General features: G+C 39.6%; 2 protein-coding genes and 1 non-coding gene across 7 annotated transcripts in view; 1 reads left to right on the top strand and 2 right to left on the bottom strand.

Annotated features, from left to right (window-relative positions):
• The first annotated feature begins 35,383 nt into the window (after positions 1 to 35,383).
• LOC124722008 (GDP-fucose protein O-fucosyltransferase 2-like) lies at positions 35,384 to 133,069 on the top strand. Of its 4 annotated transcripts, none has more exons than XM_047247183.1 (10): positions 35,384 to 35,648; positions 35,732 to 35,843; positions 46,425 to 46,566; positions 55,336 to 55,383; positions 81,363 to 81,483; positions 87,169 to 87,303; positions 112,550 to 112,742; positions 121,735 to 121,912; positions 128,724 to 128,853; positions 132,741 to 133,069. In XM_047247183.1, the coding sequence occupies exons 1-10, from the start codon at positions 35,488 to 35,490 to the stop codon at positions 132,892 to 132,894; spliced, it is 1,374 nt and encodes a 457-aa protein (XP_047103139.1). In that variant the 5' UTR covers positions 35,384 to 35,487; the 3' UTR covers positions 132,895 to 133,069. The 4 variants fall into 4 exon arrangements, with proteins under 4 accessions (XP_047103139.1, XP_047103137.1, XP_047103140.1 ...); XM_047247181.1 differs by having other exon boundaries at positions 121,735 to 122,011; XM_047247184.1 differs by lacking the exon at positions 55,336 to 55,383.
• Trnas-cga lies at positions 105,371 to 105,445 on the bottom strand. Its single transcript has one exon. It is a non-coding gene; the product is annotated as a tRNA-Ser (tRNA).
• A 7,618-nt stretch (positions 133,070 to 140,687) lies between the features above and the next one.
• LOC124721688 (biogenesis of lysosome-related organelles complex 1 subunit 6-like) overlaps positions 140,688 to 144,179 on the bottom strand; it is a 12,681-nt gene continuing 9,189 nt past the window's right edge. For both annotated transcript variants that reach the window (XM_047246765.1, XM_047246766.1), the window contains exon 5: positions 140,688 to 141,537. In XM_047246765.1, coding sequence (XP_047102721.1) covers positions 141,409 to 141,537 — 129 coding nt within the window. In that variant the 3' untranslated portion in view covers positions 140,688 to 141,408. The remainder of the gene's footprint in view (positions 141,538 to 144,179) is intronic.

The following is a 144,179-nucleotide window of genomic DNA, read 5'->3' as shown; positions in this document are numbered from 1 at the left end:
AATAACGTCGAATGCATTCTTCCTTGCAGTCCTAACATGGCAGCCTGTCCATCACATGTTACCCTTCCTGCTTTCAACATACACAAACGTTCTCACAGCTGTGTAGAGATTCTTGTATCCCAGCACAAAGGATGTCTTTTGAATGAATTGGGCATTATGATTGGCTCTTTTCGAATTTACTCGCCGAAGTACTGATGCCACTGGTGTGGAAGCACCATCCGCCTTTTTTTTCTTTATGCAGACGAGGTTTTCAGGGGAAAAAACATATTTTACAAAGATCACCATATTGCACCAACAATTAAACCTAGAAAAATGCCCCTACATATCGTCAAATACTGAAAAACGCTTATTCAATTACACTGTTCACGCACTGAGGACAAGAGCTTGAATATTAGAGCATGAAGCCGATATCCAACCCAACAATATATCACTGAATACCATGTTGATGGAGTAAACATACAATATCCTGCGCCATACAAAAATCGCCCCTTTTACATCATTCGTACACATACCGCGAAGACAGACAGCACCATAGATATACTCGCGCCACTAGATATTTCCCTGCAAGGTCAGCGGTAATCCACTCCCGACGGGTGACCAGAGCGCCCTCAGCAGGCCGAAGTCACTCTCAGAACTGTTCTACAAATTTGGGCTTGTTCCCCTCGACACAAGCGCTTTACTGTTTCTGGCCCAGACCTGCTTGCCTACTCGCTCTTCTGCATCCATCTCCAGACTCTGGGATTACAAGAACATATGTATTTTTGCATAGTTCGCCATAATATTATACCATTTTTCATGGTACTTCTCGTTATCAAGCACACAGCAGTAACCTACCGATGGCTTGTGCAACATAATTCCGAAGATATAGACTGGAAATTATTTCTCTACAAACCAGAAACTTTAGCTAGGTGCGGCATGCTGTAAACCACTGAATAACTAGAAACTTGGCACATCTCGAAAGACATTTACGTGGAAACTCGAGAAAAATAAAGAAAACTAATATTTCCACTTGTGAATACCGATGCCGGTGATGCAGCAGATTCCAAATCATCCTTATAATTTGCAAGGTCAACTAAGGTGTTTCTCATGTCTAGAGAACTGGTAAACGTGTCTTCCACATGCTAGATGTACACACCACAATCGATTTTCCCTCAACTAAATAAATGCGCGAAATGTGCAGAAACATTCAAACAAACAATTTACATGGGAGGGAATAACGATCCAGTGCAAACACAAATCCATATTCAATCTTTTCAAATTTCCATTCGATCGCGAAAGCTATGCAACACATACTAAGTATTAGTTCACTATTCGGCCATCTAGAGGGCAACAGTTAAGTCAGTTACATTCCTACCCTCCAACAGGCCTCTGCATTCGGACAGCTCCAACAGTTAACGGGAAACATAAATAATTCCTGCCACAAGTCACTGTCGCTGCACACCAAGCAAGCATAGACAGAATCATCATAGGAAAACAACCGTCCTCATATATATATTTTATCCCTGTACCTACAACTAAATGTTACGATGGCGGTCTCAGTTGAACAACATTCGGCAATGAGCGAAGTAATGGAAATACACCCTGCTGACGGCTGTGGCTCTGGAAACAGAAATATCGCTACCATTCTCATGGCTTGACATATTCTTCCCTTTCCTATCACAGTGCTACACGTCAAATCCATAGCGTCCTTACAACTGGATATAGTCATTTCCTTTGCACATGTTGGAATACAAACACATATTTTATAACCCTGATGCTCAAGGTGAAGCAATCACACCCCCCCTACTGCTAAGTATAATACTTCGTTAATAACAGATTGCTGGTGATACTAAATAATACTGACCTAAAACCAACGATGGATGGACATGTCTCATAAGTTTTTGTTGCGAGTGCTACCACCATGTCTTAGAAAGAGAGGTGTAATAGTCTTACAAACTGCCAGATGTTAAAAAACCTGATTCCCACAAGTATTGTATGTTGCTGTCACAAGCAGTCTTGGTTCTACATGTGGACACAAGTATCCATGTTAAAAGCTATACCAGGTTTATAAATTGAGGTATGGCATTACCTACAAATGAATTAGTTTTCCAGACAAATCCCGTGACACTGAATATAGACGGTGCACCCTCGCAATGTCCGCCCCCGGTACCTGTGTGGTCAGCGCGACAGACTGTCAATCCAAAGGGCCCGGGTTCGATTCCCGGCTGGGTCGGAGATTTTCTCCGCTCAGGGACTGGGTGTTGTGTTGTCCTAATCATCATCATTTCATCCCCATCGACGCGCAAGTCGCCGAAGTGGCGTCAAATCGAAAGACTTGCACCAGGCGTACGGTCTACCCGACAGGAGGCCCTCGTCACACGACATTTCATTTCATACCCTCGCAAATTTGCCGAATTTTAAAAGTGGTGCAGCTAACGAGCAGGGTATGTAACAGGTATTTGCAACCTCCGCACGCCACCGCCATTAGATATTTCTCCAGTATTTGTATGCATTCTGTGTCGATGCCATATCATATTTGTGGCACTCTCATATCGCGAAACAAGTCATCTTTCTCGAACCTATCTGCTACAGTAAAATTCCAACATGGTTTTAGTCAGTCCCTATGCATCTTGTGACTGCTGCCATTTCTGCAGCTTTGCGCATGTGATCGTTCCAATTTAAGTCAGAACTGAGCAGAAGTTGGAGTAAGCCATATCAACCACCATCTACAACCCAAGTAGAAATGCAGCGACATGAGTTAGTGTGACAGGACCGTGTTTTGACCACTCTGTGGAAATGGGCACATTGTGGTGTGTCCCCAAACTACATACAGATACTACAGTCCAAAGCAGATCTATGATCCTCAGGTCCAATTCCCGTCTATCACACCCAACATGCTATCATCGTTATTTTGTACCATCCAACAGAGAAAAAATTATAAACTATAATAGCTCCACTAACTTCATCGGATGGAGAACTTGATAAGATTTTTACCGCATCTCTCTCCTCCCACACATCAGAAACAAATACTGCAGGCATGCTTGCAACGAGCACATGTGATGATCCTATTAAATATACAGGTGTTGATCCAGTGCACCAACCAGTTTACAGTTTCATCACCTGTACTGTAGGAGGATGACCGAATCCCACAGACCATACTGCAAGTAGCAAGGGACGCTCCTTGTGACTCTGTGTCGTTGTTTGAAACGTTGTTTTTTTCTGCTGCAACACACTTTGAGCACTGCCTTACATTTTGTTTTTCCACCACGACTTCGAGGTCTATGTCAGGTTCTAAACTGACATTAACACGTTCTGATCCACTGCCTCTCGCAGAAAACTAGATGTCACATGGTATAATTATCTTGTTACTCCGCCTACCATAACACACCAAACACACTGGATGATTTTAAATAAAAGACAGTTACAACATAAGGAAACTGGAAGAGTTTGACAGTGTTGTGAAGATTTTCCAAGCTGCTGTCAGAAAGTGATTGACGACCTCTATATTTAAACTCGTCTGTCACAATGATGGAATAGCTGATGGCTCTGCAATCTGTTTTGGCTGATTACTCAGATTGCACTCATGTGTGCGATCACTGTTTTGGTGCAATCCATCGCCAGAAAGTGTTGTCCACTCACCAAACCATTTCTCCAACTCAAACCACGATGTCAGTCAATCATTATGTGGTAACCAACAGTGTACCAGTGGATGGATGGGGTGGAAAAGACACCACAAATGTATCCTAATAATAAGCAATGCAGTTGACAGTGCGAACAATTTTAGCAATTTTACAGTAATTGCAATACCGAGTATTGCTGCGACAGCATGTATCCCAATTTCAATATCATATCTAAACCACACCCCTCTCTAGTTCGTATCATTGCGAATGTAGATAGATGGCTGTGCAGTATGTTCATTTATTGTTAATTGTCAAATACATACATCATCAAAGTATACCACCACGAGTACAGTGCTTAATTTACGATCTAATTCTATGTTGATGGGGGCCACAGAGCATTCTCATAGTCTTAGTGTAAAATTAGAAACTGAAAGGCCCCTCACACTGACACTGACCAACCCACCCTGCAGCACCGTTACCGATTTAATATGCAACCAACCAGAAGTAGAGTGTCACAATCCATGTCTCGTGAATGAATGGAGCTAGCCAAGTCCTCGCCCACCCAAGTACACAAGATTACTCCAGATGCATCCATATCGATGCGGTTAGCACCCCTTATCGATGTATAGTAACAGATTTGAAAGTGTTATAATAGCAGACAGTTAAGAAGAACAAGGAACGTGTGATTTTTATGCATGATGAAGCTTCAGACGGATGGAGTTCGAGACATTTTACGTAAATCAACTACACTATCAAGTCTAAAGTATTATTCTAGAGTTTAGGTTCAGTACCTGGAAGGTATTGGTAAGAGAGAACATAAACACATCCACTCCTAAGGCTACAACATTCTGCACTTAAAACAGTCTGTAATGTTAGATCGCTTGAGTTTCCGACATATCAGTCATGTGGATTGCAGCGCTGTTAATATCCCAGTGTAAGAAATATGTTTCCAATGCATGACATACATCCTTCTTGCAGGTTTCTCTAAAATAAACTGTGGTATCGAACCGTAAAAAGAGAAAACTACTGCCTTAAAACAATGTGTCTATGTGATACATGCACAATATAGCTTTCGTGAGATGTATAGCGTCCACTGTCCACACTCGATCACCATTCAGAAATTATACTATGCCCACATCGATCCTACATAAAATGATCGTTAGTAACAGAGAATACCTCTTACAAGAAAACAGATAAACGCATAGAAGTGGCGTCCGACAAGAGAAATTACAAGTCAAGTCGCCACTAACTTTGTAAACAGCACATCTGTCAAGCAGATGTATACACAGGGGATTGCAGTGTCTTACAAACACCTATCGCTAACTTAGTTATGAAACTGAAGTATCGATTTTACACTTAAGATGCGACAGGGGAATGGAGTACGTAGCATAAATCTTCGTTCGTTTAGAGGAATGTGCCATGTTTCATCACACGTGAGATGTAAGTCCTCTGATGACCGAGAGGTTTACTGTTAACGATCGCAAGTAGAAACCGCTCTAATACCCACACAGAGCAAGCGGTTGTATACGAGTCGAATGCATGCTGTGTCACACATCTGATGCATCGTGATGGAACATCAAGAAAAAAAAATGATCAAATGACCTGCAGCAAATTCTCCCTCCCACCCTCTCTCTCTCTCACTCTCTCTCTCTAGAATACATCAGCAGTCTACCATTAAATCGCACCTCGTTACAACCCCATCTCAACCGACCAATCCATCCACTCTATGTTGTCCTTTAACGCAGATTTTCCGTTACTAACGATCATTTTATGTAGGACTGATGTGGGCATAGTATAATTTCTGAATGGTGATCGAATGTGGACAGTGGACGCTATACACCTCACGAAAGCTATATTGTGCATGTATCACATAAGACATTGTTTTAAGAAAGTAGTTTTCTCGTTTTACGGTTCGATACCACAGTTTATTTTAGAGAAACCTGCAAGAAAGATGTATATCATGCACTGGAAACATATTTCTTACACTAGGATATTAACAGCGCTGCAATCCACATGACTGATATGTCGGAAACTCAAGCGATCTAACATTATAGACTGTTTTAAGTGCAGAATGTTGTAGCCTTAGGAGTGGATGTGTTTATGGTCTCTCTTACCAATACCTTCCAGGTACTGTCCTACACTCTAGAATAATACTTTAGACTTGATAGTGTATTTGATTTACGTAAAATGCTTCGAACTCCATCCGTCTGGAGCTTCATCATGCATAAAAATCACACGTTCCTTGTTCTTCTTAACCAACTGCTATTACAACACTTTCACATCTGTTACTATAAGGGGTGCTAACCTCATCGATATGGGTGCATCTGGAGAAATCTTGTGTACTTGGATGGGTGAGGACTTGGCTAGCTCCATTTATTCACGAGATGTGCAATGCAACGGTCTACTTCTGGTTGGTTGCATATTAAATCAGTAATGGTGCTGCAGGGCGGGTTGGTCAATGACAGTGTGAGGGGTCTTTCAGTTTCTAATTTTACCCTAAGACTGTGAGACTGTTCTGTGGCCCCCATCAACATAGAGATAGATCATATATTAAGCACAATGCTCGAGGTGTTAGAAATATGTAGAGCACTGTCTGGTACACTTCGATGATGTATGTATTTGACGATTAACAATAAATGAACATACTGCACAGTCATCTATCTACATTCACAATGATACTCGCAAAGTAGAGAAGGGGGGGGCAGTTTAGCTACGATACTGAAATTGGGAAACATGCTGTCGCAGCATTGCTCGGTGTCGAAATTACTGTAAAATTGCTAAAATTGTTTGCACTGTCAACTGTAATGCTTATTATTAGAGTACATTGATGGTGTCTTTTCCACCCCATCCATCCACAGGTACGCTGTTGGTTATCACATAATTATTGACTGAGATCGCTTGTTTGTGTTGGAGAAAGAGTTTTTGTGAATAGACAACACTTTCTGGGGATGGATTGCACTGAAACAGCGATCGCGTAATGGCTGCAATGTGAGTAATCAGTAAAAATGGAGCACAGAGCCATCAGTTATTCCGTCACTGTGACAGATGAGTTTAAATATAGAGGTCGTCAATCACTTTCTGACAGCAGCTTGGAAAATCTTCACAACACCGCCAAACTCTTCCAGTTTCCTTATGTTGTAACTGTCTTTTATTTACAAGCATCCAGTGTGTTTGGTGTATTATGATAGGCGGAGTAACAAGATAATTATACCATGTGACATCTAGTTTTCTGCAGGAGGCAGTGGATCAGAACGTGTTAATGTCAGTTTAGAACCTGACATAGACCTCAAAGTCGTGGTGGAAAAACAAAATGTACGGCAGTGCACAAAGCGTGTTGCAGCAGAAAAAAGAAACAACGTTTCAAACGACGACACAGAGTCACAGGGAGCATCCCTTGCGACTTACAGTATGGTCTGTGGGATTCGGTCATCCTCCTACAGTACAGGTGATGAAACTTTAAACTGGTCGGTTCATTGGATCAACACCTGTATATTTAATAGGATCGTCACATGTGCTCGATGACAGCTCGCATGCGGCATTTGTATTCGATATATGTGAGGAGAGAGATGCAGTAAAAATCTTATCGAGTTCTCTATCGGATGAAGTTAGTGGATCTTTCATAGTTCGTAACTTTTTCTGTATTGGGTGGTACAAAATAACGATGATAGCATGTTGGGCTGACAAACGGGAGTGGGACCTGAGGGTCGCAGATTTGCTTTGGACTGTATCTGTATGTAGTTTGGGGACACACCACAATGTGCCCGTTTCCACCGAGTTTTCACATAAATGTCTTTGGAGACGTGCCAAGTTTCTAGTTAGTCAGTGGTTTACAGCACGCCCCACCTAGCTAAAGCTTTGGGTTTGTAGAGAAATAATTTCCAGTCTATATCTGCGGAATTATGTTGCATGACCCATTGGTAGGATACTGATGTGTGCTTCATATCGAGAAGCACTGTGAAAATGATATAATATTATGGCAAACCATGCAAAACTACATATGTTCTTGTAATTCCAGAGTCTGGAGATGGATGTAGAAGAGCGAGTAGGCAAGCAGGTCTGGACCAGAAACAATCAAGCGTTTGAGTCAAGGGGAAAAGCCTGAATTTGTAAAACAGTTCTGAGAGTGACTTCAGCCCACTGTGGGTGCTCTGGTCACCCGTCAGGAGTGGATGATCGACGACCTCGCAGGGAAATATCTAGTGGCGCGAGTATATCTATGGTACTGTCTGTCTTCGCGGTATGTGTACAAATGATGTAAAAGGGGCGATTTTTGTATGGCGTAGGATAGGAATTGTATGTTAACTATATCAACATGGTACTCAGTGATATATTGCTGGGTTGGAGATCGGTTTCACGCTCTGATATTCAAGGTCCTGTCCTCAGTGGGAGAACAGTGTAATTGAGTAAGCGTTTTTCAGTATTTGACGATATGTAGGGGCACTTTTCAAAGTTTAATTTTTGGTGCAACATAGTGATCTATGTAAAATAGTTTTGTTTTGCCACTGAAGGCCTTGTCTGCCGAAAGAAAAAGAAAGGCGATTGGTACTTCCACCCCACTGGCATCAGTACATCGGTGGGTAAGTTCGAAAAGAGCCAATGATGATGCGGAATTCAATCATATGACATCCTTTGTGGTGGGATATAGGAGTCTCTACATAGTGGTGAGAACATTTTCCTATGTTGAAAGCAGGAAGGGTAACACATGATGGACAGGCTGCCACGCTAGGGCTGCAAGGAAAAATGCATTCAACGTTATTTTGTGCTATTTTTGTAAACTGGTTCTTTTAGGGCAATAATTTCCATTCATACAAGCCGAAACATCACGATAACTCCTACAAAAGGGCACGTTAAGTATTTCTGGGATACTATGCTACTTCCAAGAGTTCGCTATAGATACTGAGATTCGTTCCACAACCACAGCTGTCAAGAGGAGACATTACCTGTACATCGATCGGTGTCAGACTGTAGCAGCAATTGTAATATTTAATTGTAGTTACACTGGTAAATGTGTTCCTGGCTTCCAATATTCTTGTGAGTCTTGTATGTATTTGATGATCTGTAGACAACTTTTGTGGGGTTTAACTATCAGTGCAATGTAGCCATCTGTGCAATATAATTTTGCCACTGTAAGTCTCACCTGCAGAAAACAATTTAGAGTATTCAAGACAGTGTATGGAATATATGGAAAGGGTATATTGTTTATTTATAAAAAAAACTCAGTTTGTGGGCGGTTGGATTACTCTTGCTCATCATTCTCTGCTGTTTGGAAACATCTAGGTCTTGCAAGAAGCAATTACATGTGGCAAACATGGTGCATGTTTGGCGGATGATGCTCACACACCGGCAGCATTAGCAGTTTGATGGGTAATTTCAGTGATGGACGGGTTGTTCCATTAGGAATGACCCTGTGCTATTCTGGGAAGCATTGCATCATCTCTCATGGCACTGGACCTAGACAGCTGCTATGAATCATCGCACCAGCAACGGTGTCTAAGTGAACACATATTTCGACACAAATTTCTCAGGTGTCAAATATGAAAGGGATGTCGCCGTCTCATCCTTGCACAACCTGAACGGTCACGTCAGAGGTTTGCAGGGAGCGCTGGTGCACCTCGACGTTGGCCTCGGGTGTCGGGTGGCAGGATGTGTGTTTTATTAGCGATCTTTTGTTTAATGTATGTTCCATCTACATCTACATCTGCATATATACTCTGATAGCCACAAAGTGGTGTGTGGTGGAGGGCATTATTCGCACCAAAGTAATATTTCCCCCCTTCTGTTCCACTTGTCGATTGCGCGAGAGAGAAACGACTGTCTGAACACCTCAGTATGAGCTCTAATTTCCCTTATCTTTAAATGGAGATCCTTGCGAGATATGGAAGTTGGTGGTAATAATATATGCTCTACATCCCAAACAAAGATAGGATTTAGGAATTTAATGAGCAGCCCCTTCCGCTTAGCGCTTTATCTATCTGCAAGTGTGTCCCACTTCAAACTTTCAATGAGATTTTTAATGATCTTGCGATGGCTAAATGTACCAGTCACGAATCTTGTCATTCTTCTTTGAACCTTTTCAGTCTCTTGAATCAGACCCAACTGGTAAGGGCCCTATACAGACGAACAATACTCTAAGACAAATAGGATGCCGTGAATTAAAAAAACTAGCCCATACATGTGAAGAATATCGAATTAATTAATTTGCATAAATTTTTTATATCAACATGGTGCTAGTAGTACAATAGTTAAGGGGAGGGTGTGTGTGTGAGCAGGTGACATTGAGGAGAACAGCGGGTTAAGTGCAGAACACTAAGTTAATTTCAATAATTTTTTATGTAAAATACAGTTCAGTAGTTTAAGGGGTGGGTGACAGAGAAGGATGCGCCAGAAATGGCGTTCAAAAGCATGTGAAATCCGAAAAGTGTACCAGAAAATGGTGGGAGGCATAACTGATTACTTAATTTGCCATCAAATGTGGTACAATAGTTTAAGGAAATGGGGGTAACATGGAAAACCACCTAACAGAACAATTGGTTAAGTGCTGACAAAGGTCCAAGCATTAGGTTAAGATATCCAGAGTACAGTGCCAAACATTATTTTATGCAACATGTTTGACACATGTAATTGCTTCTTGCAAGACCCAGATGTTTCCAAACAGCAGAGAATGATGAGCAAGAGTAATCCAACCCCCACAAACTGAGGTTTTTTTATAAGTAAACAGTACATACTTATCATATATTCCATACATTGTCTTGAATCCTCTAAATTGTTGAAATAAAGAATATTCCATGCACAGCAATCGATTTCCCTCCAAATGAAGGATCATCTGAGTCTTTTTTCCGCCATTTTCTGGGAGGGAGGGAGAGTGGGTGGAGGGTGTACCAGAGGGGGAGAGGTTAATTAAGTAATCAATCAAATTGATAGTAGTGACAGGGTCTATTCCCATAACTCAGACCTGAAAGTGTACCTCTAGCAGCGAGGGGGAGGTTTCCTAAGGGGGGAGGGGAGTCAGAGGGGGTGAGAAAACAATAGGTTAAGTGTGGTGAAATGGAAAACCACTTAACAAAACAATATGTTAAGTAAGACTTATGTCTGTCCTATCTAGCAGAGGCTGAGTCCTTTTCCAACCAATCCCTAGGAAGAGGTGGCGGTCAGATGACTTAGGTTAGTGGAGGTAGCCCAAGTGCCTTTTCTTCCTGCCGGTTTCTTAGGTTAGCAGAGGTAGCCATGGTATGTTGCGTTGTCCTGATGGGACTTGAACTTCTCACCATTTTCTGGGGGTGGAGGGGGGAAGGCAGAGGATTTACCAGTGGTTGAGAGGTTAGTTAATTGATCAATTTAATTAAGTAGTCAATCAAATTGATAAGAGTGAGAGGGGTGCCAATTCCAGTAACTCAGACCTGGAAGTGTACCTGTAGCAGGGAGGGGGGGGGGGGGGTTGAGGGAGAGGGAGGGGGTGGGGGGAACGATAGATTAAGCGCCTGTCAATCCAAAGGAAATGGGGGTGGCATGGAAAAACACTTAATAGAACAATAGGTTAAGTACCTGTCAATCAAAGCAGAACAATAGGTTAAGTACCTGTCAATCAAAGGAGAACAATAGGCTTGTCCCTGAGTGCATGCCTGTCTTTGATATAGGTAACCCGCACTAACAAAATGCGCTTGTTCTCTCCTAGCCCTACTACTCACGTACACCCCTTCATGGCTATCATGTTTCCTGACGGCAGTGGCATTTTTAACGAGATAATGCGCAATGTCGCAAGGCCATAACTGTGTCTGAGTAGTTTGAGAAACATAGTGGCGAGTTTCAGTTGATTTGCTGGCCAGACAACTCGCCAGATCTGAACTCAATCGAGCACATCTGGGATGTGATTGAACGTGGCATCAAAGTTCATCACCCCCATCCCCGGAATTTATGGGAATTAGGTCACTTGTGTGTGCTTATGTGGTGCCAACTCGCTCAAGCGACCTACCAAAACTTCATTGCTTCCAAGCCGCAATGCGTCGCCACTGTTTCCTGCGCCAAAGGTGGACATACTGACTATTAGGTAGGTGGTCAGAATTTTTTTAACTGATCATTCTGTATGTCAGTTAATTTTATCCACGTTTATGAGCTACAGTGTAGTAACTAATAATACTCAAATCCTCCGACTGCAGATTAAACATAAAAAATCCTCAACTCTCACAATTATTTCTGTTTTTCTGTCGTAAGCACATTGGAAAACTGAAAATTTAATTAACAAAACGCGGTGCAGATTCTCTGGAGCGCCTCGAGTGGTTATACTGCATACTTTATGAGAAAGTAAAACGTCTTTTGATCGTTATGCGCTTTGAAAATGTTTCTTTTAAGAACACTGTCATTGGTACTGTCACAGAAACAGAGGAACACAAATGAGAGGACAGTCACCTTTCTTTGCAAAATGAGAACTTCAAGGAGAGGCTTCATAAGCTACGAATAACGTCACATTCTGAACCAAGAATTAGCTGGAAATCCGGTGCAAAAAACTGTGTAAAAGGGTGGCACCAGCGCATATGCACAGTGTTAGTTCGATTCAAACTACTGCTAACGGGAAAGGGGAAGCAGTTGTCATCAGAACAAGGAATAAGTCATCATTAAGCAAACTGTCATTAAGTCTATAAATATTGAAAGAATAACAAGTATCTACTCATAATGATTACAGTATAACCACTGCTGATGTATTGAAAGTAAATGCGGAGAGCATCCATGTTAAAGAGCTTTTTAACCTGCATTATGCTTAACACAGAGAGATAGCGAGATAACAGTACGTTCACCATGATGAGCGTTGTCCTTATTTTCACAATCGCTGCACGGTGTTAGTAACTGAGTCCCTGGTGTTATCAATTAGGAATGATGCCTCTATCCTGCCACAATACTCAGATGAGAATTATCAGAGTGTAATACGATGGCACAGAAGGGCAGATAGTTCCAGTACTTGCAGAGACGATTTGTACGGTGCAGATTCATGACGCTAAACTACTATTGCGTCCGATTGTAGCTCAGACTTTTTTTCTGCTAGCGGGAGAGTTATTCAGCAGTGGGTGAAAAGCATACACACCCTAGCACCCCACACAAAACACAGACTCATAATATGCCAGTTAATAGCAGTGAAATCCCATATGCTCGCGTCTTCCTGGCAGCGCCGTTTTTTCCTTTTTCTCCTTTTGCAGTAGACTGTCACGTCGTTTTGGAAGCGAAACATCAATTGTTACTGTCTACCACACCATAATTTATACCCACTAGCTCCCCATCCACCTACGACAACAACCGTGGAAGGTTCTTAAAATATGACACTGGATGCAATTTCTTACCTACATTATAAGCTTCTTGTTGTCAACTTTTTCGAGTGGTTGTTCTTCTGTTACTTTGAAGATGAATACATAAGGTAGATACTAGTATTTTATTGTGGTGAACATCCAGTGTCTTAATTCTTCCAGCTCCACCATTCAAAATGCAGTGAAAATGAGCAGAAAAAAGGCGCTTATGACTGATAAACAGTATTATAGTAGTAACTTATAGTAGTAACTAATGAAGTGTGGCGACGATGATAACGAACTCAAGTATTTCATAGGATTTTTTAGTTGATTTCGTTGTGGTCATTTTCAATTAAAATAGAAGAAGAGGATAAACATAGGCGACTGGAATGGCTATTGGAGTATTTTAGGGGTAGTGCTGCCAGTAAGAGGCCAGAAATCCATTGCTAGCGTTGCCTTCTGCTGGCCTGGAGCCTTGCCTAGCTTGTCGTGATCGAAATCACGGCCTCTGAGGGTTGCAGATAATGTTTCTTCAGTTGTTGTGGTGCAACACCATGTGATTCACTTTTTATCATTCAGTTGTTCACTTATATTTTTGGCATCCTACGCTTCATCTGCATCCATGGCACACTGAATGAGTGTTAGTGGTTTATGAGATTACACTACTGCACTGCTTAATCTAACACTGATTGGGACATAATTATTCCACACAGTAGCGGTCTTTAAGCATAGCCAGCATGGCAATAATGAATTACAGCAAATTTTCTTCAAATGTGTTGCCCATTTGTTGTGGAATGGTTTGCAGAATCTTGTTACTCACTATCGCTTGCTGCACTAGAGAAGACATATTGATGGTATTTGTTGTAGAGGCAACTGAAACATAAATTCGTTGAGTACCAAGCACATTTAATGAAAGCTACTGCCTTCCAGGAAAACAGATTTTTCAAAAGTGATACCAGGAATTTATTAAATTCCAAAAATTGTTATTACTGCAATCAACTTCAATGTGAGCCACACATGTTTGATCATTGCTGTGAAAGCAGGTGCACTAAACTCATGCAGAATTGAAGGATGTATTTTTATGGAATCATCCCTCAAAACCATTTCTCTATTAGTCTTTAGCAAGTTAATTGCATTTTGAATTTTTTCGTGAATCATTTCACCTGCCAGCAAAAATAAATATCACAGGTTTGGCAAAGTGAATTACATGATTGAGGGGTAATTTTGACAGTACAAGTGCCTGCTTTTCTTTCATTTACAAAGGTTTGATTAGAAAGTGCCTGATTAGGCTACACTCCCCATGAATCAAGGAAATGTTACCCAAATATTTCGAACTGTAAATACATGACACAAATAGAAAACATGTTTGAAGAATGTTTCTGGTACAATTTTTTTTATTAATGAAATTACTAGTGCAAAAACCAGTATTTTGGAGTAATTTTGCAGGACGTGTACCATTTAATGATAGCCTGTACAATGAAGCTGAAAAGAGAAGTACACAGACAGGATTGGAACCTGTATGGTCTGCATGATAGCTGTGAACTATGGCGACTGAGCTACTCTCACTACCATGGAACAAAAGTCACGTTATTGGTTAGGAGGTACACAAAAACTTCAAAATCGATTTCCTCGGAAACTAGGAGCCACTGGATGAGAAGCCAGTAGCCACGTACCTAGAACAGGTCACTCTATGACATACCTAAGACTTATCAAAATTTCTGATTTACAGGTCTAATGGTCTCCTTGTGAGAAATAGAAACCACTGGACATTTTGAACTTCTGCATTTGGAACAATGCTGCCCAAATAAATCCCATCGATGGTGTAACAGGCAACAATCATAGAAGGGAAGCTGATGTATATGACTAGTCCTGGTTTGCTTCTTCCAAAAGCGATATTAAGTACATCGACTGCAGCGTCATTAAAAGTAATGCACTGCAAAAACTCTCATACACTATGTTTATGTGATGCTAATACTAGAATGAACATTAAATACCTGTTTTAGTGGTGCAAATATAGACCATATCAGATTTGCGGACGACATAGTAACAATAATAATAATAATAATAATAATCGTAATACTAACAGAGGAATTATTAGAAAAAGGTGGGTTCAATAAAAACTACAGACAGTTGGAAAATGAGTAGTAATGAGGAGATCTAAAAAATACAGAGAAAATATTTGACATGATAGCTAATTGAGGATTAACCTTTGTTGAACTGAATGAATGCGAACAGGCTAAAGAAACAAATAGTCTTTTACTTCGGGAAGAATAAATCAACAACAGCATGGGTTAAAAAGTAAGCAAAGAACCAGAAAAAACATCAAAGTATTGGAACTAACGTAAATAAACCTTTTAGGGATAAAATATTGAATTTAGAAGGCTTTGCAAGCAGAAGAAATAAGAAAATGGAAACGACATAGACAGTAGAAGGAAAAGACAACATGGGAGAAAATAATGAGACATTTGAAAAAGTAGGGAACAATAACAGAGAAAGCAGAGGAATTGACATTCTTACATGATCCTAGTTGATAAATATGATAATAATAATAATAATAATAATAATAATAATAATAATAAGTGAATACCTGAAAACTATGAAAACATTTTTACGTTATTTGCTGTCCATACCTCCAGGAAATAGATGTCGCCTTGACAACGCTTGGCTTCATTGCATTCTCGAGAATATTAATGTAGGTCTGAATTTGCCACTGGGACCCTGCTCCCTGAGCTGAGATATAGCCCCATACGGCAACAGAATAGCGTCCACTTCTTTCTCTTTCGGCCCCTTTTACACGATCGACTTTGTTATTTCAATTGGCTACTCGAGACAACTGCGTTTACTGCAGCGCCCCAAGCGTTTGATTCACATATTGAGTCTCATCTGTTTTGAATTGTCATTTTCGTTGACAAGTCAGGTCATAATTGCCGGTGTTGTGAGAGCTGTCTGCTGTGCAGTTTCGTATATGAATTGTGAAAGTGAGGTTATGAGGGACTATAATTTTTGTGAAAAAGTCGAAATGTAGTAACAAAATGTAGGAATGAACAACAATGATAGAGTTTATTAATGCCCAAAGCAGAATTCATAGTGAAAGTTCTTGGCAAAGGTTATGTGGTAAATTCTCTACACTCCTGAGAACTGAAAGAATAGAAGAAGTGTCAGCCAAACATTTCAGAAAATATGCATTTATTTGTTCCAGAAAATATATACTTGCACACATTAGAAAATGCGTAGACCGCAGTAAATAGCACCAGTTTGCTTTATCCTTTGTATCTTGCTTTCGTGTGAAGTGTCAAATAACAAAGGAAATTATTTTTCTCGATCTATAACTCTAACTGTTTCGCTGTTGAAATAGTTTTCAGGAAAACACCGTTATCTATTTACCTTCTTATTTATGCATACTGTTTTTTTCCCTCTGTAAAACGCACTGGCGGCTCGTGAGTATACATTCTGGGTGTTCACAAATTTTTACATTCAGATAACTCTGAGAGTGTGAAATTAATAGCATCTGCTATGTAACAGTCACGCTTATCAACAGTTTTATACAACCACAGCCACTACCAATAATAATAACAACAGTAATAATAATAATAATAATAATAACAAACCCCGTGGAGGCCCAGGAAAAGAATAGGCCTCTGGTATGTTCTGCCAGTCGTAAAAGGCGACGAAAAGAACAAACCACTAATAGGGCTAACCCCCCTTTTAGTGTGATTAGTTGGTTCAGGACAGAACTAAAGAAGCCTCGGACAAGTGCCATCATGATCGGGGTCGACGTTTGAACCCTATGCCCGCCCACAATGGTAACAACACTGCTAACCAGCTGGAAAATAGAGGTGTTTTGCAGGATATGCTTCCTGCAACCACCCTAGAAGGAAAACAAAGACAGAGGATGAGATGGTCAGATGAAGTTAATTGACACCTCATTCTCTGTTATTACCAAGCAACAAACCTAGGAACCAACACAACTGGATACAGATCACAAGTATACATAACATTTATTACCAGATACCCAGAATTAAAATTTTTAACAGAACAACGACTAGCTGATCAGATCCGTGTAATAATAAAAAATAACAGCATACCCCTATCAGACTTAGAAAACATCAAACAACAAGTACAAATAATACTGGAACAAAATAATGTGCAATCAGAAGAAGAAGAAAATACAGTAATGGACTCAAACATCCCAGAGCAAACAGCGCCGGCCGCGGTGGTCTCGCGGTTCTAGGCGCGCAGTCCGGAACCGTGCGACTGCTATGGTCGCAGGTTCGAATCCTGCCTCGGGCATGGATGTGTCTGATGTCCTTAGGTTAGTTAGGTTTAAGTAGTTCTAAGTTCTAGGGGACTGATGACCACAGCCGTTGAGTTCCATAGTGCTCAGAGCCATTTGAACCAGAGCAAACAAACAAAGAATGGCATGCATCAATTAAACAATCAGAGGAAAACGAAACTTAAGACAGCCACCAGAACAAGCACAAATAGAACTCGAAGTAACACACATGTTAGATATAGAAGAAAAATTTCAGCTGACATATATAGAATACAAAGACACAAATACAGACATTAGACCATTCTTGCATAGACCGCCAAATAACCCACAAGACGAAACAACAATAAAAACTGTCAACACTATCATACACAACAAAATAAATGAAAACACAACTATGGAAGAGTTACAACTACTGGTTTATATAGGAGCACTCACTACACTTAATATACACACTAGGCAGAGATCAGAACCAACCAACACACAGAAGAAACCCGCAAAACCAGCATGGCAACACAGGCTACAGATCAGAATAGAAAAAATTGAGAAAAGACATCGGACAGCTAACACAACTTATAAGAAATGAAATGTCAGAAAAAAAACGAAAAAGGTTAGGTAAAATCTCACAACAAGAAGCGATAGAGCAATTACATGAAAAGAAGTAGAAATTACAAGCATTGGCCAAACGACTTAGAAGATACAAAAAAAGTGAAAATAGAAGGAAACAAAACCAAACATTCAACACAAACCAAAAGAAATTCTACCAGACAATAGATAACACACACATTAAAATAGACAATCCACCAAACATAACAGACATGGAACACTTCTGGAGCAACACATGGTCAGACCCGGTACAACATAACAGGCATGCACGGTGGATACAAGCAGAAACAGATACATACAAGATGATACCACAAATGCCTGAAGTGATAATTTTGCAACATGAAGTCACCCAAGCAATTAATTCTACTCACAATCGGAAAGCCCCTGGAAAAGATAAAATAGCAAATTTCTGTCTAAAGAAATTCACCTCAACACATTCACATCTAACTAAATTATTTAACAGTTACATTGCAGACCCATACACATTCCCTGATACACTTACACATGGAATAACTTATCTGAAACCTAAAGATCAAGCAGACACAGCAAACCCAGCTAAATATCGCCCCATAACATGCCTACCAACAATATACAAAATATTAACTTCAGTCATTACACAGAAATTAATGACACATACAACACAGAACAAAATTATAAATGAAGAACAAAAAGGCTGTTGCAAAGGAGCACGAGGATGTAAAGAGCAACTGATAATAGATGCAGAGGTGACATATGAAGCTAAAACCAAACAAAGGTAGCTACACTATGCATACATTGATTACCAAAAGCTTTTGATACTGTACCCCACTCATGGTTACTACAGATATTGGAAATATACAAAGTAGATCCTAAATTGATACAGTTCCTAAACATAGTAATGAAAAATTGGGAAACCACACTTAATATCCAAACAAATTCAAATAATATCACATCACAGCCAATACAGATTAAGCGTGGAATATACCAAGGAGACTCATTAAGTCCTTTATGGTTCTGCCTTGCTCTGAACCCACTATCCAACATGCTAAATAATACAAATTATGGATACAATATTACTGGAACATACCCAAACAAAATCACACATTTGCTATACATGGATGATCTAAAACTACTAGCAGCAACAAATCAACAACTCAACGAATTACTAAAGATAACAGAAGTATTCAGCAATGATATAAATATAGCTTTTGGAACAGACAAATGTAAGAAAAATAGCATAGTCAAGGGAAAACACACTAAACAGGAAGATTACATATTGGATAACCACAGCGACTGCAGAGAAGCGATGGAAAAAACAGATGCCTATAAATATCTAGGATACAGGCCAAAAATAGGGATAGATAATACAAATATTAAAGAAGAACTAAAAGAAAAATATAGATAAAGACTAACAAAAATACTGAAAACAGAATTGACAGCAAGAAACAAGACAAAAGCTATAAATAATTATGCTATACCAATATTGACCTACTCATTTGGAGTAGTGAAATGGAGTAACACAGACCTAGACGCACTCAATACGATCACAATGCCACAAATATAGAATACATCACATACATTCAGCAACTGAAAGATTCACATTAAGCAGAAAAGAAGGAGGAAGGGGATTTATCGACATAAAAAACCTACATTATGGACAGGTAGACAATTTAAGAAAATTCTTTCTGGAACAAGCAGAAACTAGCAAAATACACAAAGCAATCACTCATATAAGTACATCGGCTACACCACTGCAATTTCATAACCACTTCTACAACCCTTTAGATCACATAACATCAACAGATATGAAGAAAGTAAATTGGAAAAAGAAAACACTACATGGCAAGCACCCGTATCATCTAACACAGCCACACATCGATCAAGACACATCCAACACATGGCTAAGAAAAGGCAATATATACAGTGAGACAGAAGGATTCATGATTGCAATACAGGATCAAACAATAAACACCAGATATTACAGCAAGCATATTATTAAAGATCCCAATACCACAACAGATAAATGCAGACTTTGCAAACAATAAATAGAAACAGTAGATCACATCACAAGTGGGTGTACAATACTAGCAAATATAGAATACCCCAGAAGACATGACACTGTAGCAAAAATAATACATCAACAGCTTGCCTTACAACATAAACTTATAAAACAACACGTTCCCACATAGAAGTATGCACCACAAAATGTACTGGAGAATGATGAATACAAATTATACTGGAACAGAACCATTATAACAGATAAAACAACACCACATAACAAACCTGACATCATACTCACCAATAAAAAGAAGAAATTAACACAACTAATCGAAATATCCATACCCAATACACCAAATATACAAAAGAAAGCAGGAGAAAAAATTGAAAAATACACCCAACTGGCTGAGGAAGTCAAGGACATGTGGCATCAGGATAAAGTTGACATTATACCAATTATACTATCAATTACAGGAGTCATACCACACAATATCCACCAGTAGATCAATGCATTACAGCTACACCCAAACTTATATATACAACTACAGAAATCCATAACTACTGATACATGTTCAATTACCCGAAAGTTCCTAAATGCAATATAACATATACTGTACAGTTAAAAGGAAGTCACACTTGATCAAGGTCCATGTGACTTTCCGTTTTTGACCAGACATAACGTCTGAGAAAAGAAAGAAAGAATAACAATAATAATAATAATATTCATAACTTATCTGACAAAAGAAAGAATTGTTTCTATGGAATTTTGTTGTTTTGTACATAATTAAGTACCATTTAAGACAAGAACGAAACAGCTTTAGCAGCTCTCCATTTCGCATTTTTGAGTAAGTGGAAGTTTTCGTTCTTTTCCATATTTTCGGACAAATGTACAAGATCCCTGACAGACGTATTAGTTCACGTATTTATTTCCAGGCTGAAAATCAGATATTCTTGCGTTGTAGTCACGCTTATATGATTTTGTCACTCTTTGTTGTGTACATAGTTCCACATAGTCAGCGAATACACAACTTTCCCAATAGAGCGCACCCCGCTAAGCACAACAGCGCATGCGCAGCGCTCGTCCGTCTCCGCACTACGAGATGGCGCTGTCTTAGAGACGGACCAAATTCTGCTTCTGCTGATCCGCGTATTAATATGTAACGCAGCCAATGAGATTGCTGCTAATGTAGAACCTTTTCTTCTCGCAGATCACACTCGCGCAGTGATACATGGACGCTCGAGGTATTATAACGAGTGTACAGATCTCCGACTAGTCAGTCTGCTCCAGTCCGTACCAGTCTGCATTAGTCTGTAGTCAAGTTTCAGTCTGCGCCTAATAAGATTATCATATTCCTGTACATAGCCATGAAGATAAATGACTAGACACTTTGTCAAGTATCAGAGATATGTGAGAATAAGATTAACGTACCAAGAACAAAGAAACTTCAGATTGTCAATTGTAAACAGCATCCAGAATCCAGTTACATAATGTCTATGTTTTTTATTATTTTAATAAATGTGTGTGAAAATTAATCAAGTTCTATTTAAAGTTGGTCACTGTCAATCTGCTACTCTAAGTGTGCAAGTGGCATTTCTATAGTCTGACCTAAAGGCAGAAGATAAACACGCCACGATAAGACCACGAGACATATTGCTGACCTCGCCTACTTCATTAGAGCGACAAGCCAAATAATCTGATGGTGTGAGTACCGATGGTCTTACAGTATGCACACAACATTCTTCAGTCAAATTATCTGTTCTTGGAGGCCCTAGCTCCTTTGCCGCTAATTTTTTCTGGTAATTTACTTTTCTGTTCCCAGAATGAGATTTTTGCTTTGTGTGCTGATACGAAACTTCCTGGCAGACTGAAGTTGTGTGATGAGCCAAGACTCAAGCTCAGGACCTTTGCCTTTTCTAGGCTCTACCAACTGAATCACCCAAATTCAACTCATCCATTACCTGTCCTCACAGCATAACTTTCTTGTTACCATTTAAAACAGATTCCACATAGCTTATGTTTACACTGGATACAAAATCCGATTCCTGCACAGTAAACAAACAACTCAAAACACAAACGCCGTTTGTGAAAATGATTAAACTCAAGTAGTAATGTCTACCAACATGGTCACTTGACTAGAATAGGAATGAGGCGCAGAGATCTATAAGCGCCTAAAGCATACTGCTGTCAATCCCACATTTAAGTGAATATCAGAGAAACCAGTGGTACAGCTTGTAGCGAATTTTCTTAAATATAATGTTGCCTAAAGCACAGATAAACCTGATTCACAATAATATCAACAGATATCAGAAGCATGAATAAATGCTACAATGTCACAATCGATAGTGATGTGCTTTATGCCTTTATGACTTTCAGGGCCTCAAATAGATTACTGTGTGACAAAATTCGCACCTTGATATACTACACTATGTGATCAAAAGTATCTGGACACCTGTATGAAAATGACTTACAAGTTCGTGGTGCCCTCCATCGGTAATGCTGAATTCAATATTATGTTTGTCCACCCTTAGCCTTGATGACGGCTTCCACTCGTGCAGGCATGCATTCAATCAGGTAAATAAATGTCGTGTGACTAGGGCCTCCTGTCGGGTAGACCGTTCGCCGCGTGCAAGTCTTTCCGCCACAGGCCGTGCATTATGAACAGGTGTTCGATCGTGTTGGCAGATGCAGTCGCCATCCCCCAATTGCTCTTCAACAGTGGGAAGCAAGAAAGTGCTTAAAACATCAAGGCAGGCGTGTGCTGTGATAGTGCCACACAAAACAACAAGGGGTGCAAGCCCCCTAAATGTAAAACACGACCACACCATAACACCACCACCTCCGAATTTTACTGTTGGCACTACACACGCTGGCAGATGACGTTCATAGGCATTCGCCATACCCACACCCTGCCATCGGATCGTCACATTCTGTACCATGATCGTCACTCAACACAAGGTTTCTCCACTGTTCAATCGTCCAATGTTTACCCTCCTTACATCAACCGAGACGTCGTTTGGCATTTACCAGCGTGATGTGTGGCTTATGAGCAGCCGCTCGACCATGGAATCCAAGTTTTTCACCTCCTGCCTAACTGTCATAGTATTTGCAGTGGATCCTGATGCAGTTTGGAATTACTGTGTGAAGGTCTTACACATTACGACCCTCTTCAACTGTCGGAGGTCTCTGTCAGTCAACAGACGAGGTCGGCCTGTACGCTTTTGTGCTGTACGTGTCCCTTCACGTTTCCACTTCACTATAATATCGTAAACAGTGGACCTAGGGATGTTTATGCGTGTGGAAGTCTCGCGTACAGAGGTATTACACAAGTGATACCCAACCACCTGACCACGTTCGAAGTCCGTGAGTTCTGCAAAGCGCCCCATCCTGATCTCTAACGATGTCTAATGACTACTGAGGTCGATGATACGGAATACCTGGCAGTAGGTGGCTGCACAATGCACCTAATACGAAAAACGTATGTTTTAGGGGTATCCAGATACTTTTGAACAAAATGGTTCAAATGGCTCTAAGCACTATGGGGCTTAACATCTGAGGTCATCATTCCACTAGACTTAGAACTAGTTAAACCTAACTAACCTAAGGACATCACACACATCCATACCCGAGGCTGGATTCGAACCTGCAACCGTAGCAGCAGCGCGGTTCTGGACGGAAGCGTCTAGAACCGCTCAGTCACACGGCCCGGCAATACTTTTGATTGCATAGTATATAACTCATCTAGAAACCCACAAAACAGGTTCATTGTCAGTACAAATTTAACATATACTGACGTCCGATCTAATTTTACTGCAGTATATAGTTCGTGAATTAGCATACCTAAGGAGTGGCTATATCTAGCAGGATTTATACCAAGCGATCAGGGATAAAATTCTGCTACATTGTGCTACCACCTGCTGGCACTGATGTAAACTACTAGTTGAATGGTAAGGCTAGCTAGCTAGCTGAACACATTGTGAAGCATGGACGTTGTTTATCAGATGAGTATATATTTGGCCCATAAGAGAATTATGTCATGCAAGTTGCGCATGCGTAAAAGCTCCTTAAAACGTGAACAACTGGAGGTGTGCTAGCGACCCTGATGGCAAGTTTCATGGAGTCTATAGGAGAAGTAGCTCGTTAGATTTAAGTGCCCTATATTTCAGATTGCAACATCTATGTTACGTTTAACAGCATTCAAACAAAAATAACCAAAAATCCGCAAGGTGTCGAAACTTAGGGTGCCCACACACTGTTGTGCTCTTACACAGCAGCCGCCACTGGTAAAACGTAAATGCTTTATGCTTTCACATATTTCGTCTCTTTTTGTAGGAGAACACTAGCAGGTAGGAAAAAATACAAGGTCCTTGTGTAATAGTTCAGTGTGCCACACTAACAAAATAAACAACATAAGAAACATTAAGAAGACACGAAAACACAAAATACATTTCTACAATAAGAGTTAGCTAGACCAGAATAGATTATAACTTCCGATGTTAGCAGACACTGCCATAGTCCCCTGTCTATGCTATGCACAGCATGCCGCATACCCGGAAATTTAGAAATCCACGGTTAACACACTCTACAGATCGTTGACATCATAGACACACTCGCATCGTGGAAAGTTGCTGGTTCACATGAGGGCACGAATGGCGCACAAACTTCAAGTGGTCGATTTTGATCAGAAAGTCGCTTATGTAAAACGGGCTTCAACAAGAAACGTCGGACTGAACCGCTCTCCTCGCGGACGGTACACATAGTAATATCAAAACCGTTAGATGTTAATAAAACCGCTCACAAATTCAACGAAAACATTTATTGAACAAGTGCAACGTCATAAAAGTGTAACTATAATAGAAGGCAAACCGATTTTATGAATGGTGTTCTGCACTGCAATTACGCAAGGCCAGTTTTACATAAGACGCTTGCATATATGATAGTACACACAGCCAGTTTACTGATATCACACTTGAACTGGGACATTACTCACTGAAGAAAAGATTTTCACGTCAGAAAATATGACTCTGCTCCATTCAAAGGCAATGTATTCTCTCGCAAAAGCAATGCGCTCGATCTTCTGATACATAGTCAAGCGTTGCTTTAAAGCAGCTTTTGGCACTAAAGTTCTTTATCTTTCAAGCTCCTGCTCGCGGTTCTTGTTCTGCCAGGACACTCAGAAATCTCTCCTAGGTGACGGCAACTGAGGAACGGATTGGTGCGTATGTTGTCGAGCAGACGTCGGTCGTCTCTCTCACTGCACACACTGGGTCGCTCACTCCCACATCCGTGGATTTCCGGAAATTTATGCAGAAGTGTTAAGCTGGTCAACTTATTTAAACACTCACACAGACAGATATTGTTTCAATAATAAACGATTGTGAATAGTGAGAAGTGACACCTTGTTTTTCGCAGTAAACTCATTTTGTTACTAATTAAAACGCTGCGAGAAGTGAACATTATTTCACCACAAATTACCTGCCTGCATATATTTAGGGTTACTACAACAGTGGTTGGTCCTTGGACGAAAACACAGCAACACAGCCAACATTTTAGAAATCCAACTTTGTTAAGGAGGCCCTATAAACAGTGTTTTTCCTGTATTTCAAATTTTTTTCTTACTAACGCATGTGTGGCTCACTAGTCATTATTTGGTGAAAACAACAGTTTTTAGCTTCGCCATTTCTCATTTATTTATCCATACAGAATTAACAAAGTTAGCAAGAAAAACACATCTCATTTACTTTCACCATACATCAGTCGTGTCTGAATCCTAAATGTTGCAAAGAGTGATGAAACGTATATCATTCACAGTGCCCTGCTTGAAAAAGCCAGCCAAAACATCGCTAGCTAGACTGTCACCTATAATAGCTTTAGCAACGTCTCCTAGGCTTTTAAAATAGGGTAGAACAACAGTCTCCTTTCTGGGTGCTTGAAGTTCCACTTCACAGTCACTTTCCTTTTCCCTAGGTTATCTCGGCATACTAGTCTGGTCGAAACTGATAGTTTCCTGGCTGACAATCTCTTATGGAACTAGCCAGTTCACAAAAATATTGATCTATAGTCTGTGGTGTAACTGCTGCCGTGGCATGTTCTTTAACTCGATAAATATCTCTTTGCCCCTTTTGTTCCGAGAAAATTGTTTTTGAATCAAGATTCTACCACTCCCTTTACATCAAGGATCCCCTGTACGACTCATTTAACATAAAAGATTGTTAGTGGACGTCTTCACTCTGCTGTTAAAGCTGATATGAAAAATAACTTTTCCTTCATTCAGACTGAAAACAGTGGGCCAACCATAAGGATTCTGCTGTATATTTTTTACCCTCCTCTGAATCAAAGACTCTGGAACTCCAAACTGTTCTCCACTTTCTGTTTTTTACAATTCCAGCTGCCTTCTGTGTGGGACTGTCACTAAAGGTATCTTAGGCTTTTGAAGCCATGTCTCGTTAAACAATGCTTTCCCTCACTAAAACCTGAAAACAAAACAATGTAAGCATAACTTATCAATTACTTTGAATCAGTTTTGTGTCCTAACTTGGAACATTTACTGTAAACACACATACAAGTCAAATGCAAAAAGATTTAAACAAAATATCGTGGCTAAGCCTTTATTACAGCACTTTAGGGATACCAATTATTTACCTGACTGGATTCGAATATTAGCAAAGCGAGGTTTGTGATGGTAAAGATAAATAACTTTTACGTTTTTTATAATACTTGTATTCACATAAAACGTGTTACGTGGTACACACACAAAAAGGAACTACTACACAAAGATGGTCCGTATCTCATGGACATCAATGACAGAGATGGAATAAGGAGCCAGATGAGCAACACAACAACACTACCACTGAATCTGGCCAACTTTCAACATATGAACAAGATACAAGTACTGCTCTCTAGCAAGTGGTTTAGTTAAAGATTTATTCTGAACAGCTCACCTTAGTTGCAATAACAACTCACAAACTGAAGGTCTGTTCACTGGAACAGCAACTGTAATTTGTTTGCATTGAATCAACAGCCAGATCGAATCTCCCATACAGTGATGCAGGTGTACCAACTGTCAACATGAAAGATAACAAAATATCTCGATTTAGGATGCTCTCCCAGGTATGGGCATTTGACTGTATCTTGTTTGCAAAATTAATGTGTTCAAAAAGCACTGGGAAACTGCATCAAAATTAATACATCCAGAGATGCACACTAATAAACATATGACTCAGTCGCTAATGGTAGTCCACATTTCACGGTTAAATTATTCAACAGCTTGTCCAGCCCTGCAGCCAAGCGACTAGCGCGAGGTTTGGTGTTCTCGTAAAGATAAGTTATTTTAGATTATAAAACACATAGATTAGTACTGATTACGTGGTAAATAAGTGTGTTAGTGTGCCGTTTAAGTGTACCATTAAAGGTTTCATTTCTCATTACGTAATATAGCAGAAAACGCGAAAAGACCGTACAGTCGTATTTTCTGTTTACGTTCTGCTGCAGCAAATCTATAGAATTTCGTTTAGTTGTTCCTTGCTCTCTCCAGCAATTTAACTTAGCGTACCTCTTCATTATTTAACTAGCATTTCCGGAAAGTAGCGTAAAGTTTAACTTGTTGTTTCAGAAACTTTGCACTTTTGTTTTTGTTTACACACAGTTGCGTATAGGCCAAATTTGTGTAACCATATTTTCGTGTTTATCTGTAATTTAACTGACTTATTCTTAATAAATTATTACGTTTATCATGAGTGAAAAGTGCTTGACTTGCCGTAGAATTGTTAGGTCGGGGCTTTGGTGTGATGGGTGCTGTAGTTTTTTCCATGTGGGTGACTGTAGTGGCGTGGGAATAGGGGAAGTAAATGAGACTCATCAGTGGTTTTGTAGGATTTGTAGTAGAGATAGGAAGATACTGGAACAGGAGGGGAAAATTGCTGCCCTTCAGGCTGAGTTAGACAAGGCCAGGGGAGATCTTGACAGGTTAAGGAGGGAGAAGGGTAAAGAGAGGTGGGAAGTGGCAACAGGCAACAGGAGGAACAGGCCTAGAACTTTGTCTGACAGCTTTATGGTGAATGTGGAAAATAGATTTGACCTGTTGCTTCAGTTAGAAGCTGGTGAGCCTCAAGCAGTTACAGGTGTAGACAGGGCACAACAAACTTTCAGCAGCAAATTGAAAAGTAAGAATGTAGGGAAATCAGTAAAGAGAAAGAAAGTGTTGTTGTTAGGTAGTTCCCATGGAAGAGGTGTTGGCCAACTCTTGCAGGATGAACTAGGATCAGAATACCAGGTCACCAATTTTTTTAAACCTAGTGCTGGTCTGGAGCAGGTGACAGAGGATTTAGGATCACTTTGCAAAGATTTCACTAAGGAAGACACCGTGGTTATAGTGGGTGGGGCAGGTAACAGTATTGACAGAGATCCTGGGTACAGCATAGAGTGTGACCTGGCGAAGATTGCATCAGCATCGAGGCATACCAGTGTTGAGTTTGTATCTGTTCTTGGGCGCCATGACCGACCTCATTTGAACTCTTCTGTCAAGAGAGTTAATTTGGAGCTGGAACGGCTGCTCATGTCGGGTGCGGGGTCACACATTGGTGTGGTTCATGTTGATTCTGTCAGTAGGTGGGATTATACTAGGCATGGCCTTCACCTCAACAGGAAGGGGAAGGGTAAATTGGCTGGGGAAATAGCAGGAAAGTTAAAGGGGGGAGGCACTGTCATGAGTGGTAAAATACCAGTGGTTATAGGATTCAGAAAAGACCCTTTTTTAGGGTAGGGAGGACAGAAAGAAAACAAATTTTAAGAGAGGTTAGAACTGAGACAAACCTTCAGTTTGAGAAAGAAATCAAAAAACATAATTCCAGCTTATTACATCAACATAAACAGCCATTGGTTAAGAATTTTCAACTGTCAGCAGATATTTTAACTCCATCCAATTTTAAGTCAGTCAATGTGAAATGTCAGCTATCTTTATTGCATCAAAATATTCGAGGACTGAGAAATAAAATTAATGAATTAACTATCTGCATAGATGAATTAGAGTCTTCAAACCCAGCTGACATAATCTGCCTCTCTGAACATCATGTGACCACTGGTATAGAACTTTTAAGTGTTACAGGGTTTAGGTTAGCATCTCACTATTGTAGATCAGAAATGGAGAAAGGAGGAGTTGCCACATTCATCAGGAACTGTCATAAATTTAAGAACATAGAGATTCATAAATTTTGCCTAGAACAGCATATGGAAGCATGTGCAACAGAATTAGATTTTCACAAAAAATCTTTCATAATATTAAGTGTATATCGAGCACCTGCAGGTAACTTTAATCTGTTTGTAAACCACCTTGAAGCTGTACTGGCCCATTTAACAACCAAAAACAAAGAAATAGTGGTTGCTGGTGATTTCAATGTAGATTTCCTTAAAGACTCTCCCAATAAGAACCTATTTGAGTTAGTAACACTATCATTCAACTTAATTCCCACAGTAAAGTTCCCCTCTAGGATAACCACTTGCTCACAAACAGCCATTGATAATATCTTTATAGAAAAGTCAAATGAACAAAATTATATTACAAAACCAATAGTCAATGGCCTCTCAGACCATGACATGCAGTTCCTTCTGTTAAATGTTAATACTGAACAGGATATAAAATCTGTTAAATCTGAGCTCAAGAGGGTAATCAGTAAGCCAAAAATTGATTATTTTAGGACACTCCTCAGAGACATTCACTGGACTGATGTTTACAGTGCTCATGGCATGAATGAAAAATATAACATTTTTGCTAATAAAGTGCTTACCTTATTTGAACACTGCTTTCCCCCAAAACTTACCAAGGTTAGAGCAAAGTCTACAAAGAAGCCATGGATTACTCGAGGAATAGGGGTATCTTGTAAAACAAAAAGAAAACTGTATCTGTCAATCCGAAACATTTCCAATGTTGATGCTATAGCACATTATAAGAAATACTGCAAAATATTAAAGACTGTAATACGGATGTCAAAGCAAATATATTACAAGGAAAAGATAGTCATATCAGATAACAAAATAAAGACAATATGGGATATAGTGAAGGAGGAGACCGGTAGAACCAGACATGAAGAGGAACAAATAGCATTAAGAATAAATGATGCATTGGTGACAGATGTGTATAGTGTTGCAGAACTTTTTAACAAACATTTTATAACTGTTACTGAAAAGATGGGGTTGTCAGGTTCGGTAGATGCTGCTATGGATTACCTTAGACCAGACATTTCAAGTAACTTCCATAATATGAATTTGACCCTCACTACCCCAACAGAAATAATGTCCATCATAAAATCTTTAAAATCAAAAACATCTAGTGGGTATGATGAAATATCAACAAAGTTAATTAAAGAATGTGACTCTGAGCTAAGTAACATATTAAGCTATCTGTGTAACCAGTCGTTTATCAGTGGAATATTTCCCGAATGGCTGAAATATGCTGAAGTTAAGCCACTGTTTAAGAAGGGAGATAAAGAAATAGCATCAAATTTCCGTCCAATTTCACTGTTGCCAGCATTCTCAAAAATTTTCGAAAAAGTAATGTACAGTCGTCTTTATAACCATCTTATCTCAAATAACATACTGTCAAAGTCACAGTTTGGATTTCTAAAAGGTTCTGATATTGAGAAGGCTATCTACACTTACAGTGAAAATGTACTTAATTCATTAGACAAAAAATTGCAGGCAACTGGTATATTTTGTGATCTGTCAAAGGCATTTGACTGTGTAAATCACAATATCCTTTTAAGTAAACTAGAATATTATAGTGTAACAGGAAATGCTGCAAAATGGTTCAAATCTTATATCTCTGGCAGGAAACAAAGGGTGTTATTAGGAAAGAGACATGTATCAAGCTATCAGGCATCATCCAACTGGGAACTAATTACATGTGGGGTCCCACAAGGTTCCATTTTGGGGCCCTTACTTTTTCTTGTGTATATCAATGACCTTTCATCAGTAACATTACCAGATGCCAAGTTTGTTTTGTTTGCTGATGATACAAACATTGCAATAAATAGCAAATCAAGTGTAGTCTTAGAAAGATCAGCCAATAAAATATTTGTAGACATTAATCACTGGTTCCTAGCCAATTCTTTGTCACTAAACTTTGAAAAAACACACTACATGCAGTTCAGAACTTGTAAGGGGTGTCCCAAGAGTATATGTCTAACATATGATGACAAGAAGATAGAAGAAGTGGACGGTGTTAAATTTTTGGGATTACAGCTTGATAATAAATTCAACTGGGAGGAGCACACCACAGAACTGCTGAAGCGTCTTAACAAATCTCTGTTTGCAATGCGAATTTTGTCAGACATAGGGGATATAAAAATGAAAAAGCTGGCATACTATGCTTACTTTCATTCCATAATGTCATATGGGATTATTTTCTGGGGTAATTCATCAAGCCAAGCTAAAGTTTTCCGGGCACAAAAACGTGCAGTAAGAATTATATGTGGTGTGAACTCAAGAACATCCTGCAGAAGCCTGTTTAGGGAACTAGGGATACTAACTACAGCTTCCCAATATATTTATTCCTTAATGAAATTTGTCATTAAAAACATATCACTTTTTCAAACCAACAGCTCAATTCATGGAATCAATACTAGAAATAAGAATAATCTTCACAAGGATTTAAAGTCACTTAGTATTGTACAAAAAGGTGTGCATTATTCAGGAACACACATTTTCAATAACTTGCCAGCAGCCATAAAAAGCTTAACAACCAATGAAATTCAGTTTAAGAGAAGCCTAAAGGATTTATTGGTGGCCAACTCCTTCTACTCCATTGATGAATTTCTGAGGAAAACCAACTGATTTGTATATAAGTACAACATAACTTCTGCAGAATTTGAGTGCAGTAATGTGTTCACTGAAAATTTGTGTGTGTGTGTGTGTGTGTGTGTGTGTGTGTGTGTGTGTGTGTGTGTGTGTGTGTGTAAGTATAATCTAACTTCTGCACCATTTCAGTGCAGTAATGTGTTCATTGTAAATAAGTATTACAGTAGTTGTATTACATGTTTCTTACCTTATAAATAAATATAAAACTTTTTTATTTTAATTTCAGTGCAATAGTATTTGTAAAATGACTCTTAGTGTTCATTAAAAAATGACGATCATTCCACTTGGGACCTGTGGAATGGTACATTAGCTTATTTGTTTTAGTTTAAATATTTGTCATGTATTGTTGTTTTTCTGACATGTTCCACATCCTGGAGGACCTCCTCACTACGGATCAATTGGAATGAAAGTAAATCTAATCTAATCTAATCTAAAAACAGCAACAATATAAATACCCCTTTGAAAATACTCAAGTCGTTTCTGATAGATCATTCCTTTTACCCAGTGAAAGGAATCTTGAAGCAAAAACATAATCCTTGTAAATTATTCTTCTAAGCTAAACTCTGAATTATTGGAAAATTGAGCTACTGAAACTGTGTTATTTATATTTTTTAATGCAAGAGCACTGGGAAACTGCATCAAAATTAATACATCCAGAGATAAAGTACAAGATGCACACATTGTATTAAAACAAGCGTTCAGTGCACAGTGCTGTGGAATGTGGAAAAAACCGCAAATTGGCGTTCATAAGAAGAAGAAGAACACCAAAAATGCAACAGGAGCGTAATATGTAAGAAATTGTCCACGCAACCTGCCACTGATGATGCCTTGCAGAAAATAAAGGCGCAACGCGTATGGCACTAAAATTGTGTTTTATTCAGTTGCTATGAGACGGTCCATAAGTAAAAATTATCAATATACCGTAATATTTCTTAGTAGACTTTTCCAGAACAGTTTCTATGTGTCTTCAAGAATTTACCAGTTCAGTTCTTTCAACATCTCAGTAATACTCTCCCGTGTGCCATGTAAACCTGTGATCATTCATGCTGCCCTTCTCTGCAAATGTAAAATATCACCTGCTAGTCTAATTTCGTATGGGTCCCACACACATAGGCAATATTCTAGGATGGGTTGCACAAGTGGTTTGTAAGCCAGTTCCTTTGTGGACTGGTTGCATTTCCCTATAGTCTACCAATAAACTAAAGTCTGCTACCTGCCTTACCCACTGCTGTGCCTGCGTGATCATTCCACTTGCTATCTCTACTAAGTTTTACACCCAAATATTTATATGAGACAACAGATTCCAACTGTGACTCACTAATATATTCATAGGATATTATGTTTTTTTTTCAAGTACACAGTTTTACATTTTTGAATATTTAAAGCAAGCTGCCAATCATTGCACCACTTTGAAATGTTATCTTGAGCTGACTGAATATTTGAACAGTTTCGTTCAGACGGTATTTCGTTGTAGATAACTGCATCATCTGCGAAAAGGCTGAAGTTACTACTAATATTGTCCACGAGATCGTTAACATACAACATAAACAGTAAGAGATGCAACATGCTTCCCTGAGATCCATGCGAAGTTAGTTCTACATCTGTCGATGACTTTCCATCTAAGATAACATGCTTTGTCTACCTACAAAGAAATCCTCAATCCAGTCATATATTTCGTCTGATGCCACACGTGATCCTGCTTCTGATAATAAATGTATGTATGGTACTGAGTCAAATACTCTTCGTAAATCTAAAAATACTGCAGCTACCTGTCTTGATCCATGGCTTTCAGGATGTCATCTGAGGAGAGTGTAAATTGGGTTTCACATGAGCTGTGTTTTCGAAATCCGTGCAAACTGGTTTGGAGGAGGTCGTTCTGTTCGAGATACTTCATTATGTTTAAGCTCAAAATATGTTCTAAGATTCTACAACAAACGGTTGTAGAAAACATTGGACATTAGTTTTGTGTATCACTTCTGCTACCCTTCTTGTAGGCAGGTGTGACCTGTGCTTTCTTCCAATTACTGGGCACAGTGTTTTGTTTGAAGGATTATAGGTAACAGAGGGGCTATCTCGGCTGCGAATTGGCTATAGAATCTGATAGGGATTCCATCAGGCCCTTTAGCTTTCTTCAGCTTTAACTATTTCAACTACATCTCAACCCCACTGACACTAATATCTATTTCACTCGACTTTTCACTAGTATGAGAATTAACTTTGGGCAGTACTCCTAGGGTTTCCTTTCCTGAGGAACGTTTGAAAACAGAGTTGAGCATTTCTGCTTTTGCTTAGCTACTCTCAACTCCAGTTTCAGTTTCGTCCAAGAGGGGTTGGACACTAACTTCAGTGCCTGGTGCCTCTAACAGCCTTTACACATGAGCAGAATTTCATTGGGTTTCATGAAAGATCATCTGATAAAATTCCACTGCAGTAGCCACTGAAAGCTTCATGCATTGCTTACTTGACCAAACGTCTTTCATTCAGTATCTCTGCTTACAACCCTATGCTTCGTTTTACATATTATGCAGTAGCCTCTGTTTCTTTAGAAGTTTCTTTACAGTGACTATATACCATGGAGGAACTGTTCCATTATGAACTGTCCTGCTGGGCACATATCTATCCAGTGCACGATCACCTATTCTTTTAAACTTCAGCCAAAGTTCCTCTACGTGTTCCTGTACCGAACTAAAAGTTTTAGCTTTCTGATTGAGGTATGACACTACTGTTTCTCTGTCATGTTTGCTGACCATATAAATTTTTCTGGTCGTTTTAGTGGCCCTTTGTGGTTTGGCATTCACTGTTGCTGTAGTGCTTAGTGAAGAGAGCAGTTATGAACTATTTGTTCTATGTAGTTTTCAAAGGAGGCATTTAGTAACGTTTTACACACTAACTTGATATGCCTATCACTAAGAAAACAATAATTATCCCAATTAGTTGTTGGACGATAAAAATCTCCTCCGCTGATTACAGTATCATTAGGGAACTTATGTACAAGCAAACTGATGTTTTGTCTATAGTTATCGGTTATATCAGTAGGAGAATATGGTGGTTGATAGAAGGAGCCTATTATAATTTTTTCCCACCCTTGATACTGAATCTTGAATCTCACATACAGCTTCGACTTCTGTCTCAAAGGATTTGAGTTTCTTGTCTACTGCAACAAATACACTACCTTCATATCCTGTTTCCCTATACTCTCACCTACAGGAAGCATTTCCTTCGATCTTACTGTGATGCAACTATCGTTATCTGGATTGGATGGAGGGTCGTCATATATATAAAACCTTGTGTGCACCCCACACACAGTCAGCTACTTGGGTAGCTGCATCTGGTGTGTAGTGGTCACGTGATCGATTTAGTGAGACCATACAACTTCCAGACCTATGGTGCAAATTTAGGAAGTCACAGTCTAGTTTCGTCACAGGATCGTCGTAGCCTCTGGTTCAAGTCACTGTTTGTTCTGGGGACAATGCTGCAGATTGTGACCTTCGTTAAAACTAAGTCAAAATGAGGAGGATACTGCTGGTGATAGGCAAGGTCAAAGACAAAATTTTCTATTTCGATAGCTGGTCACTCAAGATTTATTTGGTATAGTGTATATATCTGTGGTAACTGAAAAACATTAAACTACGTAAATATTTTCTACAACACCATGTGAACAGTACTCAAGGAGGGAGCGTAAAAATAATTTCGATATTTACACTCGCTGCACGTTTTTGTGGCTTGTGGAACCTCTTATATACACATTTCTGGCCATTAAGGATACTGTAGTACAATCGATTATGAGGGCGATAGTCGACATGCTTGCCCAGATTCCACCGGTATGTGTTGTGTTTGTGTTGATTCTGACGGGTCGCGGTGTACGGAACGCTGTTGCAAGTGTCAAACAATGGAGCGTCATTAGCTTGTCTGTCGGCAATGGAAGTTTCAATACGTGGACGAGTATTGTTAACGATTTATTTCGAAGTTTTAATTGTTACGACATCATTTAGTGTCTTGAGCGAAACGCCACAGTTCTGTGTTTCGGAGGAGGATGGTAGTAATTCCTGTCACCCAAGGAACGTTTGGAACACTGACAGGTAGAGTAAAAATTTTTGTGTTAAGTGTTATGAAACTGTATCTGCGATATTTAAAAAAATTCTATCGCGTATCATGTTTTTAGGTACATTTTGTATGACGTGAATCCACCGGAAGGATTCAATTTGCGCCGAGATGTTTACATGCGAATGGCAGTTCTTATGAAGACGTTGCAGTCTCATGGGAACTGGAAACTGGTAAGAACTTTTTTATTTTTTTTTTACAGCACGTAGCATTTGCGTGTACATTATTTTTTACGTATTGTGTATCGTACCGTACTCTGTTGCAATTTATATAGTTACATGATTATTTTCACCCAGAAATATAATTTTATTTTCCTTTTCATGTTAGCATGAATAATCCACAGCAATTAATATCAGATGTCATGAAAGATTGCTCATTATTTACCAACGTGCAACTGTTTTGTCTTATACTTGCCAGCCTGCTCCTAGTATTTGATTGACGTGTTAATAACGAACAGTACAATTTGTTGGTGGCCATAGTTGTAATTGCATTCAAGAAAGAGAGGAACTGATAATCAAGAAAAATTATTGGTTGTTCAAATTACATAACGAATTATTGGGTTCATAACCAACGTGATGGGGTCTGGATACCCCAATACATGCAAACACTGGTATAAATGTCGTAAATATTTTTGAAATATTGAATTTATAATTGCTGTATACTATTATGGACAGTGCTGGACCTATAGAGAGAATGACATAATCAAGATTTCATACTTATAATCTTCAAAAGTGTCTTCAAATTCTCTGCAGTGTGGTTCTAGGCCTACACATTTGATGTTACAATGAGATGTTCCCTGCAGCAGAATGTTTTGTATTACAGTGGAGAAGCAAAGTAAACTTGGTCCTGAGAGCCAGCCAACCTTACCAGCAAAGAACAGAACTTTCTAACTACTGCTCTACTGTAACTTACTATGTGAGACGAATATGACATTTAAAGAATTTTCAGGTGTTACCAAACTAAACAAACAAAAAATCTGACAGTTTTTGTCATTGGCACAAACAATAGATTTGCCTTTCTACCTCAGTTAACTAAGGAAGAGGCTCAGATAGATGCAAATGTAGTCAGCACTCAGCAGACTTTGACCAGAAAACCAACTGTTTCAAAAAAAGTAGAAAGTCGGAGGAAAGTTTTGTTATTAACATGGAAGAAATGTGTGCCAGATCCTTTAGAAAAAATTTGGTGACAGAAATCAGATCACAAGGTTTTTCAAGCCCAATGCATGTCTTAGCCAAGTGATAGAGGATAAAGGATCATTGTGCAAAGGTTTTACAATGCAGGATCATGTTGTGGTGGGTGGAGTGGTAAACAGTATTGATAGGGATTAGGGCTACAACATTGGGAGTGTTCTGGTAAAAGTAGCATCTGCAACAAACAATACAAATGTTGCCTTGGTTTCTCCTTTCAAACAGTAGGATCGGCCCCAATTGAACAACTGTCAGGAGGGTCAGTATGTAGCTAGATCAGCTGCTTCAAGCGGCTACTTTGTCAGGCATGGGTTTGGTTCCTGTTGATGGTGTGGGTAGGTGGGACTTCGCAAGACAGGGCCTGCATCTCAATAGGAAAGAGAAGGGTAGATTGGCTGGGATGATAGCAAAATTTTGAAAGAGGGGGGGCTGCACTGACACTCATGAGAGTACCTCTTTTTTGGGCTAAGATCAGTGTACAATGATTTAACATTGAATGAAATTAAGCTTAATGAGGATCTCAGACAGGTAGGTACTAGAGATTTTAAAACGTCACAAGGTTCTCATAAAAGAACAGTGAAAGATAATGTTAGTATGTCACAAGATTCTCATGAAAGCCCAATGAAAAATAATGTCAGTACATTGCATCAGGATATCAGTGGACTAAAAAATAAAGTTTATTTAGAAGATTTAGAAACTGCGGTTGGAATAGATGTACTATGCCTGTCTGAACATCATATAGTCTCAGATATGGAAAAGGTAAATTTAGGTGGATATAAGCTTTCAGTACACGTAAGTAGAGATACTATGGAGAGCGGAGGAGTTGCCATATATGTTAAAATCTGTCATAATGTGAAAAATTTACAAACTAAACAAAATTTTGTGTAGAGCAACATATAAAAGCACGTGTGTGTGTGTGTGTGTGTGTGTGTGAGAGCTTAAACTAAATTGTGGTACACGTCACCCATTGGGATTTTTTGTCATTTCTCAAAGGCGTTTTACTGTTTGAATTGTGAAATTCTTCTAGATAAGCTTAAGTAGTAGCATGGAGAGCTGCATCAAACCAGTCTCAGGACTGAAGACCACAACAACAAGCTTAAGTGTTGTGGTATGAGTGGGACAATGCGCAAATGTTTTCATTCATATTTAACTGGAAGAATGCAGAAGGTTGAAATTAACAGTACAGGTAGTCTGCAAAAGCAAGCAGAGTCCTGTAACTGGGGAGGTATCAAGAATGGTGTCCCACAGGGTTCAGTCTTGGATCCCTTATTGTTCTTAATATATATTAATGACTTGCCACTCTGTATTCATAAGGTGCAGTGCTAGTTCTTTTTGCTGATGATATAAGCATAGTAGTCACACCCAACAAACAAGAATCAGCTGAGGAAATTGTAAGTAATATCTTCCAGAAAATTATTAAGTGGTTCTCTGCAAATGGACTCTCACTAAGTTTTGAGAAAACACGCTATGTACAATTCTGTACAGTAAATGGCATATACCATTGATTTGAACAGAAGTTTGTTGCGAAGGCAGGCTATTCAAAATTTCTGGGTGCATGCATTGATGAGAAATTGATTGGAAGAAACACATCGGTGCTCTACTGAAGCGGTTAGGTTCAGCTACTTATGCTATTAGGGGTATTGCAAATTTTGATGATAAACATACTAGTAAATTAGCCTATTATGCCTATTTTCATTCACTGCTTTCATATGACATCATGTTTTGGGGTAATTCGTCATTAAGAGAAAAAATATTCATTGCACAAAAGCTTGTAATCAGAATAATAGTTGGAGCCCACCCAAGATCACCTTGCAGACATTTATTTAAGGAACTCGGGATTTCACAGTACCATCGCAATACGTATTTTCGCTTATGAAATTCGTTATTAATAACCCATCCCAATTCAAAAATAATAGTGAAGTGCATAGCAACAGCACTAGAAGAAACGATGATCTTCACTATTCTGGGTTAAATCTGACCTTGGCAAAGAAAGAGGTGAATTAAGCTGCCACAGAAATCTAGGGTCACACACACACAGGGTGGAGAAAAATTGTGTCACAAAATTTTAACCCTGGATAGCTGATGCCAATAGGAACCAAAATTACTAATGTTGTGTAGATCAACAACCCACCATTTTTAATCTACAGAAACTTGCCGCTATGCTCTCTGATTGGCCGCAGTACAAACAGCAAGACCTATTTGACGTGTGTGTATTACATTTGGGCAGTGGTTGGGTGAGGGACATTTGTATGTGTGAACCGACAACCATAGCGCTGCCTGTCAACTGATGAATGGCAATCTCATAGCCATTCAGAGCGCTTGGCGCCAAGTTTCCGTAGTTTAAAAATGGTGCGTTGTCAATCTACAGAACATTAGTAATATTGGTTCCTACTAGCATCAGCTATCCAGGGTTAAAATGTGTAAAGAAAACTTATAATAAACTGACACGCCCCGCATCATTACGAAATGTCGTATCCATGATGTATGGAGCAAGTAGTAATGTAATGTAATGTAACAGAAACACACAAGATGTGAATATAACTGTGAACAGGATATTGTCTAAATGAGGATCCAGCAGTGAGACTGAAATTATACCAGCTTAAATGGTACAGTTAAAAATAGAAGCTTCACAATGAGAGGCTATACAATAATAAAGTGCATACTACAGTCGGTCTGAAAAATAAGACAACTTGTTTTATCATACGTAGGAGTACAGTATCTGTATTAAGATATTACGCAGACAGTATATCGTGGCAGTTGACCGTTGCTGTAAACAAATGAGAACTTGGACTGTCTCAGGGGAGAGGAGCTGTGCAAAGGAATAAAGCACTGCTTCTATCTGCGTTGTGTGCTTCCCCAGTCACAGAGATTGTGGATTCCCTTTGTTGTGATGAGAGTTGCATTCGTACCAGCGTTAGTCTATTCATGTATTTCAAAATAAGAAAAAGAAAACAAGCAATCCATAACACACTGCATGTTGTAATGGCTACAGCACAACTATTTGCTGCGGTTGGCAGTGGTAATTCAGGCCCATCCTCTACCTGTATCTTATGCAGCCATAGTTCAAAACACTTCCCATCTAAAACTGCCACGATGTAGTGTCCGCATAATAACAAGAGTTTATTGTTTTGATTTAAAGTTTCTCAAATTTTTGCATGCAAAAGAGATTTCCTTAGAAGAAGTTGTAAGATGAAAGTTGATTGGAATTTTGTAATGTTCTTGAATTACAAAAGTGTCCTGTACCCTGACAAACTTCTCAGTTTCCCTTCATAGTATTGTGTGCATCATTGTGAATTAGGGAGGGTTCAGCACTCTCGAGCATCTGATCCTTGTGCTTAGATGATTAAACTATTGACCCCTCATGTGTGTCAGCATGGACCGTAGTTTTTTTACTAGAATATTTGCATTGTATATTTTGGAAACCTGATAAGACAGTGTTCACATAGTTCTAGATTAGAATGAAAGATTAAACAGTTATAACATTAAGTTAATTGGGAAACACTGTCATTAATTAACTTTATCATTGGCTTCTCACTTAGTGGGCATAAAACTTGTATTAGTTTCTGCTCCAGCTTGCATTATGAAAGTACTAGGTTTGTTTTTTCTGTTTGCTACACTTAGATCACGTTCTGCACTAGTGTCTTGCAGTGCCACATATGATAGTCATTTATTGTTGTAGGCTGTTAAGTTAACTTGGCATTTGCTGCCATATGACTTGTCACATTCATGGCCAAAACTAACTTTTGTTGCCCAATAAGTTTAAATCTTGAGAAAGTGTTTCATCCAGATACACTAGACTCTCACTAATCCGGCCGTTCCTGGCACACATGGCTCCTGGATTAGTAGTAGTGCCAGACTATTGGGTGTCTGAAATTTATTCATTTATATTGGAAACATAGGGGATATAGTATACTGTACTTTATAAACCGAAGGATACAATTTTAAAACAGAGGATAGACTTTATTAAATCCAAAAACACACACATCAAAAAAAGTTTCCGAGAGTTCTGGAACCTGTACAGAAAATTGGTGGAGATCAATGTAAACATCATTTGCACCCTTTTTATTGCTGATGAAAACCACACATTAGATGTTGTACCACCATACAGCGAGACCTTCAGAGGTGGTGGTCCAGATTGCTGTACACACCTTACCTCTTATACCCAGTAGCACATCTACTTGCATTGATGCAGGCCTTTATTTGTCATGGCATACTATCCACAAGTTCATCAAGGCACTGTTGGTCCAGATCGTCCACTCCTCAATGGTGATTCGGCATAGGCCCTCAGAGTGGTTGGTGGGTCACGTCGTCCATAAACAGCCCTTTTCAATCTATCCCAGGCATGATCGATAGGGTTCGTGTTTGGAGAACATGCTGGCCACTCTAGCAAACAATGTTGTCATCCTGAAGGAAGTCATTCACAAGATGTGCACGATTGGGGTGTGAATTGTCGTCCATGAAGACGAATGTCTCGCCAATATGCAGTCGATATGGTTGCACTATCGGTCAGAAGATGGTATTCACGTATCATACAGACATTACGGCGCCTTCCATGATCATCAGCGGCGTACATTGGCCCCACATAATGTCACCCCAAAACAGCAGAGAATCTCCACCTTGCTGCACTCGCTGGATTGTGTGTCTGACCGGGTTGCCTCCAAACATGTCTCCAATGATTGTCTAGTTGAAGGCATATGCGACACTCTTTGGTGAAAAGAACATGATGCCAATCCTGAACGGTCAATTCGGCATGTTGTTGGGCCCATCTGTACCTCGCTGCATGGTGTCGTCGTTGCAAAGATGGACCTCACCATGGACGTCGGGAATGAAGGTGCGCATCATGCATCCTATTGCACCCAGTTTGAGTCATAACATGACGTCCTGTGGCTGCACGAAAACCATTATTCAACATGGTGGTGTTGCTGTTAGGGTTCTTCCAAGCCACAATCCATAGGTAGCAGTCATACACTGCAGCAGTAGCCCTTGGGCAGCCTGAACGAGGCATGTCATCAACAGTTTTAGTATCTCTGTATCTCCTCCAAGTCCGAACAACATCGCTTTGGTTCACTCCCAGACGCCTGGACACTCCCCTTGTTGAAAGCCCTTCCTGGCACAAAGTAACAATGCGGACGTGATTGAACCATGGTATTGACCATCTAGGCATGGTTGAACTACAGACAACACGAGCCATGTAGCTCCTTCCTGATGGAATCACTGGAACTGATCGGCTGTTGGACCCACTCCGTCTCACAGGTGCTGCTCATGCATGGTTGTTTACATCTTTGGGCTGGTTTAGTGACATCTCTGAACAGTCAAAGGGACTGTGTCTGCGATACAGTATCCATAGTCAACATCTATCTTCAGGAGTTCTGGGAACCGGAATAATGCAAAACTTTTTTTTTTATGTGTGTACATTAATTTTCAAAGAAAACTTAGTTGGTTGGTTGTTTCGGGGAAGGAGACCAGACGGCGAGGTCATCGGTCTCATCGGATTAGGGAAGGACGGGGAAGGAAGTCGGCCGTGCCCTTTGAAAGGAACCGTCCCGGCATTTGCCTGGAGCGATTTAGGGAAATCACGGAAAACCTAAATCAGGATGGCCGGACACGGGATTGAACCGTCGTCTTCCCGAATGAGAGTCCAGTGTCTAACCACTGCGCCACCTCGCTCGGTCAGAAAACTTAGTCCTTGAGTGTATACTGCACATAATTATACAGTCGTATCACTCAGTATGAAATATGTCCCTAATTTTTAACTGTCACAATGTTGATATGCAACAGTGGCATGCTTTATAACGCTACTGCTTTACAAGCATTACATCGGTACTGCATGTCTCTTGTTGCTGCGTAATGTACTCCAGGAAGACCTCGACAGCTTCAGCACCAGCAGTGTGAGAAATCTTCATGTTCTCTCCTCCTATGTCCTCTTCTTCATCAGTTTCATCATTACTTTCGTGCACGCTTTTGATTATTTCTTCATCTGTTAAAGTTTGATCCATGTCACAGTTTTCCTCATTCTGCCACTTAAGAACATCTTCATCATCAATTTCTCCTCCTCCTGGAAGGTTGTGGAACATGTCAGTGTACAAAGTAATTGATAATTCTGAATTGACTGGCTCATCGCTGTCACTCACTACTGGATTCAACTCTGCAACAATTGGTGGCCACAATTTTCTCCAACTCTTTATTATGGTAGCGCTCTCCACTTTATCCCATGCTTTGGCTGCTTGGAAAACATCACCACATATGTTAATTGCTTTCCATGCCTTCAGCATAGTCTTGATAGAATCATTTTCACTTTCGTTCAGCAAGGAGATGAGAAGTGAATGTCGATAATGACATTTAACTGGTTCCAAACTTCCCTGGTCTATGGGCGGAATTAGGGCTGTCACATTGGGTGCGAGAAAGAGTGCTTGTACATGTATACCACCGGACTTTAGAGAAACATCTGAAGGATGACTGGGAGCATTGTCAATTGTAAGGATAGCTTTCAGTGGAGGCTTTTTCTTCTTTAGCTCTTTTCTCACTGCTGGTACATACATTTCATGGAACCACTGACAGAATATTTGTCCATCCACGCTTTCTTCAAAGGGCAATACTGCACTGGTAGAGTATTTATGTCAGTGTGTTGAAAACAATGTGGATGTTGGGATTTTCCAATCACCATAAGCGGTTGTTTATGACTTCCATTTGCATTGTAACATGCCATTAATGTTATGCACTGTTTCCGTTGCTTGTAACCACGAGCTTCCTTCTCGTTCTTGGCAGCTAATGGTTTTGAAGGAAGCATCGTGTAAAAGAGTCCTGTTTCATCAGCATTATACAATCCATCAGCAGTTAAATCTTCTTCCTCTATTATCTTCCTTATCTTGCGTACAAACTCATCAGCATCTTTATCATTAGCTGAGCAACTGTCCCTGGTGACTGTCAGCTGCCGAATGCCATGTCGTTTTTTTTCAGTTTGATTGAAAACTTTCACTTGCTGCAAACAAGTTACTACCACCAAGTTGTTTGTTAAATGCAGCTGCTTTTTCTTTTATAATCGGGCCACTGATGAATTCCTTTACTGCGTTGTTGTATGAACCATCTATAAACAGCTACGTCCAGTTCTTCATTCTCACTCTTTCGCATAACCTTCCATTTTCCCAACTCACTATCCATTAGTGTTGAGTACTGTTGAATAACATCTACTTTCTTTTTGATGTCATAAATAGTTACTCGTCCAACAGTGAACTCAGCAACAATGGCTTTCTGCGAAGAGCGTTGGTTTAACTTATCTAAAATTTTGAGTTTCTGCTTGAGATCTAGCATAATGTGTTTCCTTTTAGAGGACATGTTTCTGAACTGTAAAGAAAGCTACAATTTCAAATACGGTATATAAAGCGTTGTTTAAGTAAGCATTGTTGCACACAATAATTCAGTGTGCACATGTTTTTGGATATGTGCCGGATTTCTGAGGGCCAGATTAGCAAGAGTCTAGTGTTTACATTTGCGACCACTCATTGGAAATACCAATACAGATACCAGCCATCAGCTTTGACCCGTTGTGTCATCAAAGTGATGGACACGACAGTTTCACCCATATGCTATATGATGATCACGATGTCACAGTCAAGACTTGAACAGATGAAAATGATCTCGTTATATGAAATGTAACCAAAATAATTAAAAGACGAAGAAGAAATTAACAAGGCAACCTCAGCAGTTAGGGAGTTTTGGGGGAGGACCAACAAGATAGATGACATTCCTCATGTGAAATACATACCAAAACTGAAACTTACCCAAAAATTTAGAAAGCTTACATTACATGAAATACACAAATCCATTAGTACTGCCAACTTCAGTGGACCTGAATAGATAAACTGAATTCAATGATACCGACATGCAAATAAATCTGTAACAAACTGGTATTGGAATTTTAATTTGACCTATATAGCTCAAATGAAATACAAGATTCCCCAAAACCACAGCTTGCTCCAAAAACTGGTATAGATAACTGCACTTGATTTATATATCTAGAACAAAGTTCATGATACCAAGAAAATCCAACTATAAACTTCCTGGCAGGTTAACACTGTGTGTCAGACCAGGACTCAGACATAGGACCCTTACCGTTCACGGGCAAGTGCTGTACCAACTGAGATATTCAAGCATGGATAGCTTAGTTGGTAGTGCACTTACCCACAAAAGGCAAAGGTCCTAGGTTCGACTCCTGGTTCAGCACAGTTTTAATCTGCCAGGAAGTACAGACAATTGCACACTCTATTGAAGGGTGAACATTCATAGTGGAACGCACAGATCATTCCAGAAACATGTATTGAAAACTTAATATTTAGCTATAACAAAGTGCACGACACCATAAAACCAAAACTCTCTGATTTAACTGTAATGAAAAACTTTACTTGACCAAAACAGAAGAAACTCTACAATACCGACAAAGCTCCAAACATGCAGTTGCAATACAAAGCAAATGAGTAATATACAGTGCCCGACAAACAACACTACACTAGTCCAATCACTCACTAACAACATTGAATAGCAACTTGGTAATAACAGCATTCAATACTAGAAGGCACCACCACATACTACAAAATGCCCTCTTGAAACAAAAGCAATTTTGTAATGTCGACATTCAACACTAGACATTGCCACCACATACTACAAAACACTTTCTTTAGACAAACACAACTTCAGAACATTAATGTTCAACACTAGAGAGCATTACTACACACTGCAAAAGGCCCTCTTTAAATATTCCATGCAACCATAAAATCACATAACGCAACATAGTTGCATCACAAGTCAGAGCTGACGAATGGTATCACATCGTTCGCATGCTGGGATCTGTAGAATCCATACATCTTTGTACATTCACACTTACCATAATAATTACTGTCTGTTTCATGTCATCGTTAATCATCATTAGTCACTATGCTTTCTGACATAATCCTTTTCAGTCCAAAACATGACTAACGTCTCTAATGATCTCATCATTCACAGGATGTTAAACCTTCATCTTCCTTTCTTCCTAAACCACAGCAACTTTAGTTCCACATGCTTTCTATACTTATTTGTGTCTAAACAATTTATACTTAAGTGATACGGTCACAAAACCCGTGGAAATGACTTGGCTTTGTCTGTTGTTAACTGCTGTAGAGATAGTAATAACTGATGTAGAGACCTGAGATATCTACACTTTTCGTTATCTATTGTTAGATCACTGTTTGTCCCGTCTTATGTCTTAAATAATTAGTAACTTATTTTCTCTCTTCCTGACTGAATCAGCAATCCAAACCCTTCTTACAATTTCTTGCGTCAGGATGTGGACCTGACTGTACAACAAAACTCTTAACAACTATAATGTGTTATGCTTGGAATCAACATATCTCTTTAGATCTTTTCTGTGATTCGCAACATTCTCGAGGAAAATGACATGTCTTTTTGGACAATTTTTCTGGTTGTTTCAGCATTTTTCCTGTGTGTGAAATATGTGTATATGGTATGTATTTCATGTACCTGTTTTTTTACTACACACATTTTGTTAATATGTTGTCATTCCTATCCTGGAAGGTGTTACCTCCATGGCCAAAGCTTTATCACTGGCAATCAACAGATGTTGGAAGACAGGACATGCTGCCTTGGAGCTTATTTTTTGACATAGAGAGCCTCAAAAAATTTACCCCAGTTGTGGAAATGACAGATTTTTTTTCCGGTATGCATTATGTAATTTCTTAATTGTTTTTTCTTCCTTTGTGTATGTGTGTGAACCTCTGAATGAAATATCACACAGATTAAAAGTGTTTTTATGACATTGCATGCTGATTTATGAAAAAAGTCTTTAAAATAAAATTTAAGAGTAGCCTTTTGTTGTGTGTAAACCACTGTCAAGGGGGAAGTTAAGCTGGCATGAATTCATGTATTGTTGGATGAAAATATAAAACTGACCAGTTTTTCTTTCTCAGACCTTAAAGATCTTGATGATTTCGTTATTGCTATGTAATGTACTTACTTGGCTGGTAGTCCATCATTCAGCTGATCTGTCGCATGTCCCTGACATGTTGTCTTGTGCTGCACCAGGTGTGCTATTCTTTCTGTTATTTCTTTCTCATTGTTTTTCGCCATTTTGTCAAGCTCCAACTATCACTTCAGGTATTTCTCATGTTTGCTTGGCATATTTCTCCTCATTTTCAGTTGTCATATTACCTGTGTTGAGTACAATAGAGTCATTAACAGTAGACATAATTTTCTGTAACTATTTAGTTTTTATTCTGTGTAAGCAGAATTACTTCTCAAGTTTTCACCCTAAGAATATTCTGAAGCAGTTATTTGTCTTGTCCTTTGAAGCATGTTGGGTGGCCTCTTCACAACTTATCCATTAGATGTCACTCGTTATTCTTGATTTCTGATTCTGTGAACTAATTTGTAGTCATCAAAATGATTTATTTTGCTTGCGTATCATTATGCATGTATGCAGTTATTACATGTGATGATTTCAGCACTCACTAATTGAAGAAATGATAACTGTCATTAGGCATTAGTAAACCATTACTATAGATCTAAATATGTAACATCTATTTTTGGTGAAATTAGAATTTATGTTAGCAAAATTAGCACCAATTATTTGGAAATGATTAGATGTGCAGATTTGAATGAATCTGGTGACTCCCTGTTACTAGTATATGTTATATCTTGTAGTTGGCAACAGCTTCATTAACTACTAATGTGTCATTAATCTCTTTGAGGAAAGAAAGAAAACTGGTATTTTATGACTGATTCTTAGATTATATATTTTTATTTGTCAAAAGAAAGTAGTGTATATATCTCAGTATTACATTTTTTTAATATTACATCTGCTGTCTGTAACAACACTGTTGTAGTGAGCAACATTGTTGGTATCCACAGTAAATCTAAACAATGTTTAGCAAATATTGTTATGTTTATGCTCAGTCTGAGTGGCATGGAAAACATCCATTACATCAAATTTGCCATTTTCGTTTAACTGCTTTTCAACAAGTTACTTAAAATGACCAAACCCACTACACACTGCATGTCATGTCACACCTTAAAAACATAAAATTGCCTCAATTTGATCTTCTTTTCACTATTATTTAACATGACATTCCTGGGAGAAAATGTCAGAGCTAAGACTCAAACCTCTTATGATTGGGATCCTTGCTTTCCAATACAGCTAGATTTGGTCATTCCATGCCAAATGAACACAGAAAAGTGCAATTTTGAACCCAACCAACTGATTTTTACCACATTTGATTTGTTCATTGCAAATGCTGAGAACAAAAAGTGCACCGAATTTCAGAATTGTAGCATGATCACGACAAAAATAGTTACTTTTAAAAATGCTCAGAAAATTCAACAAAAACCGCTGACAAAAACGTAACTGCTGTTCTAGTAGAGACAGACCCGTGAATGAGGTAATTTTGGAAAGGGCCAAGAACAAGCTTTATATCCAACATGACCACATTCAAACAATGTGGATAAGGGCCTTGATCTTTGACCTTGAATATCTCAAAATGTGTCTCCTTGAAAATTTCTGAAAAAATGTATTTGCTTCTTTATGATGCTGCACAGCACAGTAAAAGATCAAGTTGGGATGACATTTAGATTAGAAGATATGAATTAATATCTACATCTGTGTGATACAGTAAAGCAATACACATTGTCTGCAAATGCAACAAAATGACATCAAGTACTGAAAAACATGTTAACTGTTGAAATGGTGGTGTGATAGCAATGCACAGTAAGGGAGCAGTATGAACAGGCCAATAGCAAGCATTTGTAATAGGCAAAGTGCAAATGTGGATGGTTGATAAGATCAGTGACATAATGACAGACCACTAAATATGTGATAGGTCTAGCAAAAATCGACACAGAAGAAAGGGCCTGTGGCTGAACCAACTACATTGAAACTGATAGGTATCGCAAACCTGCATATATCCTCAGATGAGTCAGACACATATTTAGCCACAGATAATGATTTAGTTGCATTAAATGACAGTCTGTATCCCTTGGTGAGTCACCAGTGATAAAGAAGACAGAGAGAAAGAAAACATACGCACAGAAAAGGTTTCAGAAGATGTCGAGGTATTCCAAAGTTAATACGAGAAAATGTAGAGGGTGAAAAAAATGTGGAATCTGAAACTATAATGTAGTTTAAAGAGAAATTCGGTACTAGCACCACAAATAGGAAGAAGATACAGATATTAACATTTCTTGCAAAGATTAGGAGCTTTTGGAGGATTGAAAATGAGTTAGGAGCCTCAAACTATTTAGTGAGAAAAACAAAACAATTATTCAAAGAATTTGGTATCTTAGTAACTCTTAATCCAAGAGCTAGACGTGTCCTAAGTGAACATGTGAAACATGCCATAGAATTCTACAACTCAGAGGATATAAGCCACTGTTTACCTAGGGAGAAGGATTTTGTTTCTGTCAAGGAGAATGGTTCCAAGGTTCATAAACAAAAAAAGCTGCCGTTGGGAAACATGAATGAGCTGTGTCAAGCATTCGAAGATAAAAGTAGCTTTATCCAAATTTTTCCAGTTATGACCCAGTAACCACAGTATGTGTGTTTGCAGTATTTACAAAAATGCAGTATTCACGAAAATTTGGAGGTGTCATGTTGAAAGGTTTGAGACTGAAAGAGTTGACACATTTTGCTGATTGTCAACATGTACAAACGCTGTCTTGCTCAGATCATTTGTAATCCCATGGAGCCAAAGTGTTATATGTCAACATATAGAGAACTACCCAAGTTAATATTCTTTAATGACATACAAGGAGAATTGCTTGACAAAAATTGAACTGATGAAATAATGTACAAATTGTTGACATCTACAGATAAAATAACTCTCCAGATATGTCTGACTTCTATGGAAAGCTTCTAGGAAAACCTCATCGAAAAATTAAGAAAAGCTCCTTCTGCACTCCTCTGTAGCCACCTAACAGTTTGAATTTCTGCAACATCTGAAGAGAAACTTTGTGACAGTGAATACTTCATTATACATGATGTTGCAGAGAATTTTGCATTTGTCTACAGGATGAGGTCCAGGGGTTTCACTGGAACAATGCACGGGCCACCATTCATCCATTTGTTGTTTATTATAGACATCCAGAAACCCTTACAGTTGCTCAAATTTCATTTATCATCATATCAGAATGCCTTACACATGATACTATTTGGTTTCATCTTTTCCTCCATAATTTCGTTAACTTCACGATGTCCCATTGTCATAGACACCCAAGTACATTTCTCAGATGGTGCTGCAGCCCACTAGAGATACCAAAAGTATTTTGAAAACATATCTTTTCATGAGTGCGATTCCAGTGTCTGTGTAGAGTGGCATTTCTTTGCCACATCATATGGCAAAGGACCATTTGATGATATCACTGGTATCATCAAGAGACTTGCTCCCAAAGCCAGTCTGCAGTGCATATACAGCTCTCAGATGATGACATGCAGTCCTGTAACATTAAAGTGTATCACATACATTATAAAACTAATAGTATGGTGAAGAACCATCTATCCTTCAAGAGCGGCTAGCTGAGATTTGCACATTTGCAGATGCAAGTTACACTGTGTTATTTCCACCAGCCACAAGAAAATCCAAACAAAGGTTTTCTCCAATTCACAAAACTTCAGAAATGAATATCTAACAGTGATCAAACAAGGCTCATGCCTTGGTGACATCACTGTTTTTTTTTTTTTTTTTTTTTTTTTACAGTTAGCTTCTTACAGGCACATGGTCCTTCACCTTTATTAATAAATCCCAAGAAAACTGGCATCTTTACTGTGGATAAGAAATGTTTTCCTACAAAGGTTGCTGTAAGAACAGCAACAAGCTGGAAGTGTGTCCTTTCACCAAACAATGCACAGTGTTATATCTTGCTACCCAGTAATGAGGTATATGTGTTCTGATGATACATTTGTCTTTGCACTTATTTGTGTAAATATGAACCTTTTTGCCATTCATTCCTCCTATGTCTGTCTGTGATGGTTATATCATGTTTTGCATAATTGAAGGTCAGAGGTCATAGTTCGTTACCTCGCATCTTACAGATACTTGCTATTGACCTGTTCATATTGCTATCGTACTGTGTGTTACTATTACACCATGTTTCTAACAGTTAACATATTTTTCAGTATTTTTTCATTTTTCTGCAGTTTGCATTCAAAGTGTATTGATTTTTGGAAAACACAGCTGTAGATATGATTTATACCTCTGAATCCAAATGTCATTCCAACTACACTTTTTTACTGTGTTCTGTAGTGTTACTTGAAGAAGCAAATATATTTTTTTTCAGAAATTTTGAAGCTGATATGTTTTGAGATATTCAAGATCAAAGGTCAGAGTCACTTACCTTAATTATGAAAAGTTTGAATATGGCCATGTTGGATATCATTTGAACATTTGTTCATAGTTCTTTTCAAAACTACCTGAGCCACGGTTCTATCTCTGTTAGAACAGAAGTTACAACCATTTTCATCGCCAAGCAAGGTGACACAGTGGTTAGCACAGTGGACTAGCATTCGGGAGGATGATGGTTCATATCCGCATCTGGCCATCCTGATTTAGGTTTTCTGTGATTTCCCTAAATCGCTTCAGGCAGATGCCGGGGTGGTTCATTTGAAAGGGCATGGCTGACTTCCTTCCCCATCCTTCTTTAATGCGATGGGACCGATGACCTCGCTGTTTGGTCCCCTCCCCAGATGAACCAACCATTTTTGTCAGCAGCATTTATTGAATTGTCTGCAGATTTTTAGAACTTTGCATGGCCATTACTGTCATCATGCTCATGCTACAATTTTGAAATGGTGACATCTTTCAGTCTCTCCTTTTGTGCAATTTTCAGTCTCTCCTTTTGTGCAGTCTTTCATTCTCTCCTTTTGTGCAATGAACGCACCAAATTTGATTAAAATCAGAGCTGGTTGTGTTGGCAGTTATGTTGATTTGACATGGAGTGACTCAATTTCTCTTTTTTTTTCCAGAATTAGCTGGCTTGCCAAAGACATCTTTGCATGCAGCTTGTTCTGATGTCATTAGAGCACACAGTGCTTGTTATGTATCTTCTAAGTGCTGTTCTTCACATATTATTCCAAAATTTAATTTGAGATTAAGTATACAGTTTTAGGTAAAGTACAGGTGATGCTGGATACTTTGAGTCCTCAAGTATAGTTACATGTTCCACAAGCTGCCTGACATTTGATAAAAACCATATGGGAGTAAATCCTATTCATGTCTGGCCTTAAGATTTTGTGTAAAATTTACACCACATTTGCTTGTCTCTCTCATTTCTGGCAATTTAAAGAAACCTACAGTGTGATAGAAGTTACTTACCAAATAGAATACTGCTTCAAACCAGCTGTTCCACCTACGAACTACAGGTAATATATGGGGTTTAGATTCCTTTAAATTTCCATTCTTCAACTTGAGAAATTGACTGTAGTTGTATTTACATTTCATTTAAATTGGACATAGCTGTTGCCCAACATTTACTAACTAAATTGCGCTGATGTGTCCAACACTGCACTGGGATTATCTAACTGCCAATAGTGGCCTTTGAAGTTAGAGGCACTGCCACTAACAATGTCATACGGCATGTTGTGCTCATGTAGTGTATCTCATATTATACAAGAACAGTTTTTTGCATTTACTGGTTGTTGAAATTTCACAGCACTAAGGAATAACTTGTTCTCCTGGATCGGATACTTGAAACAGGACATCTAAAATGCAGCTTTCCATTCTATGGTTTCATCACATGGGGTGTTTGTCTTCCTTCCATACAACAGTCACAAAACAATCATCAAAGTTTCAATTCACCTGGAAGCTATCCTGGCAGCAAAGTTGGTTTCGAACTGATTTTTCTGATATTGTTTCAGGCATTATTAAATTAGCTTCAATGATAAAAAGAAATGGTTTCATTATAGCTAACGGTCAAGATTTTTATTTATTTTGTGCAAGACACGTTATGGCAAATAATGTCCATCATCGAGCAAGTTTTCTTACTGTGCCGTGGTATCTTAAGTGTAATGCTTGCTGTGTGTGACCTGCTACATAATTGTGTTGACTATACTGTCATGCAAGGACACAAAAATTTCTCCATGACTGATGTATCTCATCTTACAACTCATACCAAATGTGAAAGTAACTGTAATTATGAAAGTTTGAAGTGAACTGTGGTGTAACCCTGACTGCTGACCACAATGTTTACTGAACACAAATAACTTCTGCAACAACACTGTAAATTGTCGGTTAATCCGTGAACTAAACAGTAGTAGTTATTGATGGAGTAGTTATCTAAGCCACAAAGAGGAACTATTATGAGATCATTCCAGAGTAATAGAATAAAGTCCAAGCTCGACTTAGTAGAAAAAAATGTACTTCATTATCAAAATCCCGCATAGGCAGGAGGTTGTGGAATCCACAAGTTATTGGTCTGTTGCACTAAACAAATAAGAAACAGTCATCAGTGAAGAGTCCACTTGTAGAAGTGAGTTGGGCAGCAGTAACTAGGGCTGAAACCACTGTTGGGCAGCCTTATAATTGGCTCACTATGGAACTACATGACTGGCTTGAAATATCTTCCTTGTTCCCTCCACAGGCACTCTTGCCAGACATGTGAAATTTTACATGTATCGATATGTATGTATCGTCGGTCTGCATGTGTAGTGTGGTTGGTAAATACCTCCTCCCATGAACTGACACATAAAGCTGGTACCTGCCTGGCCATTATGGGGGTAGACGACACAGTAGATGTCATTGCTAAAGGTTCTGGGGAGACGTCCCGGTCAACCATTGTGATGGAGTTGGATCTGGAGACTTCTAGTAATGACAATGGACCCCCAGATACACCCTGGACTCTGCCCAAATGTGCATGCCCGCATCAAGACATCCATACAGAACTGTGTGTCTGTGTCTGTCTGCTTAGTGTTCTTGGGGTTAACACAGGAGATCCAGAAGCATCCTGTGAAGATACTCATAGAGGTGCTGTGGTGGGCTTCGACCATTGATGGTTGTGGACCTGTAAGATGCTAGGGAGGTGTTTAGTGGTGGAGCCAATGAAGCAGATCTTGAAGCTTTCAGCATTTGCACATTAAAGGTGTGAACAGATCATTCGGCCAGCCTATTTAATGCTCAATGCAAAAGGAGCTGTGATAATATGTTTAATATCATTGTGGGTGCAAAACCTTTTGTAATTGACTTTTGTGAATTGGGGCTGCCGTCGGTCACTATCTTGTGGGTGCACCTTCTGTTGTGATGATCCAGTCAAAGCTCCCATTGAGGCTGCCATTGTTGTCTGCTGCAGGTGGACAACGTACGGATTGTGGGAGAAGGAGCCCATGATGTGCAGACCCCAGGAAAGAGCCTTGAAATTGGATGTGACCTCCATCCCGCAGCTGTGTCAGTACTGGTCATGGCTGAAGCAACTGGTGTGGGGCTGGGGGCTGATTGGTGTGCTTGGTGAATGACAAACTGTTGCACCATCCATGCAAATCATTGGGGCTACACAGGGCCAGTACACATAGTGGCGTATTAGTTGATACAGTCTAGAAATTTGCCTGTGGGCTTATGCATAAGCTGAAACACAGGGTCATTGCAAAGGAGATGGTACTACCTTCTGGCTCCATTCGTCATCTTCTGTAGGGAACACCACACCTTGCCAAACTGGAAGTTAGTGCTGCTGATGAAGAGGGGAAGAATGGGGAGGAGGCAAAGACCAGGTGTATCTGCACCAGAGCACTTGGGAGACAAACCAAACTGGACATTTTACAGCACTCATTGAAGAAGCAGGTCATATCAAGACAATTAATGTTCTGAGAAATTATAGAGAACTTGTTCAGAAGTTGATCTGGTTGGTTGTCTAACTGAAAAAAATCTGTTTTCTGGTAGTCAAATTCAGAATCTGCACCTGCTGGAAAGCAAAACAATACGTCTGTGTTATAATTCTGAATGAAGTGTGATAATGAATAGAATATTGGAAAATCACCAGATAGAGGGCCCATTACAAAGGCAATGCCACATACACTCTGGTAATTTAGTCCTGGGTACAAAAAGCAGGTTGTCAGCTCTTCTGGAAAAACTGGAATCCTCAGGGAATTATATTTTACCTGTAAAAATCTGGGAAATCTCATGGAGTCTTATGAATTTCATCAAATCTCAGTAAATTATGCATTTTTAACCTAGCACTGAAACTGAATATTATTGAGATTTATAAATCACAAATTTTAAAATAATTAATGTCTCAAAGTTTGTTAATTATATGACTATTATTCCATGTAAGTTGTAGAGTTTAAAAACTACTTATTATGCCTGGTATATAGCTCAGCTCAGCTGAGAGGAAAGAAAAGTCATTATTGTGGCAGCACCCATCCCCCCTCCCCCTGCTCACTAGTAACTAATCAGGAACTTCTTGTCACCATCATCCCTCTCACATCTGTAATTATCGGGGAATTCTTTTTTTCCAGGATTGAGTAGCCAGCCTGAAAAAGTGACAGAACAGTTTGTGGTTGGTGGTAAGAAGAAATTTACAACCATTCATAAATATGCAAAATTTATGGACACAAAAATGGTGACTGCTGGTTTGTTTTTGACCTGAGAGTAACTCTCATGAGCTGGAGTGTCTTTGACATAAATGTGATTGGTCTCTCCATTCCATCCTCTTCCCCCAGCAGGCTCACCAATCTTCAGTGAGTTTGTGCTTGGATACCATGGGGCCCCAGCCTTTGCAGCACCTTTTCCCTTTTCTGTGCTGAATGCCTGTCCTCCTGCTACTCTTCTTCACCTCCCTTGGGGACCATGTGTCAGATATTTTTGGGAATGTGTTCTGAATTTTCAGTAGCCTGACATCAGAACACTCCCTCCACTTTTTCTTTCTTTCTCTTCTTTCTTTCTTTCTTTCTTTCTTTCTTTCTTTCTTCATTCTCCTTCTCATACCCTTCTTCTGCTTCGGCATTAGAGGTTTCACTTTGTTTCTCCTTCCTCCCTGTGTGCTCCTGAAGGCTGGGTTTTGACGTGACACACGAGTGCGATTATAATGTTGACTCTGGAAGCAGCACTCTGAGTTTGTAATGTGTTGTCAGACCATGATGACTTCATAGCCCACTTTGATCTTTGATCTATGAAACGTGAGAAATAAAGTATGTGTAGGCACTATGGATGCATCAGTCTATATTATCACCCGATTGGCTGCAGGACACCCTGATCAGAGAGGTAAGTTTGGATTTCTCCCCCAGTCAGACCGTCAAACAGCCTAGTGTAAATACCACCACATGAAGATGGTGCCCGACATGAACAGGTTAGCTGTGGAGAAGTGAAACTGCAAGCAGTTGTGCTTGAGATCACTACTAGTTTCCAAAAGCAAAGTGCCATGGCATAAACAAGAGCAGGATTTGACAGAGCCAGCAATTGCATCAACAAGTTTCTGAATAAAAAATGGATTAACCATAACAAAGGACTGACCTCCTTCAGTAAGTGATACCACGAGGAGCTGAGGTGCAGCTGGGAGAGTCTTGGTATCTTTAGCCTCATTCTGTTTACATTTACCAGATGAGAGGAGAAGTGTATCACCCAAGTGGTTGCTGAGTGCCAGCCTTCAAAGACTCACTGCTACAGGGCACACAGGTTGAAAGATTCTGCTCCATGAGAGCTATGGAGGCGTTGGCATTCTCACTGGGATGGACTGTGGATTCCAGGGTAGAAAAATGGTTGGTGGTGTGCACTGACAAAACGGATGTCAGCCATGTGAGGATATCACGCCGCAAAACCACTGAAGAGGATCTCTGAGTCAGCGAAGGAGAAGACCATCTGCCTTTGTTTGATTTCTTGGAGCCTTTGAAGTTGGCAGCTGAAGACTCAGATGTTTGTTGGCTGGAGAGATTTAAAAAGTCTTTGTGGGTATATTCCTTCTGTTGTGTAGCAGGTGATTTCACCACCAGAGGCGACAATTTGGGTCTTGTTGCACAGCTGGAGTCAGAGGAGATAGGAGTGCTACCATGGCAATGGGTATTTTACAACCGTGGTGCTGAATTTGAGGTTGCAAGTCTGTTTGGCCGTGGCCCTTCATGGAGACAGGTGTAGCAAGAACAGTACTGTAAGTGCCAGATGGTAAAACGTGGGGCTTTCAACTAGCCAACAACTTGTGGGCAACAGGGTTTGTCCTTCACCTGGATTTCCTGGACAGCCCACTCATTGGGATATACGGGACATTCTCGAGCAGAGGCTGCATTGTCACAGTTGCAATTGATACATCGGGGAGGAGGAGGAGGAGGAGGGCAGTCACATTCATGAGCATCCCTACCACACTTGTAGTGGTTCCACCTGCTTTTATTTCTTTGTTTGTTGTCCTCAGTGTTGATGTATTGCATTGCTACACTGGCTGAAAAATGGGTTGTGGATTCCGACACTGACTACTGTAAATAATGTAGCCGACTGGTGCACAGTTGCATTTCACAGTACTTTAATTTCACTTTTCACAACCCCCTAATAATACACAGTTATATGGCCAGTACAATATTTTTTAAACTTTTGATAAGCCTCATTAATAGTTAGCAGGCGAACCTCCACATACTACTACTGTCTTGATGCAATAATTTACCAACAGCCATATGATTTTTAGAAGTTTATTTTATTTTATGAACTTCTATGTGCTACCAGTTTCGGCATTACATTGATGCCTTCTTCAGGCTCCACTCGTCATAGTCGTAAAATCGCTATACACAGAAGGAGCCATATAACTGGATCCGTGAATCAATCATCCTGCAACAACTCTTGGTGGCCAGGCGACACAGACTCAAGTGGTAAATTATTGCATCAAGAAGTTCATGCCAGACGTCGTCCCACGATCCATACTGGATCAACGAAGATTACTACTACTATAGTTTCTTGTTGAACATCTGTGAGCAGTAAAAACCTAACCACAAAGTTCACAGTTCTTGAAGAATAATCAGATACGTATGGAGCAGACACTGTCATTGTTTTTACAGATGGCCTAATTGTTTAACACTTATTACACTGTTAAATTCAAGCATTGTTGTTGTTCTAACCAGCACAGGTTGCTCATCTGAAACATGGCCATGGACTGACTGTCTTGTGACCAAAAACCGGGCCCTTATATATCCTCACAATAATAGGTACTGAAACTTCACATTGTTCGAAGTTAAATTTACAGAAATTACAATTACAATTAAAACTTAACTCATTAAATTAACTGAATACATCGAAAAATTGCATCTTTTTAACAGTTTCTTCTACTACAAGAGTTAAGCTGAATTATTTGTTTAAATCATGAAATTAACAAATGTAGTTATGTAAACAATACTTTTGACAAAACTGTTAATTACTTTCGAATTAATGAATGGCTGGTTTTGCTAACATGTTTTTGACTAGAGCCAAATAGATACTTTAAGATTAATAACATTTCGCCTTCCAAACATTTATAATTAGTGCAGAATTTATATTTGTTTATATGCCAACAATAGAATTTAAGTTACGAAACAATTACTGATTTCTTCCTATAATGAAAGATACTAACTAGGAATAGTCAAAATAAATTAGAAAATCAATTACATACATAAAACTAGGCACAGAATTAGATCTGGTGTTATATTCTTTAAAATTAAGGGCCAGTCTTTCTCTTTTATGAAAATGCGGATTATATTCACATATGTTAATGGTAACTAGATAAACATGAAAAAATGAATTTAAGGAGGCAGATGGCAAAACAAGAGGGTAATTAAAATTATCCCAGCTTGCTTTGTCACAATCTTGTCACTTTGTCAACCCATGCCATGAACAGTTTTCTTTTGAATTACCAGACTGTTGCCATGTTTGTTGATTTGGAGAAAGCCTACGACACCTGCTGGAGGACTGGTATCCTCCATACACTCTACACGTGGGGTTTCAAAGCCCGCCTGCCCCGTTTACCTTCAGGACTTTCAAAAAGACAGATTTTTGAAGATACATGCGTGTTCTGCCTTGTCAACACCTTTAGTCAGGAAAACTGTGTGCCTCAGGTCTCCATCTGTGTTCCGCGAGTGTAGAAATGTGTGAATCTAACTTGAGAAATAGTTGTAGTTATGCTGTTAAAAAGGGAGTTTGTAAGAATTGTAACGCTGAAATAACAACGCTAAAAGAACGAATTGCTAGCTTACAAATCATAGTCAGTTCCTTAAGAAGCGATATTGACTCACTCAAGAAAGAAAATCGGGATCTGCGATCGAAGCCAACACTAAGTGAAGTGATGCAAGACAAAAGTAATATATCGTCTGAGTGGGTAAAAGTGCCATACAAAAATAGTGTTCCAACTACAAAAAGAACAACAAAGTCTGCTAAAACTGTCACATTTTCGGAAAAAAACCAAATACCATGTTTTGCAAACAAGTGACTGTGATAACGACGCTCCAAATGATCGTGAACTTGAAAAAGTCAGTGAACTGAAAATGAATAGCGTTTTTTCAAATAATGTCAACAACAAACACAGATCATCAGGTAAAAAGAGTAATGTACTATTACTAACAGACAGTTATGGCAGGAATCTATCCAGCATGCTCCGTGAGAAAAATCGCGACATAGCAGTGAGTAGTGTAGTGAAACCGGGAGCCCGATGTAAAAATGTTGTAGACATTAACTCTCAGACGAAATTAATGCAAGAAAATGACTGTATCGTCTGTATAATGGGTTCAAACGATGTGGCAAAAAATGAAGCAGAGGTTTGCGTGAAAACGCTACAGAATTTTTTACAAGCTAATAAATGCAGAAACACAGTAGTTGCCACACTTCCTCATAGGCATGATCTGATTTATAGTTCGTGTGTAAACAAAGAAATTTGGAAAACAAACATTAAAATAAGGAAACTGTGTTCTCAATACACTAAGTGCGATGTACTTGATGTAAGCAAGCTGCATCGAAATCTGCACACGAAGCATGGAATGCATTTGAACCATGAAGGGAAAAGATTTGTTTGTGATTGTGTTAGTGAAATAATTAAAGAAAGACTTGTAAGGGATAGAACAATTTATCAGCTTCCTGAACATCCTTCCAACAGCGAGGAAAACAAAATAAACAAGAAAGAAGAATGAAAATACAACACTGCTGATGTTCCTAATTTAAACTAGAGGTATGTGATGCTGTAAATATGATTCCCAATTACCAAATCGTGAATACGCCCGAACTAAAAATTTATCACCATAGTGTGCAATCCCTGCGTAATAAGATAGATGAAATTAACGTTCTATTAACACATGGACTTAATGATATCTCAGTGTTATGCATTTCTGAGCACTGGCTTAATCCAGAATTAATCCAGAATACGAAAATAAACAAATTTGTCTTGGCTGCTTACTACTGCAGGAAAAACAGCAAGCAGGGTGGGGTAGCAATTTACACAAAGGATAATATAGATTTTATTACACTACCTGACTTAACTAGGGCAAATGTCGAAAAGGATTACGAAATTGCAGCTATAAAAATTACTCAGTTCGACCTGGTTATTGCTACAGTTTACTGATCACCGTCCGGGAATTTTGAACTTTTCTTAAACAAAATGGAGTCATTGCTAAATAAAGTAAATAAAATGGATTGTGAATTGATAATCTGTGGTGACTTCAATATTGACTTCCTCACGAATAGTGGAAATAGGGAGACCATTTTGAACCTTTCAACGTCCTACAATTTAAAGGCTGAAGTGAAAGCAGCTACCCGAGTATCAGGAACTTGCCAAACAGCTCTTGATCAGTTTCTAGTCAAGAAGAGTTTACGCAACACCTCACTAAAAATTTTCAATGCAGGTTTTAGTGATCATCTTGCTCAAATATTAAGCATATAAGTACAAGGCAGTATTATTAACAACATGTCTTTCAGAACAGCATATCGAAGTTATAACCAGCATAATGTGAACTACTTCAACAACTTATTACAGAAAGAAAAATGGCTAGGAGTGTACAAAATAAACGATATAAATGAAAAATTCAACACTTTCATTGATACATTAACCCATTTCTTTGAACTTGCTTTCCCACTGAAAACATTAACCATACGGGGAAACTCTAGAACAAACAGCTGGATCACAAAGGGAATAAGGGTTTCATGCCAGAAGAAAAGACTACTTCATGAAATATGTAACTCAAAAAATTCCTCACCTGTAGTATGCGCATACTATAAAAATACTCCAAAATATTAAGAAAAGTAATAAAAGCAGCAAAAATAATGCATAATGATGAAATCATTTATAATTCAGCTAATAAATCAAAGGCTATGTGGAGTGTTATAAAAAAGAATGTGGAGAATACAGACAACCTTGGAAAAATATAACACTAGCACATAAAAATAAAAAAGTAACAAACCCCTCAGAAGTAGCCAACACATTTAACAACTTTTTCACAGGTGTTGCTGAAAATATGTTACAATCAAACTTTAAGAGCACCCAGGCAAATGAATATAAAATAAGTGCATGTAGAGGATCAATGTACATCAGTTCTGTTTCACAAGATGAAGTAGCTAAAGCAGTAAAAGGACTACAAAATTCCAAATCGGCAGGTATTGATGGTATACCTGCAACAATGTTAAAGAAGAGCGCATCAAACCTAATTGAAGTACTCGCACATTTATGCGATTGCTCACTTCAGGCAGGCACTTTCCCTGATGTGTTGAAAACATCAAAAGTTATTCCTGTATATAAAAAAGGGGATAAAGACAATGTAAATAACTACAGACCCATCACAATTTCCTCCTGCATCTCTAAAGTGCTGGAAAAAGTTATGTATGAGAAACTTATGAAATTTATAAATAAAAACAGCATCCTATGTAATGAACAACATGGATTCAGAAATAAGAGGTCAACGACAAGTGCTGTCTATGAGTGCATCAGTTCCATCCTAAACCTGATGGACAAAAAACAGGAAACAATAGGAGTCTTTATTGACTTGTCAAAAGCTTTTGACATGGTGGACCATAAAATTCTGCTATCAAAGCTAGAAAGATATGGTATTCGAGGTCTGTCCAACAAGTGGATCAGTTCCTTCCTGACAAATCGTATGCAGGCAGTGTGCGTCAAGCACACAAATATTGAACTAAAAACTGTATCCAATCACTTATCTGACTATAAACAAATAAAATGTGGTGTACCCCAAGGATCCGTATTGGGACCCCTTCTGTTTCTTCTGTACATAAATGATCTAAACTTAAATATTAATGCACACAAAACAATCATATTTGCTGATGACATCACAATTCTACTAAAAGGAGATGACAATGAACAGTTACAGCAGACAGTAAACACGGTCACGAAACAACTTAGCAGCTGGGCACAGAGTAATCAGCTTGTAATAAACAGTAAGAAAACCGTTGCTCTAAAATTCCACAATGTTCCTAACAAGGACATGTTTATCCCATCACTCTCTATCAATGACGAACCAGTTGGTAACAGTACTGAAACCAAATTCTTAGGACTTTGGCTGCAGAGTAACATTAGATGGAATAAGCATATTGAATGTCTCAATGCAGAACTGAGCAAAACATGTTATCTTCTTTGTTCATTAAAATCATGCTGTAGTGAGAAAACAGTATTGAATGCATATCATGCGTACTTTCATTCTCGTCTTAGATATGGGGTCACCTTCTGCGGAAACTCTAAAACAGCTAATAGCACTTTTAAACTACAAAAAAGGGCCATTAGAATCTTGTTTGGGTGCAAGCCTAGAGACTCTTGTAAACCCCTGTTTAAGAAATCTGGTATTCCCCCATTACCGTGTGTATACATTATGGAAACCCTTTTGTTCTTTAAATTAAATTAAATGTAATAGGCAAGGACCAGAGACTACAAAAAAACTGTGATATACATGAGCACTTTACCAGACAAAACAGAAACTTACATATGACTCAAATCAGACTGTTATATGGCACGTAGTTGCACCATCGTCTCATAAACATCAAATCAGCAGTGGGCTGTTGCTCCAAATAATGTAGCACAAGGTCAAGGGCTTCTGCTGCGTCACTGTGTGGCACCAGCTCTCCTGTGTCGCATTCAGGCTCATTGTCACTTCTGTCACAGCAGTCCACTTCTTCCTGGTGTTTAGTCACAGCAGCAACTAAATCAGAGTCAGTAAGGTTCTCCACACATTCCCCATCTACTGCCATCCACTCATCTATGTCTCCTTCACTAGCTTCTTCACATCCAGGTATTGCCTGTATCATTTGTAGTAGATTTTCCTCTTCATTTTCAACTAGGTTATCCTGAAATTCAAGAGATGTCCACAGTTTTCTCCACGATTTTCACTGAGTATTTTCTGAAATATTCTGCCATGCCTCAGTGCCCCGATAAACAATATCCTTCACATTGGTCTTTTTTATTTTGTCCACTAAAGGAATGCATTCTTAAAAATTGTTTTCTGTAAATCAGTTTTAATGTTTGCAGTACGCCCTGATCCATTGTCTATAGAAGTGGTGTAACATTCAGAGGCAAAAACTTCACCACAATTTCTCCATCACATAATTCCTCAGTGCTGGGGTGTAATGGTGCATTACCAATTAGAAGGATTGCATGGGGAGACAAATGATTTTCATTAGAAAACCCTCGAACAGAGGGAACAAACTGGTCATGAAACCATTCTTTGAACAGATTACCATCCATCCATGCTTTTTTTCTGGTTGCGATAATATATGGGCAGGGACTTCATGTTGCAGTTTTTAAAAGCTCTGGACATAGCAGATTTGCCGATCAGCATTTAAGGCAGCTTGTGATTACCAGCATCATTGCTGCATACTAATAAAGTCACACGATCTTTGCACATTTTAAAACCAGGAGCATGGTCTTCTGCTTTTGATGCCAGGCTTTTTGTTGACAATGCCCTAAAAGTAAGGCCAGTCTCATCAGCGTTATAAATTTGTTGGGGGGAATACTTTCCCCCTCTTATCATTTTTGCAAACTCACACAAGTATTCCTTTGCTGCATCACAGTAAGGAGAGAGCTTCTCTCCAGTAATTGTTAGCTGATGGATTCCATGACTGTTTTGAATCTGTCCAACCAACCCATACTCGCAGTAAAAGGATCATCACCGTTCATTAACTTGTTCAGGTAAACAGCCTTCTCCTGAACCAGTGCTCCTCTCAAAGGAGTTCCCCTTTCTCTTTCCTGCATAAAGCAGAGGAAAATAGCTTCATCCACTATATTATACTGGGACTGTTTCAGAGTCTGTTGAATGTCGAGTGTTTTTCCTGAAGGTGTTGCACAGAACTGTTCGAGCTTCACTTGGTTCTTCCTCCAATCGCAAATGGTTGCTTTACCAATACCCAGTTCCGCTGCAAGGTTTAGATACATTCTCACCATTGTCTATCCGCTTCAAAGCATTCAGTTTTTCTTTGAGAGTTAACGTTGTATGTTTCTGTTTACTCATGACGAAAATATGTACACCATTACACCTGAATGAATACAATACAACTGTTATGCATACCAGCGATAACCAAGTGCTTTGCAAGCCAGCTGGCAGTGCACTGACCTCAGACACTGCAAAGGTCTCAACAATGCACAACAACAAGGGCAGGGAGTGAGAGTGAACCATTGTTCCCACACTTGTTACCATGGTGTACCTACTTATCAGCTTGGTATACTTTATTCTCCGGCTAATCCGAACAAATTGGTAATCCGAACAAATCGGTAATCCAAACAAGGTCTGGTCCCAATTAGTTCGGATTAACGGGACTCTACTGTATAGACAAAGTGTTTAAGACTAATATCTTCCATGAGACTTCATCAAGAAGCAACCGAGAAACTGCCTCTGTTAGATTGATTTTAGAGCGTAGTTTACTTCCTGAAAGCTTAGAAAAGAATTCAAAGGCAAAGGGACAAGAATCAGTGTCTGCCTGAGGCAGAATGGTTTGCCTAAAGTGACCACACAATCAAATAGAGCCCCCAGTGTACTTGACCACCACTGATCCCAAAGCCCACTCACTGGCTGTAAGAAGTCGGGGACAGTCTATCCAGATCAATCTTAGCCTCATCCTTAATGGTCAACAGAATCGGGCGATCCTTACAAAATTTCGTACTTGCTGCAGTCTTAAAAGACAGAGCCATAAAGTAAAGTGCTGTCACCAAACCAGGTTCAAACAATTGTACAAATTATGTATAAAGCATAAAGTGGCAAAACAATGTACTATCTAGCTGATGGGATCTACTTCCAATGTAAAGAAAATCCAGAAGCTGAATATATATCGAGGACAAATATATTCCACAACAAAAAATGACAGTATTTGAGGCACCCGATTATAAGTGACATTGCTGATGAGCAAAAAGTAGCACCTCACAGTGGCCGTATGCGAACAACTTTGATTCCACTGCACTGAGTGAAGGAGCATCTACTCTAAAGTACATCAACTGGTTGATCACTGAGAGTGACACAACAATATCAAAGAGAAAAGTCCCTTGAATTTTTTCCACTGTTGCATGTAATTTCAAATGCACAGCACTTCAGCCAGGGATGGTTCAGGTTGTCTTAAAGCTTGTGTTCAGAGCTCCTTATCCAGGGATACATGGATCACTACATCACAAATTAAACTTTCAGATATGGTTTACCACACTCACATGTGGATTTACATTTTCAGTTTCCTCCCTGAATTCTGCAGTCCAAGCTGCATAACTTAAAGCTTATAACTTATATTGATGTAAGAATTCTAGCCTTGCTACTGTATTCGTTTTGTTGGAAAAATACTCGGACGATAAAGATTATATATATCAGCCAACAGTAACACCTGTGAACCAAATAATATAACTGAGGATTAATAATAGCATAAAGACCTATTCGCATCCTGGACATTTAATCTCACTTGCTGGTAAATACAATGCAAGGCATTTTTTGTATGCTTCCCAGTCTTCTTGGGCCTCATTAAATGACTGGATTGGTGGAATGAATAGCAACACCTGTGAATGAAACTGTGTTGAATTAGTGACATATTTCAGACATTCCTGATGATGATGATGATGATGATGATGATGATGCTGGTGCTACTGCTACTGCTGCTCCTGTTGCAGTTTTAGCTGCTACCATTGTTCTTTCTGTGAATGAGTTAAGTGTTTGATCAAGCCATACTGTTGGTTTAGCTGTTACTGCCACAGCTTGAGAAATTTGGTGAAGCAAACTGCGACCCCTCATTGCCAATGTTGTAACTTTCATTTCTAGCCACAACATGTACTGGACATGAATAAATTCAGTACCAATAACATAAATTGTCAGCTAGTTCGTGAACCAACCAGCAATAGTTTGTGGTGAAATATTAATCTAAACCATAAATAGAAACTACTATGCTATTGTTCTAGAGCAGTAGTATGAAGCCCTAGCACGGTTTTGCTGGATAACATGTGTTTTGTGATCAGAGTCCCATATAGGCAAGAAATGATGGAGTCCACAAGCTATTGTCTGTAGCATTAAACACACAGTAAACAGTTGGTGCCGCCGAATCCACTTGTAGCACTGAGCGGCTTTATATTTGAACCACTACAGAAGCTAATGTGTGCTGCAAGTGCTCTCAGCAAACATAAGCAATGGTATACCTATTAACATGTATGTATCAGCCATCTGCACACCCGGTGGGGTTACTAAAAACTGTAAGTGATGAGTAGCATATGAGTTTCTGAGTAAGAGGATGTATTTGGTAGTATGAAATGTACATCACAGTTTTTGCATATTTTACATTACAGTAAAGTCACAACTGCAATGCAGCAACTTGCACTACTTCTTGGCCATTAATGCTGTATGATCATTTCAGTACATAGCTCTTGTATGAAGGATTGCTCTGCAGCCTGTGACAAGTATTGGATAAAAAATGTGTGAAATTGTGTAGGATCACTGACTGTTCATGTAGTACACTACAGAAGTATTCAGCTGGTTTCTGACTTTCTCATTTTTGTGGCAGCTTATTTAAAAACCAAAGGCATAGTAAACCATTTACCATGATGTAATATGTGTTTTAAAGAAAGTGATACTATTATGCACTAAAATTGTGTGTTCCAGATGTATATCTGTCACTTTGATAATTCCGATTGCAAAATTTAAGAATGACTACTAACTGTAGACAGCAGTCTTGACTCTGCATTTCCATTCCCTGCTAAAAGAATCAAAATAATTTGATGCTATTGTAGTGCACAAAAATGATGTGTTCTGCACACATGAGTTAGCAAACCAGACCTGAGATCTGCTTTGCTGTTATTTCTGATTTACATGATAATCTCAAAGCTCAAAAGCAAATAACTTACCTGAGGAATATCTTCCATGCAAAGTGCTCACACACGATAGATCTTCGTTCAAGGATTGAACAGTCCCTGACCAGATGGCACTATTTTCCAGCTTTTTTAGTGGAATTTTTTTTCACAAAAACATCAACATTTCTATTCACAAAATGGTCTTTACCATGTTTTCTTATTTTAGCACAATTTAAGCTTTCCCCAATTGATGATTGATTGTGTAAAGAAGTAGCAGCATTTTCTAGCGAGTGAACGGAACTGCTTCTCCGATTTGAAGCATTTCCCAACATTGTCATTCTTTTTCCACCCAATTCAACAATTGCAGAATCTGCACAACAGCACATCAGCCCTTGCTGGCAAATTGCTAAGCCTTTCATGTGCATTCAGAGCCATACTTGACAATACTACAGATAGAACTGATGAGGTGGTATAAATAGAACTGAAATGAACTACGTGCATGCATTCCAGAAAGACTTTCAGCGTGGCAGCTAATCAGAGTAGCTGAATTGATAGAAGACAAATGACATTGGCCCATACTGATTGCTTTTTGATTGCTGCCACTGTTAGCTTGCAGATAGTACATTTAGGGCCAATATGTCTGCAAAACTAGAAATGACAATGTAAATTACCAATAGCTGAAATGTTGAGTTTGATTGAGAGTGTATCATCGCATTTGTTGACATTTTAAATACATTAAACACTGTTTTGTCTACTAGCTAAAAATTATAGCAACTGGAAATTGGTAGGTTCTACTGGTCAGTGTATTTTGCTTTCTATCATCAGCTACCTAGCAAAAGCTCTTGTTTTTGCTAGGTGTTAGATCCACTGGCCACATCTGACGACTGACTCCTACGTAGCCATATGTGACATGCATCTGGTGGAGGCCATTCACCTGCCTGACAGTTGATGTAGCACCACAATATAAGTTACAAGTGCAATGGTACCCTATTTCATTTTTGCATAGGTGCACTTTTTATTTGTCTGTATTTTTGCAGATGCATTCTTACATTCTCCTTCCACATTGTGTTTCACCAGCTATTGTGTAATACTAGTAACCAAAAATTGACTACTTTGTAGATATTTATGTTCAGAAAATTTGAAACTATCGTAGAAAAAATAGTTCATCTGGATACAATTTGTTACAAAATAGTATTTATTAGGTAATTTCACAGATTTTCATCTTGAGCTGGAATTGGCATCTATATTTGCATTTATTGCAAATGAGAACTTTTAAGGTCCACAGGTGTTACCAAAGTTCGTAAGTGCATGGCTTTCATACATTCATCTTCTTGCATAGGCTTCTTTCTCCATAAATTTCTAATAATATTGTATGTCTATTGCAAAGTGGCCTCAGTGCCGTGGTAAAGGAACCTAGGAAACATCTCTTTGTCTTCAATTTTTTTTTTTTTTTAATTACCTTAAAACTAGTTTTTTTTTTGCAGAAATCACATAACACAGATTTCAACATCCTGTGGATGGCAGATGTATTTCATTTGAATTTCCAGTTCCTCATACTTTGCCAGTTTTTTGGTTCCTCAGAGAGGAACTCTGAAATCAATAACTTGGGTCAACTAAACCTACTGAATAATGGATGCTGACTAATGATGTAGTGGCGTGTGGTGTCACACACGCGTCAACAGAAAGAGCACAAAACACTGACAGTACCTTTTTTATTTTTTGTGTCTATTATTTTTTTATTTTTTTAATATGCATTTGGCAAAGGAGTATCTTAAGCTTCACTTAATGCAGTAATTTTGTTGCTCTCATTGATTTTGATGCTGAAAATGCTTGTCAATAAAATTTGAGTTTTTTAATGTTAAAAGAAGTATAATGGATGATTCTTACTGTGTTTTTGTGCTGATTTCAAATCTTTTCCATTACCCACAGTTTGTGAGTAATCTTATTGATAACATTTCTGGTAATTAAATAGTTGAGTAAATGTAATAATTTTACCTACCTAACATGTATTTGAAGTAGGTTTTTGACTATACTTGAGGAACAGCTGTGCAGAGTGTCCAGTAGTAGTCTGCCAACATATTTGGTGTCCATTATCCTTGATAACATTTTTCCATTTCAGCGATGTCTTGGTGGAAATAGTCACTGTGTTCATTGGTTCCTGATAGTGTTGAATTTCCCAGGGAAGAAATCAAGATGAGAGTACAGCATGTATATTTTCAATGACATTCTCTGTAATGTTCAGACTTTGTTTCCTGGAAAGTTTGACAATGTTTTTGAAAGAGAACCATGCTGCTGATTCTTGTGTATTTAACAGGCTTTCAAACTGTGAATGCTTCATAAATTCTTGAATTTGATGGCCAACCTCCTATCATAATCCATTGATTTCACAAAATTCTCAATCAAACCTATTTTTACATGTAATGGATGCATAAGGTTTTGTCAGCACATACAAGTGGTTGATGAACAGAATTTGCATATTTTGGATTGAATGGCTTTCTCTTTGGTCTCTGCTATGCTACAGACCCAAGAAACAGCAAAATTTTGTATAGCCAAGTTGTAATCCAAGCAGAACAGGTATCAGTTTCAAATCTGCTTATATCTGAACCACAAATAGTCATCATACTGGATACTGAATAGCAAGAGATGCATGTTTATGTTACTTTTCTTCATGCCAACTACGTGAGCTATAAGAATGGATGGAAACTTATTTTTGTTATGTAGAAAGACTTCTTTCTACCTGGTTTTCAAGGAGTCAGTAAACAAATGCTGATCTTCAGGTTTATGTTCAATAGCTATTGACTCCATCAAACAATCAACTTTTTTATAGAAAATATTTAGAAAATAAATGCTCAAATTCTTTTTGGTGTCAATGGAAAGACCTTATTTTTATGCCATCTTGCAGGAGGTGCCAGCCTTTCAATCCTAAAGCAAGTAACTCTTCTATACTTTTAGATCACCTGAGAGCACAAACAGTCATTTAGATCCTCCTGTGTTAGAAAGTGCAGTTCATTTGTAATAATTTCTTCCACAAAATGTGGATCACTCTGTTATTATTCACTAACATCATCAACACATTCAAAATCATTTGTCGTCTGATAAGAGTATGTATGTGAAGGCCTGTTCCATGAGGCACTGATTGACTTGCTGATCCTAAAGATGGACGTTTAACAGTATGTTTGGAATTTGAACTATTTCAGATATATTTGTCAAACAGAAATACCAGTCTCTTACATGATCCTTTCATTTCCGCCTTATCACAGGAACTGCAAAAGGCATATGACAAGACTCTTTTAACCAGCCAGTTAATGTTACGCACTTAGCACAAAAGGTTTCTGGAGCTCAAAACTTATTCTAGCCCATTTTATTGCCAAAATAACACTTGTAAGCCTTTTTAATTCAATGAGTAATGTTTTGCCTCTATGGGTTTAAGGCGAATTTGTCACAAATGCAACAAAAACTGTTTTTATTGTTTACACAGTTGCGAGACGTATCTCCTCCTAAAACACTGTGCTTAAGAAAACACACTATTATCTGACACTACATTGTCACTCCATAGCTGAAGATCACACAAGATTAGGTTATTTCATTAAATAAAGCTTCTACTGCTCGGGCTACTACTTGACTCAGTCAAGCAGGACATTTTATGTCTGTAACAGATCTTCTTCCTTATATGTTGGTGGCACAAACCTTGACCAAAGTGTGGGAAAGCCATTATTTGTAAGGAAAAATTCATTGTTGAACATTGTTGTTATTCCTGAAGTCAAAGACAATAATTAAAAATGAAACCACTGTCCAAACAGGCCTTGAATTCCCAATATTACCAACTGGCTGCCGTGTTACCCTCAGCCCTTGAGCGTCACCGGGATGTTGGTGTGTTCTTCCCAACAACCTGTGCCCGGAACCCACTTGCTGGTATATTAATTTTGCTAACTGGGAGAAGAGGAGTTTGTGGCATAACTTGACGAGAAGAAGGGACCGGTTGGTAGGACGTGTTCTGAGGCATCAAGGAATCACAAATTTATCATTGGAGGGCAGCGTGGAGGGTAAAAGTCGTAGAGGGAGACCAAGAGATGAATACACTAAGCAGATTCAGAAGGATGTAGGTTGCAGTAGGTACTGGGAGATGAAGAAACTTGCACATGATAGCGTAGCATGGAGAGCTGCATCAAACCAGTCTCAGGACTGAAGACCACAAAAACAACAAACTGGTTATGTACTTCCAGTTACACCATTTCTGAAAGTGCAAGTTCTCACACTGAGTTAAATCTGTCAAGTCAGTTCCATATTATTATTATTATTATTATTTGTGAATAAGCTTATTATGACTGCAAAGTACATAGAGGTGGGCCTTTTTCCTTCCTTTGTGCCTATATTTCTTTCGTTCCCTTCCTGTGCTCTTCCTTTCTCTCTTCAGACTGTGTTGTTCCAGTCTTCTTCTATGGTTTTTCTTATTGTCAGCATGGCATTTGTGAATTTTGGATCTGAAGATTTGCAGTTTTGGATATCTTCTGGTGTAATTCCTGCCAGTTTCAGATCAGTTTTGATACTGAAAATCTGTTTCATCATGTCCATTGTGGCTATGAAAGAATGTGACTGTTTATTTTGTTAAGTCTGTCTGTGTTCATCCTTTTAATATGTCTGTAGACTCTTTACCTGCACTTTCTAATGTCAATAAAGTATTTGTGTATTGTCTGATTTCCTGGTAGCTTCTGAGTTGGTATTATTCGTCTTCAAGTTGTTTTCCTAGAATATTTCTTAAGATTTTTTCCAGTCCCAAAATGTATTATTATTATTATTATTATTATTATTATTAATAATAATAATAATAATAATAATAATAATAGTAGTAGTAGTAGTAGTAGTAGTAGTAGTAGTAGAATAATGAACTGCTCAGTGTGGTAATCTTACCTTCATTCTTTCTATTTTCTTTTTACTTTTATTTGATGCTCTGAGGATGTGGCTTCCACATATTCACCAGCTTAATAAGAAGTTCCCTTTGAAATTCTACATATTGCTGCCTCAGTCACACTTCCTGGGTTGCAGACTGCTTCACCCTCTTGCATCTGGACAAAGCACTACTCCTATCCCTACAGAGTTATGGGTGTTTGGCCTATTGATCAGCAGCCCTTTGATGTTACGGCTGCTGAACCTGGTTCACCACTGTGGGATCCAAACATCACCAATTACTACTAAATCTTGCAATAAGTGTCCGCACTTCCCGAACACCCAAATAACCTTATCCTGTAGGGATGACTTGTCTCCCACAAGAGTGACCCAGGCATGGTGTTCTAGAGGTAGTTCATCTGGAGTATCTTCATTCTAACCTTGGCTTACTGCCATTGAACCCTCATCAGGTTATCTCGTTGACCCTGCCCGAACATGGTGCATACCTCATCCAAAGATTCAACTGGACCTTTCTGTTGGACCAAAGGAAATGATAGACCCTTCTGTAGTTTGACATTTGTTACAGTTCTTGACAAATTTTCTTTTTCAGCAAGGATCTATATTGATATCTTATAGGTTGACAGTCACATTGGCTACACCACCATACATTCTGGGGCCATGAACAACACTCAGTATCATAGAGATGTAATGTTGGTACAGCAGTATTAGTGGCCATTATCCAAGCCCCTCCATTATATCCACACTCACGAAAATCTTCTAACATGTAATGACTCTCTAAGCAGCCTTCAAGCCATAAGTCAGTGCTATCTTTGGAACCTGTTGGTTTTGACCATCTTTCTTGCCTCCATGATACTGGGAGCTCAGTTGTATTCCTCTGGACCCTAACTGCTGTAAGGATTCAAACGATTTTGCATACTGCTTAGGAAAAGAAACTGCCAAGATGAAAGCCGTGGTGATGGGGGTAGTGGGATCTGACTTGTGGTCAACACTAAGTCTTCAGCATTTTGAATGGTTCACTGTTGCCACTGTGAACATCTACATCTGCATCTACATAGATACTCCACAAGCCACTGTTCGGTGGATGACGGAGGGTACCCTGTACCACTACTTGTCATTTCCCCTCCTGTTCCACTCGCAAATAGAACAAGGGAAAAACCACTGTCTTTATGCCTCTGTATGAACCCTGATTTCTCGTATCTTATCTTTGCGGTCCTTACACGCAATGTATGTTGGCTGCAGTAGAATAGTTCTGCAGTCAGCTTCAGATGCTGGTTCTGTAAATTTTCTCAATAGTGTTTCTCGAAAAGAACATTGCCTTCCTTTTAGGGATTCCCATTGTAGTTCCCGAAGCATCTCCGTAGCACTTACATGTTTTTGGAACCAACCGATAACAAATCTAGCAGCCTGCTTCTGAATTACTTTGACGTCTTCCTTCAATCCGACCTAGTGCAGATCCCGAACACTTGAGTAGTCCTCAAAAATAGGTCGCACCATCACAGGTGAACCGCTCTTTCCTAAAATTCTCCCAATAAACGGAGGTCGACCATCTGCCTTTCCTACCACAGTTTTCACATTCTCGTTCCACCTGAGATTGCTCTGCAATGTTACACGCAGATATTTAAACGAAATGACTGTGTCATGCAGGACACTAGTAATACTGTAACCTAAGATGACAGGTTTGATCTTCCTACACATCTGCATTAACTTACATTTTTCCAGATTTAGGGCTAGCTGCCATTCATCACACCAACTGGAAGTCATCTTGTATCTTCCTACATTCACTCAACTTCGACACCTTACCATATACCACGGCATCATCAGCAAACAACCGCAGATTGCTGCCCACCCTGTCTGACAAATCATTTACTATATAGAGAACAACTGCAGTCCTATCACTCTTCCCTGGTGTGTTCCTGATGATACCTTTGCTTCTGATGAACACTCGCTGTCGGGGACAACATACTGGGATCTATTATGTAATAAGTCTTTGAGCCACTCATATATCAGTGAACTTATTCCATATGCTTGTACCTTTGTTGACAGCCTCGATTGGGGCACTGTGTCAAATGATTTCCGGAAATCTAGGCATATGGAATCTGCCTGTTGCCCTTTATCCATAGTTCTCAGTATACCATGTGAGAAAAGGGCAAGCTGAGTTTCGCACGAGCGATGCTTTATAAAATGATGTTGATTTGTGGACATAAGCTTTTCAGTTTCAAGAAAGTTTATTATATTTGAACTGAGCATATGTTCAAGGATTCTGCAGCAGACAGAAGTTTAGGGATATTGGTCTGTAATTTTGCGAGTCTGTTCTTTTACGTTTCTTATATACTGAAGTCACCTGTGCTTTTTTCCGGTCACTTGGGACATGGTGCTGGGTGAGAGATTCGCGATAACTGCAAGCTAGGTAAGGGACCAATGCTGTAGAGTACTCTTCATAAAATCAAACTGAGATTCCATCTGGACTTCATGATTTATTTGCCTTCAAATCTTTCAGTTGTTTCTCTATGCCAGGTATGCTTATTTCTATGTCGTCCATACGGGAGTCTGTTCAATGGTCAAATGACAGGATGTTTGTACAGTTCTCCTGTGTGAACAATTTCTTGAATATGAGATTTAAAACTTCGGCTTTCATTTTGCTATCTTCAACTGTCAAGCCAGACTGATCAACAAGGGTATGAATGGAAGCCTTAGACCCACTTATCGATTTTACATAGGACCAGAATTTTCTCGGGTTCTCTGCCAGATCTTTTGCTGAGGTGCGACAGTGGTGGTAATTCTATGCTTCGTGCATAGATCTTTTCACAGATGCATGAATTTCTACTAACCTTTGCTTGTCATCGTGTATGTGTTCCCTTTTGAACCGGGAGTGCAATAGCCTCTGCTTCTTCAGCATCTGCCGAATTTCGTTTTAAACCATGGGGGTCTTTTCCGTCCTTTGTCTACTTACTAGGCATGTAACTCTCCAGACCGCGATTTACAATCTGCTCAAACTTTATGCATAATTCCTCTACAGCAATCTTACTGGAACTAAGTGATGCTAATTCACTGTCTAAGTGAGATATTAATAACTGCTTATCTGTGCTATCTAGCAGAAACACCCTCCTAGCCTTCTTGACTGATTTATTAACTTTCATAATCATTGTTGCTATAATGACACCATGATCGCTAATCCCCATTTCTATACTGACCTTGTCGATAAGGTCCAGCCTATTTGTAGTTATAACATTTAAGATATTTCCATTGTGTGTGGGCTGCAGAGCTAGCTGCTCAAGACAATTTTTCAGAAAACATGTTCAAAAGTATTTCGCATGACTGTCTGTCTGTACCCCCTCCCACAATGTATCCATTGACAACCCAGTCTATACTCGACAGGTTAAAGTTGCCTCCAACTAGTACTGCATGATCTGGTTACCATAAAAGGGTCCACGACTGCTTGGCGATTTTCCTTTCACCCTTTGTAAATGGAATCCACTATCCTTTGCCGACTATATATCAGAAGTACCTGGCTGACTCAGTCACTTTCTCCAGTGAGAGGGTCTATCTCATTGTTGTTTTGACATTCCTGTGTTAGTGGGTCACATCTTGTTTTAATTGTACCAGTGTATCTGGTTTGTGCTGAACACTGAAGCTTGATAACTCTTTGTGTCTACTATTAGACAACTTTGTCCTTTGAACAGAACACTTTTGTTTGTGTACACTGTTCTGTATGTCTGCCTGCCTCTAAGGCTCAGTTCAAGATTTGATTGTATGCACATTGTTACTGTATGACAAGAAGAGTTGTCAACATGGAAAGTTGCTCTCTGTATTAGAGTTTGCCGTAGCATTCATCTTGGCTATTTTATTCAAACATTCACCAACTGTTATGAAACACAAAATCTGCCTCATAGTGGTTGTCCATCATCAACACCACCAGCTGATGACAACTACCTACATGTAATAGCTCTTAAGTACCCTAAGGAGACCATAACAGAACTGCACACTGCCTTTTTGGAGACAGCTAAGGCTGTGCTGTCCCAGAAAGTATTCAACCATCTCCACATAATCAATTTGGCTTCAAAATATCCAATATTGACAACAGTACAAACTATCCAGCACAGAGGTGCCCAAAGATAATGGGCAAGGGAACATGTGGAATGAAATGTGGATCACCGTCGTTATGTTGTCTTCAGCAATAAGTGCAATATTTTTCCGATGTCTGATAATCGCCATAGAAAAGTATGGAGGCAGCCAGATATCAGTTCACATGTCGGACATGCTATCCCAGGGTTTCAGCTGGGTGAGTCGTCATGTTTTTTCGGTATCAGGTACAGACATTGGATGCCTCTCAACATTACAGAGGACAGTGCGGTATCAAGATGGTATCCCCTGATCTACTGTCCAACTCTTATCATCAACATTTTCGGTGATGGTTTAGTCTTTCAAGAGAATAATGCATAACACAAAGCATCCATGTCCAGAAGGCAGGAATCAAACATATGAAATTGCTTACGGTATATTTTGACACAAATCCTATTGAGCATGCTGGGGATCATTTGAAACTTGCAGCAACCCTCCTTGTGCTCAATATAACTCTGGAGGATAACCATCAAAGAGTGAGACAAATGTGAGCATCAATGTCATGATCACCTTGTGAATAGTGTGGGGATCAAAGTATGTTTCAATGCTTGATATGGAGCACTGCAACATTGAATTTACGCAGCAACATATTTTGCTTTTGCTGATGAGCGCTTTCCAACAGACTGGCTTTGTGTTGGTTATTTTTCTTTTCTTTTTTTTTTTTAATTTCTCATTAAAGCTATTTTTGTTTTGCTTTCTTTCTTTCATTGCAACTCTAGAGTCTAAACCAAAACACATTCACAATTATGCAGATGGCACAAAACATTGCTTCAGCGCAGATAGAATCAATTAATTTTAACCTCGGGAGTGTCCAAACTCACATTCATACTGTGTTGGGAACATGTGGTCATCATACATATTATCCTGTATCCTGATATGTTGTGGCATCAAGCCAGTGAAGGTTTGATCCCATCTACTGGATGGAAAATGGTCAGTAAAAGTCAGTATTTTTCATATTTTTCAGTTTTAGTCTACATTTTTCAGTTTTGGTCTGTAAAGTCAGTGTTATACCATGGCTTTTAAAAAAGATTTACATGATATGGAGAAAGGTTTGTTGCCAGCAAAGTAATGTTTTGTGTGGCAGGTGGATTGAAAAATTAGAAAATGCTGTTGAGAAGGCTCTGAGTTAAACCTTTGTTAACAACCGTGTTCGCCAGTATGTGATTCTTGATTTCTATATTGGGAATGTTACATAAGAGATGTGAAGTTATTGAGAACTTGAAGGTATTTGACAGAGCTCAAGACTAGCCCAAAATTTTCAGTTTCTTGGGGCTTTAGTACTATACAGGAGCATACTTGCAACTTGAAAGCACAGAGAACAATGTAAAGTGAAACTGAGTGCTTCACAACTATATTTGCCTCCTGCCTGTTGTGGATGTAGCAGTGTTATTGTAATGTAATCTCCTGGAGGTACACCATCAATTCAGCTTTATTCTGCCAGGAAAGCTGTTTTAAAAGCAGAATTAAAGTTGTGGTTGGAAATGACTGGAGGGAACTTTGCTGTTGAGTCAACTTGTGAAGATATCAAAGAAACCTTTGAGGCAATGTTTCCTGGAAGGAAGTGTTCCTTTTGAGTTCACCCTTTCAAAGACAGAGGCCAGATATTTATTATGTGATGCGTTAGCTCCATATTTTAAAGAGCAATTGGTGGAGATGTTGGAGTAGCATATTTCTCTCTTTGTTTTACCTCCAGAGAAAGATTTTCAAACTGTAGTTAAACACTGGTCTGATTCCAAACAAATGATTATGATACGACATCTGCAGACTTCCTTCATCCGTAAACCCACTGCTAGTGATACAGGATGACACAGAATAACAGAAATGTGTGAAATGAGTAGTGGCAGCCATGGGCAGGTGGCAGCACTGCAGGTTCGTGACAGTTAGCGAGTAAACAATGTGCCGTTTCAATAATCATGGATCAGTGGAATGGACAACAGCATGCATTAGCTATATTTCATAGCCAGCCCCAATGATTCTATCTTCAATAGAGCTCTCTTCCTCTGCTTATGCGCATATTGTGTAAAAGTATTCTTTGGACAAACCTTGGTTGTGGTATCTTGTATGTGTGCATCCTGCAAAGAGGGAGAAAGAAGAGTCATACAAAAATGTAGTAAAATTGGGAGCAGTTCTTCCTATTGTGTACACTGAATGGCAACTACTGACAGTAGAAGAAGAAGAATTGGACAGTGACAAGAACCCAGTAGAATGGTTACTGGAGTAGGTTTTTTGAGAAGACATATACCTCTAGAGAAAAGAAGTACCCTACCATTTTTGTTGTGGAGGCTGCCCTTGCATTTCGCATGGCGATACGGATGTAGAAAGGGGATTCTCATTGTTGAGGAACATCTCGAATGAAGACACTGCAAATACATGTGAAAGAACATTGGATGCCTGTTTGACTGTAAGAGATGCTGTGGTGGTTACTTTATAATTACCACTCAAGAACATTTTCAGTTAGCACAGACAACTCATATCTGATACAGGCAGTACTGTGAAGGGGCTGGGGAAAAACTGAAGAAACAGGAAAACAATAATTGTTGCAAGTATGTATGAAGAGTAAGTTTGAAAAAGAAAGAGTAAATATTGAACACAGTAAACAATACTGAAGAAAATGAAAGAATAAGAAAAGGAGAAAAGATGAACTGTAGACAGATTACTGGGTGGTGCAAACAAGTGCTTGAAAGAATTAATTAATAAGGAGTGTGTCTCAAACAAAGTTTGGGGAGAGCTACAAAAGTTAGGGCACAAGAAGTGAAGGAAGTTAAAGACTTAGAAAGGGTACAGAAAACAGTTGATAAGTGAAAAAGGAGTGCTATAACATTTTTTCAAAGAAGCAAAAACAAATTGAGTCCTAATGACCTAATTTTGTAGAGGGACTAAAACATTACATTTAAAAGTTGTAACCATTTTCCAGAATGTAACCATTTTGTTTGTATTACTCTGAGAATGGTACTGTACAGCTGCACTTTAAAGCTGTTTCTAGCTTTAGGTATATTTGTGCTGGACAGGAGCATGCCAGTATTATAAGGAAAGGCAATGATTTTTTTAAAAAGGGTTTTGATCCTTCTTTCCTAATGAGAAATTTGAATCAGTGTTAAGTCTGGTTGTCTTTTTTTTAATGTACAAAGCAGTAAAGTCAGTTTTTGTAATCAAAATGGTCAGTAAGATAGTAATTTTAGTCTTGAGTTTGGTTTCCACCCTGCATCTGGTTTGTACGAATGAAGCCATGTAATGGTTTTCGAGACTACAGGTGACTGAAAGTGGAAGTTCTCAACATCATGTGCATTTCATACTTGGTCCTGCATAAGAATGCATGTTCATTTAGCAGAGCATGTATTATTGTATACAAACTAAAATCTTTCATTGATCGCAAAAATGTAGGGTTAGGAGCTGAAAGACATCATCTACATCTGGCAATTTCTGTGGATAATTCTCATCCAAATAATGACTGTCTTTTTGAAATCAATGTGTGTGCTAGTGCTCTATGTAGTTATGCTTGCTACAGACTCCATTTTTGTCATGATGTATACAGTTTTCTGCTTGGACAGCTTTTATATTTCATAGCCTGCCCCAATAATTCTATCTACAAGAGGGCTCTGTACCTATGCATGTGTGCATCAAAGCAGTGCCAAAATTTTGTTTGGTCAAATTGATGCATCATTGTTTTGTGAATAATTGCTGATTTTAGATATTTTCATTGCTGACCTGTTTTTTATGTAGACATTGGTATGTGTGTATTGACAGGGGAGCTTAATAGGTATTGTGAAGTAACATGACACATGATATGTATGTGTTTATTATGCATTCTCATGCTTTCGCCAGTGTGACTTTCTACTTATATTAGGCAGTGACTAATACACAGTCCAGTCATATTAATGTGACCACCTGTCAAAAGCGTGAATAAACACGTTTTGCAGTGCGGACATGCTGGAAGATAGTCAGTGAGGTTCTGATAGGTACCAACAACAATATGGAGCGTTTCCGGCTCCTGTGCTGTAGCCAGCTTCGCTAGACTTCTCGCTTGAGGAGCCATTGCGCAAACAGCCCAGTTGAGGTGGTCCCCCGATTCTAGACGCTTCAGTCCGGAACCACACAGCTGCTACGGTCGCAGGTTCGAATCCTGCCTCGGGTGTGGATGTGTGTGATGTCCTTAGGTTAGTTAGGTTTAAGTAGTTCTAAGTTTTAGGGGACTGATGACCTCAGATGTTGAGTCACATAGTGCTTAGAGCCATTTTTGAGGTGTTCTCACATACTCCCAATTGGACTTCAGTCCTGGGAGTTTGGTGGCCAGGGGAGTGTGGTAAACACATCCAGGTGCTCTTCAAGCCACTCGTATACACTTTGAACTTTGTGACACATTGCATTGTCCTGCTGGTAGGTGCCATCATGCCAAGGAAAAAAAAACAAGCTGCATGTAGAGGTGGACAATGTCCCTAAATGTAGATGAGATCACCCAGGGAATGCCACGAAAGCATTCCCCAGGCCATAACGCTCCTTCCTCTGGCCTGGACTCTTCTGACAACCAACGGCTGTCTGTGAGATGGAGCATAAAATGTGATTCATCTGAAAAGGCCACCTGTTAACACTCTGTGGACATCTAGCAGCAGTATTGGAATGCAAATTCCAGTCTTTGTCACTGATGGACAGCACTCAGCATGGGTGCATGAACCAGGCACCTGCTGTGGAGACCAAATGCAGCAATATTTGCTGAACAGTTATTGGGGAGACACTGTTGGTAGCCTCTTGGTTCAACTGGGCAGGCAATTGCTCAGCAGTTGCACCTCTGTTTGACTGTACACATCCCCGTAGCCATCATTCACCCTGTCATCTATGGGCCATGGTACACCACAGTTTGCTTGGCATTGGTTTTGGATAGTGCCGTTTTGGCATGCACAGTGTACTTTAACCATGGCTGCTGCGAACAGTTTACAAACTTAGGTACTTTGGAAATGCTTCCATGAGTGCCCCAAAAGTCAGTGATCATGCACTTTTAGATGTCAGATAAATCGCTCTGATTCCACATTACTACGACAACTGCACTGTTTTCTGCATCCCTCTGACAAGCTTTTTATATCCTCCACTGCTAGTGCTGCTGCCTGCGAATGGTTATTGCATATTGATGTCAAACACAGACAGTGGTCACATTAACATGACTGGACAGTGTATGACAGTGTTTCAAAATTCTGAGGAGAGTGTTCATTGCTGTAGTGTGTATTATCTACTAACAGTAATAAACCTCAAAAATTTTGCTGTTGTTTAATTCTGTTCATTTTGATCTTTCAGAAGTAAACACAACCATAATTGACCATGTTTTCTATCTACAACACCCAAAGGACCTGTGGAAAGATGAAAATTTTGAAGAAAGATATAGTATTGATGAGTGCCCTCAGAGCATTCCTTACAGGTGTGAACTTAGAATTAAGTGTCATTAAGATAGTTTTGTGGAGATTTGTACCAAATCAAACAAGTTTCAACTGTCTCATAAAGAGACAAAGCAGGGAAAAATATCAATTAAGTAGCATAATGTTCATTTAGCAAGAAATGTACACAGTTAAAAGTAGTTGAAGCTCTAAGTGAGTGGGGAGAAATGTGGGCTATGCAGATATGCGACATTTGCACATATGTAACTCCTAGAAGGTGTAGCCAAGTACTGAAAGTAAATGATAATGGTTGAATAAATGTGTTGTTACTAATTGGGCGCTCAACCTTTTGTGTCGTAGGTTGCTTCTGCTTAGAGAAAGCTAGATGGGAACTGGACAGATGACAGAGGGAGAGAGGTTAGAAGTGGGAGCTGGCAGTTGACAAAAAGATTATTAGGAAGAGGACAAGATCCAGTTAGTGTTATGGTAAATGTTGACAATAAGGTTAGTCTGCTGTCAGAGTACAGTTGACAGGAGCCTCTGGTAGTTGTAGAATCAGGGAAGATGCAGCAGACTTCCAGCATTTTAAAGAAGCCTAAGTGAAATAGAAACATTAAGGAGAGGATGATGATGATGCTGCTGCCAAGTAGCAGCCATAGGTGAGGTAAATGCACACAGCTATTGAAAACTTTAGTCGCCATTATTTTCAACACGAGTTCAAGGCTTAGTAAAGAGACTGATGACTTATAAGGACATTGTGTAAGGACTTGACTAAAGAAGATCACATATTGATAGGGAATAGGGAAAAGGGATCTGCAAGAAGTCTTGGTAAGGACTGACCTTGTTACTGTATATAGGCAGTGACTTTGAGACGGTCACTGCTCAGAATTGCAGCACTAATATTTACTTTGTACAGCTATAACAGCATCATCATCATCAGCCCCATTTCGATAGAGATATAAAGTGAGTTAATATGGGATCTTAGAGAGCACTGATGACTGCTGAAAAGGCACACATTTTGTTGGTGCCAGTAAGTCAGATTACATTAGAAATGGCCTGGGAAGGGGTTGCTAGTTTTGCTTATAAGTGATAGTATAGCATGGATGTTATTGCTCTCTCTAGTCCAAATTCCTGTGTAGCTTGTAGAAGAGTGCAACTTTTTTAATGAAGCCCGTGAAGGGGTATCACTCTTTCAAGATGGTTTCTGTAATAGTGAATATTAGTCCAATGAATAGGGAATGCAGGTTAGGGACTCACAGTGAGATTGTTTCATCAAAATAGGTTGTGAATTAGAGGTAAAATAGAGAAACTGATAATGATCTCAGCTGTGGGATTTGTTTTTGCATCAGACTATCATGTACATAGAGAAGAAATACTAAGACTTCCTTTAGAGGGGTACCTTACAGTATTTCTGTGTGAGGAGTTATTGCAGATGGCAGAATTGACCATTTATGCAAAACGTGATGTTTCGTTCAGAATAATTTACATAGCAAAATATTCTACAGACAAATATTTGAAAGTTATGTTTGAGTGTTTGTATTTTCAAATAAAAAATTTTCTGTTTTAGTTGTACAGATCACCCAGTTCAGATTATTTTCCTCTCCAGACTTGACAGTATGCGAAACTCATTTTTAAAAAAGACATAATGTTAATTTTGTGTTGGGATCTCAATATTAACTGTTTCACAGGTTCTCCACAGAAAGGAAGGTTTATTGGATCAGCTTGAGTCGTACAATCTGATGTATACAGTGTTTTTTCAAACTAGGGTATATGGACAGATGCATATAGATAATATCTTAATAGATTGTTCTGTAGCAGAGGCACACAGTGTGAGAAAAATTGGTTATGACCCATCAGATCATGATGCATAAACATCAAAACTGTAAGAAAATAATGCCAAGTCATGTCCTGAGATAGTAAACAAAAGATTTAGAGATATTAGTCCATTTGCAATGCAGGCATCCAAAGACTGTCTCAAATGGCACACTTTTCTATCTTTACCATAAGAATAATCTTTTGCATAGTTTCAATCTATTACATCCTATGGTATAAAATTTTGGAGGAATTTTATGCAGTCCCAAAGAACGTTCTGAGATAAGAACTAGATAATGAAAATGATCTGCTATGTCAATTCACAGACTGCGCAGGCAGTTGTTCAATTGTGTTAAGAGTTCTTACTCTGCAGTCTCTATACATAATATTACTAATCAGATATACCGTATACTTAGACACAGTGGAGTGGATTGTGGGCCTCAGCAATAAAGACAACTAGCTGTATCATAGATTGAACCATGTCAGAGGTGTATATGTGGAGAGGCCAGATTAACATATGGTTCTTGAAAAGGGGCAAGAGCTTTTTTGTGGTTGCAAGGCAACAGTTTTAATGATTGACCAATCTGGCCTTGTGACATTATCCAACGTAGCCATTTTTGTTTGTACTATGGTGCTGTTGAAGGCAAGGGGAAACTACAGCCATTATACTTCTTGAAGATTTACAATTTGGGTGCATGTTTTAACGATGATGGCATCCTCTTGGATAAAATATTACGGAATTAAAATATTCCCTCATTTGGATCAACAGGCATGTACTACTCAGAAGGATGTCATCATCAGAAAAAACAAACATGGTATTTTATGGGTCAGAGTGTGGAATGTTAAGTCCTTTAATTAGGTAGTTAGATTAGAGGATTTGAAAAGGAAGATGATTAGTTTGAAGTTTAATGTACTGGGTGTTAATGAAATTCGGTGCTAGCAAGAATAGGATTTCTGTTCAAATGAGTACAGTGTTACCAACAAAAAATCAAATAGTAGTAAGGCAGAAGTCAGTCTGATAATGAACAAGAAAATATGATTGTGGATGGACTACGATGAATAGCACAGTGAATGTGTTGTTATAGCCAAGATAGGCACAAAGACAAGACCCACCACAGTAGTACAAGTATCTATGCCGACTAGCTCTGCAAAAGATAAAGAGAATTAGAGATATAATTGTGATGAGATAAAATAAGGGAGATGATATTTTATTTTATTTATTTATTTTTTATTTTTGAGGAGAGGGGGGGGGGGGGACATTTGACAGTAGAGAAGCACGAGAATGAAAAGTAGTAGCAAATTGTGGGCTATGGGAAGGGAATGAAAAGGGAAGCCACGTGGTAGAGTTTTACACCAAACCTAGTTTAATAACTGTGAACTCTTGGTTTAGAAATCATGAAATAAGGTTGCATACATGGAAGAGACCTGGAAACATTGGAAAGTTTTTGATAGGTAAGATGGGTTTCAAAACCAGATTTTAAACTGCAAAACATTTCTAGGAGCAGATGTGGACTGTGACCATAATAATATGTTTGTTTATTAACTGCAAATTAGAAGTGAAGAAATTAGAGAAAGGTTGGAAATGGAGGAGATGGGACCTGGATAAATTGAAAGAACCAGTAGTTGTTGGGAATGATATAGGAAGCATAAGGCAACAATTGATTGAAATGGGGAAAGAAATGCAATAGAACATAAATGTGAGAGATTAAATGATTACATCAGAGGTACATTTAGGTAAAAAGACAAAGCCCCGTAGAAATCCTTGGGTAATGCACAAAATATTGAAAGGAGAAAATACAAAATGCAGCAGATAAAACATGCAAAAGGGATTATAGAATGGAAAGCACACAATTGACAGAAAGTGTGAAATGGTGATGCAAGAATGGCTGGAGGAGAAGTGTGCAATTGTGGAAGCGTACAAGACTGCAGAGGGAAGGATCCACATAATATCTACATATAGGAAAGAAACTTCAGGACAATATGGAAAAAGAGGAGGAAGAATTTGAAACAAGGCACTTGGAATAGACCACATTTCTTAAGAATTATTAAGATGTCTGGGAGAAACGACAAAATTATTCCACTTTTTATGCGAGGTACATACCTTCAAACATTCCAGAAGAATGTACTAATCCAAATTCCAATGAATGGAGCTGCAGAAAGGTGTGAATGTTTACTAACTGTCAGTTTAATAAGTCATGAATACAAAATACTAACACAAATTATTTACAGAATAACAGAAAGATTGTCTGAACCTGATCTCAGGGAAGATCAGCTTGGGTTTTGGAGAAACTTTGGAACATGCAAGGCAGTACCAATCATACGACTTAGAAGACAGATTGAAAATAGGCAAATGTGCATTGACAGCATTTGTAGACCTACAGAAAACTTTTGACAATTTTGATTGCACTCTCTCTCTCTCTCTCTCTCTCTCTCTCTCTCTCTCTCTCTCTCTCTCTCTCTCTCTCTCTGAAATTCTGAAGGTATTAAGGATAAGACAGAGGCAGCAGAGGGCAGTATTAAAACTTATACAAAAACCAGACTTCAGCTTCAGTTATTTGGGTTGAAGGACATGAAAGAGAGGCAGTAATTGGAAAGGGAGTGACACAAGGTTGTAACCTATCCCCGGTGTTATTTGATCTGTACACTGAACAGGTAGTAAAGGAAACCAATGAGAAATCAGGAACAGGAGGTAAAGTTCAAGGAGCAGAAATAAAAACTTTGATGTTTGCCAATGACATTGGAGTTCCATCAGGTGGTAAAGGATGTGGAATAACAGTTGAATGGAATGAATAGTATCTTGAAAAGTGTTTTTAAAATGAACGTCAACAAAAGTAAAATGAGGATTATGGAATATAATTGATTTAACTTATCTGATGCTAAGGAAGTAAGATTAGAAATGGGCTGCTGAAAGTAGTAGAAGAGTTTTGCAATTTCAGGAGCAAAATAATACACAGTGCCTGAGATAAAGAGGATATAGAACTTAAAACTGCAAGGCTATACTGAGAAAGCGATATATTTTAACATTGAATGTAAGTTTTGAAGGGGCGGGGGTTAGCTTCATATGAAATTGAAATTTGAATAATGATCAATTCAGACAAGAAGAAGATGGGAAAATGAGATAATTAACAAATGTACTGAATGAGATCAAGAAGAGAAAGGTGATGTATAACCTGACTAAAAAAAGATATAGAAGAAACAATTTGCACTTGGATTACAGTTCCTGTGCACTATTTAACTAGTTTCATTTTCTCTAGGCTTCTAACACAATTTAAAAAAAAGAGCTATTCACCCCATATTTTCAAATCCAATTTGAAAGACTTCTTACTGGCACAGTGATTTTATTATGCACAGGAATTCCTTGGAGTTGTTTATACCCTTGCACTATAAAATATTATTCATTCTGTAACCACATGTAAAACTGTGTGTGTGTGTGTGTGTGTGTGTGTGTGTGTGTGTGTGTGTGTGTGTTCCCAGTCTTCTTATTTGGTTTTTAAATTGAATTATCTGTATATAAGAAGTTATCAAAACTTAAATGTTTGTTAAATGCAGATTGAGAAGGTTGTTTTTTGAATAGTACAGTTCATGATGCCAGTTCTCCACTTCAGGAATAGTGACATCTGGAGATTGGAATACATACTGTAAATGCTAAGAACAGTTAAATATCAGCAGTGTATGTGAAGGAATACTGATTAATATATCTGTTATGATTTCTGTGTACTTAGATTTCAATGAATTAATTGCTGTTTCATTCATTGTTAAGTGGTGACCAATTGTGTTGTTTCACAGAGTATCATAGTTTCATAATTTGAGTATGTTTATAATAAATTGATGCTGACAGCTATGCAGGAAAAATTCTAATTTCTCTTAATCACACAAACATAATATAGTAATTTTATCAACCATTGCTGTTCTTTTAGGAAAGTAACAAAAGATGGGATATGGAGAGGAAAATTCTGGGGCTATTCTAACCTCACAGCTACAGATTTGAAATGCATTTCTTTTCATGGACATGTCTCGCTTCTGGTAGACATTCTGAAAAACATACATAAGAGGTAAGTTTTTTTTACAAACATTTTTTCCTGTCTAGCTTTTCAGTTAGCCCTTCAGCCACAAACATTCATTTGGTTGGTCATACTGAATTTCATATTTTTAACAACAAATTATGTTTTATTTTCTCCACCATTGAAGATAATTGTGCTGTGCAAATAATTTCCACTTTATACATGGAAAAAGTGCTGTACTGTTTGGGGGGTGTACTGAAAATATTGTGTTTCAAAATATTTTAAACTTTGACATTATTTTAGTGAGTTTTTAGTTAAACACAATCACGGCTTCAGACCTGTGACAGTGTTTTTAACTTGTTTGTGAGGATCTCTTGGTTATACTGCCTACCATTTACCCATTACAACTTGTAAGCTTCTTTTTGGTCAGAGATTTATGCTTGGGGTCAGTGGAGAGAGATTTGTAGCGTGTTCAGTGAAAGCAGCTACGAATTGCTTGGGTAATGTACACTAGCAGTGTCAGGCACAATCTGAATATAAGTATTCTGAATATTATAGTAAGAAAAGCACTTTGATTTGTGTGTAAGAAACATAGAGAGAAGAAGTGATGTAATGCAATTTCTGATCATTGTGCTCTTTGGTAATGTTTTAAATTCCAAACCTCACCCAAGTTTCTTACAGAGTCAGCACATGAGACATTGCTGACAAGGTAAGGGCTATATACTCTCTTATTAATTTCAGTGGTGCACTATTTCACAGACACAGGCTGTATACCAGAACCAGGTCCCCTAGGCGGCTCACATCTCTTTTGTGAATATGTTCTTAGCCACCTCAGGGCCCAAGCTCCTTTCACATGCTGCAAGTCTGTCCTTTTACTATTCTTTTTTGCTCTCTAGCTCTCCATTGGATGACCTTCTTGATATCAATTGTGCTTGGATCTGGTTTGTCTGTGTTTGTGAATTTGGACACTTGTTTTCTTCCTTTCTGGCATTCTACAACTGTTCATTTTTAACTATATGGTCCCCTTATTGGGTTTGATTTGCTCCTCATCTTCCAAATCGTGCAGAAGTGCAGATCATCCAGAAAAGGTTGCCCAGTGCAGCATTAATTCCACCTCTTGTGCCTCCTTTCTTTGCACTCTACCTTTGTTCCAATCAGATCAAGAAACCACATCAGTCTTGGGTATTATTTGTGTTAACAGCTTTTTCAGTATTAGATAATGACATTTCAATTTTTCATGTAGTGAATCGTTTGACGAGCTTTGATGAGGTAATAGATTCTTTCACAGAAAGGAAAGCATGTCATGTAAAGCTGTAGCAAGATTAGAGAGGAAAAAATGCTAGGAGCTAAGTATTGAAGAAATGTGTACTTTGTTGCTTGTCTCTTTCCTTTATTGGTTTTATGTATCCTAGATTTAATTTTATGACACACAAAACAGCAAGTTATTAGCTAATAGGCAATAAAGAGTGCAAATTTTCTGAAGAGTTCTTGTTCTCCCGATTACAAATAATCCCATCCGCTATTAATTGCAGGCTGTCAAACTGGCCGACTGGGAGCAGGATAGGCACCACAGGACATTTCAACTTCCAACTGTCCTGAATATAGTTTGATGGCATCCAGTACAATATATACACATTTCAATTCCACAGTACGAAATACAGTGACGTGCGATAGATGAAAGCTTTATGAAGAGGCGTGGCACTGCACTTTGGCACACTTAAGACCAAATAACATGTCTTACATTTCCTCAAACACACGTTTTATGTTTCAGACTTTTCAGAAAGATGTGCGTTACAAGATGAACATATTTTTGAATTTTTTTTAAGTATTGACCCGGTTCGCAGATATCGTAGATCCTAGGCTGATGCGCATAGCAGTCTGAGCTATAGTGGATAGTGTTCATTAGTTTCAGATTTTATTTTATTTCCACCTTTCTGACTGTCAAGCATTAATTGCCTTGCAGAACAATGAAGTTATTTTTGTCTGTTTTCTAAAGAAATTGACTTTTATTAACCTTTTCCGCAGAGGCAGCCAATGTATTTGAGATGAAATGTATTTGAAATGAAATGTTAACTTCCTCAGTACTGGCTAGTTTCAACTGTTCACTGCATTTCAAGTGCATGTTTTCATCTTCTAGCATGTATGGCATTATGCCATAATAAAGAACCAAACATGATATAATACAGTACTGGTGCTCCAAGAAAATTTACATCCCAACAACTTGACTGAAAAGCTTAATATCAGGTCGAGGTCTACTTGATTGGGAATCTGAACATATGAATGTGCACTTTAAGTATGCACTTTAAATGTGCACATTTTAGTTATGGTTCACGAAATTCTGATGCTCTTGGAGTATCTTCTGATGTCTTGTTTCTTTTATAACATAATGTATGATCTTTCACTGTTTTACACGTACGTACATACGGTCTTCCTGCATCATAGTAGCTGCGTAAGCCCGGTGACGCCTGTTATCTGCGCTCTCTGGCAACTGCTGAAACGAACCTATTTCTAACAGGTCGCAGGAAAAACATTGCGATTGTTCGTTTGAAAAGCGTTACTTTAAAAGTAAATATCCTTTTACATAAGTTGAACTATGTTCGAGAATGTACCACGAATTTCTTAAATCACAGAGCATTTGACTGTCATTTAAAAATCAGCTCTTTGATGACTAGCCATTTAGAAGAATTTCAAACCCCGAAGATCAGACTTTTGTCATTATTAAAAATTTTACTGGCACATTTGTGTGATTCTTAAAGTGTAACACACGAAAAAAAGATTAACATTATATGTGAAATCATAGCTTCTCTTGCAGCTTATTAACCTTAGAGACCAATATTATATGTGAAAGCTTTGCTTTTCTTGTAGCAACACTATATATATTAATTTAAACTATTAACTTTCCCTGTCAACAGTGATGTTGCTGTTGGCTGACTACATCACGTGTCCTATGCTCTGAATATCCGCTATCATCGGCTGCCGAGATCACATGACAAGAGCTATGACTGGCCTACAGGAACATATCGCAATATCAATTTCAGTGATTCGGAAAGTAACATGCGGTGTTTGGTGGAATTCCAATGTATACTTTCGTAATACGAAAATACGCAGCGTACATGTTGCTGCACATAAAAGATATTTCCAAAACGTGTATTTTTCTCTGAGTTTCATTTTCTAAAGTGCCGGGAAAATATACTGTCATTTAACATGGAAAAAGCGTGTTTTCACCTGGGAGAAAGTGTATTTTTAATTGGGAAATCCGAGAAAAATCCAGGAATTTTTCTTCCTTGTCCAAGTATACAGCCTGAATAATCTTCTCAACCTGGACCCCATTCTTTTCTGAACAAGCCCAATGCATTGTAATTTAGGAAGTGTGACATTAGGACCATAAGGTTGTTCTACACATATCCAGTCATAAGCCTTGCTGTCGCCGTCCCCCAAATACTGTGTGTATCTGAATCTCTGTTTGCCACTGAACGATAAAAAGTCATGAGAACTCTTTCTACTTCCATCCCACCACTTGGACCAGTATAATTCATACTCTTTCTCAGTTTCACTGCCACAAGTTTTACAGCACTTGCTTAGAATGTCTACATCAATTACTTTGCCTGTATCAAATGATGTAGCTGTCATGACACCATTTAGCAAAGCGTGGCCACATTTCTGCCAGCTGCATTCAAAACACGCGCGAATATCACCACTTTCACTGTCATCACTTTCCTTGAGTGCTTCTTCAGCTGCTTCCTTCATGAGATGTTACAAATTTCAGCAACAGCAGTTCCAATAATTTTATTGTAAGTCATAAATTTTGGAGGTAGATTTGGAATGTCAAGTGATGCAAATAAGAGTTTGCGTGCCTCCATCCGTTTACCAATAGATCTGAAACCATAAACTAGCCTGATGGTATTATCATACAAATTATTATTTGCTATTTCTGAGGTGTCATTGCTGTAGCAACTGCACACATTCTGTACAATTAACGTCTGTTTTGACACAATCCCTTTGCAAAAACACCGATTCTCTCCCAAGGATACGTCACCCCCACATATTCTGCACACAGTATTTTTGAAAATGAAATCACTGGGTATGCTAAGGTTCACCGCAATATTTCCAAACGAATGTTCGTCTCCACAAGCTAACTGGGAGGAAACTCCTTGAAGACACTGCAGTTTCTTTCTTGAGGTGCTGATTATCTGTGCATTTCACGTTCTTGCTTCCTTTGACCCGCTAACATCATTTACCTTTATGTATATTTCCTCTGAATTTTAATTTAGGTGAGAATTTATTTATTTGCAGCATTTTTATGAAAATATGTGAAACCAGACAAAATAGAAATCAGCACCCACTCCACTCACAACAAACTTCATAAGTACAACCAATAGTGCTCGAAAACAATAACAAACATGATCAGAACGATGAGTATCGCTAGTAGATACAGGGTAGGAATCCTTGACATGGTAAAACAATAAAAGCAGGAAATAATGCATAAGGAATAAAAGAAACCTGTGCATTATCTCCGCATGGTGCCAAAAAGAAGGTGTAACTTTTAAATGCCAGATCACACAGAGTATCAGGAAAACTGTCATAACTCATGAAAAAATTGCCATATTTATATGAAGTAAAAAGTGTTTAATGCAAGAAGTAGTGGGCATTTCAAATATACAAAAATCTAAAAATTGGTTTCTGATCCCGTTTGCTTTCATTCTCCCCTTAAGGTCATGATGATGTACAGGTGTGATGTGAAACCATATGTCCCACCACTGATGAGGTGCTTCAGATGCGTATGCTTTGGCCATATGTCATCCCGCTGTATGGCAAATCCAAAATGCGGCAACTGTGGATGATCACTCCACAAAGGTAGTCCTTGTGAATGTCGACCTTGGTGTGCCAACTGCACGGAACATCAGCCTCCACAGTTGGCAGTTTGCACATTTTTCAAGCAAGAAAAGAAGAGCCAGGAAGACAAATCTATTAACTGTCTGTCGCCTACTGAGGCACAGAAGAAATATAAATGCCTACATCCTGTGGATATTATGATAAATTACTCTCTAAGAACAAAACCACTTCCCCCTTCCCACACACCTTCTCCCCACCCCCTCCTCCTCAACCTTTCCCAAACCAGATCTATTACCACTTGCGTGAATCTTTCCCACCAAAGGTTATGAAGGAAAAGAAGAAGAAGAATAAAAATTGTGACGTAAGAATCGCGACAAGGCTCCGCTGGTGCCCCTGAAGACACCAGGTCCTCCCAAGCAGTCGGATTTTGAGCCAGTGTTTGTGGAGGTTGGTCCATCGACACTGGTGACAGGCAGTGATCCTGTGGTGTGACCAATCCTCCTGGCCCATTTGCTCCTAACCTGGCCATCAGTCACGTGATCATTCACTGGAATTGTAACTGTTACTACTATCACCTACTGGAACTACAACACTGTATGTCCTCATCTGCTGTTTGCAATGCCCTCCAAGAAACTCACTTCACTGGTGATCATTCTCAAATGCTCCATTGTTATCGTCCATTGTGTTGGAACCACACTGGTCCCAAGAGGTTTTTACAGCTGCCATTAGTGAATGGATTCCCCTTCGTACCTCGTTGGAGGCAATAGCAGTGCGGGTGCAAACGACCTCAGCAATTACCATTTTCAACATTTACCTACCTCCAGGCAGACCACTTACTTATTTTTAAGTGACCACATTAATCCAACAACCCCCCCCCCCCTTTCTTTCCTGCTTGGGTACTTCAACACACACCATCCCCTGTGGTGGAGTACCATTTCGTCTGGTAGGGGTCTTCTAATTGACCAGCTTCTCGCATACCTTGGCATATGTTGTGCTGCTGCACAGCAGATGCCTCAGTGATGGTTCTCTTACTCAGTTTAGTGCTTCCCCTGGCACCGTTTGAGCCTCTTCCCATAATCTTGTAACTTTGCTACATTGGTCACTGTATGATGACCTTTGTGTCAGTAACAGCTTTGCGATGATCTTGTCGTTTGCTTGCCACTGTCAGACAGACCAACTGCCACGTTCGATGCTTCATAGAGTGAGCGGGCATTTGTATGTCTCTGCTGTTATGATCATTTATTCTGCTGAAACTCTACTATTCCTCTTTCTACAGGTCCTCCTCCCCCCCCCCCCCCCCCCTCTCCTCCATTGGCCAGAGCCATGATGGTAGACCAAAGACATTGCAATAGTTATTCACAATGGCTAATGAGCCCTGCAACAGTACTAACGACTTCCTTCGCAGACCAACTTAATCACTTTTAAGCGGCTTTGTGCTAAGGCTCACTGTTTAAACAAACACAGTAAGAAGGAATGCTGGAAGTGCCATGTCTCTCTCTGGAGTCGTATGCCTCTTCATCTCAGGTGAGGGCTAGGCTCTGTGATCTTATGGGCTGCCAACATTCATCAGCTGTTCTGGGTCTTGTTATACAGGATGGTATTTTTACCAATTCACCAGTTCTTGCAGAACACCATATCAACCACTTGGCAATAGCATTGGGGTCCTCTCCCTGTCCGGCTACCTTCATTCCCTTATGTTTCACTCCCCATAAAGCTGAATCGTATAATGAACCCTTCACTGGCAGGGAACTACTTCAGGTTCTTGCCTAGGCACAAGACACAGCCCCACACCCTGATTCAGTTCACTATCAAATAATCAAAGTTCATTTCAACAGAGTTTCATAGTTTTTGTGTGGAGAATGGCACAGCTCTGGTTCATATGGCATAGGCATTCACATATGGATATACAACATATGCCACCCATGGTGCACCACTCTACAGTGCTGGAGGACTGTGATCCCTGACATAGCATCCTGTGGTGGTGGTGGTGGTGGTGGTGGTGGTGGTGCTGCTGCTGCTGCTGCAACCCCCAGTGTTGTGCAGAAGACCATGTTGCTTCCAATGGACTGCTGAAAGGTTCGTCTGCACTTTTAAAACTCCACTGGTGAGATTGCACTGACATCATGATCTTGACAGAGTGATCAGTTTATTTTTATTTTGTGTATTTGCTTGAGGGAATGTTCACTGTACTGGGTACTATCTGTTGACAACTTTTACTTTGATTTGTCTACATAAGGACTTTAAGATTGGCCAGCTATCTTTTGTTTATGTGACATCTAACTTATATGTCATTTTCTTTATTATGCGTTTCTACAGTGTTGTCATAATAAGCCAAATAAATTGTGCTCATAACTGCAGACTTCTATGGTGGCGACGAGTCTTTTTGAACTCTCAATGCACCAATATACTGGACAAATGCAGAATTTATAACGCAGTGGCTCCAACAACAGCAGGAACAGAGACTTCTTGGTTGGCAATTACTGGAACAACAGCAACAGCAGTTGGCCTTACTACAGCAACACATAATGGCATTGTCCGTCAGGAATGAGACAACTTCAACAGTTCTGCCATTTTTTTCATTTCTGAATGATGTTTATGATCAGGAAATGTACTTATGACACCTCCACCATCACTTTTCTCCCTACAAGATTGGTGATGGTCAGTTTTTCTTTCGTGGTCTTCGTATTGTGTGTTGGATTTGCTCCTTATAAATTGTCCCGTACTAAACATACTGATAATTTGTCTTTTGCTGAACTTTGTAATCTTCTCTCAGGTCATTATAGAAAGCATTTGCTAAGATATCAATTTTACCAACATTACAACCAACCATCAGAAACCTATAAATCTTGATCACTGATCTGCAGGGTCTTAGTCACCATTGTGCTTTTGTGTGCTCCGACAAATCATGTCCCTGATCGTCTGCCAACTTCTTGATTTTGAACTTGCTTCTCCAACATTCGCCTGACAAGTAAGTTTGCTCCCAGGTTTTATGGCATGTGGATCCATTGTCTGACAAAGTCCTTAAAATTTCTCAGGCTTTTTAATTAACAAAGGAAACTGAAAGCCAGTAGGAGGTTCAGTCTGCTGTGCCCACCATTGCCACCTGTGTAACACTCCACACTTCCTGTAGGCACAGTAATTAAACACATGCTGTGTGTTATGCTGTGCTGGTGCACTGCCCTCGAGGCACAAGAACAGGGCGGTGACACTTCTAGTGGCTCTGAATGATCTCCCTCTCATAACAAATTTCAGAATCTTTTCTGTTTTCTCCATATCAATGGAATTCCAATCTGCATCGTGTACCTTCTTTTGTCCTCTGTGTTTCCACCAAAACCTTCGCTCCCTCAGCCCACATCGATACACTACTTGTTTTTTGTGTAGCGTTAGGGTTCACATTGCTAGTGTATGTTGGTAGTCCAACACCCAGAACCGTGGGTATGCTGCAATGTCTGGTTCTTCCATTTTGTTCCTTGCAGGATCTCATCACAGCTCTCCTACTGAAGCAGTGTACCCTGTTGAAACTGACACATCATGCTGCAAGTCAACTTGTCAAACTGGTAATCATGTTAAGAGTGAATAAATGGGAATTCCCTTTTCAGGTGGATACTGGAAACATCCTCTTCTCTTATGAACAGTGCTATCTACACTGCTTTGGTTAACTGCCTTATATATGGATCTGTTTACCCCCCCAGTTTTAGACAGGCTGTGGATATAGCTGTATAAGTTCATTTGAAACCTTGCTCTGTGCCTCATTTCTTGCTGGTTCTCCGTATTCCAAACATCCTTTTAGATGCCATTAAAGTGGAATTGGACTGATTGAAGTATGTAGTATGTAGTAACAGACTCGGACAGCGACGTGGAGCTGTCACAGCTGTCAGAGATCACTCCCTACCTTCTGATCTCACCACTTTTGGCACTGCAGTCTGCAAGCAAGTCTCTGCAAGAAGTGCTGTGGGAAGAGGTGATGTTCCTGGAGCTCATGTCACTTCACTTGGCGAGACCCCATGACATCTGATCGGCTAGAACCACATGCCTGCCATGCAGAGGACACTCATTCTCTTGTGTACCATCTTGAGTGAATGTTTACTATACCCGCCGCCATCTGTTGACAACTTTTGATTTGTTTTTGGACTATATATGGACTTAAATATTGGCTGGCTATGTTTTATTTATGACATTAAACTTATGTGTTACTGTCTTTACTGTGTGTTTCTAATGTGTCAGTGTAATAAGCCAAATAAACCTGCAGACTTCTACACATATCACCCCAGTGCACTGTCACAGTATGTTGGCTACCCAGGTGGAAGAATTCTCAGAATTTTCTGTTCCGGCGTTGGTCTACTTGACACACAAAAGTACTGATGGCCACAGCTGGCTTACTGAGCTGTAGAACCCGCAGACCACAGGACCTGGGGACAACAGCCTTTTGGCAGACCAGGCACCAACTCCCATGGACAACAGCAGCAGTTCCCTCACCCCCTGGCAGCACCACCATCTTCTGGGGTGCTGAGGTGTTACCATGTGTCTTCTAAGCGGGGTGGAGGGGGGGGGGATGCTATTTCGGGGTTCATAGCCCACCAGCATAACAGCATTGCGCGGCCTATGCCAACACTTCAGTGGCTGAACACCGCCACTGCAGTTCCAAGCATATGATTCACCTACAGGTGGGAGCGGCATCGGCACACTCCCAAAAGGGTACAGTCAGTGTGGACCTACTCACTTTTGCAGGATCGTGTGCTCGAAAATAGGTCTTAGCAAATCCTGGCAGCTCAATAGTGACTTCTCCATGAACAAGCTCTCTGGGCTTTATGCTGACTGCTGCTGCTGTTTGTCAATCAGAAGCTGTCCTGGAATTCTCCCACAGCCTGTTGTCTGGTGCCAGTCTACCTTCCAGGGATCTTCGTCTCTACGCTACATAGAGCAACCAGCAGTTGCCATGCTGAGACTTGGTCTTCACTGTGTGGACCTCCAGCACTTTGTTATTTTGGTTCAATGCAGTGTTTGTGTAATTAGAGAGTCGGTCGGTTGCTTTTGACCTGTACTTCAACTCTAGTAATTGATTCGCTTTCAGTGGCTGACAGTCCACTGGGTTTGTGTGTCTCACATGCTTCAATGATAGAGACCTAATTGTGAACTATTTCTTGTGTCGTATAATTTGACTCCAAAGAAGGATAATTGAAGCTTTATGTTTGTTTCAATAAACTTACTTTTCAATGTCTACCTGGGCTTTAGTTTGTGTGCATCAAACTCAACATGGGAGATTTCAGCAATAGGCTGTAGCCTTCCTTCATGATGGACGACCAGTTTGCTATCTTGACAACCTCTCTGTTGTTTTGGTTGGTGGTAAGTGGCTGCCTGACTAAAACATGGATTTATTTAAATTGTGTGTATCTGCCACACTTGTCTGTGAATTATGTCACCTCTCATGTAGTATGGTAACCAAGCTGTGTTTCGCACAGCCCTTCGGGAGCTGATTATAGGCTTGGGAACCCCAGGGTTCCTGAGCTGGGGAATGGTAAGCACCGCCAGTCACCTTTCACCATAAGCTCTGGGCATGTTTCAGCAACCACCACACGGCGTGGCAGTGGAACATTGTGTGTCTCAGGGAATGGTGATCTGGGCTGGACGTCCCAGATCGTGAGGATGGTATAAACCTCTATTAAAAAAAACATTCAACCTCAAGGTGTGCTGCGTACTGATGGAATGCATGGCTGTTGAGGTGGAACAGTTGTTTGTGGGCAACCTCTGCGGAACCTGCCGTACCTCAGTCGTGTAAGGCTTACTCAGGCATGCGGGGCTCTGTCTGAGTGGACCCTTACTTCCCTAGCTGATCGTGTGACCGAGATGATTTCGAGGGTTCCATCTTCTTCTCGTCCGAGCAGGAAGGGTGTACCGCCTGGGAGTATTCACACTCATTCATCCGAAAGAATGAGAAGGGCTAGTCCTCCTGATAATAAGAACACTTTGGACTGCAGTAACAGGACTCGTGGGGTCGTAAAGAACAGTGTGTTTCTGGTGATAGAGGAAGGAGGGGACATTTGAAAAAGTGACCCCCTTTTATATCCATAAGGGTTTGGAAGGCCTTGCTGGAACATTAAAATCTATAAAATGATTGTGTAATGGCTCATTGTTGGTCGAAACTAGCAGGTCAAAGCAGGTAGACCTTAAGAAATTGCAGAAACTGGGTGACTATGATAACATTGTTGAGATGCACACCTCTCTAGACTCCAATAAGGGTGTTGTCACATGCTGAGATATCGTGGACATGGACATAGAAGAACTGAAGCAAGAATCTGCATCCTAGCAAATAGTTGATGTGGAGCAACGAACACGCAGGGATAATGGAGCAACTGAAAAGACTGCCACTTTCATTGTCACATTCAATTCTCCGACACTGCCTGAACATTTCATGGCGGGCTTCCTTCGACTTAATGTTCGGTCTTACATTCAAAACCCTATGCGGTGCTATAAATGCCAGTGTTTCGCTCATACAACTATGAGTTGTGGAGGTGAAGCGATCTGCGGGAGCTGTGGAAAAGCCACTCATGACATTGGGACTGATTGCTCGTCTCCAGCGGTCTGCATCAACTGCTCTGGGAACCACCCAGTCTAATGCCGAGATTGCCCTGTTTTTGCTGAAGATTGCAAAATACAGCAGATAAAAGTGACCAAGGGGATCCCCTATGCCGAAGCAAAAAAGAAATTAAGGCGACGAAACCCTCTTTCTTTGCCACCTCATATTCTTACATGGTGCAGAAACCTATTCCCAAGGCAGACGCTTCGGCACAGATGACGCTTAATGTGTCTGTATCCACCACAAGCACCTTACTTCCATGTGTAGATGTCAAGGGAAAAAGAGTAAGAACAAAGCAATCCAGGCAGCTACACTAGGAAAGACCAATAACGGTCCACAGCAAGCATCCAGAAGGTACAAGAAAAGCAGAGTGCCTCTCAATGCCCCCTTTCCTCCTCATCCTCGGAGGGACAGGGTGCATGGAAAGGCTCATGACATTAGAGTCAAAAGGTGTCCTGAGCACCATCAGACATAATTCTTTCCGTCTGACTGATGAGGAGGATATCATTGAGTTAGATGACTTGCATCCAGGCAGCCCCTCCACTCCCACTCGCTCTTCGAGTGCTTCATCTCCCCAATGCAAAGATGGGGTAAATTAAAACCACACTGATGACATGGGTTCCGTACTGTAGAGAAACATGAATGGGTTCAGGACCAATGTAGAGTAACTGAAACTCCTAGCACATGAACGTCTCTTGTGCTTTTGTTTACAAGAAACGCATTTTAAAGATACAGATGTCCCTGTGCTCCAGGGGTATACACTATACCGCAAGGATGACCTATTTGGGGGAAAGGGCCAAGGGAGGTGTCGCAGTGTCTGTCACTAATGCGCACCACTCCTCTGCTCTCTCCTTGTCTACTGACCTGCAAGCAGTAGCAGTTCAAATTAATGTGTGTCGAAGGATTACTATTTGCTCACTGTATTTACCTGTGCAAGATTCACTAGACTCTGGGGCTCTCACAGATCTTATCGCGCAGTTCCCATGACCAATGCTCCTCCTGGGAGACTTCAATGCCCATCATGTCCTGTGGGACTCGACCAATACTTACCCTCGGGGTCGGGTTTTGGAGGGCCTCATGACATCTTACGAGCTGTGCATCCTCAACACAGGTACTCACATACATTTCTCTACTGGTACTGGGTCATTCTTGGCCATTGACCACTCTTTCTGTTCTCCCGCCCTCGCCTACTCTGTTCACTGTGTCATCGGTGACCTTCATTCCAGTAACCACTTCCCAATCTGCCTGCCTTCACGTACTAAGTAGCTCACCACCTGAAGTTAAGCCCCGAAAATGGATGGTCAGCAGGGCTAACTCAACACATTTTAGCTAGTTGGCTGTGTTCGAACACTGCGACAGCGTCAAGGATGAGTGGACATCACGCAAGTGATCCATCGTGCCACTGACTTCTCCATCCCACAGCCCTCAGGTCATCTTAGGAGGCTACCAGTACTTTGGTGGACACATGAGTGCCATTCCGTGATCCGGGAAAGGTGTGCTGCTCTTCGACATTTTAAATGCCGACCGACAACAGATAAACTTAGGGCCTTTCGAGTCGCAAGGGCCAAGGCTCGACAAGTTGGTAGGGATAGTAAGAATAGGTCATGGCAAACATTCCTGGCCTCCATCAACAGTTCCACTTCTTCTATAAAAGTATAGGAAGCCATCCGGAGGATTTCCGGTAAACACAGCCGTTTACCGATAGAAGCACTGCTGAAACAGGGGTGCCTCCAAACAACACCCAGACATTGCTCAGATGCTGGCCGAACATTCTGCATGAACTTCTGGCAAGCAGGCCAGGATCCAGCATTTCGTCACTATCGTGCAACTGTAGGGAGGGAAAAGTTGGGCTTCAGGTCCAACAGTTCTGAGGCCTACAACTCCCCTTTCTTCATGTGGGAGCTCGAATCGGCTCTGACTGAGATTATTGACACTGCACCCGATCACGACCAAATGTGGTAATGCATGCTTCAACATTTGCCAGCAGCATCAAAGAAAATCCTCCTCGAATGTTTTAATATAATATGGCAGATAGGCAACTTCCCCAACTCGTTGAGGGAGGTAATTCTGATCCCTCTCCTCAGATCAGAAAAGGACTGCATGTCCCAGTAGTTATCAGAGTATCACCTTAGCAAGCTGTGTAGGAATGATCCTGGAGTGAATGGTTAACTGTTATCTGGTCTGATTGTTAGAGACCAGACAACTCCTTAGCCGCTCTCAGTGTGGATTCCAAAGATTTCAGTTCACTGTCGACAATCTGACCCTCCTAGAGGCAGCTATTCAGCAGGCTTTCCTCCGTGAGCATCACTCTTCGATATAAGTAAGGCATACAATACTACTCGGAGACACTTTATTCTTGCACAACTGCATCAATGGGGCTTTCATCATTACCTCCCCATCTTCATATGGTCTTTCTTGTCTCAGCAGTTTTTTAGGACATGAGGTGGTGACACACTGTCCGATCGATTTGAGCAGGAGAATAGTGTTCTTAAGGTCAGTGTTTTAAGTATTACCCTCTTTACCATTGCCATCAACGGAGTGTCATATCTGTGGTAAGGAGTCCTGCACAGTGCCACTTATTTGTGGATGATTGGATGATTTTGCTGTTTTCTGTTCCTCCTATAGTGTTGCAATGGCAAGCTGTTAGTTGCAGCTTACAGTGCGGTGGTTAGAGGAGTGGGCTGCAAAGACAGATTTTCAGTTTCCTGAAGATAAGTGTGTGTGCATTCATTTTAATTGTTCACGTTGTCTTTGTAATTTGCCTGCCTTGAATATGGGGGACACCATTCTACATTTTAGATACACAGTGCGGTTTCTGGGCCTCATTTTTGACTCCCAATTGCCGTGGTTACCACACCTGTGAGATCTGAAAGCCAGAGCCCTGAAGGCACTGAACATCATCAAGTGGCTTAGCCACCGGTCTTGGGGAGTGGACAGGGTGTGTCTCCTTCAGTTTTATTGGGCTTTTGTGTGTTCGCGGCTGGACTATGGTTGCATGATGTATGGGTCAGTGAGGCCCTCTTACTCTTGTGTCATTGACGCTGTCCATCATCAGGGGATTCGGCTGGCCATGGATGCTTATCAAACTGGTCCCATACCTAGAATCTATGCTGAGGCGGGGGGGAGCACCACTTACCATTCAGAGACAGCTCCTCATGGTGCATCAAGTGTGTAAGTTCCTTGCAGCTCCAACTTCACCCGCACACCATACTGTTGCTTGTCCACCTCCGGAACACCTTTTTTCCAACCGTCCATGAGCCACGATGCCATTTGGGATCCTTGTGCAGCTTGTGCTGGAGTCACTCTGTGTGGAGCCAGTATGACCCCAAATCCAGGGTTTTAACCACCTGCCACCCTGGTTACCGGAGAAGCCCAGTTTGATTTTGGATTTCGTGCAGTACAGGAGAGAGAGCACTCCTGCTTCTATTTTTAATGTGATATTCTCTGATATTTTATCAGAGTACGACGATCATGTAGTTGTTTTTATGGATGGGTCCAAGCAGAGGGACTCTGTTGGTTGGTCTGTCGTTTTCCCAGATCGTGTCCTCAAGGTCAGACTGCCTCCAGTATTTACCATCTTCGACACAGAATTATATGCGATCTTGCGAGCACTGGAGCAGATGAGATGTTCTCCCAGTGTTAGATTTTTTGTCTGCTCAGATTCTCTGAGCGTACTTTACTCTCCCCAACATTTGTACCCATCAGATACTGTAACACAGAATATTCAGAATGCCCTCCTACGACTACAACAACTGTTGTGGTGGGATCTTTCTGCTGGGTACCTGGGTACATTGGAATTGCACTGAATGAAAGGGTGGATCGAGCAGCGAAGGAGGCGTGTCATAAACCTCCAGTATTTCAGTGTGCTATCCCCCTGCATGCTATCACCTCACTGTTGAGGTACAAAGTCGTGTCAATGGGAAGACTAGGGGCTGGCAGTGACCAATAACGAGGTCCATGTCATCAAGCCCACAACTCGGCCATGTGGTACTTCCTTCCAGCTACGTTGGCGGGATGAGGTCCTTCTTACTTGTCTTTGCATAGGCCACAGCCCTATGACACATGGATTCTTAGTCTAGCGAGAGGACCCTTCAATGTGTGGTGCTTGTGACGTGCAGATCACAGTACACCACATTTTATTGGATTGCATTTTATTTGGCGACCTGCAGACAGCTGCGGATTTGCCAGCAGATCTGACGTCTATTTTATGTAATGATCAAATGAATGTGATTAGGGTTTTAAAGTTTTGTGAATTGTCCAACATTTTTAACAAGATTTATGGGAGATATTTTTAATGTGTCAAAGGGTGGCTGGCTCACCCTAGATTTCTGTAAGTGTTCAGCTAGTCACATTTCCCCATGCTTTTCTGTTAGTACTTCTGTGCTTTGTTTTCTGTGTTTTAATTTCTCTGTGTTTTAATTTCTTGATTAGCTCTCTTCCTACCTAATTGGTTTTAATGCATGTGAGAGTGCATGTGATCCAGAGTGACTGTGGTCATTTCGAGTGTGTGTGTGTGTGTGTGTGTGTGTGTGTGTGTGTGTGTGTGTGTAAAACACTTTTAGTTCATCTCTACATTCGTTTGTTTTTATAAGTGTAAGGGCGCTGATGACCTCGCTGTTGGGAGCCCATCAGGTCAACACACACACACACACACACACACACACACACACACACACACACACAGCGTTTTGCTCTTGTTTTGCAATATGCATGTTGATGAGGCACCCCTACTCACCGGTATAGACCAGTCCATAATCACAGCTAAGCTTGTATACTCGTAGTATGTGAAATTTGGCCATGTAGTCTTTGGTGGCATCCAGGAATACTCTTACTTTGTTGTTTCTGTTGTAGATAGGTTTGACTGCTCCTTTGTGTAGAATCTTGTCCACCCTATCACTGAGGCCTCATACTTTGTAGTTGGGGTATTTGCTATGGCAGTTCTTCCTGAGTGAGTGCTCTTGATCTTGTCTCTTGTTGTAATAGCATTCTTTATGGTATTCTCACTAAAGCTACTTGCTCTGAATGTGGTTTGTTGCCTCCAAAGTTCACCACCCAGGGTGCTCCTGTTACTGATTCAGTGTGCTCTTGTTTTTAGTGTGTGAATTTGAAAATTATTTTGTTTTGGGTGGTGATAAGACATGACAATCCAGTATCTGTTCATGATTGTTGGTTTTAAATACTGTGTGTCCGAGTTTCCTGTTATGTTTCTTATAGATCTATTCTTTCTCATTTCCACAGTGAACTGTATTCTGTCATGTTATTAGTTATGATGCTGGTGGAAAAGGCAAAGTTTATTTCCTCTGTGTGGTTAAATGACAAATGTCATCCACATTTTGTAACAAGCATTTAGGAAGAAGATAGATTCACCCAGCTACAAGTCATCAGATCAAGCACAACTGACTGTCAAAATCAGAATTTTGCCCAACTATCACCACATGCTTAGTGAAAAGCCTGCGCTGGACACATTGGAGATAGTTGTGAACCACTCCAACCACACCCTCAGTGAGGCAGTCAAGCAAGTGCTATCAAAGGCCACAACTTAGCATTGGCTCTGCAGTGGGTCTCCACAGAAGAAATAAGAATCAGTGAAAGTTTCACTGTGTGCCCTGCTCCGAGTAGAAGCAGAGAAGATTAGACAAGAGACAGTCAAGACCTTGCTACTTGCAAAGCTGATGCAAGTTAATATCTGAAGGGAAAAACAACATGCCATGTTAGAACTGAGAAATAATCCTGATATTTTAGTCCTACAAGTTGACAGTGGCGACGTGTCCATCATTGTGGACTCTATGGACTACAGTTCCAGGATGAGATACCTCATCAAAGAGCCCATATAAATAGAACTTAAGAGTGACGCTAGTGCCAAGATACAGAAGAACACTCTAATTAAGGAGTCAAGATTACAGAGTGACACAACAAAAAAGGTCATACCTGAAGTTTCAATAGCACCAAGGATTTATGGACTATCTAAGGTACGCACAGAAGAATATGCATTAATTCCCATAGCTAATTGTATTAATTTGCGTACATACCATCTGGCAAAATGCTTAACGAACAGGCTGGGCCATGATGGATCATACAGAGTTGTATGTTCAGGACACTCTACATTTCATTGAGTGCTTAAAGGTCCTATCCATCTCATCCACAGAATTAATGGTGAACTTTGATGTCAAATTCTTGTTCATCAGTATCCGCTACGGGACATACTGAATATTCTACTTCAGTGTGCTGAATCATATACAGAGTAGTCCATTGATCGTGACCGGGCCAAATATCTCACGAAAAAAGCGTCAAACGAAAAAACTACAAAGAACAAAACTTGTCTAGCTTGAAGGGGGAAACCAGATGTCGCTATGGTTGGCCTGCTAGATAGCACTGCCATAGGTCAAACGGATATCAACTGCGTTTTCTTTTTAAATAGGAACCCTCACTTTTTATTACATATTCGTGTAGTACGTAAAGAAATATGAATGTTTTAGTTGGACCACTTTTTTCGCTTTGTGATAGATGGCGCTGAAATAGTCACAAACATATGGCTCACAATTTTAGATGAACAGTTGGTAACGGGTAGGTTTTTTAAATTAAAGTACAGAACGTAGGTACGTTTGAACATTTTATTTCGGTTGTTCCAATGTGATACATGTACACAGAATGAGATTTTCGCTCTGCAGCGGAGTGTGCGCTGATATGAAACTTCCTGGCAGATTAAAACTGTGTACCCGACCGAGACTCGAACTCGGGACCTTTGCCTTTCGGGGGCAAGTGCTCTACCAACTGAGCTACCGAAGCACGACTCACGCCCCGTGATACATGTACCTTTGTGAACGTATCATTTCTGAGAACACATGCTTTTACAGCGTGATTACCTGTAAATACCACATTAGTGCAATAAATGCTCAAAATGATGTCCGTGAATCTCAATGCATTTGACAATATGTGTAACGACATTCCTCTCAACAGCGAGTAGTTCGCCTTCCGTAATGTTTGCACATGCATTGACAATGCGCTGACGCATGTTGTCAGGCGTTATTGGTGGATCACTATAGCAAATATCCTTTAACTTTCCCCACAGAAAGAAATCCGCGGACGTCAGATCCGGTGAACGCGCGGGCCGTGGTATGGTGCTTCGATGACCAATCCACCTGTCATCAAATATGCTATTCAATACCGCTTCAACCACACGCGAGCTATGTGCCAGACATCCATCATGTTGAAAGTACATCGCCGTTCTGTCGTGCAGTGAAACAGCTTGTAGTAACTTCGGTAGAACATCAAGTAGGAAATCGGCATACATTGCACCATTTAGATTGCCATCGATAAAATGGGGGCCAATTATGCTTCCTCCCATAATGTCACACCATACATTAACCCGCCAAGGTCACTAATGTTCCACTTATCGCAGCCATCGTGGATTTTCCATTGCCCAATAGTACATATAATGCCGGTTTACGTTACCGCTGTTGGTGAATGACGCTTCGTCGCTAAATAGAATCCGTGCAAAAAATCTGTCATCGTCCCGTAATTTCTCTTGTGCCCAGTGGCAGAACTGTACACGACGTTCAGAGTCGTTGCCATGCAATTCCTGGTGCATAGAAATATGGTCTACATCTACATGATTACTCTGCAATTCACATTTAAGTGCTTGGCAGAGGGTTCATCGAACCACAATCATACTATCTCCCTACCATTCCACTCCCGAACAACGCGCGTGAAAAACGAACACCTAAACCTTTCTGTTCGAGCTCTGATTTCTCTTATTTTATTTTGATGATCATTTCTACCTATGTAGTTTGGGCTCAACAAAATATTTTTGCATTCGGAAGAGAAAGTTGGTGACTGAAATTTCGTAAATAGATCTTGCCGCGACGAAAAACGTCTTTGCTTTAATGACTTCCATCCCAACTCGCGTATCATATCTGCCACACTCTCTCCCCTATTACGTGATAATACAAAACGAGCTGCCCTTTTTTGCACCCTTTCGATGTCCTCCATCAGTCCCACCTGGTAAGGATCCCACATTGCGCAGCAGTATTCTAACAGAGGACGAACGAGTGTAGTGCAAGCTGTCTCTTTAGTGGACTTGTTGCATCTTCTAAGTGTCCTGCCAATGAAACGCAACCTTCGGCTCACCTTCCCCACAATATTATCTGTGTGGTCTTTCCAACTGAAGTTGTTCGTAATTTTAACACCCAGGTACTTAGTTGAATTGACAGCCTTGAGATTTGTACTATTTATCGAGTAATCGAATTCCAACGGATTTCTTTTGGAACTCCTGTGGATCACCTCACACTTCTCGTTATTTAGCATCAACTGCCACCTGCCACACCATACAGCAATCTTTTCTAAATCGCTTTGCAACTGATACTGGTCTTCGGATGACCTTACTAGATGGTAAATTACAGCATCATCTGCGAACAACCTAAGAGAACTGCTGAGATTGTCACCCAGGTCATTTATATAGATCAGGAACAGCATAGGTCCCAGGACACTTCCCTGGGGAACACCTGATATCACTTCAGTTTTACTTGATGATTTGCCATCTATTACTACGAACTGCGACCTTCCTGACAGGAAATCACGAATCCAGTCGCACAACTGAGATGATACCCCATAGGCCCACAGCTTGATTAAAAGTCGCTTGTGAGGAACGGCGTCAAAAGCTTTCCGGAAATCTAGAAATACGGAATCAACTTGAGATCCCCTGTCGATAGTGGCCATTACTTCGTGCGAATAAAGAGCTAGCTGCGTTGCACAAGAACGATGTTTTCTGAAACCACGTTGATTACGCATCAATAGATCGTTCCCTTCGAGGTGATTCATAATGTTGGAATACAGTATATGCTCCAAAACCCTACTGCAAACCGATGTCAATGATATAGGTCGGTAGTTCGATGAATTACTCCTACTACCCTTCTTAAACACTGGTGTGACCTGCGCAATTTTCCAATCTGCAGTTACAGATCTATCGGTGAGCGAGCGGTTGTATATGATTGCTAAGTAGGGAGCTATTGTATCAGCGTAATCTGAAAGGAACCTAATCGGTATACAATCTGGACCTGAAGACTTGCCCGTATCAAGTGATTTGAGTTGCTTCGCAACCCCTAAGGTACCTACTTCTAAGAAACTCATGCTAGCAGCTGTTCGTGTTTCAAATTCTGGAATATTCCATTCACCTTCCCTGGTGAAGGAATTTCAGAAAACTGCGTTCAATAACTCCGCTTTAGCGGCACAGTCTTCGGTAACAGTACCATCGGCACTGCGCAGCGAAGGTATTGACTGCGTCTTGCCGCTTGTGTACTTTACATACGACCAGAATTTCTTCGGATTTTCTACCAAATTTCGAGACAATGTTTCGTTGTGAAACCTATTAAAGGCATCTCGCATTGAAGTCCGTGCCATATTTCGCGCGTCTGTAAATTTTAGCCAATCTTCGGGATTTCGCGTTCTTCTGAACTTCGTATGCTTTTTCCGTTGCCTCTGCAACAGCGTTCGGACCTGTCTTGTGTACCATGGGGGATCAGTTCCATCTCTTACCAATTTATGAGGTATAAATCTCTCAATTGCTGTTGCTATTATATCTTTGAATTTGAGCCACATCTCGCCTACAGTTGCATAGTCAGTTCAGAAGGAATGGAGATTGTCTCTTAGGAAGGCTTCTAGTGACATTTTATCCGCTTTTTAAATAAAATTATTTTGCGTTTGTTTCTGGTGGATTTGGAAGAAATGGTGTTGAGCCTAGCTACTACGACCTTGTGATCACTAATCCCTTTATCAGTCATGGTGCTCTCTATTACCTCTGGATTGTTTGTGGGTAAGAGGTCAAGTGTGTTTTCGCAACCATTTACAATTCGCGCGGGTTCGTGGACTAACTGTTCGAAATAATTTTCGGAGAAAGCATTTAGGACAATCTCGGAAGATGTTTTCTACCTACCACCAGTTTTGAACAAATATTTTTGCCAACATATCGAAGTAAGGTTGAAGTCCCCACCAACTATAACCGTATGAGTGGGGTATTTATTTGTTACGAGACTCAAATTTTCTCTGAACTGTTCAGCAACTATATCATCGGAATCTGGGGGTCGGTAGAAGGAGCCAATTATTAACTTAGTTCGGCTGTTAAGTGTAACCTCCACCCATACCAATTTGCACGGAGTATCTACTTCGACTTCACTACAAGATAAACCACTAGTGACAGACACAAACACTCCCACCACCAATTCTGCCTAATCTATCTTTCCTGAACGCTGTCTGAGACTTCGTAAAAATTTCTGCAGAACTTATTTCAGGCTTTAGCCAGCTTTCTGTACCTATAACGATTTCAACTTCTGTGCTTTCTATTAGCGCTTTAATCTCAGGAACTTTCCCAGCATAACTACAACAATTTACAACTACAATTCCGACTGTTCCTTGATCCAAGCACGTCCTGTATTTGCCATGCACCCGTTGAGATTGCAGCCCACCCCGTACTTTCCCAAGGCCTTCTAACCTAAAAAAACCGCCCAGTCCACGCCACACAGCCTCTGCTAACCGTGCAGTCACCAGCTGAGTGTAGTGAACTCCTGACCTATTCAGCGGAACCCGAAACCCCACCACCCTATGGCGCAAGTCAAGGAATCTGCAGCCAGCACGGTCGCAAAACCGTCTGAGCCTCTGATTCAGACCCTCCACCCGGCTCTGCACCAAAGGTCCGCTGTCAGTTCTGTCAATGATGCTGCAGATGGTGAGCTCTGCCTTCATCTCGTAAGCAAGGCCGGCAGCCTTCACCAAATCAGTCATGGCATCCGGAAGGACCCTTTCCACATCAGGAATGACTCCACCCAGAATGCACACGGAGTGCACACTGGATTTCTTCCCCTCCTTAACCACCATATCCCTAAGGGGCCCCATTACGCGCCTAACATTGGAGCTTCCAACTACCAATAAGCCCACCCTCTGCGATTGCCCGGACCTTGAAGGCTGAGAATCATCCTCTGTAACAGGGCAGGCAGCTGCATCTGGCTCAGCCAGAGACAGTACCTGAAACCTGTTTGTCAGACGCACCGGGGAGGCTTTCTGATCAGCCTCCGGGGACGTCTTTCACTGCCTGCCATGCCTTGGAACGACCTCCCAATCAACCACAGGCGAGGGCTCAGCCCCACTGCGGGCAGCAACCGGGGCAACCACAGTGGCAAACCGATCTGGGGAGAGACGGGACGAGGTTGACATCCCCATGATACCCAAGTCCGGCTCCCCACAGTGGTGCCCATTGGCAACAGCCTCAAGCTGTGCAATCGATGTTGATGTAGCATTCTCAACACCGACATTTTTAGATTCACGATTCTCGCGCAATTTGTCTGCTACTGATGTGCAGATTAGTCGCGACAGCAGCTAAAACACCTACTTGGGCATCATCATTTGTTGCAGGTCATGGTTGACGTTTCACATGTGGCTGAATGCTTCCTTTTTACTTAAATAACGTAACTATCCGGCGAACAGTCCGGACACTTCGATGATGTCGTCCAGGATACCGAGCAGCATACATAGCACACGCCCATTGGGCATTTTGATCACAATAGCCATACATCAACACGATATTGACCTTTTCCACAATTGGTAAACGGTCCATTTTAACACGGGTAATGTATCATGAAGCAAATACTGTCCACACTGGTGAAATGTTACGTGATACGACGTACTTATACATTTGTGACTATTACAGCGCCATCTATCACAAAGCGAAAAAAGTGGTCGAACTAAAACATTCATATTTCCTTACATTCTACACGAATATGTAATTAAAAATGGGGGTTCCTGTTTTAAAAAAAGCAGTTGATATCTGTTTGACCTATGGCAGCACCATCTAGTGGCCCAACCATAGCACCATCTGGTTTCCCCCTTCAAGCTAGACGAGTTTTGTTCTTTGTAGTTTTTTCGTTTGATGGTTATTTCGTGAACTATTTGGCCCAGTCACTGTCAATGGACCACCCTGTATAAATGACCTTGTGCAGCATTGTCTGACACACTTATTTCAAGTGGTAAGGGAAGTTTTATAAACAGTGTGACAGTAGGCTCCCCTCTTTCACCAATAGCGGCTGCCCAATTCATGGAAGCTCTCGAAAAGATGGCACTGCTCTCCACTCCCCTGCATCCTAAATGTTGATTCTGCTGTGTGGATGACACATTTTTCATTTGTGCACACAGAGGAAATGAACTTCACTGTTTTCATCAACATCCAAACCAACAATATAACAAAATACATTTCATGATGATGGAAATCGAAAAAGACGGCGTGCGACCATGTCATGATGTTGAGGTCTATTGGAAGCGTGACGGGAAACTCGGACATAGTGTGTTTAGGAAGCCAAATATCTGAATGCCATGTCTCATGACCACTCAAAATAAAAGAACTTGGTGATTTATGCATTGACAGTGAGAGCACATGGAATCAGTGATACCGAAATCCTGGAGGGAACTTCACAAGTTATGAAACATTTGCAGTGCAAATGGCTATAGTGAGGATACCACAAAGAAATCTATGGCAACAAGGGACAAAACTGATATTAGTAAGACAGAACCACCATAACAAATTGCCCATCTACTGTATATAAAAGGTGTTATTAATAGAGTGGGAAAATTTCTACATAGGGGAGGAGGATGAAGCCAATTTAATACAGCAACAACAAAACAAGAAACACTCATGGTTCCACTAAAGACTGTAGGCAAAGTTCGTATACCAGCTCAGACGTAATTTTGAACTGGTCCATATTGGGGAGATGGAGTGCCCTAACAACACTCATACTGGGGCACATGAGCGATACGCATGGTGTGGTCACCATACTAAATAGACAGTGGCATAAAATGCAGACAAGTGTGGTGGGTCTGTGCAATGTCTGTACATATTTCAGCCAGGTAGCCAGTTATTACTAATGGAAAAATCAAGCAGGTTGTTGAAATATCTGAGTGGCAGTGAGGAGGGCTAGAAACTATCACTGTCTTGGTTCCCATTAATTGCAGGCCGGTGGGCCAAATGTTATAGATGAGTTATCACACCATGTGATGTAAATACTGTACTGCAGGCAACGTGAATCACTGACAGGTCACTATGTAAGCAACAGCATGTAACAAAGGTAACCATCACTTGATTCACAGATGACAATCAATTAAAATCAACATTCCCAGGAATAGTATTTGATATCCTTCCCCCATTAACCCTTCAGCCACCAAAAAATAGCATTGCCATTACAATCATCCATTTGCAAATAATAAATATGAAGCAGCAAATCGTAGTCACAAGTAGTCAGCTTGATGAAGGGTGCAGCCAAAATGTTAGTAGTTTTATCAGATATGATATGGTCACACACACCCAGAAGGATTTCACTGAAATGGGCCCACCGGCAAAAGCATCTGTTCAGTATGTGACTCCTATAGTTAATGATTTCATGGCTTTCATACGTGCATAACTGCAGTAGCATTCCATTCTATTTGTGATGCAGTGTTAGTACAGTGTACCACATTCACAAAAACAACATATTTGATGTAAATGCATGGGGCAACAAAGTAAATTAGGATATCGTCACAAAGAAACCACAGGCAGTAACTGATAACTTTTTGGGTGCAGCTGGATGTGTTTCTTGAACTTTATATTTTATGGGTGTTATACATTGTCACAGATGCTATATGATGTTGCTAGTCATATTAAAACTACCAGTGAGTGCTCCTGGATTACAATAAAACTAATGGCGTTGCCATAATTTCTGTTACAATGTGAAGTTCATTGTCATTCCTGTGTCATCCACTACTGTGCTTAGGAGCATCTATGACACTAACACTGTGAAGATGAATGTGGTTAGTATTCATATTGTGTGTGTTTTACATGCCTTAAAAATTCAATTCACAGGAAAATTTTTGTTTCAGAGCAGTCATGATTGATCATGCAGAAATTGCTCTGCATGATGCATTTGGTGATAAAGTATACTGGGAAGTGAGGAGGAGTATGAGATTTGCATTGCCACTTGTTGAGATAGCAACAGAATTCAGGAAAGATTTTCTTGACTCTGATGATGACACTGATGGTACAGTAAGGCCAAGGGACTGGCAGATGGAAAAGGTGATATAAAAATTAATCATATATAATAGACTTCAAATGCTTTTAATTCCATAGTCTTAACAAGAAATCTTTTTTTAACTCCATTTATTTAGTTATTGTCAATAGTGTATTTGTAGTGGACTCATGCAATAAATTCTTTTTTGTACCCCACAAGTGCAGAGAATAGTTGTGTGGAACTTGATATGGTCTTTCACCTTTTTAAAGACAATGCTGTGCTCACATACTCGGATGAAGTTATTTACCAACTGTGATTGTGAATATAGTGAGCACTGTATTCCACTTGATGAAGAAACCCTTTAAGAATTGCTTTAAGTAGCACTGGAACAAAGCTTGAAACTCTTTAGCACAGCAGAGATATTGTCATAGTAAATTTTTTGTGCACTTCAGTAAAACAAGTCTCTCAGCTCATGGCCGGAAGTGTATAAGGCCAAGATTAGAACATCACAGGGTCCCAGGTTCGATTCCCAGCTTGGTCAGGGGTTTTCCCCACCAGGGAACTGGGTATTTGTATTGTCCTCATCATCATTCGGGAGTGGCGAGATTGGAACTGGACAGATGGGGAAATTTTATGGGTGCTGATGGCCTTGATGTTGAGCACATCATCATCAAGATTAGAACAAAGTCTTTATCAGATTTGCAGCAGTTCTAAGCAGATGAAGTAGTTTGTAAATTAAAATGTATTTCTAACCAAGAAGGTCTAAGAAGCAGCTTCAGTGCTATCTGCAATTGTCACATTAATTTATACACTGTTCCTTAGGTCTTTAAAAAAATTTGTAATTGTCTCAATATTATAAAACGGATAGTTGCTACTCACCATATACCGGAGATGCTGAGTCGCAGATAGGCACAACAAAAAGACTGTCAGAAAGTCAGCTATCGGACAGCAAGTGTTGAAAATAGACAACATAGAAACATGCATGCGCACACACACACACACACACACACACACACACATATGACCACAGTCTCTGGCAGCTGAAGCAAGACTTCAACCAGCAGTGCGTGATGGGAGAGGCAGCCAAGTGTTGGGGGTAAGAAGGAGACTGGGGTGGGTAGGGGGACATTAATGTGCTGCTTGTGGGAGCATACAGGGATGAGGTGGAGAGAGGGTAGGGCAGCTAGGTGTAGTCAGGAGGTTAGGCGGAGGGTGGGGGTGGGTGGGGTCAGGTAGGGGAAAAGAAGATAAGTAAAAAGACTTGAGGGTGCATTGGTGGAATAGAGGGCTGTGTAGTGCTGGAATGGGAACAGGTAAGGGGCTAGATGTATAAGGACAATGACTAATTAAAGTTGAGACCAGGAGGGTTACGAGAATGTCAGATATATTGCAGAGAGAGTTCCCACCTGAGCAGTTCGAGACAAGCTGGTGTTGGTGGGAAGGATCCAGATGGCACAGGTTGTGAAGCAGTCATTGAAATGAAGAACATCATGTTGGGCAGTGCACTCAGCAACGGAGTGGTCCAGCCGTTTCTTGGCCACAGTTTGTTAGTGTCCATTCATGTGGACAGACAGCTTGTTGATTGTCACACCCAGCACAGCAGTTGCAGCTTAGCCGATAGGTCACATGACTGGTTTCACAGGTAGCCCTGGCTTTGCTGGGATGGGTGATGCTTGTGGCTGGACTGGAGTAGTTAGTGGTGGGAGGATGTACAGGATAGGTCTTGCATCTAGGTCTATTACAGGGATATGAGCCATGAGGCAAGGGGTTGGGAGGAGGGGTTGTGTAGAGATGGATGAGCATATTGTTTAGGTTCAGTGGGCGGCGGAATAACGCTGTGGGTGGGGTGGGGAGGACAGTGGGTAGGGCATATCTCATTTCAGGGCACAATGAGAGGTAGTCAAAACCATGGTGGACAATTTAATTCAGTTCCTACAGTCCTGGGTGGCGTTTAGCCATGAGAGGAATGCTCCTCTGTGGCTGGGGCAATGGGACTTAAGGAGCCGGTGGGTGACTGGAAAGATAAGGCACAGGAGATCTGTTTTTGTACAATATTGGGAGGGTAATTACAGTTTATGGAGGTCTCAGTGAGATCTTCGGTATATTTCGAGATGGACTGCTCGCCACTACATATGTGACGGCCATGGCTAGCAGGGCTGTATGGAAAGGACTTCTTCGTATAAATTGGGTGGCAGCTGTTGAAGTGGGGATATAGCTGGTTGTTGGTAGGTTTGATATGGACCGAGTTGCTGACGTAACCATCTTTGAGGTGGAGGTTAACATCAAGGAAGGTGGCTTTTTGGGTTGAGTATGACCACGTGAAGTAAATGGAGAAGAAGGTGTCGAGGTTCTGGCTGAATGTGGATAGGGTGTCCTGAGCCTCAACCCACGCCAGGAATATGTCATCAGCGAATCAGAACCAGCTGAGGGTTTGGAATTCAAGGTGTTTAAGACGGAATCCTTTAGATGGCCCATGAATAGGTTGGCATAGGATGGTGCCATGTGGGTGCCCATAGCCATACCCCAGTTTTGTTTGTAGGTAATGCCTTCAAAGGGCAACAGCCTTGCCGCAGTGGATACACTAGTTCCCGTCAGATCACCGAAGCTAAGTGCTGTCGGCCGTGGCCAGCATTTGGATGGGTGACCATCCAGGCTGCCATGCACTGTCGCCATTTTTCGGGGTGCACTCAGCCTCGTGATGCCAAATGAGGAGCTACTCAACCGAATAGTAGTGGCTTCAGTCAAAGAAAACCATCATAACAACTAGGAGAGCGGTGTGCTGACCACATGCCCCTCCTATCCGCGTCCTCATCTGAGGATGACACGGCGGTCGAATGGTCCCGATGGGCCACTTGTGGCCTGAATACAAAGTGCAATGCCTTCAAAGGAGAAGTAATTGTGGATGTGAGGATATAGTTGGTCATGGTGACTAGAAGGAGGTTGTTGGTCTGGAATCCATTGACCTTGGGAAAGATAGTGTTCAATAGCAGTAAGGACATGGACATTAGGGGTGATAGTGTTAAAGGAGGTTGCATCAATAGTGACGAGAAGGGTACCACGTGGTAAAGGAACAGGAACTGTGGAGTGTCAGAGGAAATGGTTTCTATGTTTTGTATAGGAGGGTAGATTGTGGGTAATAGGCTGAAGGTGTTGGTCTATGAGAGCAGGGATTCTCTATGTGGGAGCACTGTAACCCGCCACACTGGGGCATCCTGGGAAGTTGAGTTTATGGACTTTGGGAAGCATGTAGAAGATTGGAGTGTGGGGAGTGGTAGGGGTGAGGAGAGAGATGGATTCCAGGGAGAGGTTCTGGGATGGGCCTAGGGAATTGAGGAGAGACTGAAGATCCTGCTGGATATCTGGAATGGAATCACTGTTTGACAGTTTGTAGGTGGATGGATCTGATAGCTGGCTGAGTCCTTCTGCCAGGTAAACCTTCTGGTTCAAAATATCAGTTGTGAAGCCTCTGTCAACAGATAGGATTATAAGGTCAGGATCAGTTTTTAGGTGGTGGATTGTGGTTCTTTCTGCAGATGTAAGGTTAGTTCGCATGTTGAGGAATTTGGGGACTGATGGTGAGTCAGGGTTCAAGGTTAAGAAATTTTGGAAAGTTAACAGGGGGTGGTTTAGGGGCAGTGGGAGTGGATCGTGGTTGGATAAGGAGCAGACTGAGTCAGGTTCAACACCGGTCTTTGGTTGAGTGTGATCAGTAGGCGTGGTGGTGAAAAAGTTTTTCCACTGTAGGGACCGGCAGGAGGAGAGGAGGTCTTAAATAAGTCCTACATGATTGAAGTTTGGAGTGGGGCAAAAGGTGAGGCCTTTGGAAAGGACTGATACTTCTACAGGGCTAAGGCTTTTGCAGGAAACATTAATTACTGAGTTTTGGGTCTGTTTATTAGTCAGATAAGTGTGTGTAAAGTACATGACAATGAGGGTGAAGTAACGGACATACGCCACTCTGACTCAGTCGTGGGATAACTAAAGAATATTTGTAATATAGTATAGAATTACAAGAGCACCTGTAAAGAATATTATAGTTAATAATTTGCGCTAAGCATTTAATATGAGGAGTGCCTTTGTAAATACTAAATGAGTAAATAAATAAATCGTAACTGACTGGAAATATATTTGCTAATCCCAAAACAATTTCTGCTCTCCCTGAAAAAGTAAATAAGTTGACCAAACTATTTAAATAATTTCTTACAGCAATTAAGAAGTAATAAAAATTGTATTATTTCAAACAGAAAATATGACTCCAAACTAACGAATTGAGTTCCAAATGCAACATTCAGGTTGTATGAGCTTAAAGAACACTCATTAAAAAAAAATTGCATAATAACTCCAGATTTTACATTACTTATATCGGCTTCATTTTCTGCACATGTTCATAAGTATTTCTCTCACCAAATGCAAAATAATAGACTATCCCATTTGATGATGAACTGTAAGGGAAACAAGCAAAAATGTACAAATTATGCCCTTGCTTGACACAAGCCTTTCTAATATGGCTCTCGAAAGAACAACGGCGGCTTACAGAATGCCACCTCTTAAACCATCCTTTGTACAGAACTTGTTCAGCATATTTGCCAAACAAGTACAATGACTTACAATATTAGTAGTCTTTTCTTTCCATTTTGTGTGTTATTTTTATATTCTGCAGCTGTTGCCTGTCTTGTTACATATCCTGACATCTTGTGTCACTATAGATGGGATAGTTTTTCCAAATCCCATTAGAATGCGTCACCAGCTTTATTTTCTAAGGGTATATTGTATGAAAATGAAAAGAAAATATATTTGCTTCAATATTTGTTCTTATCTGTCACTCCACCTTCTTTGGCATTCTTCTGTCTGGTGCAGAAAATAATTCTGTGTGATGTACATGTTTTTTTTACACTTGATCAGCATTCAAATATAACCAGCTTAGAGCTACAACAAAACAAACACTCAAGGTAGACAGATGTGAAATGACCTTTACCAACCCCCAAACTGAACTGCAACATTACGTATGTTCAAGGGCTATTACATTTTCTATTCATTTATGATGTAGCTAATGATGTATTGGCTAGTGTGACTTTGAAATTTAATAAAAATTTGTGACAGTAGTCCTTGGGTTGCTAGTCTAGTGGTGTTTACTAAAGCAAAAGTTGTGCCGGTAAGACCATTTAAAAACCTAATTACAACCATTTGACAAGTGGTAGGAATAAAAATAACACAAATTAAATTACTTTGTGTCTTCTGGCCTAAAAAGTTAAATTACAAATTGTATCCTATTGTGTGAAGTTTGAAAATACTACTGTGGTGCAAGAGATATTAACCTACTTGGAAAGTACAAATTGAATACTTAGCAAGTAAACTTAACAACTTAGGATTTCCAATGTGTATTTTGTCAGGTGCCACAAACGTAGACACCAGAAAGATAGTCTATCACTACTTTGAGTCAGTTGTTCATTACGGAATAATCTGGGAAAATTCAGCAAATGTCGTGAGCTTCCTAGTATTAAAAAAGAAAATAATTAAGAACAAGTGTGTTGCCGAAAAACGTGTATCATGTTGACCACTATTAAAAATTTAAGAATACTATCTGTTCCCTCTCTTTAAATATATAAAGTGGTGATATTCTTATGTAAAAATCAGCATACACTTGACACTTTCCATTTTGACCACAACTGTAGAATGTGCCACAGACAGAATGTGCCACAGACAGAATGTGCCACAGACAGAATGTGCCACAGACAGAATTTTAAACTCTTGACTCACCACTTAAAACCCTATGCTTTCATGCCAGAGTATATGAGGTTAAAAATTTACAGTAAAATGAAAGGCAGTAATATATTTAACATGGATATGGTTTCACTGAAAAAGAGTATACTTTACTCTGGAAAAGTGTTGTTATACTGTTCAGGAATTCATTGAGAACAGTTTCACAGTTTGAAGAAGGAACTAACACATTTTATGTTTTGTATACTGGAAGCTATAGAATGTATTTTTGTAGCAGTATCTCAGAAATGTATATAAAATAATGCAAACTTTAGTATTTCTTTTAAAAATATTTCTTATTGTAAATCTTGACATGTCTCCCGTACGTCAAATCGGATGATTTGAAAAGTGTCTGTAACAAGGTGAATAAACGAAATTTCACTGCTATCTGGAAATTGCTATTGGATGAAAATATCAAAGGTTCATTCTGATGTTACCTCTCTCCCTCTCTCGGCTATACTTTCCAGAGCTATTTATTTTGCCTTCAGTCTGCCATTTAGCTAGGATTTTAATAGCACATTTGAACATTGACAAAGTTGACAATTTTACATTCTGCGTGATTGAGTTGGTGAATGTGAGTGAAAATGGGAGAGAGTGATTGTAATTTTAAATCATTTATAATGTGTGCATTTTTAGTTTTACCTCTTTCAACCACATTCATCTCAGACTATTCTAGCAAGGGTGCTAATAAACCCACTGTTGAGTATTCTAAATCAACAAACACACACTTTCACCTACATTTGTAAACTGGCATACTGAAGCTATAAGTCACAACTTGAGATTGTAACACTTGGTTGGTAATATTTTGCTTATGTTAAGCAAAAGTCTGGATTTGAGTTCCCTTTCCCGCAGACAGATTTAATATATCTGAAAAGTTTTGTTCTGGAGACACCAACTTGACTGTTGAAACCTATGATGATGACAAAGAATGAAAAAATTCACAATTTTTGTCACTTTTAAGTCTATCAGGAAAGAGTTCTTTGAGTTGTTGGAAATGCAGATGATAAACGGGTATTCATTGGACAAATATATTATACTAGATCTGACATGTGATTACATTTTCACGCAATTTGGGTGCATAGATCCTGAGAAATCAGTACCCAGAACAACCAACTCTGGCTGTAATAACGGCCTTGATACGCCTGGGCAATGAGTCAAACAGAGCTTGAGTGTCGTGTACAGGTACAGCTGCCCATGCAGCTTCAACACTATACCACAGTTCATCAAGATTAGTGACTGGCGTATTGTGATGAGCCACTTTCTCGGCCACCATTGACCATACATTTTCAATTGGTGAGAGATCTGGAGAATGTGCTGGCCAGGGCAGCAGTCGAACATTTTCTGTATCCAGAAAGGCCCGTACAGGACCTGCAACATGTGATCGTGCATTATCCTGCTGAAATGTAGGGTTTCACAGGGATCAAATGAAGGGTAGAGCCACGGGTCGTAACACATCTGAAATGTAACGTCCACTGTTCGAAGTGCCGTCAATGCGAACAAGAGGTGACAGAGACGTGTAACCAATGGCAACCCATACCATCACACCAGGTGATACGCCGGTATGGGGATGACTACTACATGCTTCCAATGTGCGTTCACCTCTATGTCGCCAAACACGCGTGCGACCATCATGATGCTGTAAACAGTACCTAGATTCATCTGAAAAAATGACGTTTTGCCATTTGTGCACCCAGGTTCGTCGTTGAGTACACCATCGCAGGCGCTCCTGTCCGTGATGCAGCGTCAAGGGTAACCACAGCCACGGTCTCCGAGCTGATAGTCCATGCTGCTGCAAACATTGTCGAACTCCAGAATGAGTCGTGCTTTGGTAGCTCAAGTGGTAGAGCACTTGTCCGTGAAAGGCAAAGGTCCCGAGTTCGAATCTCGGTCGGGCACACAGTTTTAATCTGCCAGGAAGTTTCATATCAGCGCACACTCCGCTGCAGAGTGAAAATCTCATTCTGGAAACATCCCCCAGGCTGTGGCTAAGCCATGTATCCGCAATATCCTTTCTTTCAGGAGTGCTAGTTCTGCAAGGTTCGCAGGAGAGCTTCTGTAAAGTTTGGAAGGTAGGAGATGAGGTACTGGCAGAAGTAAAACTGTGAGTACCGGCTGTGAGTCGTGCTTCGGTAGCTCAGATGGTAGAGCACTTGTCCGCGACAGGCAAAGGTCCCGAGTTCGAGTCTTGGTCGGGCACACAGTTTTAATCTGCCAGGAAGTTTCATATCAGCGCACACTCCGCTGCAGAGTGAAAACCTCATTCTGGAAACATCCCCAGGCTGTGGCTAAGCCATGTCTCCGCAATATCCTTTCTTTCAGGAGTGCTAGTTCTGCAAGGTTCGCAGGAGAGCTTCTGTAAAGTTTGGAAGGTAGGAGACGAGGTACTGGCAGAAGTAAAGCTGTGAGTACCGGCCGTGGGTCGTGCTTCGGTAGCTCAGATGGTAGAGCACTTGTCCGTGAAAGGCAAAGGTCCCGAGTTCGAGTCTCGGTCGGGCACACAGTTTTAATCTGCCAGGAAGTTTCACTGTCGAACTGTTCGTGCAGATGGTTGTTGTCTTGCAAATGTCCCCAACTGTTGACTCAGGGATCGAGACATAGCTGCATGATCCGTTACAGCCATGCGGATAAGATGCCTGTCATCTCGACTGCTAGTGATACGAGTCCGTTGGTATCCAGCAGGGCGTTCTGTATTACCCTCCTGAACCAACCGATTCCATATTCTGCTAACAGTCATTGGATCTCGACCAACGCGAGCAGCAATGTCGCGATACGATAAACCGCAATCGCAATAGGCTACAATCCGACCTTTATCAAAATCAGAAACATTATGGTATGCATTTCTCCTCCTTACATGCGGCATCACAACGACGTTTAACGAAGAAACGCCGGTCAACTGCTGTTTGTGTATGAGACATCGGTTGGAAACTTTTCTCATGTCAGCATGTTGTAGGTGTCACCACTGGCGCCAACCTTGTGTGAATGCTCTGAAATGCTAATCATTTGCATATCACAACATCTTGTTCCTGTCGGTTAAATTTCGTGTCTGTAGCACATCATCTTCGTGGTGTAGCAGTTTTAATGGCCAGTAGTGTATTTGAAAAACAGTATCGTGGCTTGTGATATCAAAAGAGGTACATGGGATGATGACAGTGTTTTTCACCAGTGCACATAGTGCATAATTTCTCTGGACAACACCCTTTTTGAATAAGAAGGTAATCATGAAAGATTTTATATTAATAAAGATTAACTGAAATACAAGAAGCAGATTTACATGTGTTACTTTGTACATACTTCACACAGGGATTTTCTGAAGCACATGGTGGACCATACCTGTGTGTACATCTGAGGAGAAAAGATTTTGTCTGGGCAAGAGCAAAAGATGTACCCAGCATCAAGGGAGCAGCCCAACAGATCTCCGAGTTGTTAAAGAATTTGGAGTTGGACACAGTATTTATCGCAACAGATGCTCCAAAAGAAGGTATATCTGTGCAAATAGTGGAATATTTGATTCTGCAGTGTTCTACCTTTAATAGCTCTATGTCTGTTACATCAGGCTATGAAGACATTCTTGTATCAGGTAAACAGAGAACTAGATTAGCTTTTACCCTTATTGTTACTGTTACTTTCTCTATGAATGGTTAACTTATATAAAGCACCTGTTTCATTAGTAATATATAGGGACAGGAAAATATTGAACACAAAACAAAGAAAAAAAATCTGCAGTTTTTAGCAACATAATGCAAAGTCAGTGCTGTTTATGAAATATCAGAAAATTTGGTATTTTTCCCTATTCCAGTGTAAAAATATCATAAATTTGAGGGCAACAGAAACTGATATTACTAAGCGATAGTTGCTGAATGCTGTAATTGGATTTTGAACTTTTTGCTCAGCACTCAGAATTGTTCTTATCATAAAATGACACTTGATGTCCCTCTTAAAGAACTGTGACTCTAGATGTAATGCTAAACAAAAGTACCTCCCATCAGTGTTTTGACTGGTTTGATGTGGCCCGCCACTAATTCCTCTCCTGTGCCAACCTTATCAATTCAGAATAGCCCAACTTATCCTGTGCAGCTCTCTCTGGTACCATGGAACTTATTACTTGATGCCTTAACAGATGACCTGTCATCCTGTACCTTCTTCTTGTCAGTGTTGCCTGTATACTTCTTTCCTCACTGATTCTGCAGAGAACTCCTCATTACTTACCTTATCAGTCCACCTAATTTTGAACATTCTTCTGTAGCACCACATCTCAAATGCTTCCCTTCTCTGCTGTTCTGATTTTCCCACAATTCACGTCTCACTGCCATACAGCGCTGTGCTCCAGACATAACATTCTCAGAAATTTCTTCCTCAAATTATGATCTGTGTTTGATACTAGTAGACTTCTCGTGGCCAGTAATGCCCTTTTTGCCAGTGCTAGTCTGCTTTTTATTTCCTCCTTGCTTTGTCTATCATGAGTTATTGTACCAAAAACAAAAAAAAAGACTCATTTCTGAGAGAGCTGTAATTTGGTGCGGCAATTAAACTGCGTATTTTCATTTATGCAAATATGAATGTGAATAGTGCCAAGTACAGCACTTTAGCTGTGCAAACACGTAAATCAATGTGTCATCTGAATCATTTATCAACAGAACTTAGACCCAAGTCTGCACAACAGATCATGCTGTCACCACAGACTTCATTCACAAAACCGTAAAAGTAATATTGAATAAATATTGTATAGTCTCAGCACTCAAGTTTTACCACCTCACACATGTTTGCATGACATCATGTGTCCCATGCTCTGATTGGTTAATTGAGCAGATGTCGTATTGATTCATGTGTTTTTGAAGATATAGTGCCATTTTTGATGATTTTTGTATTTATACTTGGGGACTACAAAAAAAAATACAGTTTAACTGATGCACCACATTAAAGAACTCCACAAAACACTTTGTGTTTGGTATGATTTGTTGTACAGAAAATTGAGAAATCTTATGTTACTGGATTTAGCTGCATTCAAAGTTAAAAGTGCGTATTGCTTCATTGTTGTGGAAAATTGGATTTTGATGATGAAATCAGAAAGATTTTGAAAAATATTAATGGATGAATACTCGGACAAGGTGAAGGAAACAATCGAACACACTGGGTTGCACTTTCAGACTAGGCCAATAAATCTTTTGACCATGGATCTGTGTTCACAGTGTTAGGGTCCAATATCCTCCCACCCTGGAATATTTTTTATATTTTGTCACATTTTTTGTAACTTTATTGATCTGCATTACCGCAGAATGTGTGTTATATTACAGCAGCTATCGTTGATTTGGCCGTGTCCAGCATGTTAGAGTAATCTTTACCCAGTGATAATGCTCTCTGAAAGTGTGATTGTTGCTCTGTGGCATGCGCTAGGTGTAGCACTGCAGTAGCATGTGGACAGTTGGGGGAGCCATTGGTTGGCCGCCTTCACTAAATGTGCTCAATTAAGTGGTGTGGTTTTGAATTATGTGTTCAGGCTAATTATTTGTGCTGTGTTCTCACATTATTAAGCATGACAGTGGCGAGTGAGCAGTTGCAGTATCCAGTCAACACAGGTTGACCATGCTCGCAATTGCTTTCAGACTGATTATGCAAACTGCATTCTTTTTGTCTTAAAGTTTCAATGTGAAGTTATTAGCAGTGTATTGTGGCATATGGGACATTGCTAAAACTGAGTGAAATTAAGCAGGTTTTAAATGAATGATAACTTGAGTAATAAATCATACAGTCAGTGATATGCTAATAAATGTTATCAACTCAACCCTCCATTGCAAATAATTTTTTACTTTCCTTACTATAGTTGAACCTTCCATTGTCTGCTTCCTAAAAATAAGAAGTTATATAATTAGATCTTTGGAGTAATAAGGAGGGAAGCAGCATCAATCATGAAACACCAACTGGGCGTGTTATAACCAGCCTATGTTCTTGTTTCAACCATGGAATGATAGTGAACACTATTAATGCTGACATGGAAAAGAGTTTGTTATATGTACCTAGAACTGCTAGTGTAAGCTGTCTAAGATATTCTCTTCATAATTTACTGGAAAAGCAACTTTCCCTGCCAGAAGCATATGTGGATATTGCCAAATTTCGGGTGTTATGCTAAAGCCTGTTTGTCTTCCTTATTCAAATTTAGACTCTAGGCGCCTGAGAAGTGTTGACGGATCATCAGCATAATGTCTCAGGAGAGTACTTTGAAGAAATGACGTTTTTATGAAAAACTTTTAAGTGCATGGTTGCGAAGTTATTTTTTCTTTAATGAAATAGGTGTAATATGTTGGACATGTATGATTTCTGTTTTCAATAATGTTAACAAATGTGATCTGTGATGTCAATAAGTTTATTGTAATTAATGGACATATCATCATTTTTATCATAACACCGAAGAAACAATGAAATAAGACAAAAATAAGGAACTTATGGTACTTTAAAAATAAGCTCTCAGTAACTAATAACAAAATTAGCAAACAATAAGGTCAAAATTGGCAGAAAATAAGGCCAATGTTGGCAGAAAATGCCAAAAATTTGCAGAAAGTAACATCAAAATTGGTAGAAAATAACACCCAAATTAGCAAACGATAACCCAGAAATTGTAAAACAATGACAAAATTTTGTCATGAAATAAAACTTATCATTTCCTGTCCTTAGAAATATACAAGATGCATCTGAAAAGTTTGGTGAATGGTCTCAAAAAATAAAGGCCCTCAAAGCAATCACAATTAGCTCATCATCTTCCGCATTTCCCTCGGATGGAAATTCATGAAGGATCTAGCCGTTGCTGTTGAAAAAGGTGATCAATATCATTTTAATGTTTCATTTTGTCAGCCAGCTTTTTTTGGGAGGCAGGGAAAATGAAGAAAACCATTCTATTGTCTGTTGCTTGTTCTCTGGATTGTTTTGGTAGCACCATGTCTCATCTCCTGTAATGATGTGGATACCCAACAACATGACCATGGTACTTGGAACAATTCCACAAAAAGTGTTTGCTGACAGTTTCCAACAGCTTTATAACTGGTGTCAGAAGTGTGATGTAGCTAATGGTGAGTACTTTGAATGACAGTAAAGGTATTTTGTTTGTGACTCTTGTTTCCTGTCTTTTCTGAGACCAAACTCAGATGCATGTTGTATATCATGTAGTCAGATTGCTGAAGAAGTCACACAGTTTTTAAGTAGTATTTCATTGTGAACAATGCTAGCAGTGAGACATGTGATTTATATTAGACAGAGCCACAATTTTTTAATGTGTGCAATAGGATCGAAAACATGGTAATACTCTTCATTACCCCTCTGAAATTTCTTGACTCGTGCGCCCTCCTTTAAGGCCCCAGACACATGATTGTCACTTGATACTGCCTCAAGTGAATATACAGAATATGATACGTATAAGTAGCTTCCCTAATTTTTATGTCGACAGTTGCTGTGAGTGGCTCAGTGTTATCACACTACAACAGTACACTATTCATTATTAAACAATTATTTTTTATATGAAAGCAGGCTTCAAATGTTTCTCAAATGTATTACTAACTTTTTTCCGAATTTCCACTGCAGATGCATCTGCTCTTAATGCCCTATATTTTATTTGTTGTGGCATAGTGTACATAATAATGCATTTCAACACGTCCAGTTTAATATTGTACATCTTTTGCAACAAATCATTAAAAGCATCAATAAAAATACAAATAACAGTAATAAACTTAATAAATAATTTTGAATTTAACATAGGTTACTCAATTGAGAAAACCAATTCATGACCGGTTACAATTATTTATGAAGATAATGTCTGCACCATTTGCATTGTTTTGTTTATTCAAAACCACCACTACTTTTGACCTGTTGTGGTGTTAAATAGACAGAAAAGTGTAACTGGTGTGGACATTTTCTTCAAAACCATTACCACAGTTCCTGAATCGTTTAATCACAAAGTAACACTATTTGGTCTTTTTGTTGTCTGTTCAAAGCATTTAAGTGTAAATTCAGATATGTTGCTGTAGAAACTGAAGTTAAGAATGTAACAGTGGCTGGTTTAAATCATATTTAGTACTTAGAGTCCTGAGCTACTTTATGCGAATCTGTATAGAGAAAGTTGATAGTTTTTCCATATTTGAAGCAGTTGTTACTGTTAGAAAGTTTTTAGTGTAGTAGTAACCGTGACATTAATGAAAAATATAGATTTTGTAATATAAATTAATGTGTATTAGATTGATCTTGAATTGACATATGACTTCACAAGGTGACTTTTTTTATATCACCATTTTTGAAAACTGAAAAAAATTGGTCAAGGGTACATGAAAATAATTTTTCAGAAACCAGTATAATTACATTATACAAAAATACTTAATGTAATGAATTACATATTATCAACTGATAGTGCAACTTATTGTAAGAAGATGAAATGATAACATAACCAAAGTACTGTTATCATATTTGGTGATACCTTATGATACAATTATCAGCTCTGTATTATATATTTTGAAGCATAGTAATGTGCACAGACTCATTACACTGTTAGCTTGCATCTTTGTTCTACACTTTTTCAGTGAGCTTCCTGTGTCTCTTAGAGCACTCTGTTCATTATTTTTTTTTTTCCCCTACTTCAGTCTCAGTTATTACAAGGAAATGATTTCAAGTTAATAGTCTACAAGAGTTTGACTGATGAAGATAAGACAAAAATAATATCTCGTGATTTTGAGGATTTTCTCTTTGATTTCTTAGAACATGATTCTCTCTCAAATACCGCAGTGTTTGGCACACAGTCAGTGGTTGTCCAGTTTTCTCACAGACAACATGGCGCAAAATTCTTGCTCTTCTGTTGAAGTCATCCATGTTCTTCATGCATGATTTCTAGGGGAATAATGCCATTGCTTGTACCTGAAGGTGTTTGATGACATCCCTCTTCTTCTTATGTACCACAGAAAGTCACATATGAAAATAAAACTACTAATTTTGTACTGAAAGCACTTCCAATGAAAATATGAAAAAAAAGTACTGAGAATTTCATTATAAACATTCTTTTCTGCAATGTCAGAAATTTTTTCTTAAACATAATCCATATTTTGTATGCAACATGATCTTCTGAAAATTCAGTCTATCTTCAAACTCAGGAAGTGACTTGTGAGCTGTTTTGTCATCAGTAAAATAGTCTGACCATGTTGACGCAACGAAGTGCATAAGGACTGAAACATGCCATGGTGTAGACCCACAAAAAACAGAAGTACTTTCCCAGCATGCCCACACCATCTAGCGACCAATGCTGTAACTAGAGTCGCTACTGAAAACCCAATTATGTGGGAAGCATTAAAAAAACTTCACAGCACTGCAGAGAAATGTTAAGGAAGCACACATTTAAAATTACAGGTGGTGGACACTGAGGCAAGCCAGTTGCACCTGTATTTTTACTAGGGGGATGGCCTTAAAATGTTATCCAAAATGCTACTGAAATTTCTGGCACAGTTCCAATAATGCAGACAAGAGAATGAATTTGTTTACCATGCTTTCATGTCTGTTCCTTGTGAAAGACCTTTCATCAAATGTAAAAGTCAGGCAAGTCATGTTTGCGAATGGCAGTATTATAGTCAGTCCCAATTGATGTACACATATAGCAACAGCATAGATGATAAAATATTTTTATGATAATTGTAGTTCATCCCTTAATCTTTAAAGAATGTATGTATGCACAGTAAAGGGGTAAACCAGTTATTAATGTAATATGTGAACAGACATTAAAACTTTTGGATTTTCATAAATTTAGGAATTTTATTTTGAATGGAGAAAAAGCTTATTCTGGAGTTCTTAACTTGCTAGCATCAGCACTTTTTGTTACAGTATTCTTAGCAAAGAACTCTTGAAAAGAATGAAAACGTTCTTTTTGAAAGTAAGCAATAAGAATAGTATTGCCGTATAATCATACTATAGATACTTTGTATTGATTTTCAAGAGAAACAAGCAGGCTCAGAAATATTTCTCCTTTACAACTCCTGTGCCATAGATAATTTTGTTTAGCTTCTTGGTTCTATTTGAGACTAACATATTGTCATTATTAAGTAAAAATTATTTTCACTATTTATATCCTTGCTTTTAAATGGACACCATGCACCCTACTATGTTATAAAGATGAAGAGGGTTAAATAGGTTGTAAACACAACAGAACAAAATCTGGTACCTTTGAGGGATTATTAAATGCTCTTTGCAATTTTCTATTGCAGTTACAATGTTAGTTTTATTGCATTTTACACAAATCTTTTAGTATTCATATGTTTTTGTTTCTTTTGCAGAGTTTAAAGAACTGAAATCATTTCTGAGGGGATACAACGTGTTAAGATACAAAGCCCCAGCTAAAGTGAAAGAGAAGTACAAAGATGGAGGTGTTGCAATTATAGAGCAAATAATTTGCTCACATGCAAGGTAGTATAGAATTACAACTGTAGTTTCCTTGCACAGAATTTATATTCCCTTTTGAGCACATATGCTGCAAAACAAAACAAATCAAATCATTTTTGGTGGCAGCATATGAGAGGCAGTCATCTTTCAGCATAAGTTTTATATAATCATCTATGTATTTGCTACTGCTATATTTGTTTGCTTTTGTTACGTGTGTGAGAAAAAGAAACAATGTCCTTACTGTAAATATTTGTTATTGTAACAAGTGTCAGGTAAATCATGCAGAATGTTTGAGACTGTTTCAAATCTCTGTCTGCTTTCTCTGATTTTTTTCTTCAATTTTCTTACGTAACTCCAACTGTTAATGAGTTCATAATGCAGATTGGTGGCTCTGTAAGTAAGCGTTATACTAAAAATGCCTGACACTTGATACCCAGTTGACCCAAAGATTTTTTCCTGGGAGTCATATCTGACAGTGTTTTGTTTTGGTGAAACAAAACTAGCTATGTAAGTCATCTCCAAGTTCAGAGAAAGCAAGGACACGCCACCACCATTACGACCACGTCTACAAATTACTTTGATGTTCAAACCAGCTTTATTTTGAGGACAAGCATACTTTTGAATCCAGAGAGGAGCTTCTCTGAACAAAGTAAAGTATTTAGTTTTACAGTTTCTGCAATGAACACATCCACAGTCATTCAGTATAAAATGTTTACTGCTCCAACTCAAAAAGTGACTGGAAAAATAGTGTCATTACCACTTTTAACAGATGTAAATTTGCTCTCAAAGAGAGAAAATTTATGTTAAAATGTTTCATTTTCTTTGAAGCTGCAAATAATCACAAGCTAAGAATAACACATTCTCTGCAATCAATCACAGAAATACAGTAGTTCACTGTTCAGAAAGAAGTGACAGCATTCAGACTTTTCCATAGACATTGTGTCACATGGAAAACTAGTCAAAATTTGAATCCAGACTGAGGTAATCATATGCTGTCTAGTGTATGGTGTGCAATTTGATATAATACTCAAAATTTTCTGTCATGAATGAAAGTATCAAAATCAGTGTGAAAGTCAGTTGTCACGATTGATTATGTAATGACAGTATACATAAACACAATCTGTGGGAAATTAGCTGGAAAGCTATGGCCAGGAAACTTCAGATACCAGTAGCACTGGAAGTTACAGGACCAAGAAGGTGCTGCATACTTCAGATACGTGGAGATAGATTTGAGGGAAGCAGAACAACAGAAGAGCAATTATCAGCAAAGAACTGCAAGAGAAACTTTATTCACTGACTTCATTATACATCTAAAACTCTCAAACTTTACAACATATGTTTTGTTCTATTCTTACAACCAGTTTCATTGTAAAGAATATCTTATGAATTTGCTGAACATTATTTGTGTTTCTTGGTTATACTCAATTACTGAACTATTTTGTGAGGTGGGGATACCCAACCCATATTTCATGTCTTGTCAGCACTGCAATGTTACCTCAGTAAAATATGGTGCTTGGATGTTTCATTTGTACAACAATTAGAGTGCTATAAGTTTTGCTAAATAGTATGCCCTCCAGTGATGTTCTCATGCCCCATGTATTGGCTTATAGGAACAGATGACATGTGATATCCTCTTTTTAAAATTACAGCATATGGCTACAAACACAGTAATTCGCAGTTGAATTGGAGGTAGCTGTTGCATTGGAAGAAAGGGAGGGAGGATGTGGGGAGGGGTGGAATATATATGAGAGAGAGAGAGACAGAGAGAGAGAGAGAGAGAGAGAGAGAGTTAGTACCTTGTGCTACTCATCAATATGACAGTCAAGTGTACAATGAGAAATATCAGCACATTTGTGCAGGATCACACTTTTAGACATATTACTGATGTGAAGACACTGGCTTTTCACATGCCACCATGTCAGGGTGTACTGTGAGTACTTTGATTTGGGCAAAATCTTCAGTAGTTGTCCAGTAGTTAATTGCTGAGAGAAGAGTCATAACATGCAGAAACACCACCTTGCTATGGATTGCAGAAGCAATCTCTCCACCAGTGTTCACCACATGTTGCAAGACACAGAGATAAATATGGTCAAAAGAAAACTGCTGTTGAAGGCTTGAAGTATATTACAAAGGTCATGTGGACTGATAAGCTGCCGAATACATTGGTATATGCGAGTGGCAGGGAATAAGAACATCAGAAAACAAATGAAGTATAACACCTGCTTGCCAGTACAGCATTGTTTAACTAGGTGGTGGGAGGTATTCTTGTGTGGTAGGTGTTAACATGAGATAAAATTGGACACTTGATACATGCCACCCATTTTCCTTAACGAGCAAAAAATACTGGGACTTGTAGGCATGTCATCTGAATGCAGTGTTCATTTGGAGCTCCCTGCAAATAATCAATATCATGAGGACTCCTGATGTACTGTTTACCATTGAGCAAGATGAGCACCTTAACACAATTCTGAACAATGACAGTGAGTTTTAGATGGTGTTTAAACTGTCGTGGATCCTCAACATTACTAGGTAGTCGATTGTAATAAAATGGCTCACTACGATCGCTCATATTGTATTCCTATCATTGTTTCTTCACTCTGTTTATATTTTGTTGCTTCTATACTGTTTTCTTCCATGCTGGTCACTTCTGTATAAAATCTGCCATTTTTCCTTATTGCTAGTATGTGTAATTACTCTAGTTCTTTTGCATTCATTGTTGCTTTTCACTTAAGTTCAATTTTTCCAACTCACTGTAAATTGTTATCTTTCCTTTCATACCTTGAAGACTGGGCAAAGGATTCAGTTCAACTGGCTGATACTGTGTGTTTTCACATTTATTCTGAACTTTATGTGCTACATTCTACTGCACCTACCATTTGAAAGAGGGGTCTTTTTCTATGGAATACTACAAAGAAACATAGACTTACAACAGTGATCATTTTTTTCTGTATTGATCAAAATTTGTTTTCACAGCAACAATTTTTTTTGTGTCATTTCCTAAATAGGCCAGATGTTGATACTAAAAATAAAACTGTTTGCAAAGGTAGTTCTTTCTATTGATAATTACTTAGTTACAAATGCCTTAGTTTGAAAATTTTTGAAGGTTTTTGGGAAAACAAAATTCCTGTTTCACATTCTTCACAATAATACTCATATCTTTTCTTGCCACTTTCCCAGAGCTTACCTTGGTTCGTTCTGCACAAATCTTGCCTCTCCTGAAAGGCCATTTTGACCTTCCTGTAGTCAGAATAAATTTAAGAAAATGTCTACCACCGAGTCTGTTTACAGGTGAACTGTCTTGAGTGGAAGTTGATGTAACAAGGCCTCCTTCGTGTATAACAGCCACTGCCAATTCAGTAACAAATTCAATGAGATGCTTGATAGTGGGCCTCGACTTTTTGCGTAAAACATACAAATTTTTTCTTGAAACTGAGGAAAAAAAACTTTCTTATGCCACTTTACTTGCTTCCTCCCAAAATGGTGGTAGCTCATTAGCTAGTTGTAATCCACACCAGTGTTGTTTGCATTATAATCCAAAATACATGCAAGTTTCATCTTTTCTGTCATTCCCAAGTTTGTTCTGACATCGACGTTGGATGCAGTCGTTTTGTGTTTTGTTATCAAAAGAAGTACATTCCTAGTTAATTTCCATTTTGCAAACAGCAAATTGTATTGCCTATGAAATGAAAGTGAATTTTTTTTTAATATAAGTATCATAGAGTACTTTTATACAGACAAAGCTGAGAAACAGCCGACATTGGTCTTATGTTGCTTGTCTCATTGGAGCTATGTCACTCGTCTCCAAAATGTTGAAATTCTTATGGTTACTGTGTATCAAAAATAAATGTAAAAAATGTTTATTTTTCTTCCTTGCATATATAAAGTCAAAATACCTTTCTCTGTAATTGCAGGTACTTTATTGGATCATATGAGTCAACATTTTCATTTCGTATCCAGGAAGAGCGTGAAATAATGGGGTTTCCTACTGAAGCAACATACAATAGATTGTGTGGAGATGGAGTGAGGAACTGCTCAAAGCCTGCTCAGTGGAGAGTGGTATTTTAATAAATAAACATGCTGTTATTAATTCAGTTTGTACAAAACAATCCTGGTTGAGATAAATGACCAGTGATAAGTTTCTTCTGTGGAATGTAAGATGACCAATAATTTAATACATTTCAAATAGTTGTACATGATGCTGTTAATCTGTTTCTGCAATAAATTTCCACATTACATTGTACAGAGTTTGTGTTTCTTGTATGTATGCGAAGCCAACCAAACATCGCAGTTTTTTACTGAAGATACTGGTTTTCATCCCTGTTTGCCTTTCAGCTTTTTTAATTTGTGTAACTGGAATGTCTATCATGATGCTGATATGTAAAAGTATGTAGTGTTCTACATCTACATAAAAGCCACCAGCCCTACAGCACTTGTTCCACATGTTTATGGACTGCTTGGCTACCCCTGCCAGTATGCATTCAGCAACTGCAGTATTATCACACACACTATGGCCTGGTTGCTCACTTCTGCTGCCAATGTTCATGGTGGATGGCACCTTATTACCATTGCTAGTCATTCCCTTTCCTGTTCTACGCACAGATCAAGTTAGGGAAAGGCCTTCATAGGAGCTCTAATTTATCTTACCTTGTCTTTGCCAGATGTAAGCTGGTGGCACTTTGTCGCAATTGCTGGTTCCTCAATAGTGTTTTGTGAAAAGAATGTCACTTTCCCTCAAGGGATCCCCATTAGAGTTCATGGAGCATTTTTGTAATTCTTTTCTGTTGATCAAACCAACTGGTAACAAACCTAGCAGCATGTCTCTGAAGTACTTCAATGCATTCTTCTAAACCAACCTGGTGGGGATACTGAACACTCGAACAGCACTAAATTACTGTTAACGTAAGTGTTCTATACATTCTCTCTCTCTCTCTCTCTCTCTCTCTCTCTCTCTCTCTCTCTCTCATTCGTTTTTAAGTGAGAAACATTTTCCGAGAATTCTCCCAGGAAGTTACCAGTTCGGCCCTACAAATACTCTACTTGAATACTACAGAATTATTTTTCCAGCTCACCTGAATTAGCGTACATTTTTCTAAATTTAGAGCAAGCTGCCATTACTCACACCAAATAAAAATTCATATTGTAGCCTCCCACAGTCACTCAACAGCAACACTTTCCCATACACTACAGTGTCATCAGCACATCAGCAAACAGTTGTGGATTGCTGCTTACCCTATTCATCAGATCAGTTATGCATATAGAGAACAAGCGGTCCTATTACATTTCCCGGGGCATTTGTTATGATAGCCATGCCTCCGATGAATAGTTGCCATCCAGGACACTGTACTAGGTTCTTTAACGTCTTCAAGCCCCTCACACACTTCAGAACCTATTCTGTGTGCTTGGACCTTAGTTAACAGTCTGCAGTGGAGCACTGTGTGAAACGTTTTCTGGAAAGCAAGAAATATGGAATCTGCTTGTTGAACCTCATCAGTGATTCACAGGATATCCTGCAAGAAAAGGGCAGGCTGAGTTCCACACAAGCAATGCCTTCTGTGTCCATTCTGATTTGTGGATAGTTCTGTCGTGGGCAAATCTATTATATCAGACCTTAGAATAGTCTCAAGAATTGTGCAGCAGACAGACATTAAGAATATTGGTCCGTAATTCTGCAGGTCCATTCTTTTACACTTCTTATATATGAGGCACCTGTGCATTTTTCTGGGACTTGGCGCAGCCGAGTGATTGGTGATGAATGCCACCTAAGTAAGGGGCCAATGCTGAAGTGTATTCTCTGCAAAACTGAATTGGGATTCAGTCTGTATCTGGCAACTTATTTGCTTTCAACTCTTTCAGTTGCCTTCAATGTCAGGGATGCCTATTTTTATATACGTCATACAGGAGTCTCTGCAACAGACAAACAATAATATGTCTTTACGATTCTCCTGTGTGAATATTTTTTAAAAGATAAATTTAAAACTTCGGCTTTCCTTTTGCTGTCTTCTGTTGCAAGATCAAACTCGTTGATGAGTGACTGAATAGAAGTATTTGATCAGTTTCGTGAAACAATACAGTCTCCTGAAACTTTTAACACCGAAGCACACAGTTACGCAGAATGCCTCTCATTCAGCATCTACCACTAGAGTTGCTTAGCATCTATGTGATGCTTGGTATGTGAACCTGGACCAAAATGCGCTATTGTTCTTTGTATCTGCTCTATTTCGCTACCAATCCTACTGGGTACAAATCCCAGGCCAATCAACAGTATTCGAGTAATGGTCAGACATTGTAAACTACCGTATTTACTCGAATCTAAGCCGCCCCTGAAAAATGAGACTGGAAATCAAGGAAAAAAAATTTTCTTGAATCTAAGCCGCACCTGAAATTTGAGACTCGAAATTCAAGGGGAGAGAAAAGTTTTAGGCCGCACCTCCAAATCGAAACAAAGTTGGTCCATTGTAATGTGAGACACAATTTAGGTCGAATGAATGACGATACAGCTACAGTAGTTTGGTTCGAGTCGTAAGCTTAGCAGTTAAGCTTTACCAGGTAGCCATTGCTATGCGTCAGGTGCTCTGTCCGTATTTATATGGGTACCCTTCCTTTTTCACGTGCCTCGTCTGGTTTGAATTGATTGCTTATTTTTCTTTGATCTGATATGTACTATTCTCTTTGTTATAGGTGTTTACGTCACTCTTAGCTGAAAATGCATTACTGTACTGTGTCGTGCATTGTTTGTTGCATTCTTATCATGAGTGTTTACGGCCTGACGGCGCTCGCGGCATGGCTTGCTTTTGTGCGCGCTACCGCCGCTTACAATTTTAAAAAAGAGAGAGGAATCATCTCATTAGCGAAACAATGGCAAGAGACTTATTTGTTGTTACTTACACTGCTGCTTTCTTTGATAATGATCAAGAAGAACCAAATAATAGACTGCATATGATAGCTGTTCTGAATGAGAGCGTAGCGAAAATTTTTCTCCGTTTGAAAATCTTTGCAGACACCTCTTTACTACATTACATTCTGCACAGAAATTAGTCATCTTAGATTTAAAAATCTAGTCAATTGTCGTGCTTCATTTCTGACTATCACTATTAGGCATAAGAATAATACGAATAGAAACATGACATGATATGTATATTCTTCCGCGTTTGCTGTTGTCTCACTCTAGTTTCGTAATTTATTAGGCAGGTGGGATTTAAATGAGATAGCAGCAAACATGAAAGAATACAAGGCAAAATGTTTATATTCGTATTATTCTTATGGTGAAGTGAATACTGCATGTGATTCACAATTCATAAAAGTTTCTATTAGCAACCATCTCTTCTCACAGGTAGGAAAAAATTCAGAACGTATAGTTGGCAATATTGACAACATCCCAACAGTCTTGCCAGTCGGGTTTTCGTAGTACATTGAAATGCTGCTACATTCGAAGATGAACAATACGGAAACTCGGGGCAGAGAAAAAAGCTCGTCTTACACCTTTCTTTCTTTCTTTCGTGTAGAGCTACATATATTCGACGGCAGAAGTTAGTTGTGGCGGCACCTACCAACATTTTTCAGAACTTCTGTTTACTTTGCACTCGATTCTAAGCCGCAGGCGGTTTTTTGGATTACAAAAAGCAGAAAAAAGTGCGGCTTAGATTCGAGTAAATACGGTACTTCCTTTGTGGATGGACTACACTACCTGATGATTCTTCCAATGAATCTGTGAGGCCTCTGCCTTTTGTGCTATTAGTTTTATATGGTCGTCCAATTTAAATCGCTCTCTATGCATACTTCTAGATATTTTATAGATGCGACTACTTCTAGCGATTATTCTGCAATCATGCTGCCATAGTTGAGATGTCATTCAGGCAATAAGAATATCTCCTGCAGTTTGGAAATGTGCTTGAATTCACTGACTATTCAAAAAAGTAACAAAACAACAACTATTGAATCTCCCTTCTGCAAGTTACGTACAAAATCCTGTCAGCATGCTCCAAAGAGTTTAGGAGCATTTAGATAACAAAATTGGCAAATATCCATCTGGCTTACACACTGGTACCTATAGACCAAACATTTGAATTAAAATACGAAGTGCTAACGAACAGCTTGATCTGACAGTCCTTGGTGGATTTCAAGAAGGCGTATGATTCAGTCAATCGGCATTCACTTTTGTTATCCTCGAAGAACAAGGCCTCAACTTGAAAACACTAAATATCGTCAAACAATAGGAAGTACAGGTTGGAATAACAACATTATTATGAAAAGGATAGGTTCCTACTCACCATAAAGATGACACATTGAGTTACAGACAGACACAACGAAAAGACTGTTTCATATTGGTGAGCTTGTGGCCCAAGCCTTTCAGAAATGAAACATAAATGCAAGCAGGCGCACGCCCCTTTATCCAGAGCGGTCATGTGTGTGACGTGTGCCCGCGAGCGTGCGTGGGTTTTTTTTTCTGAAGGAGGTTTTGTCCAATAGCTCAGTGTGCAACAGTCTTTTCATTGTACCAGTCTGCAACTGAATATGTCATCTTTACAATGAGTAGGAATCTAAATATTATCAAAGAAAGTCACCAACACAACCTCCAAAGTATAGTTCATGGATGAGGTGTAGGAACCTTTTTTGCAGGGCAACAGTCTGTTTTTCCAATAAGAAGTCAGGAGGGAGACATAAGACTTTGAAGACATAAAAGTGATATCATCCAAATTTCTTGCCTAGCTTTCACAGATGATCTGGCAGTACTAGCAGATGATGACAGCAATTAAGCAGATAGAAACTCTCAAGGAATGCACTGAAAGAGTTGACCTCCAGATATCCCAGCAAAACACAAAAGTACACCTGCTCAAAATGCCCTATTCAAAAGCTGACATTAAAATATGGAAAAATGGAGTGTTCCATACTTGAAGTAATTAGGCAAAATTCCTGAAACTACAGGGGAAGAGGAATTATCAAGGAAAATTCAGATGCAAAAAAGTACACCCATACACACAAAAATCAGGCAGTAAAACACAGTTATCAAGCTGGAAGTCATGTACATTAGCAAGATGCTTACACTTCTCAGAGTACGTGATCTAAAGGGTATTCTAAAAGAAGAACACAAAATTCTGAGAAAAATACTCAGTCCAAAAACAACAGGAGGTGCATACAGACTAAAATCCTGAAAGACTATTGAATCTCACACCAGACATATGAAAATGATGACTGAAATTTTATGGCCATGTCTAAAGACTAAAGACAACAAGACTTACTCACAAAATTGCAACATACCTAGATCAACTCAAAACCATAACCTGGATCTAGCAGGTCGAGAGAGATTTAGACAGGCTCATATAAGTCCATCACACATTTTCAACAGAAGCTTATACAGACAAAAATTAATAAATGGTAAGTAATGCTGGGGAATGAAGTAGCCACCAGACTGGGGACAAAGTAGACTAAAAAAAGACTAAACAGGGAAAAAATTAGAGCTGCTTGGAAACTAAAGACTGCAACATAACAGCTCTGCATTATCCTTAGGATCCAGTTGCACCAGATAATTTATCTATAACTTGGACCATACATTGAGAGAACTTCTACAGTATAGTACATAAGGTAAATGAAAGAAATAGTGCAATGAGACAAACAGAAATGGCACTTCTATTAAAGACAGTAATTACACTTAAGTCACCATGATTCATGAGATGGTCCCTGGACGTTACAAATGGTGGGACATGGTTCTTAATAAGGTGTGTGCTCCCATGCTGGCCACAATATTGGCAAAGAGTTCTTGTGGTAGCATGTTCCATCCCTCCATCAGTGTGATCAACAACTGCTGGATGGTTGTTGGTGCATGTATACGTCCTGCATTACACCTCTCCCAAAGCATCCCACATATGCTTGATGGGATCCAAGTTGCGGGATCAGGCAGGTCAGTCCATTCCCTGAATATCCTCATTCCAACAGCTCCTCAACCTCTGCTGTTCAATGCAATCACACATTGTCATCCATAAAAATGAAGTCAGTACCAAATGCACCCCTGAAAAGATGCACGTGGGAAGGAGTGCATGTTGATCAGTGAGTGAGCCGAGTGTATAGTCTTCTAAGATTTGGAGATCAGTATGCCCATGCAACAATATGCCTACCCACAGCATAACGCCTGGACAACCAAAACAATCATGTTCGACGATGCTAGATGTACCCTCATATGGCAAGAGGAACAATCTTCTCCAACTTTCCAGGTAAAAAATGTATTTCATAAGAAAAATTCAGGTTATTTTGAGGTGATCCTCTTGTGGGTACAGTTTTTGAGATTCTTAAAAGATGTGAAGTACTGTTGAGAAAGGCTAGGCTGCATGGACTGAAAAAAAACTGTACTGAAAGCGGTTGTATCTGTTGAATAGGGCAGGTGGGGTAAGAAGTCCCTTCAAAGTTTTGTTCAGTCAGTTTGCAATGTGCAGTTTGGCACTGTCATTAAGCATATTGCAAGTGTTTATCTTCAAGTGTGTGATCCAAAGTGAGCAACTGTGTACCTTTTGACAAGGTTGCAGCAGCTCATGGTACACCACAAACCACGATACAGTGTCACTCACCCCAAAATCATTAGCTTTGAATCATCAAAACCAACCTCTACTCATGGCTTCCCCAACAGACAATGCTCTCCGCACACTTCCACTAACAAATGGTGACTTCCTGCAAATGTTTTGTAGGTACAAAACCAAACATGTTCAAGGCACTAACATAGGTATGTATCTTTCACTCTGCTCTGAAAGCCTAATGTTTCTACTATTAAATAGGTCTCGTGTTGCTCTCTGTTATGCAGCACTAGTAGAAGTACTGCCCATAAACAGTGAGAATTAATTCATGCTCTCAAAACATCAGAATTTGCAACTACATACCACCATCATCAAATAGTAACATCATCAAATATAAAAAAAAAATTGCAAAAAATTTTCCACCTATGACAATATGTTAAGAGGGAAAACTTCAGTTTGTGACAGCATGTGTTCTATCACTTTTTTTATCTCTCTTATTGGGTACCGAAAGGGGGCGATATGGGTAAATTTTCTTGTTAACAGTGAGCAGGTGTAATTCAGCAGAAAATACAGATTAATAAAATTGTTGTGGCATCACATACTGTTATGTCTATTTACCAAACAAATGCATTTTTTCATATACGATATAATGTACTTACACTGTTTGCTAGTAGCTAATAGTTACCCTTCCTGTTACATTTATGCAAATGTCTGCCAATTCAGAATCATAATTTTCATGATTATTCACCAGTGTATACTTCAAGGTAAGTGCATTGAAACCCCTCCTCCTCCTCCACCACACACACACACACACACACACACACACACTAACTTTTGCTGTTGAAATGTGAGCAAATCTGTACGTCAACTGACAAGACTCATTGTTTCCTCTAATAGCTTACTGTGTTATCTTCATTACTGGAATTCATACATGTATACATTGCTGCATTCCCAAATTCTTGAGCAAAATCTTTCTGACCAAGAGCATTATTTATTGCAGTATGTCCACAGACAGACAATTACCGAAATGCCGAAGCACTGTATGCCCCAATCTTCCTTCATTTCCAACGTAACGAAAAGCTGATAACTTCGAGAACTGTCCAATGTTTGAAGTAGATTCACGCCCTGAATATGAAAAATGGGCAATGTACTTTGGGATTTAATCCAGACAGTGTTGAGTCCAATTCATCATATGAATCCAACAAGTTCTAACAGGAAGGCAGCACAAATGTCTTAGATTTTTTCATCAGATCTTTAAAATGGCATAGCAAACAGTTAATTGCTTGTAGAAAATTCTGCAAATACCATATAAAAAAGTTCCAGTTACAAATGCAGAGAAGGGTTCAAGAAAATGTGACATTTCTCTTTCACAGTAACAGTTTATTTTGTAGCATAAGCAACAATTTCTAACACTCCACCCAGTGAAGTGTTACTGAGCAATTCTGTGAAATATCAGATCAGGCACTAATAATTACAGGTAGCTGGGTTTAATTTGACATATTAAATAGAGGCATAAAATATACTCTGAAAAACAGTCATCAAGATAACAATATCTTAATTTTATTGGTGATTTAAATAAGAGATCCATAAATAATCTATGTTGGAAATCAGTGTTCCACCAGTGAAGGATTCAAGTACTTTCTGTAACACCAAAAATTAATCTAGTGTACCAGCACTATTCTTTATCTTCCCCTTAACAACTTCAAGGAGCTGGCACTGTGAAAACCCTACCACCTACACCTGAGTAAATGTTGAGAGTTCCAATTAATCCTTTATGTTCATACGGGCCATTTCAGTTGTGCTGTTTCCCTTTGCTAAAGAGCCAAGAAATACCTTGGCAACCATTGCTGTTGGTCTTGGCAGTTATACGAATTGGTTTCATGACATCACAGCATAAAAAAGCCAGTTTTTATGTCCAAAGTTTAGTAGCTATGGCCTATTGCAGGTAGAAAATTATTTCACCACATCTTGTTTATAACTTCCAGACCATCCAGCAACTCTGCATTTTTAAAATCTTGCTTTCTCATTCGTAAGATTTCTCTCAGCACACTGGAATAGTTTCTACAATGTCTGGCAAATGTCAATTCTTTTTCTGTGCAGCAAGTGGCTTTGCAATTAACTCTTGTTCTCGCTGTATTTGTAGTTCTCGTTGATGCTGGCGTTGCAAGGCTTCCTTCTGTTTTATCTGCTGAAGCTTCATGGCTCTTTTCTGGAACAATTACAGTTTTAAATAAAATAACCACAAACATTTGAAAGTAGTCAATAATAAGTAACAAGACTTGACAACAGTGTTCTGATGTAAGTGAGCAAGTTCATAAAAATATACAATTGCTAACTCACTGATACAAATGAAAGGTTTTACATTTTCTTTTTGTCATGCAATGCTATGAGAGATGTCTGGATTATACACATCACTGGTATGTATACAGTTCATAATCTGTATGGTGTCTGTAATGGATATTTCATGACAATCACATATACTGTAGCAATAAAGAAAGGAAAGATGATTAGGGTGTAATATCCTATCCACAGTATTGAGCACAATCTCAAATGGGGGAGGAGGGTGGGGGCAGGAAATAAGACATGTCTTTTTCAATGGAGCCATCAATTTACAGAAATCAACAAAGCCAACATTGGGATCGCAAGGTGGGTATTTAAAACCCACTCCCCCTGAATCCAGTGTGTTGCCCATCATGTCACCTCCGTCAGTGAACAGCAATGAGCCTTAACTGGAAAGTGCAGATCAGGTACAGGCATCAGCAACTTAACATTTGTTCATAGTGATGGGTTAGCAAAATCATAAGCCACTTACGAAGTCAAGGAGCCTTTTAAGGCATGACAATTTCTGATGAAAGTGTGATGGGTTTAGAGGTTTTGGGGGACAAAACTACACTGGTCATAGGTCTCTCCACAATGGACATGTCAAGGAATGGGAGAAAGCCATTAAATTTTAAATCGCAAACAAATGGGTGTAAAAAAGAAATTGGCACAGGCCAGCCATAAGAAGTGTTATGAATAAATTATTAAGAGTGTCAGGTGGGTGAAAGATAATAGGGTAGGGTTGACAGCAGCAGGGAGTGATTTAAGGCCCACTGTGTCATGTCATACGGCGGAAGGCACACTGCATCACCGCCCAGCCATTGTACTAAGTCAGTGGAGGCAACATATCGACTACCTAATAAAAGAAACACAAACATTTTTAAGAAGAAATTAAGACTCATGGTATGCTAACACTGAGTTAGGATGTCAGAGGTTCCCTCCATCTGGGGACAGCTAGAGATGAGATCCGCCCCGCCCCCCCCCCCCCCCCCCCGAGATAAAAAATGCACTGGTAGGCAACCCTCCACCCCTGTCTGACACCCAGAAGAATTATAGTAATGAAGGTTTCGGAAAAAGTATACAGTCCACTCTAACAGATAAAACTTATAACTTGCTTTGTCACCTGGCTATTATCAACCAGATAATTGTATTCAGTATTTGTTCACTTATAAAGTGAATTTGATTCAGAGTACAAATGGATTAATGCAAGCTGCAGTGTAAACATGGTAGATGTCCATAAAAAGCGAATGTATGCAGTATACATTTCCATGGTTGGCTGCACGATGGAATCAACTGCCTGCTCAACACTCCCTCACTGCAGTCAACGTAGTTCTCAGCCAAGTAATGTCATTGTTCCCCTTCCAACGTTCCATAGTGCTGTCCTTGAGCAACAGTGAAATATGGATGGCAATATCTTATAGCGTGCAGGTCCTATATAACAGCAGCAAATAATACATAAATAAAAGATAACAATTATGATTCAGTCCATTTCTTGAACTTTCGCTCATCCTGCAATCTAGTGATGTCTATTGGTACTATCACAACAATAGATCTTTCCCCTGTAATTTATTCTTGCAATTACAATTGCAGTCTGTTTAATGTAATTTACTTCATGTGTTAAGACATTTAATTGTGGATTAATTTACTTTCTCATTTCACCTAACAGCCATCATCTTGTTCTAAAGCTGACCAATAGTTGTTAATGTTTTTCAAAAAAAGGTTCAAATGTGTGTGAATTCTAAGGGACCAAACTGCTTAGGTCATCAGTCCCTAGACTTTCACACTACTTAAACTAACTTATGCTAAGAACAACACACACACCCATGCCCGAGGGAGAACTCAAACCTCCGGCAGGAGGGGCCGCGCAGTCTGTGACGTGACGCCTCAAACTGTGCGGCCTAATGTTTTTCCCTGGTATCTAGTACGTGAACAGCGACCAAATTTCTCATTTGCAGCCCACTTAGTAAATCATTACAATCTCTCTTAACCAAGTAAAATATTGACTTGGGTTCAGAATCAAGTAATGCTTTTGAAGAACAAGATTTTCACCTCTGAATGTTATCTTAAAGAGTAACCTAAAACACAACAAAAGTTTGTAAGTTGATAGAATTTAATGTTATTTCCTCCCGCGTTTCACAAGTCAATTTTTAAGAAGAGTATTAGGTTGCTCTAGTGGCTAGTTCATAGTTTCTCATGTATCTGTTGCACTAGCACAAAGACTTAAATGTCACATGGTTCTTCGAGCTAGGTCGATACTGTGTTGAGCATATCGGGAAATCTCGAACCTATTGAAACACAAGTTTCCTTGTTGCTTACATGTGATCCTCATTCCTGGTCGGCGATGGCTAAAAAGACAGTGCCCCATCCGGAGTCTAGTTAAAATTACCTCCTCCTGACGATGAGGTCGGGAGGAAGAGGTCCAAGCACCAGGGAAGAGGTTTCACATCCCATAATTTATTATTGGGAAGTGTCGACCAATGTGCGTGCCATAAAAGAGCAACACAACGACACAAAACACTCTGTGTATTGGTT

The sequence above is a fragment of the Schistocerca piceifrons genome, chromosome X (assembly GCF_021461385.2).
Source record: "Schistocerca piceifrons isolate TAMUIC-IGC-003096 chromosome X, iqSchPice1.1, whole genome shotgun sequence".
Classification (NCBI taxonomy): Eukaryota; Metazoa; Arthropoda; class Insecta; order Orthoptera; family Acrididae; genus Schistocerca; species Schistocerca piceifrons.
The sequence above is the reverse complement of the archived record's forward strand: the minus strand, read 5'-3'. Positions and strand labels throughout refer to the sequence as shown.

Coding starts and splice junctions, on each gene's coding strand:
- LOC124722008 (XM_047247181.1), top strand. CDS start 35,488: ATGGAAGTTTCAATACGTGGACGAGTATTGTTAACGATTTATTTCGAA. Junction 35,844..46,424: donor CTCATGGGAACTGGAAACTG/GTAAGAACTTTT, acceptor CTATCCTGGAAG/GTGTTACCTCCATGGCCAAA. Junction 46,567..55,335: donor AATGACAGATTTTTTTTCCG/GTATGCATTATG, acceptor CTTTTTTTCCAG/GATTGAGTAGCCAGCCTGAA.